This window comes from Castor canadensis, chromosome 14, assembly GCF_047511655.1.
Source record: "Castor canadensis chromosome 14, mCasCan1.hap1v2, whole genome shotgun sequence".
NCBI classification, from domain to species: Eukaryota; Metazoa; Chordata; class Mammalia; order Rodentia; family Castoridae; genus Castor; species Castor canadensis.
The window spans coordinates 72326691-72466493 of record NC_133399.1 but is presented as its reverse complement, the minus strand read 5'-3'; the positions used below and the strand labels follow the sequence as shown (position 1 = coordinate 72466493).

At 35.9% G+C, this 139803-nt stretch overlaps 1 protein-coding gene across 11 annotated transcripts; it reads right to left on the bottom strand.

Annotated features, from left to right (window-relative positions):
- Positions 1 to 37694: 37694 nt before the first annotated feature.
- Micu3 (mitochondrial calcium uptake family member 3) lies at positions 37695 to 131936 on the bottom strand. Of its 11 annotated transcripts, none has more exons than XR_012441504.1 (16): positions 131528 to 131932; positions 90489 to 90642; positions 87630 to 87661; positions 81316 to 81394; positions 77198 to 77245; positions 74335 to 74417; positions 72608 to 72679; positions 68611 to 68649; positions 62703 to 62798; positions 54711 to 54811; positions 53963 to 54134; positions 47090 to 47198; positions 44403 to 44560; positions 42534 to 42602; positions 38364 to 40933; positions 37695 to 37929 (listed from the first exon to the last, which is right to left on the bottom strand). XR_012441504.1 is itself a non-coding variant. In XM_020183127.2 (15 exons), exons 1-14 carry the CDS (start codon positions 131900 to 131902, stop codon positions 42534 to 42536), a joined length of 1587 nt encoding a protein of 528 aa, XP_020038716.1. In that variant the 5' UTR covers positions 131903 to 131932; the 3' UTR covers positions 37695 to 37929. The 11 variants fall into 11 exon arrangements, 2 of the variants coding, with proteins under 2 accessions (XP_020038716.1, XP_073910837.1); XR_012441505.1 differs by having other exon boundaries at positions 40819 to 40933; XR_012441512.1 differs by lacking the exon at positions 131528 to 131932 and adding an exon at positions 104585 to 104738.
- Positions 131937 to 139803: the final 7867 nt, after the last annotated feature.

Below are 139803 nucleotides of genomic sequence, written 5' to 3'. Positions count from 1 at the left end.
GGCAGCACCAAACCACAGGATAAGAAAAAGCAAGACAGTAGAGAGTAACATCAAGTTAGGTACACACAATCAAACCTTCAAACAACTAAGATAACTAAATGGCAGGAATCACCACATACCTATCAGTACTAACGCTTAATGTTAATGGACTTAATTCACCCATCAAAAGACACCGTTTGACAAAATGGATTAAAAAGGAAGATCCAACAATTTGTTGCTTACAGGAGACTCATCTCACCGACAGAAATAAGCATATGCTTAGGATGAAAGGCTGGAAGAAGATTTACCAAGCCAATGGCCCCCGAAAACAAGCAGGAGTAGCAATACTTATCTCTGACAAAGTAGACTTCAAACCTACATTGATCAAACGAGATAAAGAAGGACACTCCATACTAATAAAAGGGGAAATAGACCAAAAGGAAATAATAATCATCAATCTGTACGCACCCAATGTCAATGCACCCAATTTCATCAAACATACCCTGAAAGACCTAAAAGCATATATAAACGCCAACACAGTGGTTGTGGGAGACTTTAACACTCCATTATCATCAATAGATAGGTCATCCAAACAAAAACTCAATAAAGAAATCCAAGATCTAAAATATGCAATAGATCAAGTGGACCTAGTAGATGTCTACAGAACATTTCATCCAACCTCTACACAATATACATTCTTCTCAGCAGCCCATGGAACCTTCTCCAAAATAGATCATATCCTAGGGCACAAAGCAAGCCTCAGCAAATATAAGAAAATAGAAATAATATCATGCATACTATCTGACCACAATGCAGTAAAAGTAGAACTCAACAACAAAAGTAAAGACAAAAAAACATGCAAACAGCTGGAAACTAAGTAACTCATTACTTAATGAAGAATGGATCATCGATGCAATAAAAGAGGAAATTAAAAAGTTCCTAGAAGTCAATGAAAATGAAAACACAACCTACCAGAACCTATGGGACACAGCTAAGGCAGTCTTGAGAGGAAAGTTTATAGCCATGAGTGCATATATTAAAAAGATTGAAAGATCCCAAATCAATGACCTAATGATACATCTCAAACACCTAGAAAAACAAGAACAAGCAAATCCCAAAACAAATAGAAGGAGAGAAATAATAAAAATAAGCTGAAATCAACGAAATAGAAACCAAAAAAACCATACAAAGAATTAATGAAACAAAAAGTTGGTTCTTTGAAAAAATAAACAAGATCGATAGACCCCTGGCAAACCTGACTAAAATGAGGAGAGAAAAAACCCAAATTAGTAGAATTAGGAATGCAAAAGGGGAGATAACAACAAACACCATGGAAGTCCAGGAAATCATCAGAGACTACTTTGAGAACCTATATTCAAATAAATTTGAAAATCTAAAAGAAATGGACAGATTTCTAGATACATATGATCATCCAAAACTGAACCAAGAGGAAATTAATCACCTGAATAGACCTATAACACAAAATGAAATTGAAGCAGCAATCAAGAGTCTCCCCAAAAAGAAAAGTCCAGGACCTGATGGATTTTCTGCTGAATTCTATCAGACCTTTAAAGAAGAACTGATACCAACCCTCCTTAAACTGTTCCACGAAATAGAAAGGGAAGGAAAACTGCCAAACACATTTTATGAAGCCAGTATTACACTTATCCCAAAACCAGGCAAAGACACCTCCAAAAAGGAGAACTATAGGCCAATCTCCTTAATGAACATTGATGCAAAAATCCTCAACAAAATAATGGGAAATCGAATTCAGCAACACATCAAAAAGATTATTCACCACGACCAGGTAGGCTTCATCCCAGGGATGCAGGGGTGGTTCAACATATGAAAATCAATAAACGTAATAAACCACATTAACAGAAGCAAAGACAAAAACCACTTGATCATCTCAATAGATGTAGAAAAAGCCTTTGATAAGATCCAACATCATTTCATGATAAAAGCTCTAAGAAAACTAGGAATAGAAGGAAAGTACCTCAACATTATAAAAGCTATATATGACAAACCTACAGCCAGCATTATACTTAACAGAGAAAAATTAAAACCATTCCCTCTAAAATCAGGAACCAGACAAGGATGCCCACTATCTCCACTCCTATTCAAGATAGTACTGGAATTCCTAGCCACAGCAATTAGGCAAGAAGAAGGAATAAAAGGAATACAAATAGGTAAAGAAACTGTCAAAATATCCCTATTTGCAGACAACATGATCCTATACCTTAAAGACCCAAAAAACTCTACTCAGGAGCTTCTAGACATCATCAATAGCTATAGCAAGGTAGCAGGATATAAAATCAACATAGAAAAATCATTAGCATTTCTATACACTAACAATGAGCAAACGGAAAAAGAATGTATGAAAACAATTCCATTTACAATAGACTCAAACAAAATCAAATACCTAGATGTAAACCTAACAAAAGATGTGAAAGACCTCTACAAGGAAAACTATACACTTCTGAAGAAAGAGATTGAGGAAGACTATAGAAAGTGGAGAGATCTCCCATGCTCATGGATTGGTAGAATCAACATAGTAAAAATGTCGATATTCCCCAAAGTAATCTACATGTTTAATGCAATTCCCATCAAAATTCCAATGACATTCATTAAAAAGATTGAAAAATCTACTGTTAAATTTATATGGAAACACAAGAGGCCACGAATAGCCAAGGCAATACTCAGTCAAAAGAACAATGCAGGAGGTATCACAATACCTGACTTCAAACTATATTACAAAGCAATAACAATAAAAACAGCATGGTACTGGCACAAAAACAGACATGAAGACCAGTGGAACAGAATAGAGGAACCAGATATGAAGCCACACAACTATGAGCAACTTATCTTTGACAAAGGAGCTAAAAATATACAATGGAGAAATAGCAGCTTCTTCAACAAAAACTGCTGGGAAAACTGGTTAGCAGTCTGCAAAAAACTGAAACTAGATCCATGTATATCACCCTATACCAAGATTAACTCAAAATGGATCAAGGATCTTAATATCAGACCCCAAACTCTTAAGTTGATACAAGAAAGAATAGGAAATACTCTGGAGTTAGTAGGTATAGGTAAGAACTTTCTCAATGAAACCCCAGCAGCACAGCAACTAAGAGATAGCATAGATAAATGGGACCTCATAAAACTAAAAAGCTTCTGTTCATCAAAAGAAATGGTCTCTAAACTGAAGAGAACACCCACAGAGTGGGAGAAAATATTTGCCAATTATACATCAGAGAAAGGACTGATAACCAGAATATATAGGGAACTTAAAAAACTAAATTCTCCCAAAACTAATGAACCAATAAAGAAATGGGCATGTGAACTAAACAGAACTTTCTCAAAAGAAGAAATTCAAATGGCCAGAAAACACATGAAAAAATGCTCACCATCTCTAGCAATAAAGGAAATGCAAATTAAAACCACACTAAGATTCCACCTCACCCCTGTTAGAATAGCCATCATCAGCAACACCACCAACAACAGGTGTTGGCGAGGATGTGGGGAAAAAGGAACCCTCTTACACTGTTGGTGGGAATGTAGACTAGTACAACCACTCTGGAAAAAAATTTGGAGGCTTCTTAAAAAGCTGGACATCGATCTACCATTTGATCCAGCAATACCACTCTTGGGGATATACCCAAAAGACTGTTACTCCAGAGGCACCTGCACATCCATGTTTATTGCGGCACTATTCACAATAGCCAAGTTATGGAAACAGCCAAGATGCCCCACCACTGACGAATGGATTAAGAAAATGTGGTATCTATACACAATGGAATTTTATGCAGCCATGAAGAAGAATGAAATGTTATCATTCGCTGGTAAATGGATGGAATTGGAGAACATCATTCTGAGTGAGGTTAGCCTGGCCCAAAAGACCAAAAATCATATGTTCTCCCTCATATGTGGACATTAGATCAAGGGCAAACACAACAAGGGGATTGGACTATGAGCACATGATAAAAGCGAGAGCACACAAGGGAGGGGTGAGGATAGGTAAGACACCTAAAAAACTAGCTAGCATTTGTTGCCCTTAATGCAGAGAAACTAAAGCAAATACCTTAAAGCAACTGAGGCCAATAGGAAAAGGGGACCAGGTACTAGAGAAAAGGTTAGATCAAAAAGAATTAACCTAGAAAGTAACACCCACGCACAGGAAATGAATGTGAGTCAATGCCCTGTATAGCTATCCTTATCTCAACCAGCAAAACCCCTTATTCCTTCCTATTATTGCTTATACTCTCTCTACAACAAAATTAGAGATAAGGGCAAAATAGTTTCTGCTGGGTATTGAGGAGGGGGAGCGGGAGGGGGTGGAGTGGGTGGTAAGGGAGGGGGTGGGGGCAGGGGGGAGAAATGAACCAAGCCTTGTATGCACATATGAATAATAAAAGAAAAATGAAGAAAAAAAAAAGAATTTTAAATATACTCAGGATATTAAATATGCTAGAATAAAAGTTCTAACCTAAAAAAGTGGAAGAATCATTTAAGGGCTAAGATGCTGCTATGGCATTTTGAGCAAGACAATTTACTCATTGTGTGGGACTATTCTGAATTTTACAGCATCTGTGGCCTCTTTGCACAGGACTAAATGACAGGGCCTTTTCCTAGGCTTCATGAAAAACAGAACCATTTTCTTACTAGGTGGAAATTGGGGGTGGGTAGAGGTTTGGGAAGACAGTACCAGCTTTGAGACAACAACTGTTAGACTAAAGAATGGTACAGAAGTTCCATCTTAAATAGACAGTGGTGGGTGGGATTATTTTTACCATAATGTTCCCTCATATAGAAAAAAGTACATTTATGTCAATTATATAATGGAACATCTTCATTTGGAAGAAGACATTGTTCCCTGAGACATTGAAGAGATGATGTTTTATCATATTTGTCCCGAAAGGCTACATATTTAGGATACAACTGAAGTACCAGCATTATAGTTTGGTTTTCTACAGGAGGTTGCAATGGAAAATTTGAGTTTGACTGGAGATTTATCAGGAGGTTCACTGGTATGTGTATTATCAAGAATACCCTATTGGTTTGCATTACTGTCTATATGTACATAAAACCTGGTATGATTAGATAGATAGATAGATAGATAGATTCAGAATAAATTTGAATTGGCATACTCTAAAACATATTCTGTTTGTGTCTAAAAGTGAAATTATCCACAACTGGTGTAATCTGGGCATATTTCTATGAATATTTTGATGCCATTATATATTTCACCAATATTGCTGATACCAGTTTTTAGCATAAAGGTGTAAATTGTATGCGACAGCTTTGGAATCTTCTCACCAAAGTAGAGCGGCCTCCAGCTATTGTAAATAATCTGTGCTGGATATTTCCATTTGCTCTTTCAGATACATTCACTTCCCTTCCTGGTGTTTTGGGAGGCTCATCTTTTCTAGTCGGTCTCAAAGGACTCCTTTGCACTCTGGATTCTGGTTGGTTCACTCAATAAGAGGCAGGCAGAGGATCAGAGCACCAGAAAATAACCTACAGGCCTTTATTCCATCCCACACAACCTGACACTGATGGTTACAGTGTCTGTGAGATACAGTCTCTGTTTCCCTCTGTTCCTCTGGGCTGAGGTGGGAGGGTAGAGATGACCTACCCAGGTAAGTATTCAACCATACTCTATTGGTTTCCTTTAATTTCTTCTCAGTCACCACTTTTAAGCATGTTATCTCTTTCCTGCCTCTTTTATTACTATTATAACACCCCTCCCAAGACTATCTAAATCTGAGTGCAATCTATTTTTTACTACATAAGAAATACATAAATGCGTATTGAACCCTTATTTAGAAAGTCAGTATTATCTTTAATTATCTCTTTTAAAATAAAAAACCACCACAGAATTATATGTCACAAAATAATACATAATAGCTATATAACAGAAAATTTAGAAACAACAAAAAAAACTTCCCATGAAAATTTGGAAACAAAAATACTTCCCATGATTTCAAAAATTATCCTAACCACTGTTGTTATTTTAGTTTGTTTCCATCTGGTCTCCTTTTGTGTATATTTTTTTCAGAATTGAAAGTATAGCATACATATAATTTTGTGTTCTCATAAACATAATCACAAATATTTTTTATGTTCCTATATGGGCTTCCCAATAATTTTTTAAATTGTCACAAAATTCCATTCTGTAGAAGTACTATAACTTATTAAAACATTCCCTTATTGCTAGATACTTTTAGGTATTTCCTAATTTTTACTAGTATAACATAAATATCTTAGCTCACATAGCCTTTTGTGTATGCTTTGCAGTTTTTTTTTTTTTTTTGGATATCTTCCTAGAAGTAAAATTAAATCAGAGTCAGTTTGAAAAACTGTGTAGCTGTGATAATTAAAATATATATGCATATACACATGTGTATATATGCCAATTCTTTGATATTTTTTCTTTTAAGAAGTGGAAGTTAATTTCCCTCCCTTCAAATTATTGACTGGACTTAGCATCTTAGTTCATTCAGACTGCTATAAAAAATATCATAAACTGGATACCTTTTAACAACAGAAATTTCTTTTCCGAAGTCTGGAATCTGTGACATTCAAGATCAAGGTGCTGGCAGATACAGTGTCTGGTGAGGACCTGCCTTCTGGTTCTTAAGAAGGCATCTTTTGGCTGTGTTCTCAGATGGTGTAAGTGGCAAACAAGCTTTCTCTGGGGCTCTTTTAGGAAGGTGCTAATCCTACACATTACAGTTCTACCCTCTTGACTTACTCACCTTCCAAGGGTTCCACCTCCTAATATTATCACTTTGGGGATTTGGATTTCAATATATGAATTTTGGTGACACGAACATTCAGACCATAGCACTTAGTGACTCATTTTTTTTTTAATAATGAGTGGGGAATTGGCTTACATGTTTAAAGCCACAAAGAAAAATTATGAGCAGCAAGTATGTGAAAATTAAGGACAATGGTTAAGTACACAGTAGGCCCTTAGTGAATGACATAGAGGCATAAATGTCTTTTCTTGATGCCATTATTTTGTGTTTTGAGGGTGGATTTTTGGTTGCTTCTAGAGGAGTTCAAGGGGATTCATGTTTATTAAACTATTTCCTCCTCTTTGCACTTAGCTGGTCAGGTAGTAGTTTCTTTTTATGATTTCCATTTCAGGGTGTATGACTTGGAGCTGACTTCACCTTTGGTTTTTCTTTTTTTAGTGTATATTAGGGATTTCGCAATGGTATTTCCATATGTACATGTACCATACTTTGATCACTGTGACTTTCTAAAATTTTGTCTCTCAGATCATTGATAAGCTTGCTGCTGTGTCATGAGCAGCTGTATGAAGAGGCCCCCATTGCCAAGGACAGAGGCCTCTAGCCAACAGCTATGTGCATAAGCTTTCTTGGAAGTCAGCCCCCTCATTCCTTTAGATGCTAGTGGTCCTAGCTGAGAGCGTGAGTGCAACCTCACAAGAGATGGTAAGCCAGAATCACTCAGCTGAGTGTCTCCTGACTGGCTCAGAAATTGTGTGAGGCAATAAATGGAGGCACTTTAGTAAACACCCCAACTCCAACCCATCACAGTAAACTATTGGCACTTAAGGCATATGGAAAAGGCCAATGGGAGACACGGGGAAAACAAAAGGGAGAGAAAAGGAGGGGGAAAAAGGCAAAGAGAGTAAGTCAGAAAGAGAAGGGCCTGGGAAAGGACCATATCCCAGTTTACTGTCAATAGCCCTAGTTTGTGCCTTTGTTCTGATGTAATTATGGATAGAGTACTTTTTTCACTCTCAGAAGTGACCTTCTTTGGGTGATAAAATATATGTCCCCAGATAGACTTATATCTTGGCCTTCTCCCAACCCAGATTTTGGAGTTAATATTCCACCTTTCACCAATGCCTTGTGTCCAATGTATTCCAGCTCCAGATCATTTGCCCATGTTAGGGTCTGAGGCCGGCCATCTTCTGAGAGGACAAAAGACACTCGAGACAAAGGAAGTCACAAGGCGAGGTTTATTTTCTAGCTAGCTAGGGTCCGAGCATCCGCCTGGCGCAGCAGGTTTCAACAAGGACCCTGAAAGCAAAGTTTAAGCAAGTCTTAACTCTTTAAAGCATCAATCATCGTCACATAGGAATTCCTCATGCCCCTGGGGTCACATTTTCCTGATCTTGCTCACATCCTGGTCGTGGGATAATATTATTTATTGGGAACTGGGGAAACACCAGAGGTTTACTTATCAGGTTACAAGGAATGCATTCTCCCATAAATTAGGGGCTAGTAGTGGAATAGAAACCTAAGGTTTAGCTAAGAACAGCAGGGGAGTCCTGTTTTGGAAAGTTTATTTACAAGTGGAGACAAAGAAAGGCAGGAATGGGTGCTTATCTCTGCATGGTGCCTTTCATCTCGGTCCCTAACTTTTGCATGGCTCTAATGGGCAATTCCTCACAGCTCTGTCTGAGGTTACAGCTTTTAATTGACAGTTTACCATGTTTTACAACCCTGTTTCAAGGCTATCTTCCTCTTCACGAGGTTACCCAAGGGTCATGCCAGTTATAGCTGATTTTTAGGCTAGGTGGGCTGCAAGTTAAAGTACCCCAACACCCAGAGGCCTAAATTTCCCACATCTGCTCATGAGCACCTCTTCCAAGAGTTAGAAGTCAACTTTGTTAACTCTGTAGCATTCTTAGTAAGTGGTTTATCACAGAGGTTAGAGCTTGGCTCAGTAATTAGGCAAACATGGGTCTGAATATTAGTTTTATACTTACCGCTATGTGATGTTAGGGGAGCTCTTGTAACATCCTTAAGCCTCAGATACAAGCTGAGGAATATAATACTGTCTAACCTGCTTCTTCATAGAATTGTTGAGGATATTATAGAAGTACACCCATAAAATGCTTAGCATAGTGTCTGGTGCATATGCATCTGACATAGAGTTTTATGTACATAGTATATATGATGAATGCTAGCTACTATCAGCATTTACTATCACAGAAAAAAATGGTCTCATTAAGCCTGGAACATGTTAGCTGTTGGGACATTCATTTTACTAGAACAATCTCAAGTATGTGAGTAATTATATTTATTAGTCTTGAATTTTAGAATGCACATATAGGTTAGGAGCTTAAAAAGTCAAAACAAGACTTTTCCCTTGATATGCCTTATTTTTTCACTCATTTATTCATATAGTTTTTAACAAATATGTAGTTTTTCAACAAATATAGATTGGTTATCCACCAGATGCTAAGCACAGGATTGAACAATGCTTTTCTAAAAGAATGATGCCTTATTTCCACTTTTTTTGTTTTCTTTCTTTTCTTTTTGGCAGTACTGGGGACTGAACTCAGGGCCTTGTGCTTGTCTGAGTGCTCTACTACTTAAACGCATTGCCTTTTTATTTCTTTTTCAGATAGAGTCATGTGATTTTGCCTTGGCCAGCTTCAGACCAGGATCCTCCTACCTCTGCATCTTGAATAGATGGGGTTAGAGACATGCAATACCATGTCCAGTCTTATTCTCGCTTCTTAAAGATAAATCTTACATGAAAAAGGTATTGTGTAGAAGTATTAAATAACTAGGGGACTGAAGCCAAATTAAAACTTACATAGATAATATATATATGTATTACATGTTTTTCCAGGGATCAAATTTTATTTTAAATTATCTTTGTGCAATAAAAGCAGTTTTCTATTATAAAAAGGAATGCATTTTTTTACTTTTTAAAATTATGAGTGGTAAAAGGCAAATAATATGAATGTATATTTTGGTATCCTTGAGTTATCAGCAGAAGGAACTGACAGAAAGAGCTTGCTTTCTTCTCTCTCTCTTGCTCTATTTCTTCCTCTTCTTGTGTTTCTTTTCTTCCTTTTGCTTTTCTTTGCCAAAGGCATTCCTCATTTCTTTTTTAGGAATAAGGAAAACTAGAAGACAGAAATAGTCCTGGATGCATGAGCTATATATTTCACATGCATAACATAAAATATTAAATCTAAGTAGAAGCCTGGAAGCCTTTAGCATATGAAAGTGTTAACAACGATTAAAATACACAAACGCAACTTTTTAAACTTTCATGGAATAGCATAATAGCATATGCAAAGTATCTGTAGGATAGATTTATATTATTTAGCCATAGTTACCAAAAGAAATCGTTAATTTTTTTCTTTTCACTGCTTCTATTCTACTTTGACAATGAGTATTTCTTTATATTTTTAAGAGCCCATGAATTTTTATCTTTTTTTTTGTAATCTTCAAGGTCAAGTTAGCATTGATTACAAATAAGTCAATTCTAAATGAAGAGTCTTACTGCTTCAGAAATAATAACTCACATGCAGTAAATGTTTGCTATGTGCTGAGCTTGGTGCTTTATAGGCCTGGTCCCATTTACTCTCACAACCACCTTAGGACATAGCTGCCATCATTATCTCATCTTCCACATGAAAACGCTGAGGCTGTAAGTGCATGTACCTGACTTCACTACAAGCTGCTTAGTGACAGAGCCAAGAGCTGAACTTGGGGAGGTTGGAGTCAAGTGCCATGTGTAGCCTCCATCTATTCTGGATGGGTAGGTCAAATGTAGTTCACCTCTTTATGCACATTTTCAGTTTATCCTTTTTGAAGTACTTATGCCCTTTGGATTCTGATTTAGGCCATGCCCATTTTCTCAATTCTCTCTCAGGATCATTTAACATTATAATTATGAGAGTCTGCACCTGTCTGAATGATATATTGACTCATTTAAAAAATACCATAGGAACCTAATTGAAAAATTTCATGAATCACTTTAATGAGAAATTGGTACCAGGAAATCAAGCACTAAGAACCTCAGACAATTTGCTTTCAGAAGTGCTAATTAACTATTTGTCTTGAATGCAAATTGCCTCTCTGGCAATCCATTGTATGAGAATACAGTTGAGGATGTCTGAAAACCATTCCAGGAGCTTTTAAACAGTGGCTCCTCATTCTTCTGTATTTGAAGATAGTGATTACTGAAAAGTGAGGTGACTGGTATTCTTCCCAGCACACTGGGTAAAGACAAAGTTGACATCATGTGTCATTTATTTATTTTTTGCAGCTGTCATTCATCACTTCCTTCCTAACTATTCCAAGACTAGCTGATATGGTAGTCCTTTGCCCACAGCCCACATGTCCACCTAAAACTTAAAGGGTATTCTATGTTCTTTAACCCATTTTTCCCTAAATAGCTTCTGCCTCATGCAAAATAAAAGCATCTAGCTATGATTTATTCATTATTCATTATTAATGTACATTCTGAAGTTCTTTTCTCTGCTAAAATTTTGAGAAAAACAATATTCAAAGTAGCACAAAATGTTATTCTTTCCTTGCTTTTTTTTGGAGGGGGGGGAAGATGGTTTTTCAACTCAAGGACTTGCACTTGCCAGGGAGGTACTGTTACATGATGGTGTCAAATGGTGTGAAATGTTGTGGGCTGGTGTCAGTGTCCTTGCCTTCACAAGCCAGAGAACTGGCTCAGGAAGCAGCTGATTGGCTGTGAGACAAGGCCAGTACACAAAGTAGGATTTATTAAAGAGAAAGGAAAGGCTACAGCTAGAGCAGTGCAGTGGAGCCCAGAAACTGCTAGCTCCCTGCTCAGGTGAAGGCTGGAGCTTTTTATGGATGCTTTATCTCTGGGTTAGGGTAAGGGTTAGGTGGGTTTTTTTTCCATTGGCCATGGATTCATGTGTGGGGCTGGTCTGTTTGCCTCTTATTGGGGTAAACAACCTTAAGAGCATTCTGTTTATCAGCCCAGTGGCAGATTTATGAGACCCTGTATCTCCTCCTCAGTGTGCAGGAATGCAGATTTATAACTCCTTGTCAGGGTGCAGGGCTTATAGTGCCCTCCACGGGGGATGGGATGCTCATTCATCTGTCCTTTAGGTTCCCAAATCCAGCCGTGCTATGTCCCTTAAACCATTCCATCCACCCATTTTAGTTTCATTTTTTGAATAGGGTCTTGCTTTTATGCCCCAGCTGGCCAAGACTTTGATTCTCCTATTTATGCTTCTCACGTAGCTAGGATGATAGGTATGCACCACTGAGCTCAGCCTTTTATTGGTTGAGATTAGACCTTGCCAACTTTTGAGCTGGGTTGGTCTTGAACTGTGATCCTCCTGATCTCCTCCTCCTGAGTAGCTAGGGTTACAGGTGTGATCCACTGCACCCACCTTCTTCTTTCCTTTATCTGCTTCTTACCATCCCCTGCTTCTCCAAACTCAGACACAGGTGCACACTTTTTGCATTCCAAAAATCCCTATCTCAGGAAAGGCCCACTATATAAATTTTGGAGCCCAATGCACAATGAAAATGTTACAACCATTTATTCCTTTTTTGGGGGGGTGTTTTAATCTTTTTTTAAATTCATATGTGCATACAATGCTTGTGCCATTTCTCCCCCTCCCTTACCACCAACCCTGCCCCCTCCCTCTCCCCCCCACCCCCTCGATACCCGGCAGAAATTATTTTGCCCTTATCTCTAATTTTGTTGAAGAGAGAGTATAAGCAATAATAGGAAGGAACAAGGGTTTTTGCTAGTTGAGATAAGGATAGCTATACAGGGAGTTGACTCACATTAATTTCTTGTGTATGTGTGTTACCTTCTAGGTTAATTCTTCTTGATCTAACCTTTTCTCTAGTTCCTGGTCCCCTTCTCCTATTGGCCTCAGTTGCTTTTAAGGTATCTGCTTTAGTTTCTCTGTATTGAGGGCAACAAATGCTAGCTAATTTTTAGGTGTCTTACCTATCTTCATATCTCCCTTGTGTGCTTTCACTTTTATCTTGTGATCAAAGTCCAATCCCCTTGTTGTGTTTGCCCTTGATCTAGTGTCCACATATGAGGGAGAACATATGATTTTTGGTCTTTTGGGCCAGGCTAACCTCACTCAGAATGATGTTCTCCAATTCCATCCATTTACCTGTGAATGATAACATTTTGTTCTTCTCCATGGCTTCATAAAATTCCACTGTGTATAGATACCACATTTTCTTGATCCATTCATCAGTAGTGGGGCATCTTGGCTGTTTCCATAAATTGGCTATTGTGAATAGTGCTGCAATAAACATGGGTGTGCAGGTGCCTCTGGAGTAACAGTCTTTTGGGTATATCCCCAAGAGTGGTATTGCTGAATCATATGGTAAATCAATACAACCATTTATTCTAAAGAGCAGAAGAAACTGGTGTAGACTAAATGTTAGGTCAAGTTCTGAACTTTAAAAAACCATACATCCTGATGTAGAGCTCCTTACTCCCCACTCCCTGACCTATCCCCTGAGCCCAGAGAGCTCCATTTCAATTATGAATCCTTGTTAAGTTAGAGTGGAAATTTTCTCCCACCTGGCTTAGGGTACCTGAGAGTTAACATAGGCATATTCATGAGTCACCCAGACCCTCCCCCATTAGAGACAATGGGGAGTGAAGTGGGTTTTCTCCCCACCTCCAAGTTAAATAAAAATGATCTAAAATAAAATCTGCCCCCTTTTTTCTTTTTTGTTACATATAGGGCCTCCATTCCACCTGGCAGGGACCCCCATCTGTAATCCCTTTCCCTCTTTCCTATAATAAAACTCCAATATTTCCCTCAGTACATTCACATGTTCTGCTAGGATTCTTCCTGGTCAGAGTGCTAGGACCAAGATCTTCTGATTAGAATTATCAGTGACTTCAACAAAAGTGTGAATGAAGGTATTAAAACACACCTTTTCTGTGGTTCCTCTCAATTTGTCGCAATGTTTTCTATTTGCTATTTATCATCATTCCCATAAATAAAAATTTAGAAAGTTAAATTGTTAGTATGACTTTTACTGGTCATTGTTATATTGTGCAATACCAGTTCCAAAGGCAAATATATGAGCATTTACCTACTATGTAGAATTGCTGAAATTACATAATTCATTTTTCATGGCATAGCTTCTGATGGTGTTTCCAGTTGGCCTGTAGAGGCCTACACAAGCCTGGCTCAGGAAGGCTGAGAGAAGGAAGAGAATTTATCCACCATGAAACAAGCTGAGGGATGCCCACTTGGACATAATGATATCTGCAAGGTGAGTAGGACTTTCACAAGCATCTTGGGACCCTATCCCATGAGACACGCCTTTGCTCAGGCCTGACTGCTGCCAGCTTAATTCTCATGCAAGCTGCTGGACTGATGCACCAGGTCCCAGCTGGAAATACCCAGGGGAAGTCAAGTCAGATATCTCCCCTTCGCATAGCCAGATGCCCCAACCCATGGTGGAAAGGATATTGGAAGTCTCAGGCTACAAGGCTGTAAGTAGAGGTGAATGAAAGGCTATCTCCATGGAGCTGGGGTCTCTACTGGCTACTAGCCAAGAGCCATGGCACTACCAACCTAGGGCAAGAAGGCCTCAAACATACTCCACCCCAAGACTTTGTGGGGTGCAGATACTCTACTACATTCCTACCCACACCTGTACCCTGACCACTGCCAGGGTTATGGACAGTGGCAATGGCGGGGAGGGAGAGACCAAGCAAGACAGAGTGGTTAAGAACCCGCTTCAGGCACATGTGGAGAGTGGGAAGAAGGGAGGCTACAAGGCACTCCACAAGTCCCACTGTCCCACCAACTTCACATACAAACACAAACCCAAACATAATGTTCTGGGGGAGGTCATACCTGTGATCTCAGCTACGTGGACACCAGCCCAGGTAAAAAGTTAGTGAGGCTCTATCTAATAAGCAGCTGGGCTTAGTGACATGCCCTTGTTATCCTAGCCATGCAGAAGGCCCAGGTAGGAGGATTATGGTCCCAGGCTAGCACCAGGTGAAAGGTGCAAGACCCTATCCACAAAATAACTAAAGCAAAAAAGGGTTCAAGTGGTAGAATACCTGCCTGGCAAACTGAGGCACTGAGTTCAAATCCTCAAAGTAAAGAAAACATTATTAAAAATTTCAAGAGGGTGACTGCAGGGGATTAAAATCCATGTGTGGGGCCCTTTTCCTTTTCATCCTCCTGCCCCATTCCTTTTTATTTGTTTTTTATTTGCTACTTAATTTCTTTCTAAGTAAATAAAAGAAAGTAGGTATTAAAAAATACAATTTAAAAAAATAATGAGAAGATAACTTTAAAATTTTTGCTTCCTATGACTCATACATGATAAAATTCAAATTCTTATTTATTTTTAGAATCTATGAGAAATATCTCACTCATGAATATAAAAAAAGTCCTTAAGGAAATACAATTTTACCCACTTAAACCACATTTAAGCCTATTAAAAGTGTTAATAAGTATAATGATAATATTATTTGCACATATCCTATATCTCAGACATCATGCAAGGCACTTTATATGAATCTAATTTACAGAACTATCATCTAATCACCATAACATGGAACAAGTGAAAGTTTTAGCTCTACTTTACACAAAGAGAAGCAAATTTATCCACAGTCAGGAAATGAGTAGAATGGTCTACCAAGACCTGAGTTTATTACTGTGGAATAATGTAATATTAAGAGGCCCATAAAGAAGATATTGTAAATTTGGAGGTCAAGTTGGAAAAATGATATAATCATGTTTGTGCATGCTGATATTTTTTTTCATTTTTCTTTTATTATTCATATGTGCGTACAAGGCTTGGTTCATTTCTCCCCCCTGCCCCCACCCCCTCCCTAACCACCCACTCTGCCCCCTCCCTCTCCCCCCCAATAACCAGCAGAAACTATTTTGCCCTTATTTCTAATTTTGTTGTAGAGAGAGTATAAGCAATAATAGGAAGGAACAAGGGTTTTTGCTGGTTGAGATAAGGATAGCTATACAGGGCATTGACTCACATTGATTTCCTGTGCGTGGGTGTTACTTTCTAGGTTAATTCTTTTTGATCTAACCTTTTCTCTAGTACCTGTTCCCCTTTTCCTATTGGCCTCAATTGCTTTACGGTATCTGCTTTAGTTTCTCTGCGTTAAGGGCAACAAATGCTAGCTAGTTTTTTAGGTGTCTTACCTATCCTCACCCCTCCCTTGTGTGCTCTCGCTTTTATCATGTGCTCATAGTCCAATCCCCTTGTTGTGTTTGCCCTTGATCTAATGTCCACATATGAGGGAGAACATATGATTTTTGGTCTTTTGGGCCAGGCTAACCTCACTCAGAATGATGTTCTCCAATTCCATCCATTTACCAGCAAATGATAACATTTTGTTCTTCTTCATGGCTGTATAGAATTCCATTGTGTATAGATACCACATTTTCTTAATCCATTCGTCAGTGGTGGGGCATCTTGGCTGTTTCCATAACTTGGCTATTGTGAATAGTGCCGCAATAAACATGGATGTGCGGTGCCTCTGGAGTAACCTGTGTCACAGTCTTTTTTTTTTTTTTAACTTTTTTTTTTCATTTTTCTTTTATTATTCATATGTGCATACAAGGCTTGGTTCATTTCTCCCCCTGCCCCCACAGTATTTTGGGTATATCCCCAAGAGTAGCATTGCTGGATCAAATGGTAGATCGATGTCCAGCTTTTTAAGTAGCCTCCAAATTTTTTTCCAGAGTGGTTGTACTAGTCTACATTCCCACCAACAGTGTAAGAGGGTTCCTTTTTCCCCGCATCCTCGCCAACACCTGTTGTTGTTGGTGTTGCTGATGATGGCTATTCTAACAGGGGTGAGGTGGAATCTTAGCGTGGTTTTAATTTGCATTTCCTTTATTGCTAGAGATGGTGAGCATTTTTTCATGTGTTTTCTGGCCATTTGAATTTCTTCTTTTGAGAAAGTTCTGTTTAATTCACTTGCCCATTTCTTTATTGGTTCATTAGTTTTGGGAGAATTTAGTTTTTTAAGTTCCCTGTATATTCTGGTTATCAGTCCTTTGTCTGATGTATAGTTGGCAAATATTTTCTCCCACTCTGTGGGTGTTTTCTTCAGTTTAGAGACCATTTCTTTTGATGAACAGAAGCTTTTTAGTTTTATGAGGTCCCATTTATCTATGCTATCTCTTAGTTGCTGTGCTGCTGGGGTTTCATTGAGAAAGGTCTTACCTATACCTAACTCGAGTATTTCCTACTCTTTCTTGTATCAACTTAAGAGTTTGGGGTCTGATATTAAGATCCTTGATCCATTTTGAGTTAATCTTGGTATAGGGTGATATACATGGATCTAGTTTCAGTTTTTTGCAGACTGCTAACCAGTTTTCCCAGCAGTTTTTGTTGAAGAGGCTGCTATTTCTCCATCATATATTTTTAGCTCCTTTGTCAAAGACAAGTTGGTTATAGTTGTGTGGCTTCATATCTGGGTCCTCTATTCTGTTCCACTGGTCTTCATGTCTGTTTTTGTGCCAGTACCATGCTGTTTTTATTGTTATTGCTTTGTAATATAGTTTGAAGTCAGATATCATGATGCCTCCAGGGTTGTTCTTTTGACTGAGTATTGCCTTGGCTATTCGTAGCTCTTGTGTTTCCATATAAATTTACTGGTAGATTTTTCAATCTCTTTAATGAAGTATTGGAATTTTGAAGGGAATTGCATTAAACATGTAGATTACTTTGGGAGTATAGACATTTTTACTATGTTGATTCTACCAATCCATGAGCATGGGAGATCTCTCCACTTTCTATAGTCTTCCTCAATCTCTTTCTTCAGAAGTATATAGTTTTCCTTGTAGAGGTCATTCACATCTTTTGTTAGGTTTACACCTAGGTATTTGATTTTTTTTGAGGCTATTGTAAATGTAATTGTTTTCATACATTCTTTTTCAGTTTGCTCATTGTTAGTGTATAGAAATGCTAATGATTTTTCTATGTTGATTTTATATGTGCATGCTGATATTCTTTTGTCAGTCCTTCCAAATCCCCAAAATAAAAGATACTTTCTTTGTCATGATAAAGTATCTCAAATGAACACCAAAATACTAACTTGAAACATTACTGATAATCCTAGTAAAATAGAAATTCAAAAGGTTTCTGATATCTCCATTAGAATTTTATATCATTCTGGAAGATATAATTAATGCAATACAGAAAATAGAAATAAGAGCAATAATATGGCTATGACAAAGACACATTTATCATCATTTGTATATAATATGAATATCCACCAGAAAACTCAAAAGAATCAATTGAAAAACTATTAGAGCTACCAAGAGTTCAGCTGAATGGCTGAACAAATCAATTCCTTTTCTAAATACCAACAGTAGTCAGGAAATTCAATGGGAAAAATTCCCATTCCTAACAGTAGCAATAAGTATGTATGAGCTAGCAAAGACTTCTTAAGAAGTAGGTAGTCTTTGGTAATGAAAGCCTAAGTCTTGGCTTAAGAGTAGAATAAATAACTTAACTGGAATAATTGTTCCTGCATTGGAATAAAAGTGTTCTGATGGTTAATGTTGTCTCAACTTGACTGGGCCATTTGGTGCCCAGATATTTGGTCAGGCATTATTCTAGGTGTTTCAATGAGGGTGTTTTTGAATGAGATTAACATTAAAATCAATAGTCAAGTAAAGCAAGGTGTTAAATGGGCAAGCCACATCCAGTCATTTGAAAACCTGAAGAGAGAAAAAGGCCGACCTTCTGAGTAAGAGTGAACACCTTCTGCCCCACAGACTTTTTCTGGGTCTTGAGGCCTGCCATGTTTTGGACCAGATATTCAGCTCTCCTGGTCCTTAGACCATGGGTTCAGACTAAAAGTAAAACAATAGCTCCTTTAGGTCTCCATCTTGCCAACTCACATGAAGATCTTGACATTTGTCAGACTCCACAGTCACAAAGTCAATTCCTTATAATAAATCTCTTTCCCTCTGTATGTGTATCTTACTAGCTCTGTTTCTCTGGAGAACCCTGACTATAAGCATAGATGTCAATTCCTTCCAAATTAATTTATAATTTAAAATTTTTTTCAATAAAACTCTGTTTGGAAAAGTTATGACAAAACAATTCTATAATTCATCTGAAAAGAGAAACAAGCTAAAATAGTTAAGAATATTTTCTTAAAAAAGAAGAATCTATATGAAAGATATACTGACTTATGGAATATGAAAACATGTTATAAAGCTACAATAATTAAAATAATGTGGTTACAAAGACAGCCAGACAGTTCAAGGGAAGAGAACAGTTTATTTTCCCCCCCTTTTCCTCTTGAGAATAGTTGAGTATCCCTTATCTGAAATGCTTGGGACCAGAAGTGCTTTGGATTTCTAAGTATTTTTATCTTATAAATACTTGTATGTAAATAATGAGATATATTGGAGATGGGATGCAAGTCTGGACACAAAATTCATGTTTCATGTACACCTTATGCTTATGGCCAAAGGTAATTTTATACAATAGTTTTGCACATGTGTTTAACTGTGACCCATCACCTGGGGTCAGTGTGGAACTTTCCACTTGTGGTATCATGTCAACACTTGAAAACTTTCAGATTTTGGAGCAGTTCAGATTTAAGATTTTTAGATTAAGGATGTTCAACCCATGTCTTGAGACAGATAAAAGAATGTAAAAATAATTAAAATACAACCTGCATTAGGTGGCAAAAAGGAAAAAAAATTATTCTATAAACAGTGCTAGATAAATTTATTAGATATTTATGAAGAAAAATACGGTTACATAGTTATATTTTTATGATGCAACAAAACTAGTCCCAGGTTGATGTTTCAGTTAAACACAAAGAACACATAAGAATGTATGACATACTATTGACTTGGGAAAGTGATGGAAGAAAAGGCAAATAAAGAGATCATTTCCAGTGTCAGTGTGGTAGTTCACCTCTGAAATGCCATCTACCATGGAGGTGGAGGTGAGTAGATGGTGGTTCTAGGCCATTCCCAGCAAAAAGTTCGGGAAACCCCATCTCAGCAAACAAGGTAGGCATGGTGGTACACATCTGTAATCCAAGCTATATGGGAAAGACCGTGAGACCTCCTCTGAAAAATAATTAAAGCAAAAAGAGCTGGGATGTGGCTTAAATGCATCTGGCTAGCAAGTGTGAGGCCTTGGGTTCAAACTCTAGAACTACCAAAAAAAAAATCACTTCCAAGTACACAAAAATTTAAAACTTTGATGTGTAAATAAAACTAAATGAACAGGCAGGAGTAGCAATACTTATCTCAGACAAAGTAGACTTCAAACCTACATTGATCAAACAAGATAAAGAAGGACACTCCTTACTAATAAAAGGGGAAATACACCAAAAGGAAATAATAATCAACCTAAATGTGCCCAACATCAATGCACCCAATTTCATCAAACATACTCTGAAGGACCTAAAAACATATATAGACACCAACACAGTGGTAGTGGGAGAATTTAATAACCCCCCATCACCAACAGATAGGTCATCCAAACAAAAAATAAATAAATTCCAGGTCTTAATCACACCAAGGATCAAATGGACCTAGTTGATGTCTACAGAACATTTCATCCAACTTCTGCACAATATACATTCTTCTCAGCAGCCTATGGAACCTTCTCTAAAATTGATCATATCTTAGGCACAAAGCAAACCTCAGCAAATATAAGAAAAGAGAAATAATACCATGCATTCTATCTGATCAAAATGCATTAAAACTAGAACTCAACAACAAAAACAACAGTAAAAACCATGCAAACAGTTGGAAGCTGAACAACACATTGCTCAATGATCAATGGGTCATTGATGAAATAAAACAGGAAATTAAAAGGTTCCTGGAAGTTAATGAAAATGAAAACATGACTTAATGGAACCTATGGGACACAGCAAAGGCAGTCCTGAGAGGAAAGTTTATAGCCATATATTAACAGGACAGAAAGATCTCAAATCAATGACTTAATGCTTCATCTCAAACTCCTAGATAAACAAGAACAAGCAAATCCCAAAACAAGCAGAAGGAGAGAAATAGACAGGATTCCAAGATGGTGACAAGAGGAAGGAAGCAGAAAGCATGCTTCCTAAAGTAAAATCTTGGAGAGACACCGGAAATACACCTTATAGGAAAAACCACCAAGAAGAGGCAAAACTTTGACTCCTCCACACTCCCAGCCCGCGCATAGTATTCCCACTCCATGTTAAATGGAGAAACCAGGAGGGCTCCCATGCTGCTGACAGACACCAGCACCCAGACCACTTGGGAAGACGCAGACCACCAGGTGAGCTAAGTGGCACACAGTACTCCCACAGGCAATCCTGGGCCAATTCAGCATAGACCCCTGGACAGACCGACCCCCACTCAGGGGAAAAGAGAAACTGAATAATAAACAACAAAAAAGACATGTAGCAAGGAGGAAGGGGCACCCTGAGCACTGAAGAGGGGGGGAGGGACAATCCCCTACAGAACTGTAAATAAACAAGCTAACTGGAGAAGGCAGGAGTGGTGACACCCGCCCAGCAACCAGGAGCGTGAGAGCTTGTAAAAGTGGAAGTGGGAGGAAAACTCCACAGGAGAGGGGGGTAAGGCCCACTTCCCACGTGAACTGTAAATAAACATGCTGGCCGGAGAAAGCAGGTGTAGTGTCACCTCCCTCAGTGTGCTTGGAAAGGTGAAAGCTTATACCAGTGGCGGCTGCACCCAGGAGAACTCTGAGTAAACAAAGCCTGCGGGGTTAGGTGAGTGTTAAGCTCACTCCTGAAATCTGCATAAATAAAGCCTCCAGCAACAGAAGGCTGACAGCAGCAGGCAGGTGAGCCACAGCCTCAGATAGACATTCACAAACCTGTCTCCAGACTCTCTCTTTTTTTTCTCTCTCTTCCTTTGATGAGACAACTGAACTACACTTGCATGCTGAAAAACTTACTGAAACTGTATTGCATTTGAACTTCGGACACTTTGTGGTGTTTTGGGGTTTTTTGGTTGTTTGTTTTTTTCCCCTTTGATGAGACAATGACAGAACTACTTCTGAGACAACATCTTCAGGATTGGAGGCTGAGGGACTAACACAAAAATTATTATGACTGAAACTTTATTGCATTTGAACTTGGAGATTTATTTTATTTTATTTTATTTTATTTTGCAATCCTCTCTCTGTCTCTCTAATGCCTGTTTAGCTTACTGTTGATTAGTACACTATCTCTCCCTGTTTATATCTTTGAAACTTTTTGTTTGTTTGTTTTGTTTTGTTTAACTTATTTGTTTTTCCCTTTTTCTTTACCTTCTTTGCTTTCCCTCTCCTCTCACCCTTCCATTCTAAATATCACCATTGTTATTAGTACAAGGTAGAAAATACTTAATTGCACACAGAACAGGGACAATAACAATACCAAGGGCAATGATGGGAAGATAGAAAAAACAGGGAAACCAGTCTCCCCACAGCAAAAAATTAGTACAGGAACCAAAAGGAAATGAAGAAAAAAAAAATACTCAGATCTAGACTCCAACAAAATGAAGATAAACTATGCCAAAGAACCCAATGAAGCCCACACGAATAATCTAAAAGAAGAAATCCTACAGGTAATCAATGAGAATTTTATAGAGATGATACTGGATATGGTCTACCAAAATGTACAGGAGACACTCAAGAAATTCCAAGACAACAAAAATAGAGAATTTGAAAAAGCAAAAGAAGAAATAAAGGAAACCATAGAAGCACTGCATAAACACCAAAGTGAAACAAAGAACACGAATAGTAAAGAGATAAATGAACTCAGGACAAAAATAGACAACATTAAAGAGGACACAACCCAGGACATGGAAAACCTCAGAAAAAAGAATGAAACAGAATTGCAAAACAAAATGGAAGGCCAATCCAGCAGAATAGAACAAACAGAAGACAGTATCTCAGAACTCGAAGATGAAATGGTAATTAAAGGAAAAACCAAAGAACTATTAAACATCTCAAGACCTGTGAAAAGAAAATGCAAGAACTCACTGAGTCCATCAAAAGACCAAACATGAGAATCATGGGCATTGAAGAAGGAGAAGAGGTGCAAGCAAAGGGAATGCATAATATATTCAACAAAATAATAATAGAAAATTTCCCAAATCTATAGAGAAATCTATTCCCATACAGATGCAAGAGGCCTCCAGAACACCAAACAGACCAGACCAAAACAGAACTACCCCACGGCATATTATCATTAAAACAACAAGTACAGAGACCTGAGAAAGAATATTGAAGGTTGTAAGAGAGAAAAAACAAATAGCATACAAAAGTAAACCCATCAAAATAACAGTAGACTCCTCAACAGAAACATAAAAAGCAAGAAGAGCATGGGGTGAGATCTTCTGGGCACTGAATGAAAATAACTTCAACCCCAGATACGCTACCCAGCAAAACTACAGGAAAAGAAAAAGCAAGAAAGAAGAGAGTAACCTCAAACTAGGTACACACAATCAAACCTTCAAACAACTAAGACAACTAAATGACAGGAATCACCACATACCTATCAGTACTAACACTTAATGTTAATGGACTTAATTCACCCATCAAAAGGCACCGTTTGACAAACTTGATTAAAAAGGAAGATCCAACAATTTGTTGCTTACAGGAGACCCACCTCACCGACAGAAATAAGCATAGGCTAAGGATGAAAGGCTGGAAGAAGATTTACCAAGCCAATGGCCCCAGAAAACAGGCAGGAGTAGCATTACTTATCTCTGACAAACTAGACTTCAAACCTAAATTGATCAAACGAGACAAAGAAGGACATTCCATACTAATAAAAGAGGAAATAGACCTAAAGGAAATAACAATTGTCAACTTATATGTACCCAATTTCATCAAACATACCCTGAAAGACCTAAAAGCATATATTAACTCCAGCACAGTGGTCGTGAGAGACTTTAATACCCCATTATCATCAATAGATACATGATCCAAACAAAAAATCAATAAAGACATCCTAGATTGAAAATATACCATAGATCAAATGGACCTAGTTGATGTCTACAGAACATTTCATCCAACTTCTACACAATATACATTCTTCTCAGCAGCCCACGGAACCTTCTCCAAAATAGATCATATCCTAGGGCACAAAGCAAGCCTCAGAAAATATAAGAAAATATAAATTATACCATGCATTCTATCTGATCACAATGCAATAAAACCAGAAGTCAACAACAAAAATAAAGACAAAAAACATGCAAACAGCTGGAAACTGAATAACTCATTGCTTAATGAACAATGGGTCATTCATTAAATAAAAGAGGAAATTAAAAAGTTCCTGGAAAACAATGAAAATGAAAACACAACCACCAGAACCTATGGGACACAGCTAAGGCAGTCCTGAGAGGAAAGTTTATAGCCATGAGTGCATCTATTAAAAAGACTGAAAGATCCCAAATCAATGACCTAATGATACATCTCAAACTCCTAGAAAAACAAGAACAAGCAAATCCCAAAACTAATAGAAGGAGAGAAATAATACAAATAAGAGCTGAAATCAATGAAATAGAAACCAAAAAACCATACAAAGAATTAATGAAACAAGAAGTTGGTTCTTTGAAAAAATAAAGATCGACAGACCCCTGGCAAACATGACTAAAATGGGAAGAGAAAAAATCCAAATTAGTAGAATCGGGAATGCAAAAGGGGAGATAACAACAAACACCATGGAAGTCCAGGAAATTATCAGAGACTACTTCGAGAAACTATATTGAAATAAATTTGAAAATCTTAAAGAAATAGACAGATTTCTAGACACACATGATCATCCAAAACTGAACAAAGAGGATGTTAATCACCTGAATAGATCTATAACACAAAATGAAACTGAAGCAGCAATCAAGAGTCTCCCCAAAAAGAAAAGTCCAGGACCTGATGGATTCTCTGCTGAATTCTATCAGACCTTTAAAGAAGAACTGATACCAACCCTCCTTAAACTGTTCCACGAAATAGAAAGGGAAGGAAAACTGCCTAACACATTTTATGAAGCCAGTATTACACTTCTCTGAAAACCAGGAAGACACCTCCAAAAAGGAGAACTATAGGCCAATCTCCTTAATGAACATTGATGCAAAAATCATCAATAAAATGGCAAACTGAATTCAATAACACATCAAAAAGATTATTCACCATGGCCAAGTAGGCTTCATACCAGGAATGCAGGGGTAGTTCGACATACGAAAATCAATAAACGTAATAAAACACATTAACAGAAGCAAAGACAAAAACCACTTGATCATCTCAATAGATGCAGAAAAAGCCTTTGATAAGATCCAACACTATTTCATGATAAAAGCTCTAAGAAAACTAGGAATAGAAGGAAAGTTCCTCAACATTATAAAAGCTATATATGACAAACCTACAGCCAGCATTATACTTAATGGAGAAAAACTGAAACCATTCCCTCTAAAATCAGGAACAAGACAAGGATGCCCACTATCTCCACTCCTATTCAACATAGTACTGGAATTCCTAGCCAGAGCAGTTAGGCAAGAATAAGGAATAAAAGCACTACAAATAGGTAAAGAAACTGTCAAAATATCCCTTTTTGCAGATGATATGATGCTATACCTTAAAGACCCATAAACCTCTACTTAAAAGCTCCTAGATACCATCAATAGCTATAGCAAGGTAGCAGGATATAAAATCAACATAGAAAAATCATTAGCATTTCTATACACTAATAATGAACAAACTGAGAAAGAATATATGAAAACAATTCCATTTATAATAGCCTCAAAAAAATCAAATATCTAGGTGTAAACTTAACAAAGGATGTGAATTTTCTCTACAAGGAAAACTATAAACTTCTGAAAAAAGAGATTGAGAAGACTATAGAAAGTGGAAAGATCTCCCATGCTCATGGATTGGTAGAATCAACATAGTAAAAATGTCTATACTCCCAAAAGTAATCTACATGTTTAATGCAATTCCCATCAAAATTCCAATACTTCATTAAAGAGATTGAAAAATCTACCAGTAAATTTATATGGAAACACAAGAGCTACGAATAGCCAAGGCAATACTCAGTCAAAAGAACAACCCTGGAGGTATCATGATATCCGACTTCAAACTACATTACAAAGCGATAACAATAAAAACAGCATGGTACTGGCACAAAAACAGACATGAAGACCAGTGGAACAGAATAGAGGACCCAGATATGAAGCCACACAACTATAACCAACTTGTCTTTGACAAAGGAGCTAAAAATATATGATGGAGAAATAGCAGCCTCTTCAACAAAAACTGCTGGGAAAACTGGTTAGCAGTCTGCAAAAAACTGAAACTAGATCCATGTATATCACCCTATACCAAGATTAACTCAAAATGGATCAAGGATCTTAATATCAGACCACAAACTCTAAAGTTGATACAGGAATGAGTAGGAAATACTCTGGAGTTAGTAGGTATAGGTAAGAACTTTCTCAACGAAACCCCAGCAGCACAGCAACTAAGAGATAGCATAGATAAATAGGACTTCATTAAACTAAAAAGCTTCTGCTCAACAAAAGAAATGGTCTCTAAACTGAAGAAAACACCCACAGAGTGGGAGAAAATATTTGCCAACTATACATCAGACAAAGGACTGATAACCAGAATATATAGGGGACTTAAAAAACTAAATTCTCCCCAAATTAATGAACCAATAAAGAAATAGGCAAGGGAACAGAACTTTCTCAAAAGAAGAAATTCAAATGGCCAAAAAACACATGAAAAAAATATTCACCATCTGTAGCAATAAAGGAAATGAAAATTAAAACCACACTAAGATTCCACCTCACCCCTGTTAGAATAGCCATCATTAGCAACACCACTAACAACAGGTATTGGCGAGGATGTGGGGAAAAAGGAACCCTCTTACACTGCTGGTGTAAACTAGTACAACCACTCTGGAAAAAAAATTTGGAGGCTACTTAAAAATCTAAACATTGATCTACCATATGATCCAGTAATACCACTCTTGGGGATATACCCAAAAGACTGTGACACAGGTTACTTCAGAGGCACCTGCACACCCATGTTTATTGCAGCACTATTCACAATAGCCAAGTTATGGAAACAGCCAAGATGCCCCACTACTTACAAATGGATTAAAATGTGGTATTTATATGCAATGAAATTTTATGCAGACATGAAGAAGAACAAAATGTTATCATTCACAGGTAAATGGATGGAATTGGAGAACATCATTCTGAGTGAGGTTAGCCTGGCCTAAAAGACCAAAAATCATGTGTTGTCCCTCATATGCAGACATTAGATCAAGGGCAAACACAACAAGGGGATTGGACTTTGAGCACACGATAAAAGCGAGAGCACACAAGGGAGGTATGAGGAGGATAGGTAAGACACCTAAAAAACTAGATAGCATTTGCTGCCCTCAACACAGAGAAACTAAAGCATATACTTTAAAGCAACTGAGGCCAATAGGAGAAAGGGACCAGGAACTAGAGAAAAGGTTAGTTCAAGAAGAATTAACTTAGAAGGTAACATGCATACACAGGAAATCAATGTGAGTCAACTCCCTGTATAGCTATCCTTATCTCAACTAGCAAAAACCCTTGTTCCTTCCTATTATTGCTTATACTCTCTCTTCAACAAAATTAGAGGTATGGGCAAAATAGTCTGCCAGGTAGCGAGGGGTAAGGGGGGTAAGGGCAGGAGTGGGGAAGGGTTAAGGGGGGGGTCGGGGGAAGGGGGAGAAATGACCCAAACATTGTATGCACATATGAATAAAATAAAAATTAAAAAAACAAAGACAAAAGTACACAGTAGTTTGGGGTTTTGTTTTGGTTTGTTCAATTACCAACTGAATTAGCCAGTGTTTGGGCATCCACAGGGTTTATGTGGATGTTCTCATTACTATAGGGAAAGTTGAAAACTCCTTTGTGATCAATCTAGATTTCCCTGTTGACTCTGAATTAAACAGAAAATTTACATAAGAAAAGGAGAGAAATAATAAAAATAAGGGCCGATGTCAATGAAGTAGAAACAAACAAAAAAATAGAATCTATGAAATAAAAAGCTGGTTCTTTGAAAAAATAAGTAAGATTGAGAGACCCCTGGCAAACCTGACTAAAAGGAGGAGAGAAAAAACCCAAATCAGCAAAATCAGAAATGGAAAAGGGGAGATAACAACAAACACCACGGAAATCCAGAAAATTATCAGAGACTACTTTTGAAAATCTTGAAAAAATGGAAGATTTCAAGATAGTTATGACCATCCAAAATTGAACCAAGAGGACATTAATCACCTGAATAGACCTATAACACAAAATGAAATTGAAGCAACAACAGTCTCCCAAAAAAGAAAAGTCCAGGACTTGATGGATTCACTGCGGAATTCTATCAGAACTTTAAAGAAGAACTGATACCAACCCTCCTTAAACTCTTCCATGAATTAGAGAGGGAAGGAACACTACCTAACTCATTTTATGAAGCCAGTATTACTCTCATTCTAAAACCAGACAAAGACACCTCCAAAAAAGAGAACTATAGGCCAATCTCCTTAATGAACATCAATGCAAAAATCCTCAATAAAATGGCAAACCAAATCCAACAACACATCAGAAAGATCATTCACCATGACCAAGTTGTATTCATCCCAGGGATGCAGGGGTGATTCAACATATGCAAATCTATAAACATAATACAGCACATTAATAGAAGCAAAGACAAAAAATACTTGGTCATCTCAATAGATGCAGAAAAAGCCTTCGACAAGATCCAACACCACTTCATGATAAAAGCTCTAAGAAAACTAGGAATAGAAGGAAAGTACCTCAACATTGTAAAGGCTATATATGACAAACCTATAGCCAACATTATACTCAATGGTGAAAAACTGAAACAATTTCCCCTAAAATCAGGAATGTGACAAGGGTGCCCACTTCCCCATTTCCTATTCAACATAGTACTGGAATTCCTAGCCAGAGCAATTAGGCAAGAAGAAGCAATAAAAGGAATACAAATAGGTAAAAAAACTGTCAAAACATCCTTATTTGCAGATGATATGATCCTATACCTTAAAGACCCAAAAAACTACCCCAAAACTCCTAGATACCATAAACACCTGCAGCAAGGTGGGAGGATACAAAATCAACTTACAGAAATCATTAGCTTTTCTATACACCAACAACGAACACACTGAGAAAGAATATATGGAAACAATTCCATTTACAATAGCCTCAAAAAAAAAAAATCAAATACCTAGGAGTAAACTTAACAAAGTATATGAATGACCTCTACAAGAAGAACTACAAACTCCTGAAGAAAGAGATTGAGGAAGACCGGAGAGATCTCCCATGTTCATGGATTGGTAGAATCAGCATAGTAAAAATGGCTATACTACCAAAAGCAATCTACATGTTTAATGCAATTCCCATCAAAATCCCAATGAATTTCATCACAGAGATTGAAAAATCTACCTTAAAGTACATTTGGAAACACAAAAGACCACAAACAGCCAAGGCAATACTCAGCAAAAGAGCAATACCCGACTTCAAACTATATTACAAAGCAATAGCAATAAAAACAGCATGGTACAGCACAAAAACAGACATGAAGACCAGTGGAACAGAATAGGGGACCCGGATATGAATCCACACAGCTATGTCCACCTTATTTTTGACAAAGGTGCCAAAAGCATACAATGGAGAAAAGACAGCCTCTTCAACAAATGTTGCTGGGACAAGTGGTTATCTACCTGCAGAAAACTGAAACTAGATCCATGCTATCACCCTGCACTAGTATCAACTCAAAATGAACCAAAGACCTTAATATCAGACCCAAAACTCTGAAGTCTGTACAGGAAAGAGCAGGAAACACTCTGGAACTAAGAGGTATAGGAAAGGACTTCCTGAATAGAACCCCAGCAGCTCAGCAACTAAGAGAAAGGATGGACAAATGGGACTTTATAAAATTAAAAAAGCTTCTACACAATGAAAGAAATGGTCTCTAAACTGAAGAGACCACCCACAGAGTGGAGAAAATATTTGCCAGCTATACATCAGACAAAGGACTGATAACCAGAATATACAGGGAACTTAAGAAACTAAACTCTCCCCAAATCAATGAACCAATAAAGAAATGGGCAACTGAACTAAACACAATTTGTTCAGAAGAAATTCAAACGGCCCAAAAACACATGAAAAAATGTTCACCATCTCTAGCCACAAAGGAAATGCAAATCAAAACCACACTAAGATTCCACCTCACCCCTGTTAGAATAGCCATCATCAAAAACACCACTAACAACAGGTGTTGGTGAGGATGTGGGGAAAAAGGAACCCTCCTACACTGCTGTGGGAATGCAAGCTGGTGTAAGCACTCTGGAAAAAAATTTGGAAGCTTCTTAAAAATCTAAACATAGACCTGCCATATCATCCACAATCCCACTCCTGGGGATATACCTAAAGGAATGTAACACAGGTTACTCCAGAGGCACTTGCACATCCCTATTTATTGCAGTGCTATTCACAATCGCCAAGTTATGGAAACAGCCAAGATGCCCCACTACTGATGAATGGATTAAGAAAATGTGGTATTTAAACACAATGGAATTTTACTCAGCCATGAAGAAGAATGAAATCGTATCATTTGCAAGTACATGGATGGAACTGGAGAACATCATTCTGAGCAAGGTTAGCCAGGCTAAGAAGACAAAAAATCGTATGTTCTCCCTCATATACAGACTTTAGATCTAGGGCAAATACAGCAATATGGTTGGACTTGGGTCACATGATAAGGTGAGAGCATACATGGGAGGTATGGGGGTAGGTAAGAAACCCAAAACCTAAAAGTATTTGATGTCCCCACTCCAGAGGAACTAATACAGAAACTTTAAAGCGACAGAGGCCAATATGAGAAGGGGATCAGAGCTAGCAAAAAGGTCAGTTAGAGATGAACCAACTTGGGATGTAACACATATGTACATGGAAACAATGCTAGGAATCTCTTGGTATAGCTATCATCATCTCAATTAGCAAACACACTTTGTCTTTCTTATTATTGCTTAAGTTTCTCAACAACAAAATTAGAGACAAGTGCAGAACAGACTCTGCCTGGAAGCAAGAGGGGTTGTTGGGGGGAGAGGGAGAGGGCGGGGGTAGGAGGGAGAAATGGCACAATGTATGCACATGTGAATAAATGAGTTAAAAAAAAGAATTTTCTAAGATCAAAATTTAATGTACTAGTGTAATACTAAAACCTAATTTTCTTGTCTATAACTGTAAGGCTATCTTAGTAAGGCTGCTCTTAGTAATAGTTGCCCAAAAAATGGCCTAAAGGAAAACTTATTTATCAAGATAATTGCTAGTGTTTTCTGTTGATTTCATCAGGCTTTTGACTACTTAGAGAACTGAGTCTTAACTGAATCAGAATTCATTTAAGCATCTGTTTATATGTGAGTCTTTTTAATGACCACCTTATCACCATGGTAGAATAAACAACTATTATTTTACGTGATTCTAACATATTTAGTGCCCTATGTGTCTATGACTGAGTTATGTGTCTAAACTTTATCTAAATATTGTATAAATGTTTGCAAAGTATAAAAAATGTGTAAGTCTACTACATATGCAATAACTAGATAATGCTCACTTTTATCAAAATACATTATATCTAAATCGTCTTCATATAAAAATGGTCAATGAAACTTTTGGCATTTGCTTATAATCAGTACCATTCAGAAGTAAAGAACCTGGGTAGTCTTACTATTTAAAACCTGGCCTGCTATTTGTCTTAAATGAGTGTTATTGTGTGTCTATGTATTATACACTTACACATTTTAAAAAAGGCTACTGGAGGTCACTGGCATGGTTTCCTGACCTGCAAAAGACCTAAAGTTTTAGTTTTTGTCAGTGCCATACATCTCTCATCTTGCCTACCATAGGATTATATTTGAATTGTATGAGAACATAGTAAGTCTTATATATCATGTTGCACAAATATTCAATTTTGAATTTTCTCCTGATAGTTACTTATACATATCAATCAACTATCACAGAATTTTGTATTTGTAATCATTTTTATAAATTTGTCAGTGTTCTTACCTATTGTGCATATTCTATGACTGTATAATTTTCCATTCTCTCAAAACTATTACTAGGTTTCTAAATTGACAACTGATACCAAAATTATGAGAAAATAGTTGCTGTGAGGGTAGTGCCTTCTGCTACAACACATAATTCATGAGCTAGAAAAGGAAGTTGGTGCCTATCTTGTTTTAGCAATCTCCCCAACATTTTCTGTCCCTGTGCATATTTCTGTCTAGTCCAATTTTTCAAAGAAGACTTTGTTTTTATTGTTGCAAACTGTACCTTATAAAATATTTTTTGTGGTCTTATCTTACAAAGATTCAAAATTTTTCCCCAAAGGTAAAAAAAGATATGTATATATGAAAAAAATTCAGTCTAGTAAATATCTGACATTCAGTTGGAACGTTCAGTGAACTTACATTTAATGTAATGTATTACTCAGTTTTTTATTAATATACCAAAATACCTGAAGGGGGGAAAACTTACAGAGGTTTATTTAACTTACCGTTCTGGATGTTTAAGGGCATAATATGAACATCAGTCTGGTTCTGGTGAAGCCCTCATAGTGAATAGGATCACAATGAAGAAAACAAATGTGGAAGATGATGTCATATCACCAGACCAGAAGCCAAAGCATGACTGAGGGCACAGCTGCCTCTTGCAAAAACTCAGCTCAAGGGGCATAAACCGTTCCTTGGGAGAAAAACCACATCTAACCACAACGTGTAGTTATTTCTTTGTTGGAGTCATGTAATCACTTGGTAATTTTTTACCATTTATCATCTAAAGTTTTTTTCTTGCTTTCACTAAGGAGTAACCAGTTTTTTATTATTGCATTTTATCTAGCTTATGGCCATATGGGTTATAATATACATTAACCAAATTAATGTTACACCATCATACATATAATGGAAGGCTTACTACAATATACTTTTACTCCTTTCTGTCCTTCATATTATCAAATATTTTAATGAAAACTCAATAATGCATTATTTTTGCTTTAACAGTCTACTGCCTTTTTATACATTTGAGAGAAAAAAATGTGTATCTACTAAAAGCTTACCACTTGCGGTAAACTTCATTATTTTGTACAGCTCAAACTTCCTGGCTGGTTTCATTCTCTGTTTGATACTTTTTCCTAGGTATGGTTCTGCCATTTGCAATCTCTGAAAACCTTCACCTGAAGGTGTCTACATATCAACATTCTTATAAAAGACATTTTGTTGGATAGTCTTCTAGGTCACCGTTTTCTTTCTGCACTTTATAGATACTACATTATAATCTTCTGTCCTTCATTGTTACTGATTGGAAGTCAGCAATTATGCTTACTATCACTCTCTGTGTAGTATATAATGTATCTTTTGTCTCTGGCTGCTTTCAAGATATTTTTCCAGCAACTTGCTTAGGATGTGATCAGATGTGGACTTCTTTGATGTATTGAGGGTTTGTTAAAACATCTGAAACTCTGGCTTATCCAATTTCTTCAAATTTGGAAAAAAATTTTGGCCTCTTTGTTCTTTTGGTGCTCCTCTCCCTCCTTCCTGATTTCCAAAGTAAGTGGAACTGGAGAACAACATCTTAAGTGAAGTTAGCCAGGCTCAGAAAGCCAAAGAATGCATGTTTTCTCTCATGTGTGGAAGATAGACCTAATACAAATACAGCAATACTATGAAAAATAGGTCATACTAAGCAGAGGTCACATACATGAGAGAAAGAGGGTAAAAAGGAAATTAAGAAGGTGAGTATGGTTGATGTACTTCCTATACAAGAATGCATACAGAACCTTTACAACTGTTGAAATCACCATAAGAAGGGGACTAAGGTGGAAAGGAGATGAACCAATTCAGGTTATAATACATATATACATGGAAATGTCACAAGGAAACTCACTGTATAAAAACTCACTCTTTAAAAAAAAGTCATTTTCTTTTCTTTCACAAAATTGGAGAATAGGAAGGCAGAACAGGTCCTGTCTTGGGGAGTTGGTACCAGCGGGAGGGGGAGGATGTGGGGGAAAGGTGTAGCAGGGTGAATATGGTGCAAATACTGTGTACGCATGGATGTAAATGGAAAAATGAGACCTGTTGAAATATATTTGATATATTGTAAGAACTTTTGTAAATGCCACAACATACCCCCCAGCACAACAAATTTTTAAAAATAGGCAAAAAAATGTTTATCTGCCAATTCAATTATCTGGGTACATTTCTTTGGACTGCCTTTTTTTTTCAGGAACTAGAGAAAAGGTTAGATTAAAAAGAATTAACCTAGAAGGTAACACCCACGCACAGGAAATCAATGTGAGTCAATGCCCTGTATAGCTATCCTTATCTCAACCAGCAAAACCCCTTGTTCCTTCCTATTATTGCTTATACTCTCTCTACAACAAAATTAGAGATAAGGGCAAAATAGTTTCTGCTGGGTATTGAGGGGGGGAGCGGGAGGGGGTGGAGTGGGTGGTAAGGGAGGGGGTGGGGGCAGGGGGGAGAAATAAACCAAGCCTTGTATGCACATATGAATAATAAAAGAAAAATGAAAAAAAAAAAGTCACATTTTCTGCTTCTTAGCAAATCTAATTCTTGTTTACTTTATAGTTGGTGGTGTGAATACTACATTGTTGAATTAGGGATTTTGTTGTCTCCTACTGCATTTTGGCAGGCAGTTACTATGCCAGTGGATCAGTTTGATCCTGTGGAGGACTAATTTTAGGATGGGTCCAGAGTCATCCTCACTCTAGAGCTAGAGTACTCCTAAGTACTCTTACTCCTAACATGTGACTTTAATACTTGGGTCGTTCAGTGACACTTTTATATTTTGACTTATTTGAACTCTGATGTGTCTCAGTACTGTGTGACCTGCAGGAGTTGTTTTCTGCCGTGTCTCATGGGGTCTTTGCCTGCTTCTGTACATCTTAATATTCAATCAAAGACTGAGGTCTCTTAGATTTTTGGTGCTTCCCTACACAGCTTCTTTCTCTCCCAAAATTTTAGCTACCTTAAGTTAACCTTTTTGGAGATACTGGAGTTTCAACTCAGGGTGTCACACTTGCTAGGCAAGTCTTCTACCACTTGAACCATGTCCCCCAGATTCTGGCCTCATTTTTGCCATCCTATGAACCTTTCTGTTTGGACTCCAATTCTTTGTAATACAGTTTAGAATGTACTCGAAGGAAAAAGCCAGAATGAATGTAGAGGTCACCACATGGTTTTCCTTTCTTTCAGGCAAGTATCAAAGTCCTGAACTGTTTGTTGTACTATGCTGTGTTTGTTTGTGGTAGAAGTTACTCAAGTCATGGCTGGAACAAAAACTCTCCAGTGACATTTTTATTTATTAAATTTTTTATTTCTAGCAATTCCATTTAATAAGCTTATCTGTTTAACACCTGTAGTTGTTTATGTAATCATATTTGCAATTCCATGGTTTATTTCATACACAGCTCTTTCTTATTTTTGTATTCAGTTCCAACATCTGCATTCTTAGGGTCTAAATTTATTGTTACTATTGGTTCTGACTCATAGTGGCTGGCCTTTCCTGTATTTAGTAACCTTTCTTTAAAAGATCATGTTTGGACTTTGGGATATAGCTCAGTAGTACAGTGCATGCCTATCATCTGCTGGGTCTTAGGTTCATACTCCAGTATTACAAAAAAAAAAAGAAGAAAAAAAGATTATGCCTGATCTATGAGAGTCTTATGGGATTGATTCTTCTGCTTCAGCAGTTGTGTGTGTGTGCCCGTATACACTTACCTCAGAACCCTCCAAGACCCCTTAAAGGTTTTAACTCAGAGGAGGGGGTCTCACTGCTGTTTTAAAGCTCCCTTTGCCCACACACTGTTAGTATAGCACTCTGGCTTCAGGGAAATCCAACCTCTCCCTAAAGCCTACCATTCCAGTTCCAACTACCTGTGAACTCCATTGTTCTGTTTGGGAACCTTCCCTTAAGTGGTCTGGTTCCTGGTTATTTCTAGAAAGTCCAATACAGGTTCTAGGTAACTTGGCCACTTGGAGCTCAGTTCTTGAATAAAAAAATTTTTTTTTTGTAATTTTTGAAGGGGAAAAAAAATCTCTGGAGACTAGAAATCCTTGAGTGTATGTTGTATTTGGGGGAGTCTAGCACTTTTGGAGTGAAAGTTAAAGTAAGTTAAAAACCTTGTGTCTGGTAGTAAAAGCACAAGTATTAATTTTATAATCAAAAGTATCTTTATGTGAACAATTAACATATATGTCAATCAGTATGGGAAATTGAGTTGTTAGTATAATTTATTTAGCATTTTCTTGTTGCTTAATTTCTTTTTCAGCCCAAATAGTAGTTAAAAGATACTTTCCATGGACCAAATCTTTGTAAATTTTAGAAAAAAATATTTAAGTTGGCAAATGATGGCTGACAATTGTCTATGCTTTCATAGGCTGAACTAGCAAATCCTATTGCTTTATTTGTTCATTTTGCAATAAGTCTTGACATCAACTTCTCCCCTTTCTTAAATTTGCTTACTTAGCAGGCACAATATAGTTCTGAGGTACAATCTGATTTCAAAAGAATCTTTGAAACAGCTAATCTTCTGTACACTCACTGTAATTAAATATTACAGCACAAATGATATATAAGATACTCACTTTCTTGAGAACCTCTTAGCACCAAAGAGAAATGACATAAAAAAAGTATAGATTTTCAGAGTGCTTTTTTGTAGGTTTTTCAGTCTGAACTTTTAATTCTTATAGCACCTAGAGCTTGCTGAGGCAATATATAGCATAGACTGGAAATATCTTTATTGTCTTTCATTCTGTGCTAAATTCTCATTTTACCTCATTTTAAACCTGCTAGCAGACTACTCTGCTTACCTTTAAGCTACCTGCTTCATCAACTTAACTTGTTTCAAGCTACTTGCTTGAAAAGTATGTATATGGGAAATACTATACTGAACTGAAACAATCAAGTTCAATTGTCTCTTGTAGTAAACATAAATAGAATGTTTTGCCAGATAATGTATCTATCATTTATAGCTTAGTAAAATCTAGTAAATGATTTCCACCTATGTTCAGTTAATTCCTAGAGCTACCATCCAAGCTAAAACTATGTGATGTCCTGTAAGTTCACATTTGTCATTATACTTTTTCTTGAGACTTATCTCTTTCTGTTTCGGGAAGTAGTCTAACTCTGAATTTGGTGACTAAATCCATCCAACATGTGATCTTCACGTTTATTCTCACTTTTATTGACTGAGATCCTAAGGTTCAAAAAAAGTGCTTTTTTTGGGAAAAGTGAAAATAATTGTGTTAAAAAACACTCAATGAGTTCAGTGGCAGTTCACTAAATGTAACTATGGCCCCTATCGTCAAAGGTAACCATTCTTAAGTTCCTTGTGGGTACTTCCAGATATATTTTATATATGAAGTTTAATTCTTTATGTTGTGTTAGACACATTTTTCCTTACTTCCTCTTGAAATAATACTAAATTGACAGAAACAGGATCTTTTAAAAAAGTAAAGCTATCTTTCTTTAAGCACAAAAAAATCAGAAAGGAAAGTACAGGAACAAACTTTTTAAATCTCAAAAACAGATGGAAATTAACTTAATACACCAAACAGAACTAAAATGCCTGTAACAGGAGACTTCCTGAAGAGGCAAATTCCCAATGTAGAGTTCCCAAAAGGCTTAAGAAGTGAAGGATCCTGGTACCGCTGAAAACTGCAATGTAAATAGGATGGTTTGATTTAAATTCTGTTTAGGGGTTCAATATTAAACAACAGAAATTCTAATAAAATTAAAAAGAGAGAACAAACATATAAATGCAATTATTTCACAGAATCTAAGATGTATAACTGAAGGATGAACCATTACTTCATGAGGTACTAAGAAAGTTAAAATGCTGTCAATAAAAAAACAGTGATTTCACATCACTAGAATTTTAATTTTATTTACTAAATATTACATAATTCACATTCTTACATTCTTTGAAAATAAAAGTATTCTGCTTTTAAAAGGTGTTAATTTACTGCATGGCTATAAGAAGTAGGATAAAGCATGGTGGCTCACACCGCAGTCCAGCACTCCAGAGGCTGAGGCAGGAGGATTGCTTGAGTTCCGAAGTTCTAGGCAGCCTAGGGCACATAGCAATACTCAGTCTGATAAAAGCAAAAAACAAAAGAAATATGATAATAACTAATATGTTTTGAAAACTAGCAAATTTCTTGTACTTACAAATGGTACTTACAAAATATCAATATTAGTAAAATGGGCTACTATAGTTTTGGTTTAATTATTTTAAGCCATTTAAACAATCAGTTATGTGACACAAAATTGATGCTCCATTAAATCATATGTAAACTTTCTGAAAAGCTTTCTAATACTAATGATGTACGTCTAGAGGCTCTGCAATTTGCTGACTTAAAAAGGTGTTTGTGAGGTCAATTTCATTGACATGTGCTGTGACAGAAGAGGGTATAAGATCAGTGATGACTCTCAAACATTTCCAAAGTTTGTGTGTGACAGTTTTGGAAAGACATTAGTTCACAGGTATACATAGAAGCAAACTACAGCTGGGCTTGGTGGTACTCACCTGTAATCCCAGCTACTGGAGGCAAACAGGAGGATCATAAATTCAAGGCCAGCCTAAACAAAAATTAGTGAGACTCTACCTTAAAATCAAAAAAAAAAAAAAAAAAAAAAAAAACAAGAGGGGCATGGAGTGTAGTTCAAGTGGTAAAGCCTTAGGTTCAATCAAAAAATAAATAAAAAAGATTTTAAAAAGTAAATTACAATGTTTCTTGATTCAAGGGCAGATAAATTTATTTTAAGATATATAAGAACACAAGACACATAGTTTTACAATTATAATTTACAGTAAGAACAATTAACTGTGATTTAAGTTAATTTATTATAAAATGATTCTAAGAATTACACCATACCATTTTCATCACATAAGCTTTCTATAAAAAGTATAATTCTAAAATTTCATGGATAGCTTAATCTTTCCAAAGAATATCTGTAGAAGGAAATGCTGAAAACAGCATCAATGTATTTAGTACATTATGTGTAAAGCATTTTTAATTATTTAAATTAGGAAACAATTCAGTAAGATATCTTTACCTCCAATTTTATAGATGACAGAGTTCAAGAGTGACACTATAAAGGACGTAGAGGATCACTGTAATTTACTATTCTCTACATTTTAATTCATCAGAGTATTTTAGTTATTGTCATTTTTATATTATGTTGTAGCCTTGTAAACAGATATTCACCCAATCACTCTGATAAGAAATAAAGAACAATAATTATATATGTGGCATGGTGTTTCTTCTTGGGAAAATGACAGGATTTTAAAGGTTTTTAAATAGCCTAATTCAATTTTTAACGTATACTTACAAGATTTTCCATGTACATAAGATAATATAACTTATAGTCAAAGACTGAAATATATTTTTTCAATTATTTTACATAATAAATATTAATAACATTCAGTGTAAAGTGCAACCATTTTTATCACACAGGCTTTCTGTAAAAAGTATAATTCTAAAATTTCATGGATATCTTAATTCTTTGCAAAGACAATAAATAAGCAGATATGGTTTCTAGTTAATCAATTGACTTTCAAAGGTAAAATTAAATTATTATACTGTTTGGGATTCTTAAACTATGAATCTATATTTCTATGCTGATATAATAAATAATATCAAAGAATGTAAAAAAACTAACAAAAATCAACCCTAACAACATTTTCTTAGAAATAACATTATTTTATAAATATTTTCACAGTTAATAACTTAAAAAAACAAAGTGAGTATTTCCTATTTTCATATGCAAAAGCAAGGTAATGGAGTATATTTAATTTACATTAAATATGTCTTAGAAAGGAAGATAAATGAGTTTACCTTCCACATGCAAATTATAAATATATTAACCTTTTAAATTCATTGTATTATTTTCATATAGTACCCTTGTATAAACTAAATGGTTTTAGTTAAACAAATTTAAACATGGACTAAATTATTTCTCAAAGTGAAAAATCTAATTTTGTGGTTTTTAATAGAAAGCTTTTATTTTCCCTTTTAAGACATATTGTTTTGAAATGATCCATTATTACTGGCTGTTTGCATCACTTTTGCATGTGGTCCTTTTAGTATTTACCTTCTACCTAAATACACATCAATCAGTCTTCTAAACCATTTTAGATTATTCTTTTATGTTTTGGTGCTACTGACATATATTAACAATATACAATAAGTTACGGAGCTGTAAGATATTATTTTTACTAGTGTCATTAATATATACCACCTTCAATCAGGAGCAGCATTGTGTTTGAAACAATGACAGAGACTACTGTGATAACAACTCCCCCTACTTCTACATCAATGCATGACTTTTATTTACTTTTTTTGAGAATAAGAACCTGACATTTAAATCTCTTCACTCTCTTGGCTTTGGCAAGTGAACAAAAACAAAGCAAAAAGCAAAAAATGAACACCAAAACAAAACAAATTTGCACAAGTCAAACAATATATTTACTTTTAAAAAGCAAAAAGTACAATGTAAACCATCACATTATTTAGTAGCTTAATTTCTACTTGTTTTCCAAAATTATTTCAATATAATTAAAAATCTGGCAAATAATAGGGATTTATTAACAATTCCAAGAGCCGTAAGACAAATCTGAAGTAATATTTGTTTGTTAAAAAAAATTTCACAGCCCAAACCAAAAGAAAATATGTTGTTCATTTTAAGTGGTCTATGGTCTGAGTTATAAATTATTTTGAAAAAGGCAAAAGATTTATACAACCTGAAAAGAAACCAGAGCATTTTGAAATAAAACAAATTTCTAATAAATAAATAAAAAACTTTAAATACATTCTCATGTAGTCACTGGAAGTACTTCTGAAGGGAATGAAAAATGCAGAGTTCAGTAAATCAAGGCAAAAGCTTAACTTGATTATGTTTTAGCATTTGTAGTAAGAAGATGCATTGTGTCTTTTTAAAAATTTAGTGCAAGAAAAAATTTAAATTTCATAGCATTTCACCTTTTCCTTCATTATCTACATTTTCTGACTTCAGACCTGCTTCCACTCTCAGAAATTTTTGCTTCTTTCATTTGTTGTACAAATAATAATCCTTTAAACTTTGCTTTAGGAATATCTAATTTCAAAAACACAACACAAAAGCAATATTTCATTTAGGATATAGCTCATTAGTGATGGCATTAATTAAAATTCTTATGAAAATAATATGAAACAGTAAGGCACATAATAAAAGCACCCCACACAAAATATAAACAGCACATGCTTAATTGCAAAACCTTTCCTTCAATTCTAAAGTTCTATGTTTTGTTTAGAAATTTCTTTCTAGTCATTAGAAAGGTCTAGAAAAAAGAAGTCACTTCTAGCTCTGGTTCTAATCACTGATATGTAGAATCAGGTGCATCAGAATGATGCTATTACAGGTTGGTTAATAGGAAGGTCCTACTTTTTAAATGTGTTATTTAAGTTCTCCTAAGGCAGTATAACAATCCTTAAAACAGAAATTAGAAAGAACTTGGTTCCTTGGTTCTGACACATAAATAAGCTCTTTGCCTCAAAATATTTGAGACCAATATTTCCCAAAGTGGATTCCATAAAACACTAGCTCTCTCAGCAACTTTCCCAAATCCTGATTAGTACAGTTTCCTTTTAGAAAGGCAAAATAAATACTAGCATATTAAGATTTGATAATTCTATTAGGAAGGAACCTATTTAACCATTTCTATTATATTTTTCGAACTTGACTAAGCAACTTTTTTGTTTGTTGTTTAGAAAGATATGGATTGAAATCCCAAGGAACCACTTTGGAAAAATATATGAAATGTTTCAAACTTGAGGAAAATAGAAAGAAACATATACATTAATGTATTTGCACTCATATTTAAATCAACAACAAACCTCTAATTTAGAAACCTAACTAATCAGAATCCCCAACTGACTAAAATTACATAGCTGCAGTTGATTTTCAAAGAAAAAAAGAAATCAAACTCTTCACCTTAGAGATTAGCAACAACTTTGAGATATTTCTTGGGTAAGTACAGATAGAACAGATTCCCTGAATTGTCCTCAATTATTACAATTTATGGTGGTAGTATAGTAAATCACAAATAAGATGGTTTGCCATCAGTAACAGTGAAATTCAAATCCTGGTATGTCACCTACTAACAAGTTATCTTGAAGAAGTTACATGCTAACCCTTAACTTTTCTATGTTGTTAAATGGGATATTTCTGTGCGCATTAAATGAGGTACTACAAGTGGAAGACTATTTAGTCTAGTGCCTAAAGCAATTCTTTAAGAACTCAGCTGCTGTTTTTGTAGTAGAAATTCAGAATAATGACCACCCCCACAATAGTAACAAATATTCCTTAAGTACAAATGAGTACCTAATATTACAAAATCTGTATTAAAAAGTACAATTGGCATTCATTATATTGTATGTGCTCAGGTATAAAACTGGAAAGTTTAACATAAAAGTTTTAAAATCAAAACACTCTAGTGGCCTAAAAAGAAACCATAGATTATAACTATATTTCTTTCAGCAATTTTCCTCTTTTTTTTTTTTTGCTGGGGATGGAACTCAAGCCTCTCACATGCTCTACAACTAAGTCATGCCCTATCCCTTTTCCAGCTATTTCCTAAATGTTATAACGGAAAATAAATTATGCCTCATCCCTTATTGTTACTGGACAAATTAAGACAAAAAAGAAGTTAACATACTTATCTGCTATGAAGTTCTTTTTTCAGGCAGGATTTGAAAGTGGGATACTTCTGGACTGTTTTATAACCCTATGGAACAGAGGATCAAAAGTGTTCAAATGTATAGAAAGAAAAAATCAGCATGATTTCACTTTTATGTGTAATCTAAAATAGTCAAATTTATAGAAGTAGAGTAGAATGGTAGAGGTTGGGAGGACTGATGGGGGACAGGAAGAAGGAGACCAAATGACACAAAGTTCCAGGAAAACAGGAGGAATAAGTTTTCAAAACCAACTGCATAGAATAGCAACCACAGTTAATTATCATGTATATTTCAAAATTGTTCAAAATAGATTTAAAAGGCTCTCATTATAAAAAAATGAGATAATGGATATGTTAATACTTGATACCATTTTTTTCACAATGTATACATACATAAAAACATCACCTTGTACCCCATAAATATGTATAATTAGTCATTTGCTGCATTAGTTAAAAATGCAGCACTGGACTTTGAACTCAGGACATTGAGCTTCTAGCCAGGCAGGTTACGTTACCACTTCAGCTACATCCCATGCCCTATTTTTTTAAGGGTCTGTCTGTGTTTATGCCTCAGTGCGGCATGGACTGGGATCCCACACAGATGTCCCACTGGACATCTCTCACTTAGCTGGGATGACAGGTGTACACCACCATGCCCAACTTTTTATTAATTGACATGGGGTCTCACTAGATAACTTTTTGCTGGGCTGGCCTCAAATGGTGATCCCTCCAATTTATACCTCCTTATAGCTGAGACTATAGGTATGAGTCGCCACACCCCAAAAATGAAAATGAATTTTAAAAAGTGTGAAAATATAAGTAAAATGCTATGCAGCTATAGGTATGCAATAAATACATAAATGAATAAAATAACACCAAAACAGTAACACTTAAGTGGGAAATACACTTTAAAAGGTTTATGACAGTTTATATTTAACTTGATATTGTTACCCTAAACTTTTTGAGGAAAAATAAATGATTTTCAATGTATATGCTTTTGGTGTTTGTGGCAACATCTGAAATGTTAACATTGAACCACTAGGTGGCAGGTAAGTACACATCATCTTTAGGAAGACAGCCTGGATTTAAAGTCATCATAAATCTTTAAGATACATTGTCGAAGATCTTCATTTTGCTATACGTAGATTTTTCTGTGCTTACATGCATAATACTTAGGGATATCCTTGCCAAACAGGAAGACTGAGTATAGTAGCTGTTAATTTTAATAGGATTTAATTTTTTTCCATTCATTGCACATCCACAAATATGTTAGACATATAGGTATGTATTGGGTCACACTACATTTGAAGCTTTAAACATGCTTTTTAGAAAATAATCACTGAATTTCTAGTAATTAATATTTAGTATATTAACAGGAAAAATAATTCAACAGACAAAAATTATTTTAAATCTATTTTCCTTATAAACAGTAATGAATATGTAGTGATGTAAGAGCCTCAAGTTGACAAGAGGAAATGCATCTCACATAAAATGAGAAACAGTGATATTTATTTATATATTATCAAGTCTGAAAGGCCAATGTGTAAACTGGATTTTTCACAAATATCTGGCAACACTTTTTCCCCCAGAACTGCATGAAGACATTAATTAAGCTAATTGAATATGAAAATTAATTTTTGAAAGTCAAACTGACTTTATAGTTTTAAAAAAGCATTATCTTTTATCACCGCAGTTGTTTTGAAAGTAGGTAATGTCAATGATTTTTCTTTCCAAATAAAGTATTAATGTTTATATCCTTAAAATTTTACATAAATTGTTTCTGAGATTTTTTTTCCCTTAGACTTTTTTAAAAAAGGATATCAAAAGGCTTGAAATTTGTAGGTTTACCCGGAATCCTCTATGGAGTCTGTCTTTCATAATTCCAATAAATTCTTTATAACTTAATTGATCATCTTTGTCAACATCAAAAATCTTGAAGACAGTGTTCACTAAATGTGGTGAAAGTTTGAGTCCAGTAGCTACGTAGACAGCACGTTTAAATTCATCTAGATAAATGCCACATAAAAAAGAGTAGACCATTAACATTATTTTTTAGTATATATTAATTACTAGAAAAGGTTATAAATGAAGTTGTTTTCTAACATGGGCCATGATTTATATATATAACATGTGACTTTTGATTAATCATGCTGTCTTTTAGGGAATAAGAAGATATTTTGTGGTTTTAATTTTAAAAAAGCAAGAAGCAGCTGTATTCTAGGTTAATATATTCACAACCAATGAATGTTTAGTAAGCATCTAGTACTGGTAACAAATATTTTAGAGATTATTAAGATAAATAAGTTCTCAACAAACACTCCAACTGAGAGATAAGACACCTGCCCAAATAGCCATCACACAGGGCTACACAAAAAGTACCAACAGAATACAATGAGAATGTGGAGAAGAATGATTACTTCTGCCAGCACTGTGGAGTAGAGACAGAATTGGAAAAAGGCCGTGATCTTGGAAAGGCTGTAATTTGTATTTGAGCTAAGCACTAAAGAGACAAGATGACGAATGAACATGGGGTATGAGAGGAGCCAAGACAGTACAAAGCACATTCAGAAAATAATGTACAGTTAGGATTGGGTAGAGCACAGAGAACATTAAGGATTTGGAGATGCGCTGCACAGACTCCAAGGTGAAGAACCTGTATTCTTTGATAGGAAATTGGGAAACTTTAGAGTTTCCATAGCAGGTATGTCAAGAGAAAAGAGTAATTTGTGTTTTAGGAAGATTCTTCTGAGAGTTGTTTAGGAAACACCAGGATGGAAAATAGCTAATGGCAGGAATTTACTGAGGTGGCTACTATAATAGTCCTTTAAAGAAGTAACTCAAATTAGAATGCTAATGGTGGCAAAAGAAACATATGGATACATTCCTAGCACTTTGAAAAGTGACACCATTTTCTCCATCTTCCAGTACTACAAAAAGCAATATTCTATTGTGAACCAAGTAAGGTGTTATTGATTTTTTAAAAAGGCTTATCATACTACTAAAGGCTTGTTTGTGAAAGCATGGCTGCTAAAACTTTTCACTTTAAAACACTAAAAATGGGTTGGGAAGATAACACATTTAAGCATCTAGTCTAGAGAAAGGATGAAATACGAGTTTTTTCCAGGTTTCTTTTGCTCAACATGCAAAAGAGTGACAGCTTGAGCGACTCCACCAGCCCTGTTTTTGTGAAGGGTTTTTTGACATAGGGTCTCGAGAACTATTTGCCGGGTTGGCTTTGAACTGCGATCCTCCTGATCTCTGCCTCCTGAATAGCTAGGATTATAGGTACGAGCCAGTGGTGCACGCTTGCCCTCTACATTTTTGAGATGATTATCATCAGCATTAAAGGACTGTAGTTTAGCTTCTCCTTGGAATTTGGTAATAAAAAACCCAAGACGGTCTTCTGAGATTTGAGCTTCATTATTGGATTATGGCAGAGCCATATATTAGGTATGGATTATGGCTGAAATGGGTAAAATCACCTTACAGACCTAAATAGAAAGTTCCCATATGGCAAGAATTTTAAAAAAGGATATGGCCATGAGAGGAGAGATAATTATAGCCACAGAATCCTAGAAAAAGGAGTTGACTCGTTAGCCAACCTATAAGGAACGGAGAAGCTAGTTCTAAGACCACCATACACAGTATTCTAGGACAGTTGTGCTTTGTAAATCCAGCCAAACTGATATTCATCCTTATATATCATTCTCCAAAGTTGGTGTGATGGTTATCTTGACTGTCAATGTGACTGGATTAAGAAGTGCCTAGGAGATTAGTAAAGCACTCTTCTGGGTGTGTCCATGAGGGTGTTTCCAGAGAAGATTAACTAAAATTAAGATTAATCCTTAATGTGACACACCATCACATAAACTGGGGTCCTGATGAAATAAAAAGGGAAGGAAGGAGGAAGCCCATTAGCACAGGAATGCTTTTCCTTGTTTCCAGGTTGCCATGATGTGAGCTATTTTGGACTGAAACTTCTGAAATTATGAGCCAAAATAAATCCTTCCTCCCTTGAGTTGTTTATGTCAGGTATTTTTGTCTCAGTCTACTACAATCAGTTATTGTAAGTTCATGGCTAAGAGGTGGCTTTGCTGACAAATTTCCGATTATTGAGTCGTCAGGGATTAAATCAGTAAAAGAAATACCATTCTGAGAGAATTTCTGAGGCATGGCCAGCTGACTCTTCTATTGGTAGACAAATGTCTCTCAATGTTAGTGAAGTTTCTTCTTTGAATTTCTTAAACATCATTAATTTTTTGCTATAATATGAAATTAAGAGCAAAAAAGGATCTTACTTTATGCTGGGGCTGTCCTGGATCACAATCCTCCTATTATTGCTTCCTCACATATCTGAGATGACAGGCATATACCACCACACCTAGTCAATGGTTGAGATGGAGTCTCATAAATGTTTTTGCCCATACTGGCCTTGAATTTTGATCCTTCCAATCTCTGTCTCATAAGTACTGAGGATTATAGGTTTGGGCAACTGTGCCCAGCTTGCTTTTAACTTTTGAAGAATGAATACTTACCTTGTCCTATAGAACGACTTGCAAAATTATACATATTGAGGGCTATTGCAAAGTCTTCTAGGTTATTCAGAAACTGGAAAAATGACCTGAACTCATCAAATGTGATGCCCTATTTTGAGAAAATAAATGTAAACACAATTAGCATTGCCAAATTTATTAAAGTAAGTATAATACACTTAATAGAAGAAAACAGATTAAGTATCTACAGTATATCTTGTAAGTAAACAAATTTCCAGGGCACATTTCCAAAATGTTTTCTCCAAATGGAATGTAAGATTCAGACTTATTTCCTGGGTAGTATTGCTACCATTACAACAATAGGTGAATATTTTTTAAAAACTGTCATATCAGCACAAAGTTCTAAAATAAAAGTGGTAAAGCCTGATTTTTTTTAATCCTGAAAATGTATTAAGAAAAAAAACCCATAAAAATATATTTCATATGTACTCCTTAAATATGATTCAGCATGATTTCATTAATGTCTTTAAAATGACAATGCAAAATCTATTTGAACTTGTTCTGGTCATGATAACACTGTCAAGACTGCAGGAGGATGTACAATAACTGACTGAATAGAAATAGTAGTGGAAGGTTCACACAGGTCTTGACATAAGATCATGTTAAGGATGGGGTCACAGTGGCTTCTTTTGAAATGTCATGTACATAAGGTATAACTGCTACAACTGATACTACTTTAATTCATAGAAAAGTTATTTAAATAAGTAGGCTGTATCTCAGAATACAGATTTGGACATGACGAGTTAACTGTGTTCTCAACAAAATTAGCCTAGTAGAGAAAGTATGTAGAGAAAAAAAAGCATAGGTCCATAAGCTTAGGCTTAACAAATTCTGACTTTATACATGGGTAAGAGAGGAAAGAACATGAATTAAGGCAGTGCTGGAAAGCCAGAGGAAGAATAAGGAGTCTATTTTCATGTAAGCTAACTTCTGATTATATGATTCATTACCAAAATATCCAACTTTTGGTAAATACTATTTCTATTTCAATTATTACCCATCTTTTCTTTGTGACATGAGAGTCCTTACTTTTTTTCCTCTTCACAGTTTTCTGTTCTCTTTTCCTTGGATTCATTTAATGGACACTAACTACAGTCGTCCTGGATTCTGCTTTGTGGCCTGAACCTGCCGTGGGAACCTGTCATTTTTCTAAAGAGGGCTGTTGGAATCAGTTAGGGCACCTGGGTCAGAAGGATAGATTTAGATGCAGAAAGCTCGTTGCCAGGGAAACTGATCACTGCTCCAGTTCCCTAGCAGTTGGATGCTATGATCAGGTGCCACTGCAATAGCTTCCATCTCAGAATGACAAGTTACAAAAAAAAAGAAAAGGAAGAGGGATATTTTGGGGTTTGAACTCAGGGCCTTAGGCTTGCTATGAAGGCACTTACCACTTGAGTCATGCCCCCAGACCTATTTACTTTTTTTTTGATAGGGTCTCACCATTTATGCCCAGGCCAGCCTGGACTGTGACCCTTCTATTTACACTTACTGAGTAGCTGGGTTGACAAGTGTGTGCCACTCCCAGTTTTACTGACTGAGATGGAATCTTGAAAACTTTTCATTTCGGCTAGTCTTGAACAGCAATCCTCCCAATCTCTGAGTAGTTAGGATTACAGGCTTTAGTGACTGTGCCTGGCAAATTTCAACACTTCTGAGAAAAATGAAATTTAGAAACCAATCAAAGAATGACATCTGACCTTTAGATTTTTCAAACTGTGGTTCTCAGTGTTTGGAAAGTCAAATAAAATTCAAAACCATACAATAATCTTTTTTTATAGATTAAATACTTTGTGTTTGAAAAACATGAAACAGTACAAAAATGGGGCATTTATTTTGAAAGAGATAATTTAAAACAATCATCTTTAACAACAGTGAGGGACAGACAGTGGAGGAGGGAAAAAAGGGAGGTAGATATTTCCTTTCCCTCTACTCTGACATCTAGAATTACTGCCACAGTGAAGTACTGGTAATGGATCCTGTTAAGAGTTAAGTTGAAAAGTAGCAGCTTATGTGCTAACAAAAATAAGGCAATGATAATAATTGAAAAAACTTTTAAAGAATACATAATATTGAAGTACAGAAATAAACTCACACTGATTTTTAATAAAGGGACCATTTATTGAGGAAAGAACTGTCTCTTCAACAAATGTTGCAGGGTAACTGCATATCCATACACAAAAGGAAGAAGGCAAATTCTTACTTCACATCATTTACACAAATTAATTTAAAATTAATCAAATATCTAAATTTTAAAACTGCAACTATAAAACTCTTACAAAAAAAACTAAAGATAAAACTTCATGTTCTATGACAAAATTTCATGACCTATCAAAATTATAAACTTGTTGGTATCAGGGATGTTATCAAGAAAGTGAAAAGATAAAAATGAGAGAAAAAACCAAATGTGAGGAAAAAAAACCTTGTAAATCATATATCTTACAAAGATCTAGTATACATAATATATAAAGAATTCTCACAAATCAGTAACAAAAAGACAACCCAATTAAAAAATAGGTAAAGGATTTAAACAGACATTCTCCAAAGAAGATTTATAAATCGCTAACCCATACATAAAGTGTTGAGCATAATTACTCACTGGGGAAATACAAGTCAAAACCACAGTGAGATATCATTTTACATCCACATCCATATAGAATGCCTATACCAAAAAGGTAGAAAATAACAAGTGTTAACAAAGACACAGGGAAATTAAAAACCTCATACATTGCCAATGGGATTGTAAAAATGAAATAGCTACTTTGGAAAACAATTTGGAGTTCCTCAAAATGTTAAACATAGTGTTACCATGTTTCCTAGATATTTCTCTTGGAAACTGAAAATATATGTTCACACAAAAGATTGTACACAAGGTTCATAAAAACCAACTGGAAACAACTCAAATGTTCAACGATTGACAAAAAGACAGCAAAGTGCAGTATATATATCCACATAATGGATTATTATTTGGCAATAAAAAGGAACAAAGTGCGGATACTACAATATGGATGAACCTTAAAGAAGTTATCATGAGTAAAACAAGTCAGAAACAAAAAGCCACATATTGCATGATTCCACTTACATGAAGTATCTGTATCAGGCAAACTGATGAAGACAGAGAACAGATTGGGAGTTGCCAAGGACTGAGGGGAAGGAGAATAGGCAGTGACTACTGCAAGGATGAAAAAGCTCGAGAACTAGACAGTGATGGCAGTTGCCCAATACTGTGACTGCACTTAATGCCACTGAATTTATACTTTAAAGTGGATAAAATAGCAAATTTTGTGCTATGTGTATTTTACCACAATAAAATCACATATTTATTGAACTGTTTATTCACAATATAAACACGTATTTATAGATACATTTAAACAGTGGTAATAAGTGGAAAAACTACAATTCAATAAAAAGACAAACCAGAAGAAGTCGTGGACATCAAACTGCTAGTTATAATTACACTGTTAATGAGACTGAAAATGTGCTTGTTCTCTATAGCCATGGCAGTAGCTGCCAATTAAATGGACATAACCACCCACTGTGACAAGTCTGTAAGCCTAAAATAACTGTTAAAAGTCTAGAAGGAGAATGGGGGAGTGACATTATAAAAAATGGCAGAGTAGCATGCTTAAAGAATTAGTCTCAACTCCCTGTATAGCTATCCTTATCTCAACTAGCAAAAACCCTTGTTCCTTCCTATTATTGCTTATACTCTCTCTTCAACGAAATTAAAGATAAGGGCAAAATAGTTTCTGCCGGGTATCGAGGGCTGGGGGGGAGAGGGAGGGGGCGGAGTGGGTGGTAAGGAAGAGGGTGGGGGCAGGGGGGAGAAATGATCCAAGAATTGTATGCACATATGAATAAAAAAAAAGAATTGGTCTCTCCATGGAAATAAGCATATACTGTGAAAGACTGACAGAATTTTTTCTTGAATTCTGGAATCTAGTCCAAAATTTACAGTAAGCAGGGGCTTGGGTAAAGGATAAGAGGGTGGCTAAAATTCACTGACAGAGTGTTGTGATGCTTTCATCCATTGAACTTGCATTAATTATTTTTTTAGTGCTAGGGCAGTGAACCTGGGGATGGTGGCTGGCATTCCTGGTGTGGCTTGCTGGTTTCAGGGGGATCACATGAACCTTGTTCTTAAATATAGTATGTGATGATGACCTCTCTGGTGATTCCCTGAGGGACCAGCACAGAAACTGACTTTGTTCCCCTACCCTGTTGGACTAGAGTGGCTTCCCTGGTGATGGTAGCATTTGTTGGAAGATTTAGACACATACACTCCATATCCACCTGGAAAAGGGATGACAGACAGGACAAGTGGTAGACAGAATTCAAAAGTCTAGAAAGGAAGAGGCTGATAAGAATGATTGTTGGAGCTGGGTATCTGTGGCTTACGTCTCTAATCCTAGCTATTCAGGAGGGAGAGATCAGGAGGATCATGGTTCGAAGCCAGCCAGGCAAATAGTTCTGTGAGATTCTATCTTGAAAAACCCTTCACAAAAATAGGGCTAGTGGAGGGGCTCAAGGTGAAGGCCCTGAGTTCAAGCCCCAGTATCACAGAAAAAAAAAAGTCAATACTTGTTGAATAAATACTTGAATGAATGGATGTCATCCCTTTGCTCTAAAGCAAGGTTGGCAAGTTTTTTCTGCAAAGGGCTAGAAACTAAATATTATTCAATTTGCTTGCTGTATGGCTTCTGTTTCAACATACTTAACCTTACTATTATGATGCAAAGGCAGTTGAAGACAATAAATCAAATGAGTGAACAGGGCTATGTTCTAGAAAGACATTACTTATAAAAGCAGGAAGTAGGGGTAGTTTTCTGACCCTTGCTTTAAAATTTAAATACTATAACAGCTTTCCATTACTCTGTCACTACTAGAATAAAATCTAAACTCCTTTCTTTTTTCTATAGGGTCCTATAAGGTCTGACCCATAGCTGTCTTTGCTTTATCATAACTTATTACTTTTCTGTTTACTTATATCTTTTGGCATTTTCTCACTTAAACTAAACTTTTCCTTCCCCAGGACATGGTATTTACTGACTGAAATGCTCTTCATCCACATCTCTGCAAAGTTCATTCCTCACAGACTCTTCAAACTCTCCCTCTTCATAAGAGCTCTCCCTAAGAGCCTACAGTCTTTTCTAGTCACCATGAGTTTTTGTTCTCTTCATAATATTTATTATTATTATCTGAAAGCATATCATTTATTTTTGTGGTCTTATTTATTTTACCTTTCCACTTGATATAAAAGGATGTTAGCTTATCTTGCCACTTTATCATTAGTGGCTAAAATAAATTCTCATAGACAACCCTAAAATGAAAGCATTTTAGAACTGTGTTATTCAAATAGTAGAATTTTTTTTTAATCTATTGGAGAGATAAATATGAAAGGTGAAAGGAAGGGAAAGTTAGGGTATGGCAGAAATACTGGCCTAGAAAATTTTAAGTTTGAGTCCTTGGACAAGTATTTATACTAGAAGTTTCAGCTTCCCCTATGACAAAAGAAAAATGTCAAAATTTGCAACGCTGTTCTGAGACTTATGAGGTAGTCAAGGAGAAATAAAATCAATAAGACTCAATGTGTACAAATTTTCCCATTACTATTCTAATGATTTTTAGTGCTTAAGATACTTCTATCAAAGTTTTCAGAAGCTGAATTTAACTTAAAAGACTTTATTTTGAAATAATTTTAGATATAAAAGTTAATTATGGTGTGTTAACACACACACATGTAATCCTAGCACTTGGGTGGCTGTGACAGGAGGAATACAACTTTGATACCAGCATGGCTATATAAAAAAATTGTAAACAAACTACAAAGAGTTCCCATAAAGTCATCATTCCTAGAACTCAACTTTCTGGGTTACGAATTTTGCTATTTCCATTTAATAAAAGAAAAAATTAAAAAAAAAAACCAGATTATTAAAGACCCTAAATAGTAGGTTGAGTAATACAATTTCCAATATTATTTTTAGGGAATTATCTACAGGTTGGAAAAATTCAGCTTAACAGGTAAAATAGATGAAATTCCTCTGATTTAAGAGATAATGTAAACTGATAGCTATATGCATCAAGTCCTTTTTTCTCATTCCTTAGGGTACCTTGAGAATTGTTAACACTGTCACAATGTATCCATTCTAAACAAAGTCAAACTATTTGCAAACTTCTCTTGCCTAGATTAACGTTAAACACAAATAGAAGGCAGTATAACCAAAACACCCCATGCTTAAAGGATACTTATGGCTATTTGATTGCAGTGATGCATTAAAAAACCACTAGATAATGCAACTGCTCAGAAGTGCTGACAACACATTTGTTACTAAACAAATAGATAACCAGGCTGCCCCAGGTTCTTAGCCATTCATGCCATCCTAACTCTTTGAAAAGCCTCACTTCAGCTGCTGATAAGATCACTCACTCATCAATGGCACTCTTTAAATGACCTTTCATTAGGGGTGTTATAGAAATGAAAAGAGTTTGACAAAAATAATGTCAATATAAACTGCTTTATATGAAGTGATGGTTATGTACTAGTCAAAGCATGCAACTCAGTAGAACTCTCTTGAAAAATAATAGTCTAAATTTAAATTTAAATTTGAATAAAACTGCTCATAGTCTTAAGGATTTTCAGCATGCCTTAGAAAAAATGTATATCTAACTCAGAATTTAAAATTAATTTTTAAAATTTAGACAGAGAACTTAGGAACTAGGGAAAAAAATATTTAAATATCTTTTAATTATCAGACAAGCAAGAGAACTGACAAAAGGGCAAGGTATTTTGTAGGCCTATAAAAAAACACCAGATACAAGATAATGTATGTAACAAAATAAATACAAGAGATCAGATACCTTTTCTTCAGGTATACTGTAACGCACATTTTCCAAAAATACTGATGTGTTTTCCACATTTGTATATCGTAAAAGAATATGAGCAAAATCTTCTTCACTGATAGTATTCATTCCATTAGAGTAGGAAAGGAATTCTATTTCTAGAACTTCTGTTTGTAAGTTATCCATGAATCTATGATAAAAGTATAATAAAGAATGAACAAGATAAATGATAAATATTCACTATCCTAGAAAAGGTTATACGGAAAAAGTTTACTTATATGAGGACACAAAATTTCATGAAATTTATTCCTATAAATGGGAAAGAAAACAGCAAATTTTCAAATCATGAGAGGCTTTACCACTGTGTGACTGTTGTAGCTGGTAAATAACAGCCTCTTAGGGTTGAGTGTCCCAGTTTGCTAAGTGGGGATAATAAAGTACCTTGCAGAGTACTGATGATACTTAAATTGCTTGTTATTGCTACTGTGGCTTACTGAGACTAAGGAATTAGCAGTACAGTTTCTTCTGAATATATAAGAGATACCGATCAATCCAGAAATGCAGATTTTTTTTATCACTCGGTAACTAACTTTCTGTTATAATTTCAGTATCATCACTAGCACATAGATACTAAGGAAAGTGGCTATTTATTATACAGCATCTTCAGTTGAGAGGAAAGTAACAGACTTATCACTGCACTAGATAATTTCTAAAGGCTGGCCTGACCTTTATCTTTCGAACAATTTTCAGTAAAAAATCAACTCACCTATAAAAATCTTCAAAGTTGAGTTCAGCTTTTCCTTTCTTTCCAAAAAAGTGTACAAGAAGTGTAGTATCTGCTACTAAACTTGTAATGTCATCAGCACGCTTAAAAAAAAAATCACAATTTAGAAGTAAGCCATAATAAAAGAAATAGAATAGGGATACTCAATATCTCTCAAAAATTTAGTAAGTATTAATATTAAGAATGTAAAAGTAATAACAATAAAATGAAAAACAGGTTATATTAATAAACATAATTATAGTTAAAGTGAAGCTCAATTCTTGAAAATAGAAACTTGAACAAAACTGATCTTTATCCTTAAAAAAAATGTTAAAGACACAATTATATTTTAAGAAGCTTTCAACCTGAAATTGTGCACACAGAGTGCCTACACGCTACCTAAAATAGTTTAAAATTTTAGTACTCATTTAAATATGCTATTTTTAAGTAATTTAGTTTGGATTTTCCTAATCAACTCAAAAAATTCTTTAAGGATATCCAAAGAGGCAAATATTCTTAAGATGTATTGAATATGCAAACTTAATGAAATGGCTTCCTTTAACCAGAACAATATTCTATTGTACTACATAATCAGGATATTTTAAATAGATGTGACTATATTTTGAAAAGAAACCACAGTAATAATTTATCCTGAAGTTTAAATCATTTATAATTTTTTAAAGTCCTACAGAACTTTTGAGTGGATAAGAACTTAATTCCCAAAGATTTTTCCTGGGGTTGGGGATTTAGCTCAGTGGAAGAGCCCTTGCCTGGCAAGTGCAAGGCACTGAGTTTGGTCCCCAGCACCAAAAAAAAAGGAAAAAAAATAGAAAAAAAAAAAATCAAAACAAAAAAGAAAAAAAAAAACACACAAGGCAACTAAAGATTTTTCCTTTTCTTTCCAACTCAATAATCTAAGTTTCAACAAGTATATTCTTAAAACTATTTGATTATAGGCCTTACAATAGTATTATGAAAACTTCCTTCTTTAATATAGGTTTTTCTTTTTCCTCCCTCCCTCCCTTCCTTCCTTCTTCACTTAGCCATTAATTCATACCTACTTTATAAACTCAGGCACAAAATGCATGAAATTCAAATGATTGTAACTCTCCTACATATCAGCCTAGGAAATGTAAGAGAAATAAGAGGTTAAACAGTACTATCATTTTCTATATTAAAAAAGTAGCTGCAGATGTCCATTAAAGGTATGTAGTTAAAATAGTACTTTACAAAAAACTTAAGACATAGAGAAAAAAAAAAAAAAACAAAAACCTCTTCTCTACAAAAGACCAGTCTTCATGGATTCTGACAAAAAAAAATTTTATTTCACCCATCTTCCACATAGTAAATTTTGATATTCCTTTCATTCCTCAGAGCCCTCTTCCCAATCTTTCATGAAGATAGCTATTTTATCTGTCAGCATTGGTCAGATATTTATTTTCTTTCTCCCTGGAACAAGTATTACTCTCCTCTTCTATTGATTACTTTGTACTAGAGATTACATCTCCTGATTTCACCCCTAACATGTCTCTCAAATCTATTAAGCTTTTTCTAAGTTATCTGCCACTTTGATTACTCATATCTCTTAAAAATTCAGCATGTAGTGAATCTACACTTATCTAATTATCTAAAGTTGTTGAAATTATAATCACCTAAATATTCCATATATATTTAAATAATTTAGTTTGGATTTTTCAGTCAATCTCCAGCATATAACCTCCTTATAACTGGTTCAGAAAACATCTACTACTCACTCTCAGTTTAGTTGGCTAAGAATATCTAAGTATTCTCAGTAGTTGGAATACTTGAGAAGTTCCCTGTAGCACTACCAACTTCTTTCAAGATCTGACTGCTAGAGAAAAAAAATAACATAGCTAGATTACCAAGTGTCACAAACTATTTTTTTCATTGTGAATGTGGAAAAATAAGACCAGTTCCTGCAATTTAGTACTCCAAATGTGAGAGGGGACAATGTCATTTGAGTTATTCTGAAAGGCACTATTTCACCAGCAGCTTAAAGTGGAGGAGGCAGACTGCTCTAATGGAAAGGACAGGATTTAAAATTAGCAGTTCTAGGCTCACTGACTTTCCTGATCTTCAGTTTCTTTATGAGAGATGGGAATAATCCTATCCACAACAATTTGGAGGATAAAATTAATGTATGAATGCAAATAAAGCATACAAATGTTCTTACGGGTTGTCATGAGATGCAAATGGCATTTGGGGAAAAGGTGCCATTTGGGGAAAAGGTGTTAATAGTCAATATTGTTTTATGATTTAGTAAAATCTAGTTTAATCAGTTCATTGCCCATATATATTAAAAAGTGGAGGAAGCCAGGCAACAGTGGCTATATTAGCTACTTGAGAAGCTGAGATTGAGAGGATCGAGGTTTGAAGCCAGCCTGGGCAAACAGTTCACAAGACTCTATTTCCAAATAACCAGAGCAAAAATGTAGTGAAGGTGTGGATCAAGTGGTAGAGTGCTTGCTTTATAAGCACAAGGCCCTGACCTTAGTCCCACCAAAACAACGACAACAACAACAACAACAACAAAGGTGTGCGTGAGGAATCTCAGAAAGCATGCCCTAAACTGAGCATAAGAGTAGAGGCTAATCAGCATGAAAAACCAGGACATGTGTCCAGAAGCTAGAGGAATGGGGCAGGAGGAAAGAGGAAAATTGGGTAGAGAAGTGGGTGTTGTTGAAAAAGTTGCATCAGAAGTTGCAGAAGTGTGGTGAATAAAGTGTATGATGAGTTCAAGAGTCAGACAGATGGCTGACACTGAATACTGACACTTCTCATTTTTAAAAAGACCTTGGAGAAGTTAATAGGATATTTGTATCTTCAAGAGTAGTAACAGTACCTACCCTAAAAACTTTGTGTAAAGGTTAAACACATGTAAGTTTTTTAGCACTCTGAGTAGCATAATGTAAATATTCAATAAATATTAGCTATGATTTATTTTGGCCAAATTAATATATTTCAAGAAGCTGAAAAAAGGACTAGATGTGACAAAAGTGATAGTAATTTTTAAATGTAATGGCAAAAAGCTATTTTTACACTGCACTTGTTTCCTTTTTACTGAAAATAAATGCTGCATAAACCCGAAAAAATAGTCTTAAAGTGAGAGATTCCAAGAGCACCACACATTAGTGACCTCAGATAATACAATTAGTAACAGTGATGTCACTGTGTCTCAAGACATAGTAGACTAAAATGAGATGGCTTTTATACAAGCTTTTAAATAATGGCCTCATTTAGCCAGTTCTTCTCATGCTCACTGACAGAGGTGATCCTCATTTATAGTCTTTCAGTATTAAAGGCTTATTAGATTCAGGTTGCACTTATCCAGATAATCCAGAACCACAGAAGCATAAGTAACATTGACATTAGAGAAAAAAAATTAAAAAGTGGAAATGGGGAACCCTCCTCCCATTTAGTGAAACTTAGCACTGCTTGGAGTCACTGAAGACCAGTGTCTTGGTATCCTAGCAGTGTTACATAACTTAAATTACAAGAAGGTTGAAACAAAAATAGAGACTTTATCCCCCTAATTCTCGTGAATTCACGGGTTTCTATAACAAAGAAAAGACAAGAAAGAACCCCATGCACCATTTACATGAATTCTATTATCTAATTTTGTTCTAATTAAGAATTATTTTAGACTAGGGGGGAACTCAATAGTGTGTGGGGGGGTTGCTCAGTGGTAGAGTGCATGCTTAGCATGCATGAGACCCTGAGTTCAATCCTCAGCAACAAAAACAAATAAATAGCTGTTTGAAATAATTCCATAAAAAAAAAGGCTTTCAATATATTTTCACTGATTATAATGTGAAAATATTAAGCTCTATAATCTTTAAACTCTTTTTTTTGTATGAGTAAATCAGGAGAGTTTATTGAGAGGAAAGTGTAAAGTGAGAGAGTTGGGTCATGAGAGGGTGACCCTATAAACTCCTTAATTAATGACGTTTTTGAATAATGAAACTTATTAAGGATAAGTAGAATTTAAACCAAATACAAAAAATTTCATTTGTAGTACTCAAAATAGTGTTTATGACATGAATTTATTGCATGATTTTGGTTTGATATCAGCTGTGACACATGCAAATTTTCATTATATCATGTAAAAATAGTTGTAAAAATGTTTTCACTACAATTGAAAAATCTGTAATTAGAAACAGCTCTTGAATAAGAAAACAGGAAGCTAACATCCAATTTACCTATAATATTTAAGAAGAACTACTTTATCTCAAAAATTACCAATTAAATATATAACAAATATAAATAAGTAGAAATCCAAGCTTTCTTTCTGCAACAATTTGAATCCTGAAATATTGATACTATAAATAATTCTGTTCTACCAGTATCCACAGTAACTTATAAGGAATTACAGTTAGTTGACACTTACTGATTCTCATTATTCTCTTTAATGTAATAAAGTAGTAACAGTATGATTCCCAAATAATTATTTTACATTGGAGCACGTGTTTTCTTTTCTTCAATCTTCTCTCCATTAGATTTACTTCATGATGTTTAAGCCAATTTACTAATTTATTTAGCCTCTTATGATCATAGTGTTGTGCTGGTAAACTGGTTCTCCAGGGGAAAAAAAAGCTGATTTGTATTGTCTGTCAATTTCTGTGGTATTAATACTCCTATCGTGACCAGCTTCAAGGTACTGAAAAGATGTCTCAGAATGCTGAGCTGGGCAGAGATGTGCAGAGCTGACTCCAGGAAGCTGAAAAAGCCAGCTCCAGCATACCTCTGATAGAAAGATAACCATGTTCCAAAGATCTTCTGCAAAACACATAATCTTCGGAGTGTGCAAGACCTGCCTGGTCTTCTGATATTAAACCTCACAAGATTTAAATTAAATTCAAAATCTAATTATAAGATCTTGTCTGGTAGGTCATGTTTTCATTTTCATTAACTTCCAGGAACCTTTTAACTAGATAACCAGAATATACAGGGAGCTCAAAAAACTAAACTCCCCTAAAATCAATGAACCAATAAACTGGGCAACTGAACTAAACAGAACTTTTTCAAAGGAAGAAATTCAAATGGCCAAAAAAAAAAACCACATGAAAAAATGCTCACCATCCTTGGCCATAAAGGAAATGCAAATCAAAACCACACTAAGATTCCACCTCACCCCTGTTAGAATAGCTATCATCAAGAATACCACGAACTACATTTGTTGGCGAGGATGTGGGGAGAAAGGAACCCTCATACACTGCTGGTGGGAATGTAAGCTAGTACAACCACTTCGGAAAACAGTATGGAGTCTTCTTAAAAAACTAAACATAGACCTGCCATATGATCCAGCAATACCACTCCTGGGGATGTACCCAAAGGAATGCGACTCAAGTTACTCCAAAGGCACCTGCACACCCATGTTTATTGCAGCACTATTCACACTAGCCAAGTTATGGAAACAGCCAAGATGCCCCACTACTGACAAATGGATTAAGAAAATGTGGTATTTATACACAATGCAATTTTACTCAGCCACAAAGAAGAATAAAATGTTGTCTGTCATTCACAAGTAAATGGATGGAACTGGAGAACATCATCTTAAGCAAAGTTAGCCAGGCTCAGAAGGCCAAAATTCTTACGTATTTCTCCCTCATATGCAGATTATAGACCTAAAACAAATTCAATAATATTATTGGATGTGGGTCACACACTAAGGGGAGAACACATACAGGAGGAATAGGGAAAGATAGGAAACCTAAAACTTGAAAGTGTCTGATGTGCCCACTGCAGAGGAGCTAATAAAGCAATCTTAAACTGACAGAGGCCACTATGGGAAGATGACCAGGAAGTAGTGAAGAGGTATGGCAGAGTTGAACCAATTCAGGTTGTTACACATGTGCATAGAAGCAATGCTGGGAATCTTTCTGTATAGCTATCTTTATCTCAAGCTAGCAAAACTGCTATGTCTTTCTTATTATCTCATGTTTTCTCTTCAACAAAATTGGAGAAGAGGACAGAACAGGTTCTGCTGGGAAGAGAGGAGGATGGGGGGAGGGGAAGGGGACAGGGGGCAGGGAGGAGAGATGGCTCAAACAATGTATACATATATGAATAAATGAATAAACAAAAAATAAAATTAATAAAAAATTAAAATAATAAATAAGATATTTGTCTGTGAGAATCTGTAGTAAAGTTAGATGGGATTGAAGAAAGTCTGGAGTTTGGGAGGAGGACATTCTAGTACAGGGAGAGACCACCGTGACATGTCAATTTGAAGCCAGGCAGCTAGGTGACAGTTGGCTTGTAGGAATCACAGGGATAGTGTTTCCAGTTGCTCTTCTTTTTAAGTACAGACTACTGTGTGTACTTACTGTGTGTAAATGATTGTAAAATAAAGTACTTCTAAGATATCTTTGAATGGAACACCTGCTTCATTCCTACACATGACTCAAATTTAAAAGGTAATTTCAAAAAAGGTTATAATTACATCAATTTTATTTATCACAAATTGATTAAATATGGGGCAAAATACATTATTTGTTTTAGGACCTTAAATTTGAGCATGAGTGACCAGATTAATATTTCCAAGTGTTTGCCCTAGTCTAGGGATGCCAGTTGAGTAGCACAGTATACAGAGAAAACAGAAATCAGTGACATGCCTGTAGACCCAGCTATTTGGTAAGCTAAAGTATGAGATCACTTGAGCCCTGGGCAACCCAACAAGACCTGATATCACAAACAAAAAGTGAAAACTAATTGCAGTTTACTTCTCTTTATATTTTTAGGTATAAGTTTTAAAAGTCAAATTTAAAATATAGAAAAAAGAAATTAGAAGTTAACTTTAAAGAGAAAAAGACAGTGAAAAATAAATCTCTTAGTATTAACTGAAAAATCCTTCCCAATAAGACTGGTAGCTTCTTCTGACTTTCTTTTATAAAACTTTTAATTATAAAACTTTTAACTTTAATTATAAAATTCTTAATAACAACATTTAATCTACATTGAGTCAGCCCATCCTTAAAAGTTAAAATCCCTATTAATGGGAGCATAACAGGAATGGAGTGGCAGAGGCAGTCTATCCTGAGTGTAGTAATAAGGTACATATCACTGTTAAATTCAAAATGATAATAAAACTAAAGTAGAGTCAGTCTGCCTTTTATTTTCGCCATTCACTGGCAATCTTAAATAATGTCAAAGTAAAATATTTTTCCTTTCCTTGACTGACACAGTTCCCCAACCCTTTGTACCCCCATTCTTGGTAAGCCACTCACTTGTTAATACTGAGAAATTTAATTGTTTAAATCTAACATAAATGTCAGTTATTAGATATACCCTAAGAACTTTTGTAAATGCCACAACATACCCCCACCCAGCACAATAACAAAACAGTCAGTTATCTTGGCTAGGCACTGGTGGCTCCCACCTGTAATCCTAAACTACTTGGGAGGCTGAGATAAGGTAGAATCTTGGTTCAGGGTGAGCCCAGAGAAATAGTTCACAAGACCCTATAGCCGAAACAACCAGAGCAAAATGGACTGGATATATGGCTCAAGTGGTAGAGTGCCTGCATTGCAAGCACAAAGCCCTGAGTTCAAACTGCAGTCCCATAAAAAAACCTCAGTTATCTTTTACTAAGAGAAACATTTCAGCATTGTAAATGTACCATTAATAAATCTATATTATTATTTTCAAATTTCTACGAAGTGATCATTAATTAAAATATGACTTTATAATTAAGTCAACTATTTCTTTTGAATTAAGTGTTTTATATGATAAGCAAATTCATTAAACACATTAACACAGAAAGTTACAGGTGGTCATGATGCCCCTGTCAATACAGCAGCATATTCAAATGCACTTTATGTATGGTAATTATATGTATACTAATTATTATAGTTTATATAGTAAGAATAGAGAAAACATAATATATTTTTGGTTTCATCCTTGTAACTCTAAAAATGAGTACTAGATTAACAAAATGGCAAATAGTACAAGGATTTTGTTGAGGTTTAATTATACCTCTGCAAGGTCTGAAAAGAGTGCTTGGCTTGTGTTACGTCTCAGTGTATCCCAATAGCTTCTGGAGACAAGTTCTTCAGCATCTGTTTTAAGTACCTGTAGAAGTTTTAGGAAGAAAAACTGAAATCTAAAGAACAGTCACAAAGAATGACAATTTATATAATTTAAATCTACTCTAACAAACCTTAAAAGAAAACACATTAGCTTACCTTTTTTGTATTCTGGGGCACACAACAGTATTCTATTACACAGCTGGTAAACTCATGGTACTTTCACAGGTGCAATGTGTATAGCCACAATTACTAAGTACAATGTGGCTTTGTCAAAAGAATCAAACTCTCCAATCAACACCCTCTGCCTATCTACTGAGATACATAACTTCTAAAAAAAGTGTGAAATAAAAATTTTATTCAAACCTCATGTGAAGTTAATGCACATAGAGAAGATTCTGATAATTTTGTAATCACCTACTAAAATCATATTTAATTTAAAAGATATTTGTTGCTCTTGTTTATCTTATTAGTGAACCAAAGTCAAAATAATCTTATCCATACTTTAAAGATACAAACCGTTTAAATTAATTCAAAGCTTACAAAAAAGAAATAAAGCTGTTTAAATCAAAAGTCTCAATGCTACTCAGGGATTTGATAGGTATGACTACTGTCAATGGATAAGGCACTTTGTAATCTTCATTACAAGGGAAAACACTAGCTTTCATCTCAGTATTGGCTAGTGTGAAAAATGAAATGCCAAGATTAAGAAGTGGTTTAATCTTCTTATAAAAATGTTGGCCTGCAAGCCTAACTTGAATCTCTAAACAAAAACAAAAGCAGTTTCTATCAAGATGTATCAGGGAAGACTACATGGCTCTCAGGCTTGGTGATCTTTCAGTTACTAAGAGAAGAAAAGGCAGCACAACAGGTGAAAAGAGAACTTTCCTCTTTTTTCCTATTGTATTAATGGGGAACAGGGGCTTGTGCTTGTAGTCTCAGCTACTCTGGAGGCTGAAGCAGGAGGACTGCTTGAGCCCAGGAGTCCAAGGCCTGAATGGGCAACAGAGTGAGTCCCTGTCTTAAAAAATGAACTAACTAACCAACTGGTCTGGTGCCATTAATAAAACTGTAGGCATCTAAGAATCATTTCAAAGATCTTCTAGTTAATTATCTTATCAACTAGAAAATACCACCCACTGCTCATAATTTAATAAAATGTTAATGATAGAGTATTATTTAGCGGGATACTCCAAAATAATAGTATCCAAAAGAAAAAAGAATAGTATATAGAATAAAAATGACTAAAATCCAAATCAATAAGTAATCATAGCAGTGTAAATCAAATGAATTTTCCAATTAAGAAGCAGATTTTCTATGAGGCTCTTAATTCAAACCACCAAAAAACTAAAAATACAAAAAAGCTGATTTTCAACTGGAATAAAAGAAACCAGCCCAACTTACAAAATATACTGTTAAAAAGGTTCCACCTTATAAGAAAAGAGGGTGAAAAAGAGTATAATAGGCTTCTATTAATGACAGACTTGTAATTAGTCCCAGATTTCTCATTGAGAACATCTGAAAAAGCTGAACAAAATCTAAAACAGGTATTATCTTCTTTAAGGCTCTTAAAGACATTATTTGCATTAATATGTTGACATTTGTAGTGATGGTTTAAGTAACAGTGAATAAAACTACTGGGACCTTAGTACAAAGGAGGAGTGTCACACCAATGACCAAAGTCATTACATTCTTCAGTGTCACACACTCACAGTTGGAGAGAAGGGGGGGAGGGGAAGAGGAAGGAAAAAAAAAATTTCACTTAAGAATGTGCTTGCTGAAACTTTGAGAGTACATCTTTTCAATGTTTGGTGTGAGAATGCATATAAAAGGCCTTCTGCTGCATACTAAAGAACATTAGCTGCCTGGAGAAAGAACACTAGTGTGATGGTTTGTATTGCAAGCTGAATTAACCACTTTTTTTCATGAACCATCATTTTTACTTGAAAAACAACTGATAGACAAATTATGGTTATTCAAACTTTGGTATTTGGCAGATGTTTTTTGGAAAATAAGTCGCACTGGGCTTGTCACTTGAAAGTAAACAGAACAGTACCTGTTGCCAAAATAATACATTGTAACAGATTGAATGTAAAAATGGCTATGAGAAACCAGCAGTTTTCACCCAATTTTTGAGAAGCTGTTTTCCATAAAAATACTTAAATTAACATGTAATGACTTTTACTGTTTTTAAAAATGCATTAATAAATTGTTTAAATTTTTTTTGGTAATACTGGGTTTTGAATTCAGGGCCTCATGCTTGATAGGCAGGTACTCTATTGCTTTAGCCACTTCTCCAGCCCAAAACTTTTTTTTAGGGTATTGGGCTTGAACTCAAGGTTTTATGCTTGCTACATGCTTGCTAGACAGGTACCCTACCATTTGAGCCATACTCCCATTCCTGAAAATGGATTATGAATGTTTCAAATACATTAAAGCAATTAATTTTAAATTAATAGTTAATTAAAAATTTTTAAATATTTATTTTAATATGATATATACAGGTGGATATAATCCACATAAAATCTCTTTTCAACCCTGTAACAGAATCACAAGAACTAATTGTTTGAAAATTGCCATTTATAGCAATAAAAGACCTAGGACTATGTATGACGATTCCATTTATGTACACCACAGAAATTGATAAAAGTAAACTATATTATTTAGGATACATAAGTAAAGAAGTGATTATTTAGGATACATAAGCAAAGAAATTATATATTCATGAAGGGGTTTCTTGGAGTACAGCAATATTTTATTTCTTGACCTATATGGTGTATAGCATTTCTAACTATTTTATTTTATATTAATATTTTATTTTCAGTAAATTTCTGAACTAAAAATACATTTTAAAAATCAGAGAACATTTCAGCAATACAACAGGAAAAAAATGGAAATACAAAACATTAATCCAAATAAAGGTAAGTTTTTTCTGATAACAAATAGATTTTCAGGCAAAAAACACTGAGCATATAATAAGAGATTAAGTTCATTCAGAAGATATAAATAATCTATATTCTTACACAGGTAATAATGCTTCAAATATATATAATAGAAAACATGAAGATCATAAGTAGCAATTAATAATTCTCTCATTGTAATGTGTACTTCAATGTATTAACTGACAGATCAAGCAGACAAAAATATTAGAACAAAGAAGATTTAAAACATACAATTAGCATGCATGGTAAAATATATGTGTATTTGTATATACACATATATTACAACCCTATTCTGTAAATTAGAGAATGAATATTCTTTTAAAATAAAGAATATTTATAAATATTGACATTGTTTTAGTCCATAAAACACAACTCAACAAATGTCAAAGAAATGATGTAAAAATAGATAGATTTTCTAATGTCAATGAAATTAGGGTAATTAAGAATAATGTTTTAAGCCAGGTGCCAAAGGCTCATGCCTGTAATCCTAGCTACTCAGGAGGCAGAAATCAAGAGAATCACAAAGCCAGCGCAGGCAAATAGTTCTGCAAGAGCCTATGTTGAAAAACCCTTCACAAAAATAGGGTTGGTGGAGTTGCTCAAGCTGAAGACCCAGAGGTCAAGTCCCAGTACCACAAAAAAAGAAAAAAAAAAGTTTTAAAAATCATATAAACCATGCCAAAGTCAAAAAATTTATTTCTTTAATTTTTTTATATTTCTTTTCATTAATTTAGGAAGCTAGTAGAATTGACTGTATCAGAAATACAAAAAGAATCTGAGTTATTTGAAACAAAAACTATATAAGGTAGTAACTATTTTTATGAATACAAGGCGACATCATCAATCTTTCACTTGTAGAGGAAACAATGTGATTGAATATTGGCAGAATCATTGCAAGTGTGATTATAGTTTGGAATAGGTTTCTACATAGGCCAGAAAAATCTCTCTATAAAGCTCCATGATCTACACTCAAATTAGGTACTTTATTACTTCAGTTACTTTAGTTCTGGAAATTAGCAGATAATTTCTAGTTGATTTATAAAATTACATTGACATATCTGTGCAATACTTACATCCATGATATTTCATATACATTTTCAGCCTTTTTGAACTTTTTCTAATTTTTAATTAATTTTCCCTGCAGATTTTGAAAATAATCATTGCTTTTGTAGTAAATATCTAACTAAATTCCTAAGGAGTTGAAAAATCATGTAATCCATTTAAGACTGTATAAAAATGACATCAAGTTATCTCACTTTAATATATGCATCTTACATAAGGACAAAACCATCTTCAATAAACTAAAAGAAAGAAAAATATGGTAGGCAATAAAATGTAAAATCATAAATATACTTTCCTATTAACTGAACAAGCATAATATAAATCAAATGGGCAATTTAAGTCTGCTTTTCAACATTGTTCTCTTAATGTCTCAGTGACTACAATTTGTTTATGTTTAAACTAGAGGTGTATTCGGATCTACTTCCTTTTAACAATGTTATTATTCTGAAATGTAGCTTTAAAAAATATAAACATCCTATAGGAAAATTATTTATGAGATTAAAAAATTTTAAAGCTGTCACAGAAAATGGGTTCTACAATGACATTAGAAAAATAAATCATAAACTTGTAATTAATATTATCATTACATTTCACAGGGCATATGTCATTATAATTTATGATGTTTTCATTTTATACATTATTACAAGTATTCTTTCTGAAATGATTAACAGAGACATCTTACAAATTTAGAGTAGATAATATAGACTTTATTTAATGGAAAGCAACAGTGAATTTTGTAGAAAATGTTTAGTTTCTTTTAAGGATTAAAACATTAGTCAGATACATGAGCCCCATAGGCTAGGCTTGTTCCTTAATTGTTCCAGGTCCATTCCCACCACTATGCAAAATATCTTTTGTTTACTTTGTCAGTTCAAATCTAAAACAAGAGTTAGTTTTTTATAGTTTGGAATTTTGATTAACTATCCTGCATAGGAGGCAATACACCTAGTTTTAGAATTATACTCTACAGGTAGCACACTCTGAGCAGCATAATACTGAGTTAGTCACCCTGAATTCCAGGGCTTCTTGTGGGGAATTTCTATAGTTTGAGGGATCCTTTCAAATGGCTGAAGGATCCTTGGAGAAATTAAACACACTGTGCATGTTTACATTTTTAAAAACACCACAGCCTATTCTTAGTAGGTTAGTTACTAGTTGGGCTAACCAATAAGCTTTTACTTTCTCAAGAGACTAGAATTAAGAATGCTCAGCCTAAGAAGAATGCACTTACTTGGGAGATTATTTATAGGAGCTACTAATTTTTTTAAGACAAGAAGTGCCTGAACATAATAATTTTCTTTGAGAAATAATGTAGTACCTTGACACAGTAAATGTATCAAGTAGCATCTTATACCAGATTTTTTTATAGACCAGAAAAAGTAGGTAGGCAGCAAGAGTTTTTGTAAAAATGTGAGAAATACTGAAAACTAAAAAGGTGTACCCATTAATATGCTTTTATTAGAATTGATGAAAACTATGTATTAATGGATATATTTAGTTCTGCCGAAGTATAGCCTATTTACCCTGTTATTTGCATATAACTCTTCAAATGCTGCTGAAAACATAAACTTTCAATTACTCTACCACAGTTATTGATGGTTGCTGTTCATTCACCTTTTAATTTAATCTACAGATATGCAATTAATAAAAGTTATACAATTGCTCATTATATGTTAGTCTCCTCATAAATCTAGGAAAGAAATGTAAAACTGTGGCTTGATTGAACCTTATTTTATTCAACAAATTAAAAAACGTTGTAAATAGCAGATAATAGCTTTATATAAAGAAATAACATTATCAAGCATAACAGGTGAGGGCTTTATACATAAAGAACATTTAAAGTATTGTACATACACTATTAGTAGGAGAATGGTATCCATAAAGTTGAAGACGCTGACATAGAGCACAAAGGGCCAAATGAGGTGTCACATTTCAGAATGAACCCAAGTACAGCAAAAGAAAAAAAGAAAAAGACGACAAAATAATCAATTAGGAAGGGCAAATCATTATGCTACATTCTATATAGAGCACACACACAATACAAGTGGGATAAATGTTAAAGATGAGTAGCAAAGTTGTTAAAATCGAATATAATTAAACATTAAGTGAATCTGTGTGCATTTCAACCATATCCATTGCAACCTGATAGCATTATTGCTTTGAATAAAACATCTGTCTCTTAACTGAAGTTTTATTTAGACAGATTTCAGGAATTTTACATGGGCTAGGAGGAAACTCTAGATAATAGCACAACAGTGGAAATGGTATGAGAGACCCTCTCTGGAATCCTGTTCTGCTGCTATCAATTATATGACGTTAGACAAGTTAATTAATCCGCGACTATTTTCTCATCTACAATAGGTATAATACTTACCTGGGAGAACTGAAACATTTACTATGGACATGGTATCAAGCTCAGTATATAAGTGTCTCCCAAAAATGTGATATTCATTTCACTCCTTATGAAGCATAGTTTTATTCTGATAGGCAAATATTTTAAAATTTATTTTTGGCTTAATTTTGATTTGGGTATGTTAAAATTCAAATTAAAGTAGCTATGAGGTTCTATTAGTTTTACCATTAGCTAACTGTTTTGAGTATTTATTATATCTCATGGACTGTTAAGTGGCTATGTATTTTAGCTTATTTAATTCCTATAAAGGTCAAAGGTGGTCATTATTCCTATTATTCCAATTCTACAAATGAAAAAACCTGAGGCAGAGAATCTTGTGCAAGATTATGCAGGCAATGAATGGCAGAGCTAGTATTTAGTTAAACCCTGAAAATCTTTGTTACACTGTCTTTTATGTGAACAATATACTTTCCTAATAAGCTAATTTTAGCTGAATCAAAATTTAACCAAATTGTTTTAAGAATGTGCAGAGGGTTGGATATGGTAGTGTGTGCCTTTAAGCCCAGCTATTTGGGATGTGGAGATAGGAGAATCATGGTTTGTGGCCAACCTGGGCAAAAGTTACAGACATCCTAGTTCAAATTGGAAGCTAGGTGTGGTGGCATGTGCCTGTGTCCTAGCTACTCAGGAGGTGGAGGTAGAAGGATTATGGTCCAAGGCCAGCCAGAGAAAAAGTATGAGGCCTTATCTGAAAAACAAACTAAAAGTAAAAGACTAGGGTTGTGGCTCAAGTGGTAGAGTGTAGACTCCGAGTTTAATCCCCAGTACCTCTTAAAAACAATGTATAGGAACACACTGTCATTACTATCATGTTGACACTACCACCTTGCACTCAACAGGATCCTCTACAACAAAAATAGTATAAAATTTTGCTGGTATGGTATAATGCCTACCTGTAATATCAACTACCTGGGAGGCAGAGATAGGAGAACCATGTTAGAGGGTAGTCTAGGGTCAAAAACCAGCTGGGTGTGGTGGTGTATACTTATCATCCCAGGTGTGCAAGAAGTACAGGTAGGAGGATCATAGTCTGAGGTTGGTCTGGGCAAAAGCATGAGACTAAAAAAGTAAAAAGGACCAGGGATATGGCTTGAGTGGCAGAGCACTTGTCTAGAAAGTGGGAATCTTATCATTTTAGGCCTGCATTATTTAAAGTGTGACTATAGTAAGCTAAAACTAATTATCATCATTATTAAGCATATTAATGAATATTTGTAGAGAGTTGTATTGCAGAAAAGTGCTTTCAATTACAGGTTGAACTTAGTATTATTTCTGAATTATTTTAAGGAATAGTTCTGATAGTTAAATTATGTAAATGAGATTTCAGGAGCACTATTTAAATTACAGAAGATAAACATCTTTGAGGTACCTGTGGAGACAAATGACTTTAGAAAGCATCCTTTTATAAATATACAACTTGTATAAGTATTTACGTGTTACTTTTATCTGTTCTCTAAAACTAAGTCTACTTCCCAATATATTCACTAGGGAATACTTCACTGAACTATATGCATATAAAACATATATGCATATATGCATATATGTTATGCTGGTATAATTAAGATTTTGCAATTCAGAGAGATTTCTCCTAATTATTCAAGTTAATGAGACTTTACATTGTCACTATTATGGGACCTCTGCATTGAATCAATATTAAATCCCCTTCGCCTTGGCTGCAATGAAGCCCATGGCCCTGCTTTGTGTTTTACTGCAGCTTGCCCCATGTGTGCTGTCCCCACTCCCTGTCCTCACTCCCTTTGTTACCTGATATATTTTAAGAAATGTTAGTGACTAGGATCACATTACATTTTTTACTTGAATACCCACAAATCCTCTCTGGAAGTAGTATAAGTAAACAAATAATAAAATTTCTACCCATTGAAATACTATTTACTTATACTAAAGGTACACCAATACTTTTAGCATTATCAACCTCCACAATTTGGCCTCCTTAAATGATACTTCATTAACAACTTGCCTATTCAGTTAATTGTAAGTTGAAATAATCTATCAAAATTAGGTTAACTGCTAATTCTTTCAATGTATTATGTACATGAAATAAAATTTAAGAAGGATTTAAATTCTCTAGTTTTCTTTGCTAAGACTATATAATTGCATTTATGGGGCTATTCATACAGAATTTTTAAATTACAATTTGAAAACTATGACACCTGATTTAAACAGAGTATTACTAATTCCCCTTTATATATTTCATTAACATTATAATCAGCCATTTGATTTTTCAAGACTGTCTTCCATAAGCTTTGTCAATAGTATATTAGAGAAGTCTCATCAACTATTGATAATTATGTTATAGTCAATTATCCTATGAAGTAATATGTAAATATATAATATAATATATAAAGATTTTATAAAAGATTTATAAAATCTTTTATAAACTAGATAAAAATATATATTTCATAAATACATAAACATATTGGGATTGAACATGGTATACTCTGCTATTGATAGTCCATGTTTTAAAAAACACCTAATACATACAACATTAGAATAATAAAAATGAAAATAATTATTTTAATTCCATATAGAACAGTGAAACTACTGCATAGTTACTAATCTGCAAAATAAATAATTATCATTGACATGTGAACAAAATTCACTGTATTTATGGTATCTAAGTAGCAGATGAAGAAATATGGTATAATGAATGAAAGTGTAGGTTTGGAGCTGGTCAGGCAAAGTTTCAAATCTTGGCTTTGCCATTTAATAGTTGTATAATTTTGGAGAGAATACTTAATCTTTCAAATTGTTGAGCTTCCTCATCTTTAATTATAGACAATAAGAGAATTGTTGGGTAGATTAAATGAGGCAATAGAATCTAGCATAGAGCCTGATAGTAAGGTCACAGAGTCTGTTATTTTTGTTAGGTGGCCTATAAGTAGGTTGAAATATTTGTGATAAACAAAAAGAAAACTGGTAGAAGATAAAAGGGAATGTTCTTTAATTCTAACTTCAGAATAAGACAGTAATACTATGCATCCCAGAAAAGGAATCTATAACTACTTCTAAGAATGCAAAGACATATTATTTCCTTTTATTTGCTTTAACATTCATATTGTTATATTACCAATAATTTCACTTATAATTAAATCTTTGCAATTCACCTTTAAATTTTTACATGCATAATGATCTGTATTAATCCACTATATGATATACCCTTCAAATCTCACAGATAACAGAAATATGGATGAAAATGATTTAATGAATATGACTATGAGTACAGATGTTTAATATCAATATTTGAGAGAAATATTGATATTGATGTATAAAAATACTGAAGTAATTTTTCTACATAAGAACACTAGAACGCTTTCAAGAAAGAAACAGCTCTAAAATTCTGCTTATTGTGTATCAACATGAATAAAGTTAATTCTCACCTGGAAAACCCACCTGAAACAACTACAAAGTATTTCTTACCAGCATTGCACGCTTTTCTTCATCTCCTTTAGTTTCTCTCTTTTCATTTTTTTTCCTGAATATCTCTTGAAGCTGAAAGGAAATCAATCAAGAATCAAATTCTACCAAGAGTTTTGATATACCTACCCACTACTCTGTTCTAGCTAAAAACAGTAACAACAAAAATAATTTCATCAGCCAAGAGCTTTTAAACTACTCTACATATATTTTCTGATTTCAATATTTTTCCAAGAAAAACAATATACATTCTTTGGTATTGCCAACCCACAGTTAAGTTAAATGTGTTTCTTAAAGTTTTATTTTATCTCTAAGACACAAAGGCATGGAGCTTGAGGTACACACAAAGAGATGAAGCCCACTGGTGTATAAAGAACACTGGAATATTACTCAAGGACTCTGGGTTGTCATCCAGCTTCTGTCACATATTAATTTCATTAAAATACATGTCACTTCATCCTTGTTGGGTTCATGCATGAAGTGAGGATGGACTAGATGATTTCTAACGTGTCTTTCTAGTAACTGAGCATGGCAGTAAAAGAACAGGCTCACCAGGTATCATGCCTTGGGCAAGTTATTTTGATTATCAGAGGCATTTTTTCATACCTAGAACATGAGTTAAATTCCGTATCTTATATAATGTTGTTTGAAATAAGTAGTACAAGTAATTACTTAGCACATCCCGTTACACAGTAATTTCTCAGTAATTGTAATCTACTATTATTACAAATGGTACTATTTCCCTTTAAAATCTTATGATTTAAAAATGGATGCCTAATCCTATTTCTTTTATCAGTTTTCTAAAAGTTCATTACTCTTATCTGTATAATTTGGACAACAATCTCAGCTTTATCTCATTATTAAAAGTTTAAAGCCAAATAAAATATACTACTTCCCAAGGTTTTAGACTTCTATAAATAACATAACTCCACCTCCTGTTTTTAGGAATTCTTTGCAAACAGACAAGCAAGTATCACATATGAGACAGCAGGAGACCAACTGAAAAGACCAAATAACAGCTTTAAAGCAACTTTTGCAAGAGTAGAGTACAGTGTTTACTATAACAAACAAATTAACATTAATTTCTATTTTAGAGAAAAAACAGAATAGATATTTTGCCATAGAAACGGATGCAGGAAACATAGGTAAAAAGAATAATTCTGAAAGGGGAGGTGGGAAGATGAATGAACAGTTGAGGACATTGTCAGGCCATTACCAAGGCTGGACCAATAAGGTGAGAAAGAGCAAAGGATAAATGCCTTTTGTCTGTCCTTGGTCAAAGACAAGGGAAGGGAAAAGGAAATGGGTACAAATCTGGAATACAAGGCAAAAGTGAGTGGAAGGAAAAAGGAAATAGGAAACCATGACTCTTATATTGATAAGAAAGAGAAGCTCCTAGAGCAGAGCTGTGACTAGTTAGCTAATATGAAGGAAACTAAGTATTAACTGGGCAAGTATAATCTCAGGATTGCCTGTTATCCTTCCAGCAGAAAATCTGTGACACATTCCAAACTTTCAGGTAGAACATAATCATTGTAATCATCTATATATCAAGTATAATTTATATTTTCATAAAATAAATCTTGTTCAAAGCATAAGCTTGTTTATTAAATTAAGATGAAAGTTTAAATTCTACACTTTTTCCCTCTATATAGTATTCCAAATAATGCAAAAACATAAAAATATAAGCCATAATTAATTGTTGAACATGCAGTTTATAATATACATACCACCAAAAACTCCTTTTTATCCACCATCTCATTGCCATCAGTGTCAAACATGTTGAAAGCTATTCTAAAACCTGCATGTGGCTCTGCCATGACAAATAGAAAAACGTACATAAAATGGAAAAATGTACTTTAAAATACATAATCCATAGTATTTATAAGCAGTTATGCTGTACAGAAATACTTTTAATCAAGAAATCAAAATCATTAAGTTACTATTAGTTAAATGTAAAGAAAACTATATAGAAATAAACACATTTCTGCTTCAGTAGTTATTAGACTTAAAAAAGGAATTGATAAAATATTTTTAAAGTACTTTTGTAATACTTATTGCATAGCATTAGGGGAAAAATTTGACTGCATTCTCTCTAGAAATAAATACCTAAAGTCTGTCTACTTGATAAGGAGGAAAATATCAAATCATCACATTTAAAATATTTTCAATATGTTCAACTACTTTGAAATAGCAGAAAAAATAATGTCATGACAGACTAGTTCCAATTCTTCAGAAAATTATAACTGAAATGACCTATAGGAATAAAAGTCAACTATGAGAGATTACAGATTAGGGTTTAAACTTCCTGAAACTTCAAAACCAGAAATGTAAAAGTGAATTGAATATATAATTCCAAAGTCCTCCAAACTACAAAGACTCACATACTATGAAGTACCAATTTGACTTTATGAATCTTATAAGAAGTCTCACTCCACTTTCTACTTCTAGAGCATAAAAAAGAAAACTTGGACAGAAGAAAACATGAAGGTATCCTTCAAATTGGAGCTCAGTGTACATGTGTTTCTCAAAATATTTGACCTTTCTTTTGAGATGGTTAGCAAAAAGTTTGAAAAACCCCTCCCACCTTCATTTATACTTGTTGTGAAATCCTGACACTGGCAAAAGAAGCAGATAGTCATGCTTTCTTAATGGGTAATAGCTGTCTCTGAAAATAACACAAACAGAAGCCAATGCTTTATGTTAGCTTGTTTTTGTATGTATTTTAGGAATCTAAGCTTACTTTCATTACTACTCACTAAAGTAAGAAAAAAAGTTTACATTATCTCTGGTAAGTCAGTTTTAAGCTTTAAAAAGATCTCAAAAGTAATATATCAAGGAAGCCTTTAGAAGCATTGTTTAGAAGGGAAAATAAAGTTAAAATAATCAAAGGTAAAGAGGAAAAACTTATAGAGAGATACCATCAATAATGTAAGCCCACTTCACTTTTTTAGTTCTAATCTAAACAACATCCTATAATTTTTCTGTTACTCCTTGAAAACTTCTCAGGAACTCCAAAGATAGTTTCACAACAATGTAAGGCCTAATTTTTCCTACAGTAAGCAACAATTACTATGTTTTCTCATACACCCTTAAACCATACCCTGTCCCATCTTTACAAGTGATTCTTTCCAAACCAGTAGTGTTCTCATTTTTGTCAATCACTCTGCTTATTTAAGTACTTATAACTTCTAATTTTGCATTCAAAGTTGTTCTAACTAACAAGATGGTTTTCCATTTATCTTGAGACACTCTTCTGGCACCCACTCTAATTCCATAGTATGATTCCTCATTGACTAGACTTGTATCCAACATCACTACCTATATTGACCTCAGGTCAACTGCACAACACTTAATTCTTCAGGACCTACATTTTATTCTAATTTTGACTCCAGGAGAAAAAAAAACACAAGAAAAAATAAAAGAAGATAATTTTTAAAACTCACATGTATACACATGTACACATTCTCCTTCCTCTCCCACAAAACCTCCTATAATAGAACTCATGGTAACATTACTTATTACTAAGTTAACAATAACACAGTGGTGTAAAATTTCAAATTATAGAAGTACCAGATATTTTAAAACTTGTTTCAAATGCATTTTATTGATGTTCTTGTTTTCATACATCTCCACAATTCCCCACAACTGGAAATATCAGTTTTATTCCTTTCTTTATTCACCAACTACTTTTTGAGAAGGTACTCTGGATAAGACATTGTTCTTGATACAGAGATAGACAAAAAGGATAACATTTTTGCCATCACAAATCTTGTACTACAGAATGGAGAAACAGCATGCAAACCAATGATTCAAATAACTTAAGTGCTATGATGAAAATAAAACATGGGAAAATGAGTAAAAAGAGAGACACAGGAGAAGGAGCTATTTCAGAGAGGATAACTGAGTAAGATTTTTAAGTCTTCATATTTATTTGAAAGGACACTGTACGATGTTTATTCTCAGGTGGATCTTGAGGAAAGCACTGATGGCACAAAGACAAATCCCTAAGATGGGAATTCAAGGAGTGGAAAGGTTAGGTGGCTGCTGCACAGTAAATATGGCATACAATTTCCTCCAGTCAATGCAAAGAAATTGAACTGAGAGCTTTATAGTAAAGCTCTCTAGTCATAAGAACTATTTCATAAGAACCACTGAATATGACAGGAAGAGAAAAGCAAAGCTACTTTTGGAAGTGGAGGATGGGTATTCCAATAGACTCACCAGCTAGGAGGCTCAACTCATTCTCTCACATTAGTCTTTTAGAAAATCTAATTCAAATGAGTACAGTGAGAAATTTATAAATTATTTTATATCCTGATCTTTGGAGTCTCATGTAAATTAAAATCAAAACAATTGATATATATTTTAAATTTATAGATATTTTACTACTATACAAGTCAAAATATTTATATTATTGACCTTGATAGTGCTGTGCTTAGCATTTTCTGTGGCATTTAGATAAGAATTTGGCAGAAGAGCAAACATATATTCTTGCTATTTTCAATAAAGAAGCTAAGAAAGACCTCTTTTCCAAGACTCAGATTAAAATAGAAAACTACAACTAGAAATAGATTTAACGAGTATACTTACTTGTTAAAATGCATAAAAGAAAAAGATATTCTGTGTAAGAAATCACACCTAGAAGAAAAATAGTACCAATTATGCTATATAAAATGCTACTTTATCTTCATATGTATCAAAGTAAAATATTATACTAGCTATGAATGTTATGAATAGTTTATAGTTTTAAAGCAGATGCTAAATAGTTTTAAATGGGGTTACATTATTATAAAATCATTGCAAAAGCCGAAATGATTTTGCTTTAAGTATTCCATGTCACTACAGAAATCCATACAAATTCCCATTAATGCTCTCAAATATATTGACATTAAAAAGAAAATTGTAATGTTACTTATAGTTGTAACTTTTAAACTTGTTGTTAATTGTTAATGTATGAATCTAAGATAAAATAAAAATGTTGGGAAATATTAATACTATAAAGGCTAAAATGCTGTTAAGTAACACCTGAATAAAACATACATTCTTGCTTAGAAATTTGATTTTTGTATTACATTAAAAAATAAAACTTTACAGTCACCAATTTTCTACTGTCAAATTATCATTTATTACTTTTGCCAAATAATGCTTCTATTGAGTGGACTCTAAAAGTTTTTATTTTAATTCAATGGCTTTCACTTCATGTACCCTGACTCCTGAGTTCTGTGTGAGCCCATAATTACAAACTTTAAAAGGAATTTATTTAAAATAAAAATATACAACCTTTTACTTGAATTTTTGCTTTTGGACTATAATACCTCAAACTAGAATTAATGGCTTAATAGACCATCCAGGTAGAAACTGAGAAAATTAAATCAGGAGTAAGTCTACAATACTTATCTAGATAGCAGATAGTTTCCGATGTTTGGCAAAAGGGTATAAAAAATACTTAAATAATCAGATCGTGGACTGTGAATCTCTATTTTATCAGATGTTCTTTGAGGCTACCTTCTTTGTTAATAGAACAAAGGGAAAGAGAAATCACTGCCAGACAGTTTGTCAAGAGACAAGAAGGGAACTACTCAGCAGGCTCTGAAAGCACTCTCCTGTTTATAGTAGAATATTGTGACCTCTACACAGGTAGATTTGGTTCATTGCCATGAATGTTATGGGAGAAAGATTCTGAAATGGTCAATGTATATAAAGATACAATACTTAGATTCCCCAGTGATCCCTCTTAAAAAAAAAAGCATAAATACAAGAGGGAAAAAGGGAAACGGGACTGGGAAATGGGCTTGCTGTCTCCACAATTCCATCTCACTGTCTATTTTTCTAACTTGTGGCTGGTTGGTACAAAGAACTTTAATAACTTATACAACTTTGATAGTTGATTCAAGATTTCCCTCAAGTGAGGATTTCTTAACAGTGAGAGATCTGATCATGATGACTGTGATAGGTCAACATAGTTAATGAGGTGGCTTAATCCACAGGAAAGGAAAACAAACTGAACAGACGTAATGTAATAAAAATGGTCAAGGAAAAGAGAAAATACTGTTCAAGATGAACTATAAATTAGTAATGCTTTCCAATTACAAAGATAGAAAACTGTAAGAATAATCCTTTAATTTATCTAAGGTTACCCAGGATCAAAAACCAAAATAAAATATACAGTAATGGTACAGTCTTGGGAAATGAAGGATAAGGAAGTTATCAACTAAATTTTAGCACTTGGGAGGCTAAAGCAGCAAGACTACAAGTCTGAGGCCAGCCTGCACTGTGTCAAAAACAAAACAAAACAAAGCAAAACAAAACCAAAAAACATTTAGAAAAAAAGAAGACATTAAGTTTCTTTTGAAAATGAAATTAAAAAATTAAAGGAAGGTCCTCCTTAAAAGCATTATATAATTAAATTTCCATTATCATGATACATTACAGTGGCTATGCAACACATATGTTAATAAATGTTGCCTATCAGTTTTTTTTAACATATGGCATTTTCTTACTGGTTAATATTTTAAGCAGATAAACTTCATTTTAAAATGAATCTTCAACAGTTTTAAAATTTTAGCTTTAAAATTTCTCAATCTTTTTTTTTTTCCAAAGCAAGAATCTGTTTCTCTCCTTCACCTAGCCTAATGGTTCTTAAAGTTTATGAAAACATGGTTTGATAATCATAATTAGATCAATATGATATTGATGCAAACTATCCTATAGGGTAGCCAATGATCTAGTATAGCTGTTTAAGTTTAATCAAAATCAGAATTCAGTTCCTGAGTTTCCCATATCACTTCTGATGTGCTCAGGTCACACATGGCTTGAGACAGCACACAAGGCAGCACAGACACAGAGCACTTCCCTCACTGCAGATGCTAAAGGAGTTCCCTCCCCTGAAAAATACTTAATGGTAATGTACGTATTAATGAACATGAGGATTACATGACTAAACTTGGAGCTTCAGATCAAACCTCTTTTTTGACTAAAAAGAATTTTCTTCTTCCAAATATTCTCAGATTATATTTGATCCAAATTTGTATTTTCATATGAGATGCACTAAGATAAGTTTTTTAATTCATCATACTTACCTGTTCCTTCTGAGCTTTGAATATTCCTGATCCTATCACCCCACCCTAAAATCTGAATAGCAAATTTTTTTGGTGGTGGTACTGGGGAATGAACTTAGGGCCTTGTGCTCTATACTTAAGCCATTCCTCAGTCCTTTTTGCTTTTAGTTTGTCAGATAGTGTTTCACACTTTTGCCTGGTACTCCTATCCATCTTTCTAGCAGCTAGGATTATAGATACATACCACTATTCCCTGTTCCTGAGTGGCATTTTTTCTTTTTGGGTTTGAACTCAGGGCTTTGCAGGCTAGGCAAACACTCTACCTCTTAAGCCATGGTCCCAGCCTCTTTTGCTTTAGCTTATTTATCTCACTTTTGCCCAGGGCCAGCACTGAACCACAATCCTCCTACCTAAGCCTCCTGTGTAGCTGGGCACACAGATGTGTACCACTACACCCATTTGGTTGAAATTGGGTCCTGCTAACTTTTTTCCATGGCTGGCCTCAAATCATGAGCTTCCCAGTCTCTTCCTCCTAAGTAGCTGAGATTATGGATGTGAGCCACATAGCTCCCAGTCTCTGAATGGCAAATCTTTAAGACAACTTCTAGAAAAAATTTTCAAAGACATTTTTTGTTGTTGTTCATTTGTTTTTCTTTGTTTTCTTGCTATGTAGCCCTGGCTGGCCTCAAGCTACTGATCCTCCTCCCTCCTGAATAGCTGCAATTACAGGCACAACCCACCATGCCTGGTTCTCGAAGATTATTTTAAGACAGCTTGGCTGAAGTTTCTTAAAGATGTAAAAATTCTAGTTATGAAATGTCTACAATAAAACAAGGCATCTTTCTTTTAGAATCCTTGTGAACCAGTTGGAAGCAATTTGAATGTCTATTCTATGTAGATAAAGTTTAGGAATTGTAACTACTCCTTTAACGTGTTTGTCTCATGCTAGAATAAGTACAGTACTTTCAAGCCAATACTGTTTGAGGTTGATGAAAAAAAACCTACAACTACTTATATAATTTCTTTAATATCTTTGTTTTGTATATTCTTATATTTGAGAATATAAACAAGTGTATTTTTAAGAAACATTCTTTTTTAAGGTAAAAGATATTTTATTAATTTTTCTATAAATAAGTACAAAAAGTGCACTGTGAAAAAAACTGCAATAAAAGCCATGTAACTTGATTGCAATTGAATATATGAATTATCAAATTAACTTAGATACATGGATACTGATAATAGATTAAATTGAAATAGATGGATTTTGCTATGAGTGTTATGTTTAAAAGAAACATGCCAAAAGACATGTCCACTAAGTTTTTCATATTGATTAACCTCAGGAATGCCTATAATTTCCCAGAAGCAAAACAAAGGGGAAAAAACCAGACATGTGAAGATCTAATACTTTTGAAAAACAGCTTCTATGGGTAAATATAACTTGTGCTTTTCAATATGGTTGAAATATAATTTTTAAACTATATAGTCTCTTTTGTTGTAAAAAGAACATTACTATCCAGAAACATTCATAATGTGATTTTTTTCAGTTTTTTTTCTATGCATATGTACACACAAATGTATGGAAAAAATGAATATATGAGGAGTATAAGTAACATAGTAAATCAAATCACATAGGTACTAAAATGAACTTACCTCTTTCTTTAAGACTTCGAAACAGCTTTGATGATCCCTTCCAAACCGGTGGTGTTTCTGAGAGCATCTGGTTTAATTCCTATGACAGAGGTATTATAATACACTGATTAACAGGCAAATCATCTTCTTGTAACATAAATTTCAAAAATTAAATGTCCACAAAATATTCTCCATTTAAAAGAACTGAAATGTGGCATTATTTATCCTATTCTATGTCTGTAGTTCATTCAACAACAAGAACTAGTATTTTCCCACAGTGAGAATATAAAATAAATGATAAAAATGCTGTATTAAATTACATGAGAGCTACCCAAAATTTCAGATAAAATTTAGTAACTTGAGACAACCATATTAGAATAAAACAATAAGTTCAAGTTCTGAAAGTCTGAGCCATTTATAAAGGGATAGTTTTATGAGAGCCATATGGATTTTTAAATCAGGGTCAGAGATGATCACCTGGCTCCTCATCCTTTGTAGCACTCTTGGACTTAGGACACTCTAAGTTGAAGAAAGGAATATGCCAGCAAGCAGTAAAAGTATTTTAATGGTGGCTCAAAGAATAATGACATTAGATGAAGTTGAATGACAGAAATACTTAGTTACTATGAGCACTTTTATTTATTTTTTTCTCATCTTAAATATTCAATAAAGAACAGACTTCAACTGCTGCTTTTTCACCTTTTTAAAAATCAAGTTATCACTGCTGGTGGAAAACTACTGGAGAATTTAAAAATTAGAGTCACTGCTCATATACTAAAAATTATGAATTAACTGTGTATACTCTAAAATAACTGAGAGCTATAATTATAAGGAGCTGTAATTTTCTTCATAATTTTATGAAGTAAACTGACCAAAGAATTTGGTAAGATAACTTGATCTGATGTCTACTGCTCAAATTGTGCTTCCCAACAATTTGGTGTCACCTGGATGCTTACAGAAATGCAGAATCTCAGTTCCCATTCCAGACATACTCAATCAGGGTCTGCATTTTTTTTTTTTTTTACAAGATCTGCAGGTGACTTTTGTGCACATTCAAGCTTGAGAAACTTCAAACAAACTCTTCCCAATGCAGCTGTACTTTAAAATGTTCTGTGATACTTATACACAATCTTTGTTAAATTGCAAAGCTGCCTATCAGGAAACTAAGGGAATCTCTAGAGGGCCAAAGGCATTTTTAGGGGATTTATGGACTCCCTGGAGCCCATGTGTGGATTCTTGTATTCATTTCCTTAATGATGGTATGCCTATAATGTAGGGAACACATGCCACCAGGTGTAAGTAGTGTGTGATAGGGTAGGAATGACATACAGGTATATCATACAAATAATGATAGAGGCTGGGATACTTAACTGTTGAGACAAAAGAAAACTCAAAACATTTTTCTTACAGTAAGAGATTTTTAAAGTTTTACTCTATGTAGTGATTTTTATGTAGTAATTTTCCCATTTTAACTGTTCATGTCTTTCAATCTCATCTGTTCTACCTTAAATTCTTTTTGAATTTAAGAATGAAAAACAAAAAAAAACCCTATCTCTGATTGAGTGCCCTCTATGTAATTAGCAATGGGCTCATGCAATACCACATTTAATTTTTAAAAACAACCCTCATTATGCATACTTTACTGAGACTTAAACTGGTAAATAACTCACCCAGGTTAATCACAGGGCTAGTAAATGACAAAGAAAGATCCTTACTGACTCCAAGTAGCTTTTTTCTCCTGGTCTAGATCATCCAATAGACACAGTGACCTTATTTTTTCTGCTAACTTTTAAAATTTGTTAAAATCTTTTTATTTCCATTCACACTGGTAATCTCTCTCCTCACTCTAAGTGCCCATCTTCGTCTTATATGTAGCAATGCTGTATGAAAAGAATTTGACTGGCCTTTGCCCTGGCTCTTCAGAGGGAGACTCTAAATCCTTGGATCACACTTGAATTTATGCAAAGGAAGTTACTCAGGATTGTGCCTGTTCACCAGAAAAAAACAGCTCGACCTCTTAGAGCAAAGGGACTACAGAATGAATTAAATCACATGGCCAATGATTTAAATTACTCATGTCTAGGAAGTAAAACCCCAAGAAAAATTCTGGACACCAAGTTTAATGGAATTTTTGGGTTGATAAACCACATTGACATGCTAGGAGGGTGGCGTACCCTGATTTCACAAGGGGAGGGCAAAAGGGTTCTTTGTCTAGCCTTCCCAGACCTAACTCTTTTTCTCTTTATTCCACTGGTCTTAATATGTATCCTTTATTTAAAAAAAAAAACCTATAATCATAAGTATAGATAGCATTTTCCTGAGTTCTATGAGTCACTCTAGCAAATTATAAATTATAAATCTAAATCTAGGGGGAGTTGTGAGACCTGGATTTGTAGTAGTGAGGTAGCCTGGAGTCCTCTGAATTTGTAGTAAGCATCTGTAATAAGTGTAGTCTTTTGGGTAATATACCCTTAAGCTAGTGGAATCTGACAGTAACTCTGGTGGTCACTGTAAGAATTATATTGCAATATTGCAAGTAGCTACCAAATAAATATTTATTGAACTAACATTCATTTTAGTAAAGTTATAAATGCTTTTTAAAGGATTTCTATAATTTTCTTAAGTACAGTTTTAAAAAATTATAGTCAATACATATATATTACAGGTAAATCAGTACATTCAGAAAAGAAAAAATATTTTGTAGTCTTTTTTTATTAACATACATTAATAGTACAAGGAGGGGGGTTCACTGCAATAACTCCATGATGAAAAGTGTACTTTGAACAAGTTCACCACCTCTATTAATATGGAAAAATAATTATAACCCAAAGACAACATTCTTTTAGTCTAATTTTCCAGTTAGGCATTTTATATAGTATTTTATTGTTGTACTTCATATATCATGGGCATATTTTCCTTTCAAATGTTCTTTTTTCTTTTTACTATCTTTTTTTTTTTTTGGTGACCCTGGAGTTTGAACTCAGGGCTTCATGCTTGCAAAGTAGGTGCTCTACTTCTTGAACTACACCTCCAGTCCATTTTGCCTGATTATTTTGGAGATGGGGTTCTTGCGAACTATTTTCCTGGGCTGCTCTCAAACCACCATTCTCCTGATCCCAGCCTCTCAAGTAGCTAGGATTACAGGCATGAGCTACTGTGCCCAGCTCAAATATTCTTCATTGCCATATAAACAGAAATTATATTATGGCAGTTGTTTATAACAGCAGTTCTGAAATTTAATTATTTACACTCTTTAAACTACTATAAATCCAAAAGTGATGTTTACATGGATTATATCTATCAATGTTTACTTTATTCGACAGTAAAAATAAGAAAAATTTAAATATAGGAATGCATAAACACACATTCCATTATATATCAGAGCAATAACATCATTATTCATCATGCAGCCTCTAGAAAATTCTGCTGTACACCTGTGAGAGAATGAGAGTATTATGATAAAAGTAATTTTGACTTCTTATGTCCTTGAAAAGGTCTTTGCATTTAAAGAACTGTTAGTCTATGTCATTTTAAAAATCGGTGTTTGGTTCAACCTTATGTTTTCTAGGTCTAGAGCTTAATACACATAGCTCTAAATGTAAATGTGAATACATTTATTCACTTTTAACTCTGTATTACCATATTTATCCTTGGTATGTCCATTTTACCATTCTTTTATTCATTTACCTAATGAGTACCATTTATAGTGTTTCTAAATTTTTGCCATTCCAAACAATGCATCAGGAAGCATGAATAGGATTTCTGGTGTAAACACACAAACTTTTCTCTAGCACACACAATCAGAAATAGGATTTCTGGTATGCATTTTCAATTTTATTTGGTATTGCTCAATTTCTCTCAAAAGTGAATATATCATTTATTTTTTCACCTGGTTCCTTCCTGGCCAATTATTGACAGGCTTCTGTAAACTAACAATCTGGTGGGTGCAAAACAGTATAGTATCACTGGAATGACTTGCACGTCCCTGCTACTAGTGAGGATGAATGACTTTATGTGGATTTACTGAGTATTCTAGCTATGCTTGTCCATTTATTTCTATTTTGAGCTGGTTATCTTCTAATATGCATTTACAGAAGGTCAATACATACTCTTTTTAAGTTATCTTTTCAGTAAGTTGCAAGTAAATATATTCTCACATGCATCAGACATCTTTTAATATTTAATATTTAATTTAATAAAATTTGTTAATAATTTCCTTTGAGTTTGTTTTATGTGTCTTGATTTAAAAAAAACTCTCATGTTTCTCATTTCTTGCTTTCAATCTTTTGAGATTTTTCTCACAAATAAATACATAATGCATCTGAAATTAGCATTTGTATATGGTGGCAGAATTGAGGATTAATTTTATTTACCCCCATATGGAAAGTCTATTATTCTAGCACCTATGATTGAGAGGTCTATCTTTCCTCCAGTGATGATCCTCCCACAAATGCCTAGATCTGTACCTGGATTCAATATTCTATTGTCTTGGTTTAATTTTTTTAAAAATTATTGCAACAACATAATACTATTTTAATTATAGCTCTACAATCAATCTTAGCATGTCACAGATCCAATTTTCACATTGCAATGGTTCTTTTTCTTCTTTCCTTTTCAAAACTATTCTAAATATTCTAGGGTCCTTACTCACCAAAGTGAACTCTAAAAATTAAGTCCAAAATCAATTCTGCTGGAACTTTATTAGGGTTTTACTAAATTTATGGATAAATCTGGAGGAAACTAGATAATAAGATCAAATATCTTATTATCACCCATGAAAATTATACACTATTTACTCGTGTCTTTTAAAAATATAATTTAGCCAGGTGCCAGTGGCTCAGGCAAGTAATCCTAGCTACTTGGGAAGCTGAGATCAGGAGGATTGTGGTTCGAGGCCAGCCTGAGCAAATAATTCACAAGACCCCATCACCAAATTAACCAGAGCAAACTGGACTTGTGTAGTGGTTCAAGTGGTAGAGCACTTGCTTTGTAAGTGTGAAGCCCTAAATTCAAACCCCAGTCCTTCCAACAAAAAATACATGTATGTATATATAGTTTAACAATATTTTGCATACCTTCTGTTAAGTATACTCTTAAGAACACAATAGTTCTTATTACTATTGTGAGGTGTATCTTGTTTGGCATTTGTTATTAATTTTAGTTCATTGATATTATACCCAGCAATAATTTTACTAAACTTTTTTTGGGAGGTACTAGGGTATGAATTTAGGACCTTATATTTTCTAGGCAGGTGCTCTATCATTTGAGCCACAACTCCAGCCTTTTTTACTTTATTTTGAAATAGGATCTCATTTTATGCTTGGGTCAGCCTGGACAATGATCCTCTTATTGGTTGAGACAGAGTCATGTGAACTTTTTGCACAGGGTTGGTCTCAAACCATACTCCTAATCTTTAACTTCCAAGTAGCTAGGATAACAGGTGTGCGTCACCACACAAGGCACCTTGCTAAACTTTTACTGAATCTGAGTAAATTTGAAAACTATGTGTTTTTACGTTTTCATCTCAATCATATTCTTTGGCACTATTCCAAAGCTTAGAGTCTTTCTCTCTTATTTTTTCTCATCATATTGCATAATGTGGTCTTATCTTCCCTATTTTGGATTTTATATGGATAGAATTATACTTTATACTTTTGTAAATTGCTTATTTTGTTCACTATTATATTTCACTGAGATTCATGTGGTTAAAGCATTGCTATAATGAATTTCTCACTGTTATATAGTACTTATTATATGAACGTATCAAAATTTATGTCTACTCATGATGCACTATAGCTCTTTTGGACATCATGAACAATCTATGGAAATTCTTGCGAATCTCTTCTTCACATAACTGATGGTTTCTCTAGGTATAAACACTTGTGTGAAATTACTGGGTCATTGAGTATATTCGCTTAACTTTACTAGGTAGGTACATGTGCATATACAGTTGTAGTTTTGTCTTTTTTTTTGTGGTACTGGAGTTTGAATTCACGGCCTCACACTTGCTAGGCAGGTGCTTACTGTTTGAACCACCATGCCAGCCCCACAAATGTAGAATTTAAACCTAGGCATGGAATTGCTTGGTAAAAGGTATGCATATCTTCAATTTTAGTGGTTATAGCCTAATTGTTTTTCAAAGTAGGCATGCCAATTTACATTTGCACATGTCACTTACCATTGATCTATGTTTTCACCAGTCCTTGGAATTGTCCACCTTTTTATTTTCTGACAATCTGGAGGCTAAAAACTAGTGTAACAATGTGATTTTTAATTTGGAAAAAAAAACCCAAAAACTGTGCGTGTGCATATGTATACCAAGAGTTTTAACTTACCTGTTTGGAAAAGGACTTCCACGTATTAGCAACTACAATAAATATAAAATAATTAGATAATAAATACTTTACATAATGTGTATCCCTATTCAGTAACAACCCACCATAACTCAAAATCAAGCTTTAATGTCCAAAAAGCAAAGTATTTTTAACCTCAACATTTGAATCTAAGATATGGCCTTTTTATGTTACCTATGTTTCCTATACTATAAGCTATTATAATAAGTAATATCAGTAGAATAGCAAACACTTTCCCATAACCATACTATCTTAATTTGGCTTTCTGGATTTATAAAGTAAGTTAACATATTCCACAGTAAATATCCTGTGGGATTAAAAACACAAATGCTAATATTTTTTAAATATTCATGCTGGAATATGATATATTAGCATTCCTAAAAATAATTCACAGGTGAGGTCTATCTAGGATGAAGGAGATAAAGAGATGACAGGGATTTCTGGTGAAGTGAAATGGAATTCTTGTCCCATTTTTTATTCTTCTCCCATACAACTGCTCTAGAAGCATCTTGGAGCAAGAGCATTATTGTTGAATAAAAAGACTAGGATCATTATTTTTATCTAATTCCTCTTTAGAACCACCAAAATCTCAAACACTGGAAATTGCACAATGTTGAGACAAATGTGCTGTCAGTATTACTGTTTCTTTTGTTCAGATTTAAACACTGTAAAGTTCTAATGCCTATATAAGAAATATCCTCCAGGTTGATATCTGATTAAATCCTATAACACAGCCATATTAGAAAAATTGGTAACTAGTAACTATTTCAACTACATTACAATAATGACAACCAATTATTTTTCTACATGGCAATGGGGCCATTTTTGTAAAATTATAAGAAAGGCACTTTTTTCTATGCAACTCTCTTTTTAAGGCAATATAATAGCTTGTTATAAGATCAAAAGGAAAGAAACAATTTGCTAAAATTTGGAAAATAATCTTCATGGAGATAGATTTTTACCTCTATGTCATAACATATTTTCTTTACTCAGATAGTTTATACAAATAGGTAATCAAAAGTGACTAAATTCACTTAAATTAGAATCTAGCATGTAATCTTAACTGTAATATTGCACATATTTCATAGCAACACTTTCAACAATGAACAGAACATTGTGAATGTTATTTATGATTCTGCTGCTCTTGAAATATAGCAGTAAGAACAGAAAGAAATAAATGCTACAAAAGTACATGTACATGCTCTTATGCAATGCTCAGAAGTTATTTATCAAAAGAGGAAGTTAGACATACTCTTGAGTTTTGTAGGGTTTATGAGATTTCCATGGTAAATTATTCACAAAAGACATGTTGATTCTGCCGGAAATTTACCATGTTCAATATTATTAGCTTTTTTAAAAATAAAGATTAAAGAGCTGTTAAGATTGTTCTACAAAGGGTTTAATGACTTTCTAAATTCCTTATTTCATATGAAGTTAGCATACTATAAATATAACTTAAGTTGAGAGGGACTTAATTCTACTGGAAATGTTTTATTTCTTAAACTGTAAGTTGACATCTGAAATATTTTTTTAAATGATGTATTTTTAAAACTCTAAAATAATTCTTGATTCTATATGAAAGTAATCAATTACTACCACTAGTTCTAGAAAAGAAATTTACATTTTAGGTTTTATTTAAAAAGGTAAAACAGGCCAAGCACAGTGGCTCACATAATGTGAATCCCAGCTACTTGGGTGGCAGAGATCAGGAGGATAGAGGTTCCTGGCCAGACTGAGCAAAAAGTTAATGAAACCTCATCTAAACAAACAAATAGAGCTTGGAGGGCACAAATGTAATCCCAGTTAAGTGGGGAAATGTATGTAGGAGGATTGTGGCTCAGGTCACCTGGGCCAAAGTGTGACTCCACCTGAAAAATAACTAAAAAGCCAAAAAGAGCTTGGGTCCTGGCTCAAGTGGAGGAGTGCTTGCCTAACAAGTGTGAGGCCCTGAATTCAAACCCCAGGACTGGCAAAACAAACAAACAAACAAACAAACATCATTGTTAAAGATTTCATATTACTAAATCTAGTAGACATTTTTCTGTCCTCCTCTAACTTGACTGCTCAGTAACATTTTATGCCCTTCGCCATCCTGACCATTTTCTCTGGCTTCTATGACTCTATACTCTTTTCTTTCCACGTCTCTGGACACTCCTTCATCTTCTTTTGAAACTTAGCCTGTGAGCTTATGTGTTTGTGTGTTCATTCTTTAAAATGTAAGAATTCCTCAAGGATTGGTCTTTGGTCATCTATATTATACTATACTGTTTCCCTAGACAAATCATTCATACACATTAATTACTAACCACATTCAGATGAATCCCAAATATGTCTACCCAGACTTTTCCTTTGATCTTCAATGGAAATAATAAAAAGCATCAAAAATTAATTCATTACGAGTTAGTCTGGCAAAGGAGCTAACATGACAAATTATAGAGGATTTATTTTAAAGTTTGGTTTTACCATAACCCACCCCTGTGGAGAAAGAAAAATGACTGCAATGCTCTAGTCAGGTTTTTGTGTGACAGATTTCAAGCAAATATCCGTCAAACAACTGATTATTAGGCACATTGGTTTTTCGTGAGCTATCTTTCAGTGATTTCATAAGCGACAGGTCTAATTGCTTCACCTCATAGATATGCAATCCATCTTAACTACATCATTCCAAAATTGAAACAGTGATTGTTCTCCTCAAAACCCATTCCTACTGCCATCCATCCAAGTTATCGGGCCAGAAACCTTTAGTACTCTCTACTCTTTCAACACTATCTTTGGAGGCTTCTGAAAATTATTAAGATAATAAAGACAAAATTATTAGGATAATTTAAAAATCTTACTTACATTTGGGCTCATCTGTTGTAACAGCCAAAATAAAATCATATGGAGTCATGAATAACTGCCCTTCACATTCTATAGAAGCAAATAAACGAAATCGTCTCTCCCGAGATGTAGCATAAAGGTCTAAGTCTTCAACGTCTGTTCTACCAATAGCAACCTAAAGTTAAGAAAAAAAGTAAACTTGGATTGTGTGAAACAACTCCTTTTAGAAGATAAAAATTTTTAATTACATTAAAGATAAATTAACCAAGTAAGTGAAAAAGTGATAAAACATTCAGTCTTTTGGAGAAACTTGAATCATTTTATAGACAAATTCCTCACATCAATAAATGAATGTATGCTTGAAAGAGCCTATGATTAGAGGCTGAAGAGTTTTTAAGTGGCACTTTGAAGAATTTGTGACTTGTGAAGGGGACAGCTATTCATTTCTTCTTTTAGTTGCAGAGAACAGTGGATTACCTAACTAGCAGTAACTTTACATGGAACACTAGCAATTGCTGAATGCTTACTATGCACTTTACAGGCTTATTTATTTGATTTGAAGTCTATTCACTAAGGTCCATTAATTATCTAAAAGAAGATACTAAAACCCTGACAGGCAGCACATGACTACCACTAAAGAAACCATGTAGTAGTGCTGTTTAGATTAGAACAGAAATTGCAAATTCTAGATCACTATAATACAGTTAGTCACCAATGGTCACTTTGAATTTTGGGTAGAGTGAAGATTCATAGCTTTCCTTCAAGACCTTTCCTTATAGATAATTAATTTTCCATTGTTAATAAAAAGATTTTCCTAATTACCAAAAGAATGCATAACTATTGCATATAATTTAAAAGAGAATTTTTTAAATTCATAGATTCAACTTCGTATTGTTTTTGACAAAAGAAATGGAATTAAACCATACATGCTATTCAATAATATTATCTTTTGTACTTATCAACATATCAGGGTCTTCTTCCTGTTTCACTAAATATTTTGTTGTTACTGTACAACTGGAAGATAGCATTTAAAATAGACATTACTGTTCTGCTTCCTTTTTGGCAACAAATAAAATTAATATTATACACACTATTCAGTAATCTAATTGTTTTTTACTATTAGCATATTGGTGCCATTTCTTGTATAACTATTCTAATAAAAGGACATTTTTAGAAACTATATTAGTCCATAGTAAATTTTTGTAACAAAACATAACAAGCAATTCCATACAGTTGGATATTCAAGTGATTTCTAGTCTTTTACAATTATAACACAATGACATAATAATCAGACTTGAAAATATTTTAAAATATCCACAAAGAGTTCCTTGGGCTAAACTCCTAGGAGCAAAACTGATTGGTCAAACAAAACTTTTGGTCAAATTCGTTATCAAGATGCCCCTAGGAAGCTCGTAATTATTCACATACCTACCAACAACCCATAAGTATGTTTCTACATATTTCATCTATTTTATATTAGAAAAATCTTTGTTTTTTCAGTACTGGGGATTGAACAGAGGAACTCTTGCATGGTAGGCAAGTGCTCTACACTCGAGCCAGGGCTGTAGTCCTTTGAATTTTGTATTTGTTGAGATAGGGTCTTCGTAACTTTGTCTGGACTGGCATGGAACTTTCAGTCCTCCTAACTCTGCCTCCCAGGCAGATGGGATTACAAGAGTGAGACATGGTGCCCAGCTGAAAAGTTCTTATTTAGGATGACAAGCTTATTATCTTTATTGGCTCTACTTTTGTCTATTAAGTCATAAAGTGGATTGTGTACAAACTATTAAAATTATTTAAGTACCTAATATCTTACAAAGTCATAACAAAACAATCAGAAAGTTTTCAACACTACTAAAAGAATGTTTCAGGCTTTTTTTTTTTAAGTGCTAGGGATGAAACCCAGGGCCTTGAGCATGCTACTAGGTAAGGGCTCTCTCACTGGAATACATCCTTAGCTTCATTCCCTACATTTTAATGGCATGTATAATAAATGGAATTTATGGCCTTTGCCTTTAAGGAATATACAATCTGTATGGTTGGAGAAACAAAGGGTATAAACACGGAGGAAAGGAATGTGTCAAATGAAAGCAAATAGAGGAAAAAGCACTATAGGTTGAGATTAATAAAAAGGCAGTGGTGAGAAGAAATTACAAATTTTAACATTAGGAAGAGCTACGGAGACTCTAGGTTTATCCAGCATACTTGAAAGGTGGTAATGGCCTTCCTGGAGCAAAGGACTTGCATTCATGGAAAACAAGGTAAGACATGACCAATTAATAATTATTTCTGAATGCCAGACTAAAGCACTGGATTCAATCGGACAGAAAACAAAGGTTTCTGTCCTCAGTCTAACATTCTGAACCACAATCTTTTGCTTATAAAGTCTTTATTTGCTATGACCTAATATGGACTTAGTCTATGACCCTATGGTTTCTCATCAAGCTTTCCTTCCTTAAACATAGTCTACCAATTGCCCCAGCATGCCAAACCTGCTTGACCACTGCAGCCGGGAATTTGATCCACCTTTTATGAGCTAATGTTGACAATGCCTCCTTCTCCTTTACCTCTGCACAATTAACAAAGCCTATAGTTCCCTCCACACTCCCCCCCCCCCGAATTTCTCACATCCCCTTACTGCCACTACCTTTATTCAAGCACTCATTACTTTTTCCCTACAGTATCCACTCTACATGGACATTAAAAAAACAAGCAGAACTACAGACAAGCAAATAAACAAAGAACTCTCACCAAGTGGAATTAAAGGTTTCCACTAAAACTCCACTATATGAATCCTACCCCTTGTTCGCTTAGCAATAGTATATATCATTTTTAATACCAGCATAAGTTGGTGCCACAATCAGTTTAGCATCACTCTAAGGAAGGCTTGGGAGATGGAATGATTTGTTCCCCAGAGACAAAAACTATATCCTAAAAGGGCAGAATGTGATTTATGTGTAAAAGATATAACCTGAGCCTAGGTAGCGCTGAGGACTACTGCTTCCCCCATTACTAGGCTCAAGTTAGTATAACAAATCACAGTCCATAAAACACAGTGGTGCTGCTCAAATAAAAGACTGGTAAAAAGTGAGGAGCAATTGCCTCATGATATCCCAAAAAATTGACTTGATTCTAGACCAGTCTGGCTGTCATCAACTAGGAGGCTGGGTTCATCAAGTTGGGAATGAGCTGGGATGGTAGGGAGAACAGAACAGGAGATCTCTGGTTTGATTTTAAAATATTCTCCTACTGACTTGTTTGTCTTTCTAGTCCAATGCGATACTGTTTTAATTCCTGGATCTTTTGAGTGTGTCTTGACAAAAGGTAAAGCATGATTCTTACTGATAATCTTTTAAAAAATATTTGTGATGATTGATACACAATTTTCACTGCTAAATGAACCTTGCAATCAGTGTCAAGTTATATTTTTAAAAATCCTACTGCTGTTTTGTTTGGGATAGCACTGAATTTGGGGTTAATTTAGAAAGATGTGACAGTCTCACAATACTGATTTTTCCAAACTGGGAACTTGGATATCTATTTATCCAAATCTCCCCAGCTATATCTTTCAGTAAAGTTTTGCAGTTTTCTTTATGCAAAGCATTTCTGGTAGATTTACTCCTATACATTTCAAAGTTTCTGTGTAATTTGAATTGGAAATGAGATCATTTATTCCCATTACATTTTTAATTTTTGTTTTTTGAGACAGGATCCTGCTATGTAGGCCAAGCTGACCTCAAACTTGCTATGTAGCCCAGGCTGTCTTCAAGCTTATGATACGCCTACCACAGCCTTCTGAGTGCTGGGATTACAGGCATGCCTCACCATGACTGGCTTCAACTTGCTATTTCTGGTGTGTGAGAAAGCTGCTGACATTAGTATATTTGCTTTGTATCTAACAACCTTATTAAATTCCCTCATCAATTTTCATAATTTAAAAAAATTTTCTAAATAGATAATCATAAATTCTTTAAAATAGTGACAGTCATGGGTTTTTCTTTCAACATTTATACCTCAATTTCATTGCCTTAATTATTAGAGGTCTAGGTCTTTAAACTGATGTTTAATGAAATCAGTAATACAGAGTATTCTTGACTTGTTCTTTTTTTGAGGATAGTGCTTCAAATAAATTGTCAATAAAAGCAATATTTGCTGGGGTTTTTTGTTTTCTTTTGTTGATGGGGCTAGGAGCTTCACACTTACAAAGCAGGTGCTCTACCGCTTGAGTCACAGCTGTGGTCCATTTTGCTCTAGTTATTTTGGAGCTGGAGTCTCACGAACTATTTGTCTGGGTTGGTCTCAAACCACGATCCTCCTGATCTAAGCTTCCTAAGTAGCTAGGATTACAGGTGTGAGCCACCAGTGACCAGCTTGCCATTTTATCTTGTACTTATAATGGGTGTTTACCTGGTCTCTCTTGTTCACTGAAAATAAATGAGTTTAGAGTTAGAATGGTCCTTATAGACCACTCAGTCTTCTTGTTTTTTCCACTTTTTACCAGAACAGAAAATATGTCAACAAATTAGCAAGTAGAACCATAGAGAACCCTAAACAAAACAAAACCTCAAAACATATTGCAGAGAAGTCTATTATTTACAATATATTTTACCAATATATAGTTTCCAAGATGAATATCTATCTATCTATCTATCCCTATCCATTGATCTATTTATTTTTGGCACCAGTTGGTTTGAACTCATGCTTACTAAGCAGATACTCTTATCACTTGAGCCACACCCCAGCCCTATATGCTTTAGTTATTTTTCAGCTAGGGTCCCACATTTTTGCCCAGGGCCATCCTCAGACCAAAATCCTCCTACCTAAGCTCTTCATGCATTACCATGCTTGGCTTATTTGTTGAGATGGGATCTTGCCAATTTTTCGCCAGGTTAGATCTTGAACCAACCTTCCCAATCTCTGCCTCCTGAGTAGCTAGGATTACAAGTGTGAGACAATGCACCCAGCCCCAGATCTTCTAAGATGAGTATTTAACATCAACCAGTGAGCTAATGTACATCACTCTTTTTGCAGACACATGGTGTGTTTATTATACACAAATGAATTAATTAGAAAATAATTAGTCAAATGGGTTTTGCCTACATGCACATTCTTCCAAACCTTTCTGGTTTACATGCTCATTTCTATGCAGTTTATCAACACATTTTCTTAGTGAATGATCTAGTAGCACAATATAAAGAATTTAATAAGTTTTACTGTGGTACAGTTGTGACCAACTTAAATTTCACAGTGTACAGGAAGCTGATACGGAATAGTCCCTGCTGAAAATACCTGATCTATGGGAATCTGAGGAAAAGGGACACAAACCTACCAAAGTGTCAGAAGGAAATCAGATCTTTAAGACATTTAGCTTTGCTCTTGAACTTCCCAAATTTAAAAAATCTAAACCCTCTGAAGTTTTAACATCATTGTTATCAACACCCAGAAACAACAACCAAGAAGTAAAGGTGAAAAATATCAAACCAGTTTACAAATCCTGTTGTCAGTTTTCCCTGCTTACAAATGACAGTTTTCCTTGTATCACATTAATGTTCTAGGTTTTTTGGAAAACAAATACAGTCCTTTCCCTGGAGCACACTGACATGAATCTATATATGCAATCATTATATTTTAAGGAACAAGTACTCCTGTACTCATTAGATAACCTACTTCATTCTAAATACCATTTTATGCTTTTTTAAATCCAATTTATCTCTTTATACAATTTCTAAAGCCTAAAGTTAATCTAATTTTAATTAATCTAATCATATTTCAGTAAATGATACTATTTGCATTAAAATCAATATAGTAAGATTCATCAATAAATATTTAAAAAGTCAAAGGAAAAAGATAATCTGAAAGCCAAAAAGCCTGAATTTTATTTATTTAGTTGTTAAAGTATTAATTGCTAAAATGAAAATCCTTATGAGTGCAACATCATGCAATTAAAATATAAGCCTTTCAAAAGTGGTAACATAACATGACTATGACCTGAAGAGACAAGATTGAGAGAGGTTACAGCAGTCACAGTCATTTAAGAAAAAGTCTTAATTTCTAAAGATTGACAAATTAAAAAAAAAATTTGAGAAGTGAAAAAGTGACAACCTTCAAACTGTTAAGAAATACTGTTATAGGAGTCTTTAGTACCAGTTACAATACTAAAGAGTATTTATAATATACTTTATATTGGGCAAGAAAAACACAGCCTGAGAAGCGAGAGCATAGGAGCAGCATGGAAGGAGCTCAAAACGGAGCTATTTTCGCTTCAAAGAAATCATTTCCCCAAAGTATATCCAACTCAAAATTTCCACATTCCATCTTTCCTGGAGATGGCTCTTTAGATGGTTCTTTTAAGGTGAAATACTTTTTTTGCATATACCTGCCTTTGAATGTTTTTAGTCTACTCAACAGATATACTAAGAAAGTTCTTAAATGCAGGATGACAAGTTTTTGTTAACAGGTAGTATATCACACCACGGAGATTATCTATGTATAGCCTAAATAGTTATCAATTTAAAAGTTTGCTTTAATTAAATATTCTTAGATTGATATAATTAGTATTATTTGCACCTTGAATTCATGTCCTGTCTCTATGGCCAACACTGTCCCAAGCTGGAGGTGACCAAATACTGTCAGACCAGGGATTTGGATGCTGCCTGTCCTATTTAGGGGACAGGACCTGAGCTCCTGATTTCCCAGTTTCATCCCTGGGTTCTTCCCTGTCACCCGATACTTGAGACCTTTTCCTGATTCTTCAGCAGTTTCCCCTGCAACTAAGGAGCACAGCACGCTATGCTTTCCTACCCACCCCTTTGCTTAGTGTTAGGTTGCTACTTAATGTTTCCCTAAGGTTTCTTCAGACTCTGTTGTTAATTACCCACACATTCATGGCTGCTGAACTAACTTAGTATGAAACTAAGCTACATTTAATGAAAGTGTAGACCTAATCTGTTATTAAAAACAAGACTGACTCTAATTTCCATCTGTGCCTGGGACGAGCTATGGAAGCTGAAATCATCTCTCAGCTATGGCAGCTCCAGCAATATTTTAGATCTACTTCAGTTTCCTATTTAGCTTTGTCATTTCTCTGAAGTTATGCCTCAATACCTTCCCAGTCATTGCCAATGAGATAAATCTTTGCTCTTTATCAAATGGAATATATAATTCTTCACCCTTTCAGGAAGGCTATCTGCCAGAAAACTTCTGCCATACTACTGCTCCAAATCAATGCTCATAAATCTTATTTCTTGTAATAACATATCTTAAACCTTGACAATGTAGCTGCCCTGAGAGTCAACCCTGTGCCTTGGATAAATGCTCGTTGTTTCCTTTATGAATTCATATTGCATCATTTGTACTTCCTTCCCCACTCACACTGAATTGTAATGTTTACTACCCGTCTCTGCCATTCTGTTGCAAGAGTTTGCTAGCTGAGATACAGGACTCTGAGGCAGTTTAGCAGGAAGCAATGTTTTATTGTGCCAGCACAGACTCAGCAGACTCATGTCCAAAGAATGAGCCCTGAGAACAAAAGGGTCTCCCTTATATACCCCTGCAAGCAAAAAGCAAGGTCTAATCCATATGTGGTTATATTTAATTTTATTGGCAGCTTTATCCTAATGCTACGTGACTTTCCCCACCCTGGTGCTACGTGACCTTCCTCATGTTCAGATTTCTCAGGTTTTATCTCTCTGCTATGCTGTCCCTACCTCCCTGCTACTTTCTCAGGACTCAGGCCTAGTCTGCTTTTTTTTGTTTTTTCTGATCCTCCTCCCTGCTGCAATTCAACCAGGCATTCCCTGAGAAAAGCAGTAAGTTCTTCATTTTCTAACTCCAGTGATTAACTTAGTGCTGGCATGTAGAAGAGGGCAGGCTAATGTTTACTGCACAAAAAGATGAATGGTTGTTGAGGAAAAGAAAACTGTCCACTGTATCACAAGTGCCCAAAAGCATACTAGGTCTGGGTCAAATAGACGACCAAAACAATGGTTTGGGTTGTGAAGAATAACCACAACAGAGGTTTCTGATTCCAAACTAAGCATTTTTACTGAGATATTAGAAGAGAATCCAAAGCTACATTATAATTTTTATAATGTATTTTTATTTCAAATTGACATAGTAATTGTACACATTTATTTTGAATGCAATATTTAAATATGCATATAATGTGTAATGAAGAGATCAGGGTAAATGGCATATTTATCACTTTGGATATTTATCTCTTACTTGTGTTGGAAATGTTCAAAATCCTCTGTAGTGGATATTTTGAAATAATTAATGGTTGTCAATCTTACAGTGCTGTAGAACAAATGACATTACTCCTCCTGTACCCATTAAACACTTCCCTCCATCTTCCTCTCTCCCATACCCTTTTCAGGTTCTAGTAACCACTATCCAGTTTTCTACTTATATCAGATAAAATTTTGTAGATTTCACTATTGAGATCATGCAGTAGTTGTCTTTGTGTATGAGTGACTCTCTTCACTTAATAATCTCTAGCTCCACCCACGTTGCTGAAAATGACAGAATTTCATTCTTTTTTGTGGTTAAATAGTATTCCACTGTGTGTATACACCAAATTTTCTTTATCTATTCTTAGTTGCTAGATACTTAGGTTGTTTCTGCTTCTTGGCTGTTCTGAATAGTGCTGTAATAAAGAAAGAAAAGCAGATTTCTATTCAACATACTGATTTCATTTCCTTTGGATGCTTCCTGGATAACAGCATTGCTGGGCCATATGGTAGTTGTATTTTTTAATTTTTCGAGGAACCTCCATCCTGTCTTCCATAATAGTGGCACTAATTTACATTCCCACCAAAAATGTGCAAGAGTCTCTTTTCTCCACATCCTTGCCAGCACTTGTTATCTTTTATCTCTTTGATTAGTAGTCATTCTTATTATAGTGAGGTGGGATTTCATTATAGTTTTGGTTTTTATTTCCCTCATGATTAGTGATGCTGAACATTTTTTCATATACCTGTTGGTTATTTGTATGTCTTCTGAGAAATGTCTATTTAGACCCATTACCCATATTTTTATTGGGTTGCTTGATTTTTATTGAGTTTTTGGACTTCCTTATATATTCTAGGTTATATAACCCCTTGTCAGATGGAGAGCTTACAAACATTTTCTGTAGGTTTCCTCTTCACTCTGAGGATTATTTCCTTTCTTGTACAGAAGATTTTTTTTAAATACTGTTAATCACTGTGATTTTAATGACAATTCTTTTTTTTTCTTTTTTAGTGGTTTTGGAGTTTGAATTCAGGGCCTCACACTTGCTAAGCTGGCACTCTATCACTTGATACATGCCCCTAGCCCGAAGTTTCTTACTGTGATGCAATCCCATCTATCTACTTTAGCTTTTGGTTCCTGTGCTTTTGGTGTCTTGTCTAAAAAATTCTTGCCTAATTCAATGTCTTAAAGTATTTTCCCTGTTTCCTTCTGGTAGTTCCACAACTTCAGATCTTACAGTGACATCTTAAGTTTTGTAACTGGCAAAAGATGGGGATTTAGTTTCATTATTCTACATATGGATATCTAATTTCCCCTACAGTTTCTTAAAAAGACTGCCCTTTCTCCAATGTGTGTTCTTAGAACCTTTGTTGAAAGTCAGTTGGCTACAGATACACCAGCTGACTTCTAGGGTTGAGATTGTGTGTGTTTTCGTGCATAGTTAGTACTGGTTATTCCATTTATTTATATTTTTATTTGTATGTATTTAGGACTGTCTAGTTCAGTGAAGAATGGCTTTTTTTTTTTTTTTTCCTGTGGAACTGTGGTTTGACATCAGGGCCACTTGATAGGCAGGCACTCCTACCACTTGAGACACTCTGCCAGCCCTGGCATTGGTATTTTGACAGAGATTATATGCAACCTATAGATAGCTTTTGGTAGTATGGGCATTTTAATAATATTGATTCTTCCTATCCACGAACACAGGATGTCTGTGTCTATGTGTGTGTTTATGTCCTCTTTAATTTTTTTCCATCAGTGTTTGTTTTCATTGCAGAGATCTTTAAGCTCTTCAGTTAAATTCGTTTCTAGGTATTTTTTTGCAGTTATTGTAAATGGAATTGCTTTCTTGAATTTTATTTCAGATAATTCACCATTGGCATATCATAATGCTACTTATTTTTGTATGTTATATTTTGCATTCTGCAACTCTGCCAAATTTGTTTAGTATTTTTAGTGGAGTCTTTTGGGTTTCTATATATAAGATCATGTCACTTGAAAACAGTGGCAATTTTACTTTTTCTTTTCCAATTTGAATGCTGCCCTTTCTCTTGCCTGGTTACCTTCAGCATTTCTTTTAGGGCCAGTCTGGTGGTGATGAATTCTCTGTTTTTGCTTGTCTTGAAAAGAACTTGTTTCTGAAGAATAGTTTGTTGGGGATGTTTGGTTGGCAGGTTTTTTTTTTCCCCAATACTTTGAATATATAATTTCATTCTCTCCTGGCCAGTAGGGTTTATTCTCAAATCACTGCTAATAATGTAATAGAGATTTCTTTGTATGTAACTTGGTGCTTTTAGACGTTGCTTTTAAGAAATATTTATCTTGTACTTTTGACAGTTTGACTAAAAGACAACTTGGAAAAGCTCTTTTTTGCTTGAATCTGTTAGGAGTCCTTTGAGCTTTTTGGACCTGGATGTCTGTATCTTTCCCAAGATTTGGAAGATTTCAGCAATTATTCCATAGGATTTCTATGTCCTTTTCCTTCTCTTCTCCTGCTCATAAATTTTGTCTTCTATTTGATCTATTCTTACATTGAGCCTCTCACTATAGCATTTATTGAAATCTTTCCCCCAGTATTCCTGTTTGGTTGTTTTTGTGATCTCTGTCTCTGCTAAATTTCTCATTCACACCATGAAATGTCTTCCTATTTTTGTTGGGCAGTCTGTCTCTATTCTCTTTCATCTCATTAAGTTATTTTCAAAACATTATTTTGAATTTTTTTTTAGGCAACTAGTTGATTTCTTTCTTTGATGTTTCTGTTCCTTTGGAAGTATTGTGCTACCTTGTTTTCTCTTGCTTCCTATGTCCCCAAGTTGGTATTTATGCATTCGGTGGAACAGTAGCCTCTGTTAATTTTATAGAGAGGTATTCGTAGAAAGACCTTCTCCTAGTGATCTTGTCCTGAAGTGTTGTTTGGATAACTTGCATTGGCTTTGGTTCCAGTTGGGAGCTTCTTAAGCTCTAATCAATATGGGCAATGTCTATGGGCATCCCAGTGGCCTGGTCTACAGTTGGGATTCAGTTCTCTTAAACAGGTTGGGTTAGCTGGCATCTCTAGGTAACATGTACACAGCTGCAGGTGTGAGATGCCCATCAGTTTCCTTGAGCCACACAGGAGCTGGGCTACCCTGGTGGGCCCATATAGGTGCTATGTAACGTATGTGGTAGGGGAGTAGATGCATGTCAGTGTCTGCAGGTCACAGAAAGATGGCCCAAACAGGGCTAATGTCAGTATCTGGAGGCTATGCAGATGACTTTGCAAGGCCAATCTGCTTAGAGTAGCCTGTTCAGCTCCTCTGATATACAGAGGTTCAAGTAGCATGCAAATTGGCTGAAGGTCACTATTAAAAGAGGAGATAAGTAGATTAAGTCAACAGTACTTTGGTTCAGAGGAAACAAATCTACTCCTTGGAAAATTAGCATAAGGTCACTTGGGTACAAGGTAGGAATGTATCCAAAAACAAGAGATTATATACAAGACTGAGGCTAAACCATAGGGATCAATTACATCAACAGTGTCTAAGTGGCCAATAAACCATCTCCTTGAAGCTCCTTATATTTTCCTACCGGTCTTAGTGTTTGTGGTGAGTTTAGACCTACATATGGGCAATTAGGTGAACTTTTATACCAGGAGACTAACTAACCCTGCTGAGAAAGTTAATTCACCTTAATCAGAAAACAACCATCTAGTGGAGGTGTGAATCAAATGACAGATGTCTACTTAGCAAGCATGAGGCCCTAAGTTCAAACCACAGCACCCCCAAAAAACCCCCAAAACAAACAAAAAACTCAACCATGCCCCAAAGATAAAGGACTTTTCCAATTAATCCCTTCTCTACTATTTAAAATAGATTAGTCTAAATTCCTTTCTTCCTTACCTAAAGTCCACAAAGAACACATTAGGACTAGAGTTGGAAGTGGAATTAAGGGGCTCTGCTTCATGCACTTGCCCCTTCTGAGATCCAAAGTAATGATGATACAACATTGCCAGTCGAGAGGGAGAGGGGTATACACGTTCATGTGAGAAGTATTTATAGGCCAGGCCTAGTAGTGATATAAATCACTTCTGCCCACATTTAGTTGGCCACACTAAATGCAAGGGAAGCTGGGATATGGAGACACAAGACTATACCTTTCCTCTAAAGTCTTAAACACTGTCACTGTTGGCTTGAATGTTGTTTGCACTTGTGCTCTCTATAGATTTGGTTTCCCAAATTTGGAAAATCAAATTTGGCAAAATGTTCTGTAACTCCAACTTTTTCACAAAACACTGCAGTAAGATTAAGAAAACATTTAGGTCTGGTCCTCCATTCCTGAATGTTGAGAAGCACTGGTATAAGGAGATGTTTTCTGCTCCTTCTCCACAGACCTTCTCACATATTTTGGGGAGGCTGAACAGTAATTACCCTTACCGTTCAATGTACAAAAACTGAATTTAACTAACTATAGATAACAAGGTCATGGTCTTCAAAATTTTGCTAAAAACTGAGTTATTCTTAAATTTGGTGACAGATTGGTACACTCAAAATATCCAACAAATATTATGAAAATTCTAAGTCTAAAATCTAAGCAACAGAAACAAAATATAAAATTCCTTGAAAATACATATACATATATAGACTTTCATTTTAAATTCTAACAACATCGGTGCAGCAAACTTTACTCTGAAAATAAAATATCATCAAACTTCAAAATAATGAAACTTGCTGGTGTCAGTAGCTCACACCTGTAATCCTAGCTATTTGGGAGGCTGACATCAGGAGGATCAGTTTGAGGCCAGCACAGGCAAATAGTTCATGAGACCCCCGCCCATCTCCAAAATAATCAGAACAAATTAACTGGATGTGTGGCTCGAGCAGTAAAGTGCCTGCTTTGTAAGCATGAAGCCCCGAGTTCAAACTCCAGTCCACCCCCCCCAAAAAAAGAAACTCATGAACGAATGATTTTGACAAATGTTATCTATTAAGTGTAATACAACTACAATTTATTCTTTTCACATGGATATATTCTAATTAGATATCCTAAATTTTTTAAAGTACTATTTTTCAAAGAACAGGAAAATACAGCCATCTTAAGTTTAGGATAAGGCTATTACTATGATATTTTTAGATGTAGCAAATTTTGTTGAAGAATTAAAAATTTAAATATCAAAAATACATTGCAATCCAGGCACTAGTGATTCATACTTTTAATCCTAGCTACTTGGGAGGCTGAGATCAGAAGGATCCTGGTTCAAGGCCAGCGTGGGCAAATAGTTCAAGAGACCTCATCTCCAATAATAACCAGAGCAAAATAGGCAGAGGGTATAGCTCAAGTGGTAGAGCATCTGCTTTGTAAGTCTGAAGCCCTGAGTTCAAACTCCAGCCCCCCATAACCAAAAAAAGACACTGCAAAGCTCCTGTTGAAAATAAGATCTCAGTTGGCACATGAATTACCTGTAAGTCAAGGACACACAGTAGAAAGATAAAATCATAGAATCTAAAGCTAAAAGAGAATTTAAATTTGCCTTTTCATATTACTTCTTCTAGGAAATTACATCTTGCACCTTACAGGAAATTATTCTGTGGGAATTATTAGACATTCTTTTCACATTTGCTACAAATGTTTATAGAATCTTCTATCTCTACAAATCTCTATTTTTTCTTTATTGAGATATTGTGAGCTACAATCTAGGCCTTTAACCTCAGTTTTTTTATTTATAGCAATGGGCAATTTATGAGAATAAAAATTTCAAACATACCTGTGAAAGTGTACATAATTTATACATAAAAATAAATAATGATTGCTTCTAGGTGATTGTGTAGATCCTCTAAGTCTTGCTGACAGTACTAAGATGAAAAGCTTAAAAAGTGGTAGAAATGATAAAAGCTGCATTTTTTTTTAATTACCTCATCTTTCCAAAAGAAATAAAAATATTGTGTCAGGCAATTATCTTCCTGGAATTTCCAAATACAGGCTTTTGCAATGGGTATTTAGGTGTTACTTCTTAAGGGAGTGAAACTATGGCCTTCAGGCAATAGAGTACATCATTATCTTTCCTAGGAATAACAGAAAGCAAACAGTCAATGCCGAAACACAGTCTCATGTTACTTCAGGTCAGCGATTCAAAAATTTACGCTGCAGTAAGGTCTGATTTTCCCAGGGAGGCGAGATTAAATGTCAGATAAAGGATTCACTTCTAGACAAGAGAAACTGATGCCTATAAGCTTATAACATCATAAAGAGGTTAACTTAAAACAATTATAGTATCTAAGCATTGTCTTTTAGCAACCAAGAAAGAGACAAGAGAATGAAGGAAAAATAAAAATCATTTGTATTAACCAAAATTATTTAGATTGCTCATCCTTATTAGTTCCCTTAAGACATGTTTGTTTTAGTTAAATCAGTTTGATACCAAATTTTTAAAAATTTAAATGTATTCAATTTGAAAATTTGGTATTAGGTCCTATCCAGTATTGCAAATTGTACTAATATTTTTATGAAACATTAAAGAGCAAATAATTTTTTAAATTTATGTTTAAGGATTTTACGGGATGTACATGAGATTCTATTCAAGTAGTTAAAAAGTTGTTCCTGGGACTATTACATTTGGCCTTTACATGTGGCTTCATGCTTATTTAAACAAGTTGAAGAAGATAAAAGAAGTAACACTTTCCTAGCTTGCTGGGTGGTTGAAAGGTTAAACATAAAATTCCCAGTGTGGGAAAATCCCAAAGTACTCTAGGTGAAATGTTCTGATGCTTAGCAAATGTATCTATGTGGAAATACATTATAGCTGAAGACAAGCCAATTGTATATTACTGGCTAAGACAAAATTTTTTAGAAAGCTGTTAGATAAACCAACTAACCATTGATGAGTTTTAAAATCTGTATTTGTATTGTTAAAGGGGCTCACCTTTGTAGGGTTCTTTACAAATTTTTCAAGCACATTCACATGTATCATCTTAGTATTTGATAAGATATACATGAACTATTTTCAGGAGGTAGTGTCGACAGTAATTCATTGCTTACAGTTCATCTTTTCTTGTCATTCAAGACTTTGCAGCAATACTTCCCTTGCCACGTATTTTTTTCTTCCTCTGTGGAATACTTCCCTTCATCCACACATGGTTATTTCTTCCATCTTAGAAAGCTCCCTGTTCCTCTTCTCCATTTGCCTATCCTTCCTCACCTTCTTACCATCTCCCCTTTACAGCAAGGTACGAAGAGAACAGCCTACATTTCCTACCTCCAATTTCTTCTTGCTCTCTTTTCAACTTACTTCAGCAGGGTTTATCCTACTTTCACTAGAACTGTTCATCAAGATTATTAATTACCTGTTTGTTGCTTAATCCAAAAGTCACTTCTGTGTTTATCTTAGATTATTTGACAGACATGTTCTCTTTTCCTTAAAACAATTTATTTTCTCAACTTTCCAGACCTCTCTCTCCTGATTTTCCTCCTATTTTTCTGGCAGTTCCTTTCTGGTACTTCTCATCTACATAATGCCTTAGAGTCACTTCTTGGGTCTTGTCTCTTTATTAAAAGAATCTACTAGTTTTTTGTGTGTGTGGAACTGAGGTTTGAACTCAAGGCCTCATGCTTGCTATCAAGCACTCTACCACTTGAGCTACACCCTCAGTTCTTTTTGCTTTAGTTATTTGTCAGATAGGGTCTCCTGCTTTTTGCCCAGGCTAGCCTAGGACCATATCTGCCTACCTACACCTCCTACAAAGCTGGGAGTACAGATATGCACCACCATGCCCACCTTGTTTGTTGAGATGGGGTTTCTCTTTTTGCCTGTGCTGGCCTGGAACCAAAATTCTCCCAATCTCCTTCACTAAAATATCTGGGATTACATGCCAGGAACATGCCCCCATACTTGCTTTTTAAAAACAATCTATAATTACTCCCCCTGCTCTTCTAGCCTTTACATATTGCATACACACACATTAACAAATCTAAATTTTATATCTCTCACCTCCTACAATAATATAAATCCCATACAGGCAGTAATTTCTGTTTACTTGATTCACTTCAGTTCCTCCACTGCTTAGAAGTTTCTGCTTTTTAACAGGCTCTCTATTATCTGCTGAGCAAATGATTAAGTAAATGTGGTTGTAAAGTTTACTATAATTGTTTAATAATGATGCCTTTAAAAAAGGAAATGTAATCATAAACATTAATAACAGGGCAAAGGGTATAAGCTCAGTGATGAAATGCTTGCTTCTCAGCACTGCAAAAAAAAAAAGAATAAAAAGAAAAGGTCAATAACCATCTACTATCCCTATTATTCTTTATGAATATTGTACTTGACTTAAGAAAAGTATGGATGGGGAAGGCAATATAGTAAAACTTGTTCAATGATTTGTCTCTTTTGGAATGAGAAATTTTCTGATACTGACTTATCCTTAAATTCAGGTGTACATATTAAAAACTTTAACTTTATGTGTAAGCAGATGAAGGCTAGAAATAAAATGTATAACTCTCAAACCTCTAGAAGGATAGAAATAAGCAAGCCAGTCAAATGTTAACTGATAAAAAGAAAGAAGGAACACACATTCGTGTAACAGCAAAAACAAATGCAAACATGTTCTCAATCACAATACATATGAAAGTGTTAAACTCCCTCATTAAAAAAGAATACTTCGTTGGGTGCAGGTGGCTCATGCCTATAATCCTAGTTACTCAGGAGGCAGAGATAAGGAGGATTAAAACTTCCAAGTCATCCCAGGCAAATAGTTCAAGAGACCCTATCTCAAAAAAACAAAACAAAACAGGGCTGGAGGAGTGGCTCAAGTGGTAGAGTGCCTGCCTAGCAAGCATAAGGCCGAGTACCACCAGAAAAAAAAAAAAAGAGCACCTTGATCAGACATGGTGTTGCATGCCTATAACCCCAGCTAAGGGAGCAGGTGAAAACAGAAGGATCATGGTCCGAGGCTTGCCCCAGACAAAAATTAAGATTCCATCTAAAAAATAACTAAAGAAAACAGGGCTAGTGGTGTAGCTCAAATGGTAGAGCAAATGTCTAGCAAGTGCAGGGTCCTGAGTTCAAGCCTAAGTACCTTAAAAAAAAAAAAAAAAGAGTACCTCAGGCAGACTAAGGGTATGGTTTGTTGGTGGAGTGCATGCTTGTGATGCACAAGGCTCTGGCTTAATCTCCGGTACCTAAAAAAAGGAGTTTTTAAAAAGACATGAAAAGTCATATTTAAACATTACCATGAGGCCCGCGCCCAGACGGCTTGGGAAGACATGGACAAGGTAAGCTAAGCGGTACACAGTACTTCCACAGACAACCCTGGGCCAGATCAGCATACCGCCTTGGACAGACTGACCTCTACCCAGGGGAAAAAAGAGAAACTGAGTAATAAGCAATAAGAACAATAAAGACATGTAGCAAAGAGGGTGGGGTGCCCTGAGCATTGAAGAGGAGGGGAAGGGAATCCTTCCCAGAACTATAAATAAACAAGCCGGGCCTGGCCAGAGAGGCTCCAGTGGGAGCAGGGGTGTGCACCCACCATCCAGGAGCGGGAAAGCTTGTGAGAGTGGTGGAGGGAGGAAAACTCCACAGGAGTGGGGGGAAGACCCATCTCCCATGTGAGCTGTAAACAAACATGCCGGCTGGCAGGAGCAGCAGCACTGCCCAGCAATCAGGAACGGGAAAGCTTGTAAAAGCGGCGGTGGGAGGAAAACTCCACAGGAGGGGGGGAAGACCCACTTCCCACATGAACTGTAAATAAACACGCAGGCCTGAGAAAGCAGGTGCAGTGTCACCTCCCCCAGTGTGCTTGGAAAGGGGAAAGCTTGTAGCAGCGGCTCACACACACAAGAACTCTGAGTAAACAAAGCCAGCGGAGCCGGGTGAGTGCTCACTCCAGAGATCTGTATGAATAATGCCTCCAGCAACAGCAGGCTGACAGCAAGCCGGCAGGCAAGCCACAGCCGCAGATAGCCATTCACAGACCTGTCTCCAGACTCTTTTTTCTCTCTCTCCCTATCTTTGATGAGAAAACAACTATATCTGCATGCTGAAAAATTTACTGAAACTGTATTACATTTAAACTTGGGACACTTAGTGGGCTTTTTTTTGTGTGTGTGCAGTTTTGTTCTACTTTATGTCTTCCCTTTCATGAGACAACTACAGAACAACATCTGAGGCACCATTCCCAGGATTGCAGGCTGAGGGACGAACACCAAAATTATTAAGACTGAAATTTCATTGCATTTGAACTTGGAGGTTTTTATTTCTTATTTTTTTAACTTAATTTAATTTTATATATACATATATTTCTTTCTTTCATTTACTTTTTTATTTTTATTCTTATCTTTACTCTTTATTTTCAATCCTCTCTCTGTCTCTCTAATGCCTTTTCAGCTTACGGTTGATTAATACACTGTCTCTCCCTGTTTATATCTTTGAAACATTTTTTGTTTCTTTCTTTGTTTTATTTTTTTCCTACTTGATTATTTGTTTTTCCCTTTTCCTTTAACTTCTTTGCTTTCCATCCCATCTCACCCTTCCATTCTAAATATCACTAGTGCTATTATTACAAGCCAGAAAATACTTAATTGCACACAGTACAGGGACAATAACAATATCAAGGACAATGATGGGAAGACAGAAAAAACAGGGAAATCAGTTTCCCGACAGCAAAAAATTAGCACAGAGGGAAATGAGGAAAACAGATACTCAGATCCAGACTCCAAAAAAATGAAGATAAACTATGCCAAAGAACCCAATGAAGCCCACAAGAATAATTTAAAAGAAGACATACTACAGCTACTCAATGAGAATTTTATAGAGATGATACTGGATATGGTCAACCAAAATGTACAGGAGACACTAAACAAATTCCAAGACAACAACAATAGAGAATTTGAAAAAGCAAAAGAATAAATAAAGGAAACCTAGAAGCACTGTATAAACACCAAAGTGAAACAGAGAAAATGATTAATAAACAGATAAATGAACGCAGGACAAAGATAGACAACATTAAAGAGGAAACCACCCAGGATATGGAAAACCTCAGAAAAATGAACTAAACAGAATTGCAAAACCAAACAGAAGGCCAATCCAACAGAAAAGAACAAACAGAAGACAGAATCTCAGAACTCAAAGATGAAATGGTAATTAAAGGAAAAACCAAAGAACTATTAATTAAACAACTCAAGACCTGTGAAAAGAAAATGCAAGAACTCACCGACTCCATCAAAAGACCAAACTTGAGAATCATGGGCATCAAAGAAGGAGAAGAGGTGCAAGAAAAGGGAATACGTAATATATTAAACAAAAAAATAACAGAAAATTTCCCAAATCTTGAGAAAGATATTCCCATACAGATGCAAGAGGCCTCCAGGACACCAAACAGACCAGATCAAAATAGGACTACCCCACAACATATCATCATTAAAACAACAAGTACAGAAACTAGGGAAAGAATATTGAAGGCTGTAAGAGAGAAAAAACAAATAACATACAAAGGTAAACCCATCAAAATCACAGCAGACTTCTCAACAGAAACATTAAAAGCAAGAAGAGCATGGGGTGAGATCTTCCGGGCACTAAATGAAAATAACTTCAACCCCAGGATACTCTACCCAGCAAAACTATCATTCAAAATAGATGGAACAATAAAAGTCTTCCATGATAAGCAGAAACTAAAACAACACGCGACCACAAAGCCACCACTACAAAAGATTCTTCAAGGGATTCTGCACACAGAAAGTGAAACCCAACTTAACCATGAAAGGACAGGCAGCACCAAACTACAGGAAAAGAAAAAGCAAGAAAGTAGACAGTAACCTCAATTTAGGTACATACAATCAAACCTTCAAACAACTAAGACAACTAAATGACAGGAATCATCACATACCTATCAGTACTAACACTTAATGTTAACAGACTTCATTCACCCATCAAAAGGCACCATTTGACAAAACGGATTAAAAAGGAAGATCCAACAATTTGTTGCTTACAGGAGACCCATCTCACTCACAGAAATAAGCATAGGCTTAGGATGAAAGGCTGGAAGAAGATTTACCAAGCCAATGGCCCCCCAAAACAGGCAGGAGTAGCATTACTTATCTCTGACAAACTAGACTTCAAACCTACATTGATCAAACAAGATAAAGAAAGACATTCCATATTAATAAAAGGGGAAATAGACCAAAACGAAATAATAATCATCAACCTGTATGCACCCAATGTCAACACACCCAATTTCATCAAACATACCCTGAAAGACCTAAAAGCATACATTAATTCCAACACAGTGTTTGTGGGAGATTTTAACACCCCATTATCATCAATAGATATGTCATCCAAACAAAAAATCAATAGGGAAATCCAAGATCTAAAATATACAATAGATCAAATGGACCTACTTGATGTCTACAGAACATTTCATCCAACTTCTACACAATATGCATTCTTCTCAGCAGCCCATGGAACCTTCTCCAAAATCGATCATACCCTAGGGCACAAAGCAAGCCTCAGCAAATACAACAAATAGAAATTATACTGTGCATACTATCTATCACAATGCAGTAAAACTAGAATTCTACAATAAAAGTAAAGACAAAAAACATGCAAACAGCTGGAAACTAAATAACTCATTACTTAATGAACAATGGATCATTGATGAAATAAAAAAGGAAATTAAAAAGTTCCTGGAAGTCAATGAAAATGAAAACACAACCTACTGGAACCTATGGGACACAGCAAAGGCAGTCCTGAGAGGAAAGTTTATAGCCATGAGTGCATCTATTAAAAAGACTGAAAGATCCCAAATCAATGACCTAATGATACATCTCAAACTCCTAGAAAAACAAGAACAAGCAAATCCCAAAACAATTAGAAGGAAAGAAATAATAAAAATAAGAGCTGAAATCAATGAAATAGAAACCAAAAAAAAACATACAAAGAATTAATGAAACAAAAAGTTGGTTCTATGAAAAAATAAACAAGATTGACAGCCCCTGGCAAACCTGACTAAAATGAGGAGAAAAAAACCCCAAATTAGTAGAATCAGGAATGCAAAAGGGGAGATAACAACAAACACCATGGAAGTCCAGGAAATCATCAGAGACTACTTCAAGAACCTATATTCAAATAAATTTGAAAATCTTAAAGAAATGGACAGATTTCTAGATACATATGATCATCCAAATCTGAAACAAGAGGAAATTAATCACCTGAATAGACCTATAACACAAAATGAAATTGAAGCAGCAATCAAGAGTCTCCCCAAAAAGAAAAGTCCAGGACCTGATAGATTCTCTGCTGAATTCTATCAGACCTTTAAAGAAGAACTGATACCAACCCTCCTTAAACTGTCAAAGGTATTAGACAATGAAAAACTTACCAAGACATTACATCCATGAACTAATTTAAAATAGTGTGAATGAACAAATGTTAGACAAATGCCATGAAAATTTAATTAATTCACAATCATGGCTGAGACTTCAACAGCTCTGTTAGAAATGGATGATCAAATAGACAAAGCATGTAAGAAAAAGGATGTGAATAACAGAACAAACAAGATGCTTATTAACATTGTTTTTAATAAACATAAACTATATAAACTGACCATTTATCAGTCTTCATAAAAGTACCAATAAAATGAAAATACAGAAGTTATATCAGTTTATTTTAATGTTTATATAATAGAATATTTGCATTCACTGTTCAGTGAATGACAAAAAATAAAAATTAGAACAGAAAAATAGGCCAAAGGTATAAATAGGCAATTTATAGGAGAGAAACTATATCAAAAAATTCTCTACCTCACTAGTAATCAGGAAAATAAAAATTTAACAACCATGATAAATCATTTTTTCATATTCAAGTTGGGAAAAGAATCAAATGTGATGATATTAAATGAAGGGAGGGATAAAGGAGTTCCATTATTACTATATGGAGAAGTGTACCTTGGTGTAACCACTTTGAAAAAGGATATGGCCAGTAAAAAAGAAATATATAGTAGATCTAGAGGTGATACCATAAGATTCACAAGATACATAATTGACAAAAAAAAAAGAAGTTACAGGAAAATGGATTTGAAAAGTTCATGTTTTACAATATGTATACAAAGAAAAATTATCTTCTAAGTGTATATTTTTTTAAAAGCAGTCTAATTTTTAAGAAAGAGTTAACTTAGTCTCTAGAGGCCTTCATCATGGCTACACAGACAGCAACGAGACTAGGAGTAGAATGCAGGTGCTATAACACCCAATCCAGTGTGCTTTTATATTACACAACTTGGTATATTGGAACAAAAGTACAAAGGTTTTTGCAATTCTTCGGGCTACTTTCTGTTTGGCCGGTTGGCAGCCACCCCATGGCGATCAGGGACTCTCTGCTCGACTTTCCATTCCATCCCTTCCTTCCTTTCACTGTTACCAGCAACTCCGGGGCACAGTGATTATGGTGCGCAGAGATTAGAGGCTTCATGGTTACCATGGCAACTCCCGCACATGGCAATTAGAGACTTCCCGTTTCACCCTGCTCCTTCCTCTTTCCCTCTAATTACCATGGCAACTCCCACTGGTGGGCAATGGGTCCTGACCTGTCCCCTGTCCATGCTGCCTCCTCCGAACCGGGTCTCCTCTTTTAGTGAGGGATGCTTCTCTAAAAGTTGAGACCTCCAACAATTCAGGGATGGGGTCCTCCCAATCCAAGCCAGACTCAGGGACTCCCTTGTCCTGTCTCCTCTCAAACTTCAAAATTTGGGACTCTCTCCAGACCTCCGCCACGAGCAGCTCATTTTCTACTGCACCATGGCATGGCCACAATACACCTTAAACAACTCAAAATGGCCTCCACAGGGCACTTTTGATTTTAATATCCTCACGGATCTTGATAATTTTTGCCATCAAACTCATAGATGGTCTGAGGTCCCATACGTACAGGCCTTCTGGGAAACTGCACTCTCGCCCCTCTCTGTGCCTCCAATGTTCCCCTTCCCAGATCCTTCTAACACCCAATTCTTCTGGGTCCCCTCCCCCATACCCCAACCCTTCTCCTTTATCTGAATCCACTGAATTCCTCACCTCTCCCCCCCACCGACCACAGCCACCCTCATCGTCACATCTGGCTTCCCCTTCCCCTCCCCCCACCCACAGAACCTTCCCCACCCAAGCAGCCATCTCTTTTGGCCTTGCCTCCCACACCCTCTGTTCCACCTACTCCCTGCCCTCTTACATCCCCAATAGCCTCCCACACTCGCTTACACCGCCCTTCCCCACCTCCTCTCTTTTGTCCTCTCCAAAAGGTGAGGACATGTCCATGTCCAAGTTCATGTTCCTTTCTCCCTCCAGGACCTATCACAGATAGAAAAGCACCCGGGGTCCTTCTCCACCAACCCCTCTGCTCATGCCAAAGAGTTCCACTACCTATCTCAGGCCTATGACTTAACTTGGCATGACATATTCATCATTATGGCCTCCACCCTCACCCGTTGGAAGTGGGAACGCATTAAGGCGGCTGCCTGACACTGTGTCCACTTAGCTGACCCCACAGTCCCAGTTGGGGAAGACACAATTCCCAACCGCAACCCTAACTGGGACTATCAACCCGAAGCTCCAGGACACTGCCGGCGAGACATAATGATTTGATGCCTCCTACAGGGCATAAACACAGTGTCCAACAAAATTGTAAATTTTGACAAACTCCCACTAGATAACCCAGGGAGCTGATGAAAATCGGCCCTTTTTCTTAACCATCTCCAGGAGGCCCTCACCTAATATACCCAATTAGACCCTACCTCCCCTGCTGGGGCACCAATCCTGGCTGGACATTTTATATCTCAGTCCACACCAGATATTAGAGCTAAACTAAAAAAGGCCAAAGATGGCCCTCAAACCCCTATACAGGATCTGATGAAAATGGCATTTAAAGTTTTAATGCCCCCAAGAGGCAGCAAAATCAACCCACCAAAAACACCTCCAACAAAAGGTGGCCCTCCAAACCCAAGCCTGGTGGCAGCCCTGCGGCCAGGGAACCTGAAACCTCCCATCAGCCCCTCTGGGGGCCTACTTCAAATGTGGCAAGAAAGGCCACTGGGCTTGCCAATGCCCCAACCCGAGACCTCCAACTAAACCCTGCCCAAAATGCAAACAGGTGGGTCACCGGGGATCAGACTGTCCTGGACAGGGCTTACCCCCTACGGCTCCTCGTGGAGGGTCAGCCCCACCAGACATCCAGATCCCCAACTTTCTTGTACTGGCAGAAGATTGACAATGCCTTGACTCAGGGACCCCAATCACCCTCGCCGAGCCCAGGGTCATGCTCCAGGTAGCGGGTAAGTCCATCTCCTTCCTCTTGGACATGGGGACTACCTATTCTCTGCTGCCTGCCCACTCGGGTTTAACAGTTCCTTCATCAGTCTCTGTTACGGGAATTCATGGCTTTCCCTTCGGCCCACATAAAACTCTGCCCGTTCCTTGCTCTGCTACAGGTATAATATTTCCACACTCTTTCCTTATCATCCCATCCTGCCCTGCCCCACTTCTAGGTCGAGATATTGTAACAAAGCTTGGGGCCTCCATAACCATCCCTCCCCACCTACCAGAACCTCTAGCTTCCCAATCACTCCTTCTGGCCTCTGCCAGCCACCTAGCCCCTTCGCCTCCTGGACCTGCTCCACCCACCTTTCCTCTTCCGGTCAACCCCATTGTCTGGGACATCTCAGTCCCGGTTGTGGCTACACACCACTCGCCCATCTACATTTCTCTTAAGGACCCTAACCAATATCCCTGTAGACCCCAATTTCCTATTTCAGAAACCCAGTACACTTCTACAATATGTCGATGACCTCCTTCTGTGCTCCCCCTTCCAGCAGGACCCTGAAACAGGAACAGCCAATCTCCTTAACTTTCTAGCCTCTAAGGGATACCGGGTCTCCCCAGCCAAGGCCCAACTCTGCTTACAAGCTGTTACTTTCCTGGGCTTCTGTCTCACCCCCATCTCAAAGGCACTTACCATGGACCGGGTCCAAACCTTGAAGGACCTCCCTCCTCCTAATGATGCCCCCAAAATTTTTTCCTTCTTGGGCTTCATTGGGTTTTTTAAGACACTGGATTCCTAATTTTGCCTTGTTGGCCCGCCCACTGTACCAGGCTGCCAAGGAGACTCCCACTGGTCCACTCACCTCTCCATCCATGGTCCATCGCTGTTTTTCTTCTCTCAGGGACACCTCCTTCAGGCTCCAGCCTTGGCCCTCCCAAAGCCTTCCAAACCATACCATCTATTTACAAATAAAACTTCTGGAATAGCCAAAGGGGTCCTTACCCAACTATCAGGCCCTATTCACCGACCAATCGCTTACCTCTCCAGGCAGCTGGATCCCACTGTCAGGGGCTGGCAGCCATGCCTCTGAGCTTTTGTTGCAGCAGCGGCCACCCTCACCAGGGAGACTCTTAAGCTATCCCAACTACAACCAATAACTGTATATTCCCCACACAAACTCGCTGACCTCCTCACCCATTCCTCTCTCTCTCTCATTGGAGCTTCCCGCCTACAGACATTTCACCTCCTATTCATCGACAATCCTGATATAACTCTCACTACTTGCTCCCCACTCAACCCTGCTACACTGCTTCCCAGGCCACACCAATAGCCTCTAACCCAACCCATTCCTGTCCTGAAACAGTACAGAATCTCATGACCCCCAGGCAGGATCTTACCAACTCTCCCTTACCGTCTCCTGACCTCACTATGTTTGTTGACGGGAGCTCCATCCTAGATGACCAGAGAGGCCACCAAGCCGCCTATGCCGGAGTCACCATCAACCCTCCTCGGGTACTGACAGCAACTTGCCTCCCCCTGGAAACATCTCAAAAGCTGAACTCACAGCTTTAACCCAGGTGCTCACACTGCCAAAGATAAAACTGCTAATATATATACTAATTCTAAATATGCTTTCCTTATAGCACATTCTCATGCAGCCATCTGGAAGGAGAGGGGCTTCTTGACTACACAGGGCACCCCGGTGGTCAATGGACCCCTCATTGGCAAACTATTACAAGCTCTACAACTCCCAAAGGGGGTCGCCATCATCCATTACAGGAGACACCAGACCTCCAACTACCCAGTGGCACAAGGAAACGCCTTTACGGATCTAACCACCCGAAAGACAGCCGAACAGTCAATTCCCCCACCTATCCTTTTCCTCTCTTCTAGCTTTACTCCAAACTATGAGCCAAAAGAACAAACTGCTCTCCTCAGAGAAGGGGCAATTATGTCCCCCAATGGGTGGATCTTCAAAGACAACCGTCTGATCCTCCCCTTGGGCCAGACAACAGAGGTCATCACTGCCATCCACAACTCACTACACACAGGCCCCAAGGCCCTTCTCTCCTTCCTGGAACCCTTGTTTCACCCCAGGGGCCTCCAATCCACTATCTGTCGGGTCCAGGAGGCCTGCTCCGTTTGCTGTCAAGCAAACCCCCACAGCAGACTCCATCTCTGCCAATCCCTCCACCAACTCCGCGGTAGCCAGCCCGGTGAAGATTGGCAGATCGATTTCATTCATATGAAAATTAACTCGGGTAACCTTCAACCAGATGATGCTCCAGGTTCATGACTACCAGCTCCTCCTGATAGGGTCTGGCTGCACCGGTCAAGTGGCCCAAGACATCCCTAGCCCCTAACCTCACCCCCTTTCAGCAGGAAGTAGCCAGAACCAGTTCTGAGTCTGGGATGTTTGGCCAGTGGGCAGCCACCCTGTGGCGATCAGGGACTCTGCTCAACTTTCCACTCCATCCTCTCCTTCCCTTCATGGTTACCACGGCAACTCCAACACACAGTGATTAGAGGCTTCCTGGTTACCATGGCAACTCCAGCACACAGTGATTACAGCACGCAGCGATTAGAGGCTTCATGGTTACTATGGCAACTCCTGCGCATGACGATTAGAGACTTCCCGTTTCACCCTCCTCTTTCCTCTTTCCCTCTAATTATCATGGCAACTCCCGCTGGTGGGCAATGGGCCATGTATGACCTATCCTACAGATCCATATTACCCTGAGCTCCTCCCCACCAAACCTCAACCTATCTCGATGCCCCATAATGCCTTAAGCTCGATTTCACCCAGGCTATAAAAACTGGGCTGCCATTTCTCAACCTATCTCGATGCCCCATAATACCTTAAGCTCTTGACTTCACCCAGGCTATAAAAACTGGGCTGCCATTTCTCCGGCACGACTTCTCCGGCCCTGTTCTTTGGGGACTTGGGGACGGTGAACCTCGCCCGAGAGTGCGCTCTCAATAAAGCCTGCTTAAAGCCTGCTTGCTTTGTTATTTGGCTCCAATTTGGCCTTCCCCTCAGCGTCGACCTAACACTTTCAATACCAGCTTCATTACTTCCTAGTTAGGTAACCTTGGGAAAAGTACTTAATCTCTCTGAACTTTAGCATTTCCAACTTTAAAATGAATAAATAAATATTAAACATATAAACTTTTATACAAATACAAAGACTAAGTAAAAACCAATGAGAACACTTCCTTCTCCCTTGGCTAACAGAATCAGCTAATCAACAAAATACACTCTTTTAATTAGTTAACATCTTGAAACAGTTTTTGGCTGTTCAGCTCCATGCCTAAAGTATAAAGTATCAAGTAACTCCGTGGCACTAATAAGTTCAATGTTCACTATGCCTATGTTGATAGAACTATTCAAATACCTGGCATTTCTTTGTGATACCCACCCTCTTTATGCTTTGTTACCTTTCTCTCAGTTTTCCTGACTCAGTTCCAAATATCCAGATTACAATGTGGTATTACTACTTATTTCTTCAGAGTGATGGCTGACCCTTAATGACAAAATCTCTAGCTATACGTATAACCACTGTCATCGAGGCCTGACTATACAATTATGGTTTGAATATGTTAAATGTTTGGTCCCCAGCAGGTGACACAAATTTTAGGAGGTGCTGCCCCAGCAGGAGGAAGTAGGTCACTTGGGGCATGTCCCTGGGGGCTGTATTTTTGTGTGTGTGTGTGATACTGGGGCTTGAACTCACGCCCTTTGCCTTGAGCCACTCCACAAGCCCTATTTTTGTGAAGGATTTTTCCAAAATAGGATCTTGCAAACTTTTTTTGCTCAGGCTGGCTTTGAATTGCGATCCTCCTGATCTCTGCCTCCTGAGTAGCTACGATGGCATGAGCCACTGGGGGCTGTATCTTATCCTCACTCTACTCTGCTTCTGTCCACCATGAGGCAAACAGCCTCTTCCTCAACATGCTCTTGCTACCATGATGTTCTGCTTCACCAAGAACCCAGAAAAAACAAAGCCAACCATGATGGACTGAAACCTCTGAAGTCGTAAGCTGCAATACATCTTTCCTTCACAACTATCTCCATCACAGGTGTTTTCATCACAGCTAAGTTAAAGTAACTATACAGACATCTGACACCAGAAAAGTGGGATTGTTGCTGTGACTAAACCTAACCATGTGGTTCTTAAGCCATTGAAACTAGTTTATGGAGAAATTTACAAGTTTGAAGAAGCAGGCTAGAAAAGGCCCAGGACACTGTAAGCAGAGTTAAATAAGCAATTTTGGTGGGAATTCAGAGACCAAATTGTAGATATGAATGCAAATGTCTTGAGACTTTGAGTGAAGCTGAATTTAAAAGTAATGAACTAATTATTTAATTTGGCAGAAGAAATTACAAGACAGCATAGCATTTGGGCTATGGCATCCGGCACATACAAGGCTCCTTGGCACTCAAAATGCCACTGCAGTTGTGGTGCAAGAGGGCCTAGCTACTGCTCAAGAAGGCAGCAGACCCTGGTATCATCCATATGATGCTGAATTTTCAGTCATACAGAATCAGAGTTGCAGGATCATGAAGGTTTCATGTAGATTTCAAAGAAAGGCTTAGGAGGCCAGGCAATGGACAGCAAAAGTAACTGATATAGGCTCCAAGATAGTTTTAGATTGCAGCTGCAGGAAACAATCATAACACAACATTGATATTTAGATTATTTTTCCCTAAATAAATCATCCTGAGCTTACCCAACTATATTAGTAAGCTCTTGGGCTGCCATAACAAAATACCATGGCTTAAAGAGTAGAAATGTATTTTCTCATATGTCCAGAGGGTGAAAATCCAAGATCAATGTGCTGGGCATGATTGGTTTCTGGTAAAGATTCTCTTTCTGGCTTACAGATGGCCACCTTCTTTCTATGTCCTTCCAAGATGTTTCCTCAGAGTATGTGAAGAGATAAAGCAAGAGTGAGAGAACAAGCGTTACGTCTTCATTTACCCTTAATTACTTCCTTACAGGCCCAATCTCCAAATACTGCTACAAGGAGCATCAGAGATTAAACAGATGAATTTGGGGAGGACACATTCAGTCCATACTACCATCCATAAGCAACTTATCTACTCCTTTTCTCTACTCATGTGGCCTAATTTAAAATGTTCCAGCGAGTAATTTTACTCTCTGGAACAATTTGATTATTTGTAGATTTCACTTTAGAATCGCTCCTTGGATCATTTGTAAATAATAATAATAATAAAAAAAAGTAAAGTCAGTCCTGGAATCCTTGGCCCACCTGTTTCTCATAGGGGTGTTTCCAGTTGTTAGTCCCAGGTCAAGGTTGCCTGCCTATCAACCAGCCTTGAAGCACCTGCAACCCACTAGAAGGCGTCTCATGCCTGCCAGCCTTGGCCCAATGTCATTCCAACAGGAGAATTCCAAGTTGCCAGTCCTCTAGCTGCTAACAAGTCTTAAATTCTAATTAGGGAGAGACAGCTTCCCTTCCAAACAAATGTGTCACAATATTAATTTTGTAATTCTGAATGGTAGAATATTCAATTATCTTTTAAATTTGGCCTAAAAATCACATAAAAGAATGTAAGAAAAACATATAAACTACTACATTTAAACTACTGTTTTTAAACTACTACATTTAAAAATATCCAATTTTCATTATAGAAATTGTTGAAGAAATGAGTAAGTTTTTGATCGTGTTTATTTTTTACAGTACTGGGGATTAAACTCAGGGCTTTGTTATGCTAGGCAAGCACTCTGCCACTAAACTACATCCCTATCCTTTTTTTAAAATTTTATTTTGAGACAGGGTTTTGCTGTTACCTAGGCAGGCCTTGAATTTGTGGTCCTCTAACCTCAGCCTTTCAAGTAATTGAGATTACAGGCTTGTACCACCACATCTTGAACAAGTTTTATAAGTCATATATTATTTAGTTTTTGCAGTTTATTCCCACTCCATTTGAATATAATATTTTGGAAAGAACTCAAGTATCACTTAAATTTAACAGGAATGAAAGCCAAAAAGGTATTATCTGGGATAAAGTTTATAAAAGTAGTAAAATGCAGAAATTAATTTATTTATGTATTTTTGTGACAGGGTCTGACTACATAGCCCAGGCTGGCCTCAAACTCACAGTCCTCCTGCCTCAGCCTGAGTGCTGGAATTACATGTGGGTACCAGCATGCCCAGCTAAAGTAGATTTTAAAATTAAATTCAGAGAGGGTTAGGGGATACAAACAAGACCAAAACCACCACTAGTAAAAACCAAATAAAGTTTTAAGATTTTAAGATTAAAGAAACGTATAGCAGAAATGGACCTTACAGACTCAAATCTTGACAGATAAAGAAATGACATTAAATGACTTAAGATAGACAGGTTGCAGAGCACTCAGACTACATGTCTATCTCATTTGAGACACATTTTAAAGGCATAACTAATATGTGAGCCTCTAACTTAGCTCTTAGAGTATTATACTTAAAGAGTATTGTTTGGAGATTCAGTTTTATTATCTAAGAGAAAGTCTTAAATACTCCCAGTTTGAAATATTCATGGTTACCTATAAAAGTAGAGACAATGGCCTAATGTGATGGTACATGTCTGTAATCTCAGCTACTCAGGAGGCTGAGGCAGAGGATCAAGAGTTCAAGACTAACCCTGGCAAAGGCAGCAGGGAGACTCTACTCAAAAACAAAAGGGCTGGTGGGCTGGGGTGTCAAAGCTCTAGTGATAGAGAACAAGGCTCTGGGTTTAATCCTCAGCACCAAAAAAAAAGTACAGAGAAGGGATTATGTGCACAGAAATGGAATAAGCTCTCTATCCTCAAATAGAGAATTTAGTAGTGTTTGTTGCAGGCTCATAAATTTCCAGCAGATCATAAAAGATACACTTGGAAAATGGCTCTGGATTACACTCAAAGTGCTGGTGGGTTTGCAGAAGACTATGGACAGTAAATCTCTCAGATCATAAGCAAACTGTAACTCAAAGCACCAAGCAGATTCTCCTTCAGGTTTCATTAAAGTATAGAATTTATTTTTATTTTTGCAGACTGAGACTACTTAATGATAATATAGTCTTCACATATAATGTTGTTTATGTGGTATACATACTTTTGTTGTATAAATTCTTACTTAGATTTGGGAGGTTATCCATTTTTAAAATGAGAATTTAAAAGTTAAGGGCATGATAGTTAAAGTAGCTGGTGACAGAGAAACTACATTGATTATAATAATGAGTACATTCAAAAGCATTTATTCAAAATGCACGTGCAAGGTGCGAAGGGATATACAAATACATCAAAAGACATAAGAATTCTGGCGTTAGGCAAATGGTATCAGTTCCAACTTCCTTGGACCAGACAGGTCTTGTCTTCTGGGAATTAAAATCCAAGTCCCTATAATTCCATGAATATAATGACCCCTCAATTGCTCTTCCTCCCCTAAACAGACTACAGCTCACACACTTTCTCTACATTTCTTACATTTTTGCGCACCTGACAATTTTCTGTAGTTTCCCATAAGTACACTGTGATATTTATAAGTAGGTTTGAAAGATTTTTATGAAGATTATGTACTATGCTATATTGCTAGAACCTGGAGGCTAAACCCTTTATTTTAGTAAATGAATATTCCATAATTTGAGGTTTTAATTTCATTTAAAAGTCATCTTCCCAACACAACATACTTCGCCTGACAAAGAATGAAAGATGTTTATTATCTACCCTCCAATTTTTCCTTACCAAGAGAACCCTGATTTTTAGCTAGGCACAATAGCATACACACATACACAAAAATTACATTTCTTTGCTTCAGTAAGATAGAGCCATTTGTCTAAGTTTTCACCAGTGAAATAAAAATAAGTGTTTTCTGACACTTACTGGAAGGCCAATTAAAAGGTGCTGACTCACTTCCACCATGTTTAGATAAGTAAAGGCAAAGTCATTATCTTATCTAGGTCTTCTGACCTCAAACTAAGAGCTCTTTATTACAGCTAACTTTCATCTGTGTTACTTCCATAATCACTTTAATGCCTGACTTTAAAGTTTTACTGAGAGCAATCTCAAGTTGAAACAGGCAAGGAGGTCTATGTAAAGAAAGAATATGAGGGAACAGGAAAAAGACCTCTATTTTCCTAAACATACCCCAAGCGTGAAGATTAACACTAAGCTGTAGTACCTAGTCCAGAATACTAGATATATCACATTCTCACCATCTTCTGGAATTTAAGATACCCTTGTTTCCTCTCTCAGTTCCTCAGTGCCTTGTTTCCCCCACAAAATTAAACTCCCTGGAGAGCCACTCTGTTCTACAATTAAGAAAACACTGATGTAGAAGATGCTTGAATGATACAGAACCATTTCAGAACGCCACTTTCTCTGTACATTCTAAGACATTTCTTATTGAATAAAACATATCACCAAAATACAGAACAGACATGTCTATAGAACTTCCTCTATCAGCCTGCAATCAAATGATACTACTACCTACTACCTGAGTAACTTCTGATATTCAGATAATCCTTCTCTCATTCATTTCTCACATCATTCCAATTTTTCACCACTTTCCAAAAGATCAATGTTCATCCTGATCTATGACTTTAGCAATGTTCTAAATCCTGTTAGATGAGAAGTGTGGATATAGACTAAAGATAAAAAGTACTGCTCTTCTATAACTTGCTAACAAATGGCAAGATCATGAGAATGGTACCCCTTTGCCCAAGGGGTGCTACTAATTTCATACAAAATTTAAAATAACCACTACAATTCAGGTTAAGTACTAAATTTTAACTATTTGGTGATATCTATGTGTGCTATTTTTGATTAACTATTTAGTCTACAACTGCATCTGATATTTGTACCTTCCATAAAATTTAGACTATTGGATCAAATTATCTTCTTTCCAAATATGTCTTGACTTTCATTTGTTAAATCATAAGATAAAAAACTTCAATCAATTTTGAGAATCAGGTAATAAACAGGACTGGCAGATTAGAGGAAACACAGCAGACAACTGTGACAGCATATCTGTACAGTACTGGACCAAAAGGGTGTTAAGAGTATATTCTTTGCTACTTCTTTTTTATATAAAATTCTGATGACTCACTTTTTTGGATAGGAGGCAGTCTGGTGAAGGCCATGTGACAAAAAAAAAAAGATTAAATCCAAAAGGAGGATAAAGTTCAGGTCACACTGATAACCATTCAGCACAAACCTAGTCCAAAGGCTGCCTATTATTAAGCTTGATGGTAATAACCTACCATCAACTAAACATTTCTTAATCTCCTGAATACAACAAATGTCTGTGAAGAATGACAGGTCACATCCTACTGTCAGATTAGCAACACTTAAAGTGGTTAGAAAAGCTTTAGAGGATTCTGTTTAAATACAACCAATGTTAATAGGGTGGAGCTAGCTTAAACTATGCCTAACTTATAAGATATAAAGTCTTTCTGATTTAATGTGAAACCAGTTTTAAAAAATGCACTGTGAAATACTGCAAGTAGTTTGAGCCATCCATTATCTCCCTTATAATCAAAATATATTAGCTAGTCAATACTTAACAGAATCAAGTGGATAGGTATAATCCTTACCAAAAACTAGAAAAAAGTTAATGATTTGAAATTGTCTTTTATACACCTGCTGTATTCCAAATTCTGGAGATGGAGTTTAGAGTATCAAACTGGTTAAAAGGAGACTTAGAAGTAAGAACAGTGGCTCATACCTATAATCTCAGCTACCTGGGAGGTGAAGATTGGGAGGATGGAAGTTTAAGGCTAGTCTGAAAAAAAAAAAAAAGAAAGGATATTCAGTGAGAGTCTATCTGAAAAATAAATAAGGCAAAAAGGACTGGGGCCATGAGTCAGGTGGTAGAGCGCCTGCCTAGCCAGCACAAATCCCTGAGTTCGAACCCCAGCATCAGCACCAAAATAATAAAGGGGGGAAAAAAAAGCAGAAAACATGAATTTTGCTTTTGCAATTTGGAAAAATAACTCTTTCATGCTCATACACATTACTACTACATAGCATTACTAGCGCAAGTCAACTAAATGATATGGCACTGAAGTTTCACGTTTTAATTAACAAAGTATATTAATATATCAAAGAGAAAAGGGGTTAAAGGCTTAAAGGGGAAAAGAAAATATATCTAGAAAATCTTATTTACTATACAAATGACTGGGCATTTTCTTCAATGCTAGATAGGCAATGATACTAATAGAGCTTGTTTGTTTTTTTAGAACACATTTTTTTCTCTTAACACAACGGTGTTTACACTACACAAAATAAGGTAACTCAAATTCTCAATGTTTGGTATGATAATTATGGGATATCAGTAGATCTAACATTCTCAAATCAAAACTTGCCTATCAAGTTTAAACACAACGAACAAAATTTGTATATATTGCAAGTTTGGAGCATTTTCTATATAAGTTAAATATTACATCGAAGGTTAAAAAAAAGTACTAATTATATCAGATTACTAAAGTTTATACATCTCAATAAAAGGAACACTATACACAACTTATGTTAATACTACAAAAAAAGTTGAGATCATGTAAAAATGCTACATTTCAAGAGTAAGCTAAAATTTCATGTTGTCATTTAAAAGCTCATATTTAGCCTTGCAAACACAATATGAGAAAATAAAAGATTTCATTGCTTTCTAGTTTTCTAATAGTGGCTATTTCAATAATCCATTCCCCTCCAAATCTCTACTGTGATTATTCCACACATTTCTACATCTTGTTCTCAGAAGATGACACCATCTCCTATTTCACAGAGCAAACAGAAGTCACCAGGCAAGAATTCCTTCAACTGCTTGCCACTAGCACAATCTGCTTTCTTCCACCCTATCCTCTCATTACAACGAAGTAGCATCCCTCCCATTACGTAAGATTAAGCTCCTCTTGGGCTTTAACTTTTACCTCCCACTTTTACCTGGGTCCTCGGGAAATCTTCTACTCCTTTCCTTCAGCATTTAAACATAGCTGAGGGTCTTTCACCTTTAAAAAAATTCCGTGTCTGAACTACCACCCTCTCTCATGGCCAAATTCTGGAAAGCATTGTCAACTGCCTCACCCCCTTGACCTTACCTTTTCTTCACTTTTACTTTCAACTTACCCTACTAGCTGATTTTTACCTCCAGTTCTTTCCAAATCCCTCATGACCCCATTCTTGTTAAATCCAATGTACACTTTCTATCTCTCAGTTGACCTACTTGGGTAGCATTCACTGTAACTGAATGCTTTCTCTCTTAAGTACTATCTTTAATTGGCTTTCATGACTCTATAGACTTTCTTTTCACCTGTCTGGAACTTCTCAGCTTTGCATCTCCCTTTCTCTGTCAGTTCAAGTCACTGATAATTCACCAGGACTCTCTTCTCATGTGCTTTTCACATTCTACACATGTTGACTTTAATACTTGATGATCCCCAAATCTATTTCTGTAATATAGATTTCTCTCCAGAGATTCTGACCTGTATATTCAAGTGGAAAATTTCCCTTCAGCTCATCCTCCATCTGGATTCAGTTTCCAGAGCCACCAAATAGTCCCTGCTTATTTTTAAGTCCCATGAATGTTACTTTCTCCAGGAAGTCACATTTCCTAGCAGGTTATATGTCCCATGGTATATTTTGTTATTCCCATCATATCATTTTACTACACTGCATTATTAGTTATTCAGTATCCTTACTAGATTATGAACTGAAAAGTATATGAATTTTAGCTTCACTTACTACTAAATCTCTAGTACCTACATGTACTAAGTACATGTCAATATTCTTTGAATGAAGTATTTGAATGAACAAATGCCTGGATGGATAAATACATGGATACAACCATTGTGTTTCTGAATGAGACATAAAACAGAAAGCTTCATACTACGCCCATGAAATTAAAAGAAACTGCTTGACAATTCTTTAAAAATATTAATTATTTAGGGCTAGGGATGCAACTCAATGGTAGAACATGTGCTTAGCATGCATAAGACCCTGCATTCACTCTCCAGAATGACCAAAAAATTTAATCATTTACATAGAATTAGGCCCTCTAACATAAATGATATACCATAATACTTTTTTAAGTCCAGCATGTACAATACTTTCAGTATATCAAAGGCAATACTGTGTATTATTTACAAGGGAAAAGATGAAGAGTGAGGGAATTAAAGGGGCCGTTTGCTAACAGAACCGCTAAATTGGTAAACTGATAGCTACAGAGCAACTAGGTAAAACCAGTATGGGAAACAGGAGGTCAACAATTTAGATATATAATCTTACATGTACAACCATCCCAAAATAAGAAAAACATTTAAGTATTTGGCCACTAATGCTGAAAGACTAAGGATGTCTCCAAAGAAAGTAAATCTTTTGTCGTATTATATGCTTATAGTGACAGAAGAAACAAATGCAGGCACTTTGCACCTGCTCTTTCATGAAATTGTAATTAGGTACTCAATTTACATCTGCTAACGCTACATGACTAAGTTTCTAGTCATTAGTCCTCACAGATAACATAATGAGGTTACAGATATCCATTATTCTGCCTTCCTTTAAGTTGTTGAGATGATCTCCTGATCTCTATAAAATCACATTCAAATTTGCAAGGATGAAATGATTTTGTAAAAGCAGTATCTGTATAGAACTTTAATTGGAAAAATTATAACTTCTTTGTGTATTTTTTATTCACTCACTCATTAAACATGAAATCATTACAATTTTATAAGATATAAGGCTTATGTGTTAAATGTAGGTGATGAATGAAATCTCCCTTAAAGAAGCTTCAAAATGGTATGTAAGATGATACATATGATAAATTAGCTTGATTTAATCATTGTACACAACGGTATACATATATCAAAATATCATACCATGTCCTATAAATAAACTAAAATTTAGGGTTAAAATAATTGTTTTAATGATCCCAAATGTCCTCTTTAATCCTTAGGTAGAAAATGGCATTCATTTCTCAAAAATTAGTGGAAAACTGTATATTCAATCTCTAACAGGGCAGCTTTATTTTATTTAGAAGTCACAAACTGTCCAGGCCAAAATAAATAAGCGATTACATGTGAGAATCAATTAGAAAGTCATATTAACCCCAAATACAGATGAATTTCAGTTCATAATACAAGTCAATGTTTATATGGTTTTTAAAGGTGAAAATTACATAGGTTAAGAAGAAAAACTTATACACCTTCATTCAAATTGATTTCTGTACATTATCTGAAAATAAGTAAAGTCTAAGTCTTGGAAGAGAAATACAGATGATTTTTTTTTATTTTTTAAACTTAAATCCAAGGTGATGATAGTTTCATTTCCTGATTTCCATTGTGAACCTAAAAAAAATGGACATTCACAAACTGTTATAACTAGCTTTTATTAAACCAAGAATAAAGGTGCATTTGTTTCTAACACTCTAGGTTTGGCATAAACAGAAATAAGAAAATTTTTTCCAAATTTTACTTTGTGATATAGTTACAGAAAAACATCTACCCTCAAAGTGTTACAGGCCATAAGGCATGCAGGTAGAATGTGGTGCACATATTTATTACAAGGTGATTTAGGAAACCAAATGAGGAAAACACCTGCTTTAGCTTCTTATACAACAATGTAATTCTACACACAATTAATTCATCTTCAATTTCATATCTGTCTGACATCCCTCACTCTAAAAAAATAGTAAGATTTTTCTGCACTTATGTATCTGGCAAACTGCAATATTCAGAGAAAAAATAAGCATAACTTCACATCTCAGGAATTGTTGCCTTGGAGGTATGGCTTATGTGGTACAGTGCCTACCTAGCAAGCACAAGGCCCTGAGTTCAAACCCTAATACCACCAAAAAAAAAAAAAAGAAAAGATTAAGTGCTGCCTTGAAAATAGGTTGGAAAAGATATACAGTGAAAGAAACTTTAAAATCCATGCTTATCGACAATTATTATAAGAATATACAAAAACATACAAAATTGATCTAACTTGATTTCCATGACAGAGTAAAACTAAATCAAGTTGCTTAAAGTTTTTTTAAATGAATAAATCATAAAATAGGTTATGTGTTATATATAAAAAGTAAAAATATTAAAGTGTGTTAAGCAGTCCAATAGGTTACTTTTTTCTGAGCCTGAAACAAAAACGCGGTTCTGAAACAAAAATTTTTCCACTATTTTATTAGTATTGTCCTATTTTATATTTTATATCGCACTTTAAGGCTAAAACTTTAAGATTCTAAGAAAAGGTTGTCATCATCTCTTTATAATATTAATATAGTTCAAGACCATAGTTATAGAAAACTTTCACAAGCCTAATTGCACAATTAAAATAGTGTCACATGACTAGGTCTCCCAAAGAATGAAATTTTGACCTTAACTCTTTCCAATTCTAATGTTATAAATACTTTGACTAAACAAAAAATTACAGAATTGTTCTATACAAATGTTTAGTATGGATTTATTTAATTCAAAAACTATTGCATCTGCCAGAGCTAAGCCCCAGTCCCATGCAGTGAGTATGTAAAGGTGACCAAGATCAACACAATGCTTCTCATTAAAGGATGTAAGTAGGAAAGACAAAGACTTAAGAGATAATTACCAAAAAAGTCATTATCAAAGAGTATGATACCCAGAGGTATTTTATCTCTGAGTCAGGAAATGCCTTCTGGTAGATTTCAATAGGTTATGGCTGTTCATTACCATCAGTTAAATTATTCTCATAACATATACAGATTCATTCATATGCCAGGCTTATGCTCACATAATATGCTTCTCTTTAAAAGAGGCTTCATAAATCAAAGACCCTTAGGTATAGTTATAAAAATCAAAAGGAATCATTTGTGCCACCTCAGGGTAATCAAATACACAAAAGAAGCAGCACATTGGTTTAAAAAAAAAGTTAGCATTAGAATTAAATTAGGATCTGTCAGGAGGGTTAAATTCAGACTGATAGCAGTTTCAGAAAAAGAGAATAGAAACAATGGAGAATGGAAAAATGTTAAAGAAATATTACACCAGACACCAGTGGTTCACACCTGTAAATCCTAAATACTTGGGAGATTGAGACTGAGAGTATCTTAGTTGGAGAGTTGGTGAAACCACCTCAACCAATAGTTGGGCTTGTCATCCCAAGCTATGTGGAAGGCTGAGATCAGGATAATTGAGGTTTCAAGCAAAAGGGCAGCTGGTGGGGATAGTTTGCAAGACCCCATCTCAGCAGGAAAGGGCTGGTTGTGGTGGCACGCCTGTCATTCCAGCAATGGAAGGAAACACAAAATAGGAGGATGGTTGGTGTTAAGACACCATCTCCAAAATAACCAAAGCAAAAAGGGCTGAGGGTGTAGAGTATCTGCCTAGGAAGTATGTTAAGCCTGAGTTCAAACCCAACACTGCCCCCCCAAAAAAAGAAGGAAAAAAATACAAGAAAACTTTACACAAAACTTTTAGACATGAAATTTCCATATTGAAAGGGGCCTTACTTACCTAGAACAATTAATGAAAAAATGTCCCCATCAAAGCTCATTACTGTAAAAATTACAATCCGAGATAAAAAGTTTATAAAATTGTTTTTTTGGGGGGGAAGGTCACCTACAGAAGGCATTACAAAATGTAGGATGAAAGACTTGTGAAGGGTAAGACACAGGACTTTAGTATTGTTTGATTTTTAAAAGTACAGAAAATTTCAGACACACTAAGTGATAATAATATAAGTAAATAAAAATATTACTGGGGATGTAGCCAAGTGGTAGAGTGCTTGCCTAGCATGCATTAAAGCCCTGGGTTTGATCCCCAGCACTGAAGAGAAAAAAAAGATAATGAATAAAACACAAATAAAATAAATTGAATGCCTACTATACACCAGGTGTTCCATTCTGTTTCAAATATATTACTCTTTTAGCTCTCATAACACCCTATGAGACTACTGGCCTCTTTTACAGATGAGGAAAAAGGCACTGGGAAGTTAAGTTAATTTGCCCAAAGTGACACAACTAGTAAGTTGTGGAGCCAGAGCCCCAGCTTGCCAAGACCACTGACTCTCAACTTTAAAAATACAGTTGAGTCTGGGAATGTCTTCTCTTCTAATAAGGAGGCTGCACAGGTTTATAATTGCTTCTCTTGGGACTTCCATTAACTAATTAGTGGCTTTTGAGACCCCAGACCACTGCTGCAAAACTCCTCCTGCACTTGATTTCCTGGATCATTTGCTCTTGCCATGCCAGTCCGAGAGTTCCTTTCTCCCACACATGCAACCCTCCACTTTTAGCCTGCCATGGCTTTCATTTCGACTTTTTTTTGGGGGGTGGGGTGGGGGGGAGGTAGGATTTTGGTTGCTAGGCGGTAGCTGTAGCAACACTTAAGGTCCCAATGCATCAATGACAGCATCATGGCAAAGGACCTTGGGCTGCCTGGCACTGAAGGTCTTGTCTGGTTCACGGGAGGCTCCCCCACCTGCAGCCACGGAGCTGCCCAAGCCTCCACCACCTCCAAGGTCAGGTGTCACGGTGACCTTATCGACTCGGCCCCCCCACCGCGCGCAGGTGGGGACACCTGGCCGTCGCCCGCTGGCGCACCCGCTGGCGCACATACCGTTTCCTTGGCAGCCGCCACCGGGATGGGAAGCAGCCCCCGGCCTCGGGGCGGGTCCTGGGGCTCCGCGGCCGCGCTCTCGGGGGGCGCCCGCGCCGAGGCGGCCCTGGGGTCGCCGTACAGCTGGTAGCACAGCAGGCCGACAAGACCGCCGCCCGCCGCCGCCGCGATGCTCAACTCCCCCCAGCGCCGCCGCCGCCTCCACGCCGCCGCAGCCACGGACCCCTCCTCATCCTCGCAGGAGGAGAAGGGCCGGCCAGGAAGGCCCGGGGCCGTCCCCGCAGGCCGCCCCCACGGCCCGAGGAAGGGGTGGTGAAGAGACAGCGTCGGCGGCAGCCGAGGCGGCGGCCACAGAAGCCTCCGCAGTGCAGCCATAGCGGGAGCCGCCGGCACTACAGACTGAGAGGGGAAGGGGGGCGGGGGGACTCGGGGTGGGGGGTGCGAAACCTCGCGAGAAGTCCGCGCGGCGCGGTTGGCGAGCATCGTCGCTGTTGAAGAGCTAGTACCCTGCGACCCGAGCTTTGGGTACCCGGGGAGTCGCCTTCGGAAGGGGATGTTGGGGCTCGCTCCTGGCCCTGTTCCCCAGGTTAACCAAGCAGGCTTAAATAACCGCGGCTGACGGGGCTCAGCGAGAGCCCGACCCCGCAGGGCGCTGTGCGGGGCGGTGGACCCCCGAGGCGCCCTGGCGTGCAGGTCCCCGCGTCCTCCGCCCCGGGCCGCCTTGGTGAATGGTCCCGGCCCCGCCCGCGCCCCTCCGAGGTCTGACTCAAGGTCGTGAGAGTCATTTGCTACCGGATCTTCGCCCGTTCAAGAAAATGAGCTGTAAAATTTGGGTTAGGGTCAAAGATTACTGTTTTTAGGTCAAAGCGTTTTGACTACCAAAAGAGTCCTGCGGACTCGTGCAGAGGGGAGGGTGGTGCTGTTTTGGAGTTAACCGTTGTTATTTTCTAGAAGCATGAGAATACGCAATTTAGCAAATCAGAACTGCCTTAAGTATATAAAACGAAGGATTTTTAAAATTCTGAATAAAGATAAAATCTTGAAATATACTCTCTCGCTTATTTTTTTTTTTGCAGGAGGCGTTTGGTATAAATAGAATCGATAAACGTATCGTGACTTTGTTTTTGTCTTTGTATTAATTTTTGTTTGCTTACTACATTGTCAGTTTTATGAGAAAATATATGTGACATTCTGATCAGTTTTCTACCCCTGGCCCCAGTTTTGATGATTTCTTATGCTAGCTTTGGTTTCCACACTACTGGAATGGTGTCAGGAGTAGCTGAACCTAAGTATGGAGGTGTAGACAATTAAGTTCAGAAGTGTAGACAACTAGTCCGGTAGTTTAGAGGTGTAGACAACTTAAGTCCGGTCGTTGGGCTCCAGTGACAAACGGCTGGAGTGATCAATTGAGCTCTTCAGTGTTAACCAACATGAGGTTTTCTGACCCGGGTCCTGCTTTTCCCCTTGCTTATAAGTAATCCATCAGATAAAATAACATTATGTTATAATATCTGCTAATGGATTTTGCTTCCTTAAAGCTACTGTAAGTAGTAAGAAGAAACACCTATGACATACAAACAAAATATCTGTTTTAGGATGCCATCCCTGTCTTTTCAGTTAAACCTTTCCATTTCTGTGTAATTGATGCCATAAGGAAGATTCAGTGGTAGCTCCTTGCTTCATCGCCAAGTTTCCCTCAATTTGTGTCTTCTCTGAATTCTGAAAACTACTTTTTCCAAAACATTGTGTGTGGGTAAATTACAGTTCTAAAATTGTTTACTGTGAACTGAGTACAATTTTCTGATTTTCCTATAAATTTCCAATATGGCCTACTGCCAGAATTCCTGGGCAGACTAATAATTTTTTATTAGTTGCATGTTACAAGCTAAGTAGCCCTAAAGAGAACTTAATAACATACTGCAGATGAGAAAATGACAAATTATCTAATTTGTCTTTAGTTTTAGTAAATTTTAAGGAAACACTCCTGCAAATATTTCCTCTGAGAAAAGCAGCAGCTAAATTCTGCTGTAAAAGGTGCTGGATTTAGATTTGTAGAGTATTATCTTTGAATAAAATTACTATGTGCAAAATTTATTCTAATTATAACTTTCCACAGTACCTTCCTTCTGAAAACCATATTGTTTTCTTCCCATGTTTTATGTTCTATAACTGTATCTATACAGAAGTAACCAAATTGCTGTGTTATGTTGATATTTTTCTGAGTTTAATTTCTAGAGGAATAATGGTAAGAAAGCATGCTTTTAGGAATTTGAAACCTTTTTGAAATTTCAGATACTACTATTGAATCAATATATATTCTGCTCAATTCCCTCTTTTACATGAATTCTACAGAAAATTAACAATGTCAAAAAAAAAAAAATGCCCCTACTCCACAGTGAGAGCCTGAACCTTCAAAGAAATTCTTTCTTACCTTCACTATGGTCTAAGTAAAAAGAAATGTTCTGAAACATTTTTTAAAATTTAAACAGCAAGGATTAAGCCACAAAGGGTTTTCCACAACAGCATATGTCTCAGTGGATAAGTTATAAATTAGAAGTCAAGAGATCTGTACTTTAGTTTTGGCTTTGTTCTCTTAATTATAGTGCTTTGAAGGCCACAGTTTGCTATGAAACAATGGAGTTAAATAGTTGGTCACCTTTTGAACTTGTGTGTTCAAATGCTCCAGGCATATTAGTAAGATACATATATCCATGCTGGGGTTCATAGCATTTTTCATGTGTTATTTCTTGGGGCTGGGCATGTCACTCAGTGGTAGTGCTTGCCTACCATGTTCAAGGTCCTTGGTTTGATCCCCAGCATGACAAGAAAACAAAACAAACAAAAGTCTCATTTTTCAAAATCTACACTTAGCCCATGAATTTTTCCTTCTTTCAACTTGACCTAATTAGTTCCCCTGACCTAATTATTTTAGCCTTTTGCTATTTTAAAATTGTAAATAAATTAGTGGTTTTTAAATTTTGAAAATGTAAAATATAAGTATACCAGGCAGAAATAGCTTAACAAAACTATCAAAACATGCTGCTTATCTTACTTTGCTCACTTGGAGCTCCTGAATCTTGAGCAGTTGAAAGGAGCAGTTACAACTGAGACCTTATATCCTGGAACATGAACTCCCACTCCCAGGCCCACTAATTCTGACAGAGGGAATCTACCAGTCAAAGAGCAAGGCTTTCTCTCTTGGGAAAGTTGTCATAAACATTGTCCCCTGTCTTTGGGGCTATATTCCTTAGGAGACAGTAAAATCAAAGGAGAAAGTGTGGGGCAGATATGTTGTGTGTGAGAACAACCCTTTCTTGGTCTTTTGTCTTCAGTGTACTAACCACCAGGAATCTGGGGTTCATTTTCCAGTGTCCAGGACTATGGAAACCAAGTCACCAAAGGCACTGAGGATCTGATTTATATTTTGACTGGTCACATCTTCCTTTTGTTCTTACATATCTCACTGGTGGCATTAACCAGCTGTCAGCTGTACACACTTAACTAACTTCAAGACCCGTAACGCTCTTGTTAACTCAAGAGTATTACTATCTATAGTGTATATAGCTAGTGTGCTTTATACAGTTTCTAGGGTCTATGCTGTTGGTGCCTCACTGTTGACTTTCTGTCATGTAGGTCCATCACACTTCTCTATCCACCACTTGGTGTCAGGGACTTACTGTACATATTTAAGAAACCAGGAATAACACCTCACATTTGGTGCCTGCAATACTTCCAGCTGAAAACAAGTGAGCCCTTCTCAATTGTCATATCCTGTTTTCATACCTAATAGTGACTAAAGCTTCTATGCCATGGAAGGGTGTCTTCTGGTAGAGAATAGCCTCAGAACAAGGTAATGATATCCATTATGTACACATAACACTAAGGTAGCAAATATAAAACATAATCTTTCTTAAACTGTCTATAATATTTACTAGAGCCTAATGTCTGTATGCTCCATGACCCATCAGTTTCTCTTGTAGGTAAAACACTCAACAGAACTGAGGATGTAGGTCCATCAAAAAACATAAAGGGGAGTTTCATAGCAGCATTATTTGTAACTGGTAAAAAAAACAGAACTATTCCTATATCCATTGATAGTCCAGATTTAAAAAGAGTAGTACATTCACACAATTGAAAGCCATAAAGCAATAAAGATTACTGAATTGCAGCTACCTATAATCATATGATGCATCAAAGAGGTCAGACATGCACATAAAAAACCAGCTATATTATTCCAAAGACAAAAACAACACCCTTTTATATATTTTACACTTTGAAAGTTTAAATGAAATAAAAATATATTTACATCCTGATGCTCTTACACTTACATGTTATTGACTAGAGGACTTTTTGCAGTTACAAATAGTATAATTTAGTAGGAATACATAGAGCTTGAAATAAGATGAGCTCAGAGCAATAAAGTTGGGAAACAAAGGAAAAGTTAAATAACTGTTGATAGAGCCTGAAGAGGTTTAACCAAAGAGTATCTTAATAAATATCTTTCAGTAATTGAAAACTAAAAACAATGCTCATTCACTGTTTTTGTTATTCACTAAGGAAAGCCCTGAAAGAACATAGTATTTAAAGCAAATGATCTAGTGCTTTATCTTTGACTTGAAGCACTTTCTCCATGAAATGTCCATATGGATAGACCCAGTAGGTACCTGGTCATAAGGCCTAGCACAACCAGTATGTACTCTTGTCTCTGGCCCTAACCCCAGACTGTCAGGTGTTAGATGGGAAATTGCTTTAAGAACAGATAACCAAACAGAAGGGCAGCATTCAGAACAGATGGAAAACTCAGCATAAAGAGAGAGCAATTAAGAGACATCAAGAATAGCATAAGGTAAATCAGTACATACACGGAGAAGCTTAGCAAGATGACAAGCCAATTCTGCCTCTTGCTAATTGCTGTTACTTGGTATTGGAAATCCAGAACAGTGAGCTAAGGAAAATTTTCAGCCCAGGCCCGTAATTCATGGGAAAAAGAGGATAATGTGCAAAGGGTAAGCCACCAGATCGAGATGAACTGTAGGACCATCTCGAAATTCTTGAAATTCTTCTGTAAAAGAAGATGATGCACATAATAGCAGGAACAGAAAAACTGGAAAATGTTTAAATACTTCTGTAATATGTAAATTAATATTTTTGTATTTATCTTGTTAGTTATAGAAGGCTGGAAAGAATTTAGAGGTAACTAAGTCTACAAATTTTTTGACTTTTTTTTTTTTGCCAGATTGGCATTTGAACACGGTCTTGTGTTTGCTAGACAAGCGCTCTTACTGCTTGAGCCACTTCACCAGCCCAAATTTTTTAACATTTCAAAAAATTTTTTGAGGAGATGGCTGAACAGTGCCTAGTAGAAAGTACCAAAAGAAATTTCCATGAAGACCCAAAACACAAGCAGATAAGATAACAGCAGAGTGTTCCATGAGAGATCTAGTTCCTATTCACTTAAAGCCTCCTTTTTAATGAGTGGACTGGAGACTTGAGTACCTCTGTAGAATCTTGGATCTTAAAAAACACTAAAATTAATTTTTACTGATTAGGAAACAGGCAGTCAGACTAAGGCATTTTCTCTGGATTATGCAAACAAGACTTGAGCCTGGATATTTTCCCTACATTTGGATATTTCCTTTATTGGAATAGAGAAAATGTAAAACATTTTTCCTTAATTTGTAATGAATATTATAATAATCATATTCACTCAACTAAAAGACATTTTAAAGATAAAATCATAAAGAATCCAGAGATATTATGAGGTCTTGGAAAGTGTGGTAACCAGGTCAGCTCTAGGAATTATGCAGTAAGAGCTCAACAATTATATTAACCACAGCTGTGAGCACTACTTGGCTAGTCATCCATTAGTCTCTGTGAATCTTAGTTCAAAATCTAAACAGAAAGTATTAGCATGGTCTGTCTGTGCATGTTTTCTACCTTTGTTAGTCTTTTACTGTTATGCCAATCAAATGTTCTGAGAAAAAAGTGTGGAGTCACATGGAGCCACAGTATCTGGAAAAGAGAGAACAGCCTCTTTTAGAAGCCCTATGGGCAGGTGTGAGTTGTGTTTTGGTAAGGGTTTAAGGCTCTTTCTGGGAAAGGCATGGTTAGCCCTAATTTGTAGCATTTGTGGATTTCCATGGTGTAAATACTCCCACCACAGGTTTCAAGCTACTGATATGAAATAAATGATTACAGAGTTGGGAAGGAATGCCTGGTAGCATATCATAGAGAGTTTTCCACTATCCACATATAAAAGATGCAGACAATAGATAGATAAAATAGATAATAGCAAAATAATTGGAAAGTGATGTTTTTAATATAATCTTTATATTTACCTAATATACATATCTAAATCGTATTAACCTCAATATATTTATATAATGGTAAGTCTATAATTTTTTAATAATGTCTTTGATAAATAGCTTGAAATTTTTTCTGAAAATGAAACACAAGAAGGAAATAGACTGAGTAAGACAGAAAACTAACCAAAAAAGATCAAGATTAAGAATTTGCCATTATGGTAGCCAGGTACCATGCCTTAAGCCTATAATCCTAGCTACATGGAGGCTGAGATAGGGAGAGCATGTTTCCAGAAAATCCCAGGCAAAATTGTTACAAGACTCCCATCTCAACCAATAGCTGGGCACAGTGACACACAATTGTCATCCCAGTTATGGGAAGCATAAAATAGAGGATTGCAGTCCTGGCCATCCCCAGGCAAAAAACAAAACTCTATCCAAAATAACTGAAGCAAAAAGGGCCAGATACATGGATCAAGTGGTAGAGTGCCTGCCTAGTAAGTGCAAGGCCATAAATTCAAACTCCAGTGTGGTCCCACTCAAAATTGTCATTAGCCCAGATGCAGTGTCTCATGCCTGTAATTTCAGCTACACAGGAGGCAGAGATCTAGAAGGTCAAGGTTAGAGGCCACCCTGGCAAAAAAAACCTTCAGACTCTACCTGAAAATAACTAAAGCAAAAAATGGGCTGAACAGCACAGCAACTAAGAGATAGCATAGATAAATGGGACCTCATAAAGCTATAAAGCTTCTGTTCATCAAAAGAAGTGGTCTCTAAACTGAAGAGAACACCCACAGAGTGGGAGAAAATATTTGCCAGCTACACATCAGACAAAGGATTGATAACCAGAATACATAGGGAACTTAAAAAACTAAATTCTCCCAAAACTAATGAACCAATAAAGAAATGGGCAAGTGAACTAAACAGAATTTCTCAAAAGAAGAAATTCAAATGGCCAAAAAACACATGAAAAAATGCTCACCATCTCTAGCAATAAAGGAAATGCAAATTAAGACCACACTAAGATTCCACCTCACCCCGGTTAGAATAGCCATCATCAGCAACACCACCAACAACAGGTGTTGGCGAGGATGTGGGGAAAAAGGAACCCTTTTACACTGTTGGTGGGAATATAAACTAGTACAACCACTCTGGAAAAAAATTTGGAGGCTACTTAAAATGTTAAACATTGATCTACCATTTGATCCAGCAATACCACTCTTGGGGATATACCCAAAAGACTGTGACACAGGTTACTCCAGAGGCACCTGCACACCCATGTTTATTGCGGCACTATTCACAATAGCCAAGTTATGGAAACAGCCAAGATGCCCCAGCACTGACGAATGGATTAAGAAAATGTGGTATCTATACACAATGGAATTTTATGCAGCGATGAAGAAGAATGAAATGTTATCATTCGCTGGTAAATGGATGGAATTGGAGAACATCATTCTGAGTGAGGTTAGCCTGGCCCAAAAGACCAAAAATCGTATGTTCTCCCTCATATGTGGACATTAGATCAAGGGCAAACACAACAATGGGATTGGACTTTGATCACATGATAAAAGCGAGAGCACACAAGGGAGGGGTGAGGATAGGTAAGACACCTAAAAAGTTAGCTAGCATTTGTTGCCCTTAACGCAGAGAAACTTAAAAGCAACTGAGACCAATAGGAAAAGGAGACCAGGAACTAGAGAAAAGGTTAGATCAAAAAGAATTAACCTAGAAGGTAACACACATGCACAGGAAATCAATGTGAGTCAACTCCCTGTGTAGCTATCCTTATCTCAACCAGCAAAAACCCTTGTTCCTTCCTATTATTGCTTATACTCTCTCTACAACAAAATCAGAAATAAGGGCAAAATAGTTTCTGCTGGGTATTGGGGGGGGAGAGGGAGGGAGCGGAGTGTGTGGTAAGGGAGGGGGTGGGGGCAGGGTGGAGAAATGACCCAAGCCTTGTATGCACATATG

Bases quoted from the DNA above. Each gene is read 5' to 3' on its own strand.
- Micu3 (XM_020183127.2), bottom strand. From the start codon at position 131,902: ATGGCTGCACTGCGGAGGCTTCTGTGGCCGCCGCCTCGGCTGCCGCCG. The intron at 81,395-87,629 runs GTAAGTTAAAAC...CCTCTGTCATAG, and splicing joins GGAAGTCCTTTTCCAAACAG to GAATTAAACCAGATGCTCTC. The intron at 54,812-62,702 runs GTATAATTAAAC...TTTTTTTTTAAG, and splicing joins TCTTTTCAGACCTTGCAGAG to CGTGCTGATGACATTACAAG.